This window comes from Sorex araneus, chromosome 5 (assembly GCF_027595985.1).
Source record: "Sorex araneus isolate mSorAra2 chromosome 5, mSorAra2.pri, whole genome shotgun sequence".
NCBI classification, from domain to species: Eukaryota; Metazoa; Chordata; class Mammalia; order Eulipotyphla; family Soricidae; genus Sorex; species Sorex araneus.
This window is the reverse complement of record NC_073306.1, coordinates 89,579,452-89,720,626: the sequence shown is the minus strand read 5'-3', so window position 1 is coordinate 89,720,626 and position 141,175 is coordinate 89,579,452. Positions and strand designations below refer to the sequence as shown.

The 141,175-nt window shown below is 54.3% G+C and overlaps 3 protein-coding genes across 7 annotated transcripts; all 3 read left to right on the top strand.

Annotated features, from left to right (window-relative positions):
* Positions 1–2,378: 2,378 nt before the first annotated feature.
* Positions 2,379–3,014, top strand: UBL4B (ubiquitin like 4B). Its single transcript, XM_004620027.1, has 2 exons — positions 2,379–2,858; positions 2,916–3,014. The coding sequence occupies exons 1-2, from the start codon at positions 2,379–2,381 to the stop codon at positions 3,012–3,014; spliced, it is 579 nt and encodes a 192-aa protein (XP_004620084.1).
* Positions 3,015–31,111: 28,097 nt separating this feature from the next.
* SLC6A17 (solute carrier family 6 member 17) lies at positions 31,112–86,789 on the top strand. Its single transcript, XM_055140762.1, has 12 exons — positions 31,112–31,482; positions 50,284–50,656; positions 56,271–56,428; positions 57,797–57,923; positions 58,472–58,653; positions 60,564–60,674; positions 76,744–76,985; positions 77,385–77,577; positions 79,586–79,778; positions 80,187–80,346; positions 81,961–82,123; positions 82,801–86,789. The coding sequence occupies exons 2-12, from the start codon at positions 50,371–50,373 to the stop codon at positions 83,167–83,169; spliced, it is 2,184 nt and encodes a 727-aa protein (XP_054996737.1). The 5' UTR covers positions 31,112–31,482; positions 50,284–50,370; the 3' UTR covers positions 83,170–86,789.
* Positions 86,790–95,300: 8,511 nt separating this feature from the next.
* Positions 95,301–139,654, top strand: KCNC4 (potassium voltage-gated channel subfamily C member 4). Of its 5 annotated transcripts, none has more exons than XM_055139182.1 (4): positions 95,301–97,149; positions 106,666–107,602; positions 109,271–109,474; positions 111,078–113,872. In XM_055139182.1, the coding sequence occupies exons 1-4, from the start codon at positions 96,475–96,477 to the stop codon at positions 111,245–111,247; spliced, it is 1,986 nt and encodes a 661-aa protein (XP_054995157.1). In that variant the 5' UTR covers positions 95,301–96,474; the 3' UTR covers positions 111,248–113,872. The 5 variants fall into 5 exon arrangements, with proteins under 5 accessions (XP_054995157.1, XP_054995155.1, XP_054995154.1 ...); XM_055139180.1 differs by lacking the exon at positions 111,078–113,872 and adding an exon at positions 138,695–139,654 and having other exon boundaries at positions 95,302–97,149; XM_055139179.1 differs by lacking the exon at positions 111,078–113,872 and adding an exon at positions 113,885–115,033 and having other exon boundaries at positions 95,302–97,149.
* The last annotated feature ends 1,521 nt before the right edge of the window (positions 139,655–141,175 follow it).

Genomic DNA, 141,175 nt, shown 5'->3' with positions numbered 1-141,175 from the left:
TTGACTCTGGCAAGCCCGGGAGGTGTCTCCTACCTCACACGAGTTTCTTCAGAGACTCTCGAAACAGCCCTTGAGTGAAACCTTGCTGGGATTTGCTGCCTCACCCAGGTCACACCATCGTGGAACCTGGCCCAGGAGCCAGCAGTGGGTAAACTCACGCTCTCACGCAGAGCTCCACTGAGCAATCCCAGAGCGCCAAGCAGCCAGGAGTAACCCTGAGCACTGCTGGGCTCCAAAGCCCAAACCCCCAAATTGGTGGGTTATTTTATTTTTCTTTCTTTTTTAAAAACTTTTATTTTATTTTATGAAGTATTTCACAATATTCAATTGTTTAATATTTAAACACCAATTTAAACACATTTAATATTCAAACACCAATCCCACCACCATTACACCTTCCCATCGCCATATGTCTCCATCCTGAACCCCAACCCTGCCCCAAAGCAGAACTGAAATAATATATTTTGTATTGTTTGTTATGAAAAACCACTGAAAATGCTACAAAAAAAGGTTCCTTAGAGTGTGAAGATTGTTGTATTTAACCCAGAGATCATTAAGTCCTTCTATAAGAGAACACTAACATGTTAAAGGTTGAGCCATGTGTGTGTATGTAAAAAATATATTTCCCTCTTAGATTGGTTGCCTCCTACTTTGAACCCCATCAAATATGGTGCGGTACTCTTGGAGTATGGGTAAGGTGTGTGGTATGAAGAATCGCGCAGCTGCAAATGTGGCCACGCAGTCCAGGAATAGGTCCACTCATGGATGAGGCTCGGCCCAAGTGTGTGGGAGAGCAGCTATGCGCATGGTGGTGGTTGAGGTCTGGAGGTTTTCAGCTGCTGGGGCTGCATCCCTTGGGGTGGGGAGGAGTCTCACCCACCCCTCTCCGGGGTGCCCTGAATGAAACAGCCTGTCACGGTGTCTGGTGGCATGGCTATAGTGAGTGTTATGTTATGATCTCTTCCAGGAGAAAAGGAAGTGACTCTGGACGGTGGCTAATGGTGAGATTATCTGACACCAGCCAGAGGTGGCTTATGGGTGTGACTGCTGAGTTGCCAGAACAGGGGGATACAGGCGGAGGGCCCCTGTTCCCGGTTTGTTGAAGGTGGGTTCTTTTCTTTTACTTTATTTTATCCTTGGAGCGGTAGCACAGCAGGTAGGGCGTTTGCCTTGGACTCGGCTGACCCAGGTTCGATTCCTCTGTCCCTCTCGGAGGGCCTGGCAAGCTACCGAGAGTATCCTGCCTGCACGGCAGAGCCTGGCAAACTACCTGTGGTGTATTCGATATGCCAAACACAGTAACAAGTCTCACAATGCTCGAGCAAATCAATGAACAATGGGACAATAGTACTATGGTGCTATTTTATCCTTAAAAGTACTAATTCTTTAAAAAAATTAATTAAATCACTGTGAATTACAGAATTACTCAATTCATGACTGAGTTACAGGCTTATTTTAATACCAATCTCGGAGTCCACTTTTCTATACCAATGTCCCTTCTTTCCCTCCCACCCTCTTCCCCTACCACCTCCTGCCTGCCTTTATGGCAGCAATAATTTTAAAAAAAGGTGTTTTTTTGAGGACCTGCCTTACCTGCCTAAGGTTGTGAGGATTTAACTATGAGCATGTGATCAAATGCTCAAAAACTCCCATGGCCTCACATTGCCAGGACCTGCAAATTTCTGCTAAGTGTTTTCTCTGCTCAGGAGAGCCTCCTCCGTGGCACTGTGTGGAGCCTCCTCCATCAGTCTGTACGTGGTGGCCAGGAGGGGCCCAATCAATAATCACAGGCGGCAGCTGGGCAGATGCACCTGCCCCCCCTCCCCACAGTGGGGTGACTGGCATGCTCAGTGCAGCTCCAGGGCCTGCTGTGTGGCCGAGTGCAGATGGTTTCCCTCCCACCTGTCTCTTTCCTCCGGAGAAAGGCCTCATGTCCCTACCAGGTCCCAGAGCAGGCTGATAGACAGGAGCTGGAAACTTAATGGAAGTGGGAAGCATCCCGGTGACCCGTCTCTCCACAGGGCTGGTGCTGGCAGAGAAGGCACCTGGGTGAAATGACTTAGGATAAATTCGTTCCTTGGCTCCCGCTATCCTTTGCCAGCCGATGCCCTGCCCACTTTCCCTGCGTGCCCTCCCAGTCTCCTGTTCATTCTCCCTTCCTGGCCCTCTCCTCTGGTCCACTTTTCCCTTCTCTGGGTCTCCAGTGCCTTCAAGCCCCCCCAAAGGGCCCCACCTCTAGCATTGTGACATCACCGGGCATCAGCCAATGGCCACTGCCTCCCTGAATTGCTAGGGAGCCGCCACCTTCCCCTGCAGCACCTTCTCTCTGCCAGGCAGCTGCCAGAGCATGGGTCCCTCCTGAGTCCCCTCTCAGCCCCATGTTCCTCACAGTCAAGCTGCTCCTGGGCCGAAGATGCAGCCTGAAGGTGACGGGGCAGGAGAGCGTGGCCGCGCTGAAGAGGCTGGTGTCCAAGCGGCTGCAGGTGCCCGAGGAGCAGCAGCACCTGCTTTTCCGCGGACAGCTCCTGGCAGATGACAAGTACCTGTCGGACTACAGCATCGGGCCCCATGCCTCCATCAACGTCATCGTGCGGCCCCTGGAGAAGCCAGTGTCCTCCCCGCCCCTGTGGCCCTGTGTGGGCGGCATCCTGGCCCAGCACTTTGAGCCGGAAGATGCCAAGGCCGTGCTGCAGCTGGTGAGGCAGGAGCACGAGGAGCGTCTGCAGAAGATCAGCCTCGAGGCCCTGGAGCAGCTGGTGACCTACCTCCTGGCTCAGGAGGAGACAACCCCAGCAGAGACAGAACCCCAGGCCACCACCTCCGAGCTCCCGGACGAGGAGAAAGTGCAAGAGAAGGAGGCAAAGGAGGAGGAGGAGGAGGAGGAGGAGGAGGAGGAAGTAGTGGTGGAGGAGGAGGAGGAGGAGGTCCACGTGGAGGAGGAGGTCCACGTGGAGGAGGAGGTTTACGAGGAGGAGGAGGTTTACGAGGAGGAGGAGGAAGATGCTGATGAGTAAAGGCACCCCTGCTCACGCACACGCTCAGTCCATCGCATAGCCTGTGTCTCGCGAGTTCACCACGGGCTCCCACCCACTGAGACGTGTGCTACTCCACCATGAAACGTCTGAGAACCTCGGACTGTGCTCACTTCTGAAATTCACAGTGATCCCATCTCTGTTGCCATCCTGATGGCATTCTCATCGCCCTGTGGGCAACACACCAGGGGTTGCCTCCCTCTCCTGGGCGGGCACCCCCCACGAACCCCCTCACCCCCCGTCAGCCCCCCGCCTCCATGGCCTTCGACAGATGCTCCCTCACTTCCAGACTCCCTAGGACAAGAGAGGACGCATCACCTGGGGTGCCATCCTGCTGGCCTGGCTCTTAGGCGAAAGGGCAGACCAGAGGAGACAGTCCCCGTTGCCTGTGACGCGAAGCAGCCAAGCAGGAGCAGAATGTGACTGCAGACCATTTGCAGTCACTCTGGGAGCATTGCCACGTCCCACCCTGCCCCACTCACATCTGTCAACAGATATTACTGGGTTCCCAGGGGCCCAAATGGTACCTGCTGGGCTCCCTGGGGCCTCACAGCACAAACATGACAAGTAAAGCCTTGACTGACCCCCACATGTGGCCTGAGTGAATGCATGCCAGGAGGAAGGAAGGAAGGAGGGAGGGAGGGAAGGAAAGAAGGAAGGAGGGAGAGAAGGAGGGAAGATAGGAAGGAGGAATAGAGAAAAGGAAGGAAAGGGAGGGAAGGAAGGAAGGAAGGAAGGAAGGAAGGAAGGAAGGAAGGAAGGAAGGAAGGAAGGAAGGAAGGAAGGAAGGAAGGAAGGGAGAGAGGGAGGAAAGGAAGACAGGAGGGAGGGAGGGAAGCAGAAGGAAGGAAGAAGGGAAGAAAGGAGGAGGAAGGGAGAGAAGGAAGGAGGGAAGGAAGGAGGGAAAGAAGGAAGGAGGGAAGGAAGGAGGGAGAGAAGGAGGGAAGGAGGGGGGAAGGAAGGAGGGAAGGAGGGAAGGAAGGAGGGAAGGAAGGAGGGAGGGAAGGAAGGAAGAAGGGAGAGGAGTGAGGGAAGGAAGGAGGGAGAGAAGGAAGAAGGGAAGGAAGGAGGGAAGTGCGGGAACAAACAGGCCTTCCTGGGAGGACAGTGTGTCTGTCACCCATGTGGCCTGGCCTGGCTTCCACCCTTAGCTGGGCCTTCACCTTCTGCGTGGCCATGCCCTTGCTTTGCTGACTTCCTACCATGTGCAGCAAGTCCAATGGCACCTGCTGACCTGCTGGTGTCTGTGAAGACCAGGGATGCCCACCGGGTGAGGACAGCTCAGAGGGGAGGTGGCGCAGTGATGGAGGCAGCCCTGGAGGCCGAGTCTCTGCTGTGTGCCTGAGGGAGGGTCACCCCACGCCACTCATGAGCACCTCCTTTCCCAGCCCCAGCCCTCTTACCCCAGCAGAAAGGAGAGAGAGCAGGGGCCTCTGAGGACACGGCACCCACCCCAGGGCCTGCTCCAGGCTTCCTGGGGGATCTTGTCTTGGCCCCGCTGTGTGGCGAGGCCTCCCATTGGCTCACAGACACTCTTGCTGAGGCTGTGCCGCTTGCCAGGGGGACGAGCCCTATTATCTTCACATTAGGGGAACTAATAGCCCATTTCCCAGGAAATCTGTGGACAATAAAACTAAGTGGGCCGTTTTATTTCTTTTGCTGCAAGGAGCTGGCATGAAGAATGGGGGAGTCCTTGTCTTTGCTCTGGAAGCAGGAATGTCAGGGCTGGCGGAGAGGGGACAGATGCAGCCAGGGCCTCGCCCTGTCCCCAAGACCACAGGGAGGAGGACCTTGGTCCCCAGTTGGGAGAGGCAGGAGTCGCTCTGCTCCTGTGCCTGGCTTCCCTGCCGAGGCCTATTCCGTCCCCACAGTGAGAGGCCCACGGAGAAGAGGCCCTCAGCAAGGCGCCACCCTCGGACTTTGACAGAAGCCGCTGCCACGGGTATCCTGCCCCAGGGAAGTTGTACCTACCACCCCATTTCTCACTGCGACAGGCTTTGTTCCCCGAAGGACGAACTTGCAGTGTGGATGGGCAGATGGGGTGTGGGGGAGCTGGGCAGGGCAGCACCCTGTCCCCCAGGGCTGGGTCTGGATGCTCAGGGGCTGCAGGATGGCCTGGCTGGGTCCACCATGATTCTGAGCACCCCGTAGGATGTGCCTGTGAAAAAAAACTTTGAGACTCTGAAGACAGGGCTGAGGTTCTGGCCCGGGTGGGGAGGATGCAGGGGGGATTAGTGGAAACCACTAATGGACAGTGGTGGAGGGATAGGGGCACTTTGGGGGCAGATGTGGTGTGGCACCATTGCACTCCTAAAACACAAACACGCTCCTCCGGGCTGCTTCGAGACAGACAAGCCCCTCCTTGCGGGAGGCTAAGAGCACTCACGGCTATACTGTAGGAATAGATTTTAAGCCCTGAAGTGCTGTGCAGAAGTACTGCTAGTGTCCACAACCCACGCCCCCACGCCCAAATGCACCCACACAGGGCTCTCTGGCAGCTCAGGAAACTCATTGGCCGGTTCCCACCTAAAGACTTCCCATGGGGAGGGGCTGGGCCCCAGGACCTCAGGGAGACCAAGGTGCCAGGCTTGGATACTGTGCCAGGAGCCCCAAGACCAGGAGGCACATTCACTTGCCCCCACCTGCTGTGGTTCCCAGGAGTGAGAGTCCTGAGCACCAGTCCTGCTGTCCCCAGGGACACCCCTGGACTCACACTCTGCCCTGCCCACTCCACGCTCACTGGCGTGTGGGGGCTTCTGCTGGGATGCTGGGGTGGGGCTGGGCGGTGTGCAGAAAATTGTCCAGGAATGCAGGTACTAACTTTCCTGAAGGGGTTGGCCTGTGGGAAAGTCTATAACGATTGGCCTGATTCCTCCTAGAGAAAGGAAAAGGAGAGATAAAGAGAGGAAATGTGAGACGCATCAGCTAACTGAAATGTATGGAATTCTATGGATCTTAATTTGAATCAACTGTTTTTTCTTTTTTTTTTTAAGGGCTGGAGAAATGGCTCATGAGGAGTTCTGTGGAGCAGGGAGGGGGTCTCCTCAGAGCCCCTTTGGGTTCTGGGTATGACCCCAACCTGTTCCCCATACCCCAAGAAAAGATAATTGGGGAAATTTAAGCATTGACTAGATATGTGACAGTATTAAGAAATTAACACATTTTTCAACGGGAGTTAATACTCTTTTAAAGGCTCCTTGCAGAGCTTCTCTCTCACTTCAGATGAAATGGTTTGTGAAATAATTCGGTAAATTAGATCAGATAGAATGATGGTGGGGAGCTCATTGGTCTTATTCTGTGTTTGAGTTTGAAGTGTTTCATTCCAGAGGCTTATTTTAAAATTTTCTGTGGTGCTGTTCAGAGACAGAAGATTTTTCTCCTACAGATGCCTTCTGTGGAGATGCCCTGGGGAGAGCAGTAGTTGCATCATCCCCGTAAACTTCCTCCCCGCATCCCATTCACCGCCCATGGTCCAGTCTGTCTTGGGCAGCTAGCCAGCTCTCTGGAAGCGTCACTCATCCAGAAAAGCAGCCCCAGGTTCTCATTGCCTTGAGGCTTTCTTGCTGAGAATCTCTTCTGATACCCATCTTGGACCCCAGAGTCTACCCTGACTGATGTAAGCAGAAAGGAATGAATGAGAAGGATATGAGGTTGTTTTTACACCCTGGGAGAGGGCCAAGAGAACTGCTCATGCCCCCAGAACTGACCTGCTGAAACAGCCTGTCCTGTAGTCCGGCATCCGGCAGGAGGCACTAGAAACCTCCCAGAGCCTCTCCAGAGAGGTCATTTCTCTTGGTCCAGCACTGCCTCCAGCTCCTCTCCACCATGCCCAGGTCTCCCAGAACCCTTCTTATTGGAACTTGATCACATGGAGATCCCCCAGAACTCGGGGAAATGTAGTTGTGTGCTTTCTAGCCTCTGGCACAGGAAAGCAAGTTTCTCACTTCGATCCCCATTTTCCAGCGACCTAAGCTTGACCCTGAATAGACTTTCACTGTTTCCTGCCTGGGGTGAGGACACCAGCTCAGCATCCAGGAGCAGATGTTCACCTCCATGCCCGTCACTCGAAGAGGGTTGAGCCGCCCAAGTCGCAGAGCTGTTCTGGAGCAGAACCTTGACACAGCCAGGTGCGAATGCCTTCCCATTTCTACTTGACTTGGTTTTGCTTCTGTAGCTCATTATCCTGCTCATTATCCTGCCTCAGCCCAAGATGACTGGCCCTATCTATACCAGCTTCTGGTGAATGACAGCACAGAGCGGCCGTGGGAGCATTGCCCCAGATTCAGAATGCTGGGAGCCCCCTGGGAGCTGGGCTGGCCCGGGGCATGGTCCTTTGGTCTGTTTCCTCAGAGGCTCAAGCACCTGCTTTAGAGATCTATGAGAGGGATGAAATGATCTACGGACGCGGCTTAGAATACAGCCATTCTCATTCATCTTTGATGCTTGGCTTTGATGTCAAGTGGGTCAGTGGGGGAAGGAGGCCCAATGCCGAAGCTCTTAGGCACCCAGAAGGCCTCTCTGCCTTTCGTGGGAGTCTGGTTTGAAAACTTCTAGGTTCACTGAGAGTAATGGTTTTTTAGTTTTTTGTTTAGGGGATTTTGGTTTTTAGGTGGTGCTCAGGGCCCACTCCTGCCTGGCTCCTGGCAGGAACTGGGATCATATATAATGCTTGGGATTGAACTGGGGTCAGCTGGTTGTGTGACCCAGCTGACAAACCTTACCCCCTGCAACATCTCTCTGGCTCCTCCTGAGGGTGCGGTGTCGGATAGGGGCAGACACAAGGAAGAATACAGGAGGACAGGCAGAAGAGGGTCCAAGGTTGGGGCTCCCCAGGTTGGGACTGACTCCACGCTCCCCTGAGGGACTCCATGGAGGTGCCAAGGCCTTGAGTACGAGGATCCTGAGAAGGTTTGCTTATGGTCTGGTTAGATTGGTTCAGAACCAGGACTCCCACCCCTCTTTGGGAACCCTAAGAATCAGGCTGGCCCCTGAGTGTGGATGATGGGGAAACCCAGGGTCTTTGCTCAGCTCACCTGGGAAGGCAGACACAGGATTGTCCTCTGGGCTGCTACAGTGGAGGCCTGGAGCAGATTGCATTTAATTTGGGGCCGGTAGATAGTACAGCAGTTAGGTATGTGCGAAGCATGAGCATTACCTCAATTTGATTCATGGGACTGCATGTCTCCCCAAGTATCATGGGAAGCAGCCACGGAGGCCCCACAGCTGTCAGGGAATATGCAGATGCAGTTAAAACCCTAGTGAAGGGCACTGCCAGCCCTTCACTAGGCTAGGTCATTTGCTTTGTATGTCCTGACCTGGTCAGGTTTGATTTGGTTCCCAGTACTGCACAGTCCCCGGAGCACTTGGGTGTGGCCTCAAACCCAAGAAATAAAGTAAAGTAAATCTCTAACTTGTCAGCTATAAATTACGAACATAATCCCGGGGATCCCAGGGATTCCGGGGATCCTCAGTGCATCAGAAGTCCTGAAAGAGAAGTCTTAGAAGAGAACTGCATCCTGGAAGAGAAGTTTTAGATGTCTCTGGAGGGACAGAGAGTGGCCTGGCTCATGCCTGTGCCTTGGCGCTGCCCCTGCCCTTCCCTGCTGCTGGCAGGAAGGCCGATGCCTTGAGATCAACCCTTCTCCATCTCCTGCTGGTGCTGCCACTGTGTGGCCTTGGCGGGGGGCAGGAGTGAGCAGGGCAGGAGCTGTGTTTGGGGGAAGGGGCCCCGGGAGGTCCTGCAGCAGGTCCTGAGGGCCTGCCTGTGCGGTGGGGCCAGTTGAGCCTCTGTCTGCTCTTGTTGGTGGCACCATAGCAAACACAGGCTCATGTCAGCAGGAGACATGGGCACGGCCAGCCCAGCCCCAGACTACAGAGCGGGCAATCCTGAGAACTTAAGCGACTCGTCTGAGCTCACTCAACCGAGAGTGACTGGTGTGAGAGGTGACCCCCGGTGTCCTGTAGCACCCGTGGCTACACTGGCTGTTTGGGTCACTGCCTCGGGGCCCCCATCCACCCCTTCAGCAGCCCTGAGTCAAGTGTCTCCCAGGGCTGGGTAGGCGGGGCTGACACACGGCACGTCTCTCCCCTAGCCTCCCCAGGGCAGGTGCACCTCGGGGTGTGTGGCTGGGGCAGGGCTCCAGGTGGCAGGAAGCTGAAGTTGGGCCGACTGCTCTGCTTGCAGCTGGTAGAGGAAGCAGCTGTGGAGTGGAAGAGAGCAGCACTCTGAGGACACCTGCAGGAATCCCGGTGGCAACCTCGAGGCCCCCTGAGCCTTGTTAGAGGCCCTGGTAAGGACACTGGAAAATGCCGCCTCGGGGGAGGCACTGCGGAAGGAGGAACTAGGGACACCAGGGAGCAGCCTCTGCCTTTCGCCTTCCTCTGTGGAGCCTGCGCTGAAGCCAGCACTACACACCCACCTGCTTCCGATGTGGGGAAACTGAGGCAGGTAGATTTCCACACCAGCCAGAGGGACGGCTCTGCATGGGGCAAAGCAGCTCGGGGGATGGAAACTAACAGAATAGTCTCTGATCCGGCTGGTAGATTGCCTCATTGTGGTGCAGTAAGGCTTTCCTCATGTCAGTCCTGACTATTAATATAAAGCCAAGGTTTGGTTCTAAGATGTGTCGCCAGTCTCTGCCTTGTTTGAAGACCTGCTATATACTGCCCCGCACACCCCCGTCCTGCCAGGAACCTGCAGCAGTGGCAGTGCTGGCCGAGGGCAAAGCGGGCCGTGGGGATTGGGAAGAAGAGGGTAAAGGCTGTACAGCTATGGTAGGATTCAACATTTCCTTAGGTGGATGCTTATATTGTCATTTTCACTAAGCGAGCCAGTCTGCTTTCTTTCCCTTGCTCTCTTTCTGATCTCGCTCAAGACGTCTTTATCTGAGTTAACTTCTTGTTTCAGAATCAAAGCTATAGGATATTAATGGGGGAAGTGTGAGCCAACCAGGAGAGGAAAGCATGAGACAGATGAAAGCGTCTAGTCTGACAAGACACATCCTTGTGGGGGAGAAAAATAACAGAGAAAGAATAAAATAGCTGGGTGTCAGTTAGTGGTAAGTCACGAGAGAAAGAAAGCAGGGAAAAGGTATGGGATCATGAGGATGTGTATTGTGTGTATGTGTATATGTGTACCTATGCGTGTATTGTATGCACGTGTGAGCACGCATATGTGTGTGCATGTATATATATGTATACATATATATACATGCACACATCTGTGTATAGGTATGTTCTACATTTATGTGGCTGGTCCCAGGGCTGTACGAGTGGTCCCTGAAGACCCCTGGCCTGCCTGGGGTTCATCTGCTCTCTCCATACCTGCCCAGACCAAGGGTGGGGCTTGGTCTGAGAGGGAAGGCCACCTGGTCTGTGAGAGGCGTGTGCCCCCTCGGATCCCGGACTTCTCTCTGACAGGGACCAACAAGGGCCCCTGACATTTTTGGACCTCATTTCTCCTTCGTTAAGGAGGCAAGTTGGGCAAAGGGTTAGTACAGGCAGATTCAGTCCAGGTGTGGCCTCAAAACCCAAAACACAAAGGAGGCAACTGACACTTGTGCTTGTGCTTGTGGGGGGTGCAGGAATGTGGGAGATGGAGATGAGAAGGCAGCTCATCAGCACAGCCTGGAGGGGCAGGGGACAGGTGCCCTGAGGGGAGGTCCCACGTTCCCAGGGGGTGGGGGAGGGGCTCAGCCTGGGCAGGGCTGGGAGAAGGGGGTGTGAATCGCCCTGCTTGCTGACCCTCCTGTTCTGCAGTGGGGTGGGGGAGGGGTGCGGGCAGGGTCCTGGCCAGCCCCTGAAATGGGGCTATGGGGACAGGCAGCCTAGAGGGACCCTGGCCAGGCCCTGTGTGAACTCTCTGCAGTCCGGACCCGGACCTGTGTCTCCTGCGGCTGGGGCTGCAGGCGGCTCATTTTTCACGGTGCCTCGTGACTTTCTCGACTATATTTTCAGGCTGGGTTTGACGTCAGGAGCTTGCCGGGTCCCTGGGGATCAGCTTTGTACATTTCCAGGCTGTCAGGGCTGTACCTTCCCATCCCTCGGGTCGCTGTCTCCACTGTCCCTACGGCCACTTCTGGCTGCTCTGGCAGGCAGGGGGCAGAGTTGGGGTGGACCTTCCCTAGGAGACCACCCCCGGCAGTGGACCCCACCCCAGTGGGGTGCGGGAATGCCCAGGAAGGTGTGTGTGTTTGGGGGGGGGTTCCGGGAAGGAAGAATGGGAGGGGAGGGGGGAGCGGGAGGCGGGAGACTGAGGTTGTGTGTTTGTCTCCCGCTGTGTCTCTGCAGACACTCCCTGGAACCTGAGGAGAGGGGAGGGCCGGTGGGGGAGCCCGGAGGGCAGGGAGGGGGTGGGGAGGCTGAGGGGAATAAAAGCCGCACATCACATCTGCGCCATTTATTGACCTCTAGTAATTCCCAGAACATCTTTGCAGGGATTGTTCTTTCTGCACAGAGGGAGAAAAACAGCTCTCGTGTGCGGGACTTCAGACTGTTCAGCCCTGCCCTCACCGAGTGGGAAGGGAAAATCTGCTCTCAGAGCTGATGCAGAGGCTCGCCTGCCCTCCAGAACCGACTGTGATGGGTGCTTGCGGGGGGGGGGGGGGGTGGTTCTTCACCTTCACCCCATCTTTGGGCTCAGAGTGGTCCTCTGAGCCAGGCAGGAGATTCCAGACCTGGTTTCTGCCCTGACACCGACCTGCCCTGACAACAACATCCAGGAGGGTCTGTTGACTTCTCGGGGCCTTAGTTTGCTCAGCATGTCCTGGTCTGATCACCTCCGCTTTCCAGCCCCCCCCCCCGCCCCGCCCCTTGGCACCTTCCATGCTCCGTCATCCCCAGTGCTCCAGTGAGTGTGTGTCAGGCACCCCCAAGTATGCCCTTATCCTCCCCCCATGCCCCCAAGTTCTGTCCCCGCAACCCCCGCCCCCCCTAGTGCCTTCCGCTCAGCTGAGGGCCTTCCTGGTGTCTGGTGGAGGCTGACCAAGTGCTGCTTTCTCTTCCGGACCCTCCCCCTGCCTGGACGGTCAAGTGGTGGGAAAGATGAGTGTCCCCAACTGCCAGACCAATCCTGAGCCTCCCTCCTTCCTCCTCTGCCCCACAGCGCCTCCCGGCCTCCAGCTCCCACCCCAGCCTTGAGCCCCCTGGTACTGGCCTATAAGGTGGGGTCCACACAGGTATACATGGATACTGGTCAGGGGGTTGCATTCCTGAGCTGTGAGGCCCGGGCAGGTGCCTTCCTCTCCCTGTGCTCTTGTCTCTGTGTCTGTCTAGGGGACACAGTGCCAGATATTACACTTTGCTATGAGAATTAAATGAATTATACATGCAGCCTGCTTAAACAGTGGCTGGAGAGGAGTCAGTGTTTCATAGATATAAACGTTTACCATCATTGTCTGGATTGGCCTCCTAAGGGGTGTCTGAGCTTCCAGCCCCGCCCCTTCCAATACATGCTCTCCTCAGAGGTTTAAGGACTTCCTCTGTCACTCCCACATCAGACTGCCAGGCCAAATACAGGGTGCCTGTGCAGCTCAGCGCTACCTAGATGTTTGATATTCTCTTTGCTAAACCTGGCAACTCTATTCCCATGCTTGACATTTCCCCTGATTCTCCATTGCCTTCAGAATAAAATATCAAGCTTTTATTTTTTTTTCCATGTGACATTCAAGCTCTCAATCCTCTGCCCTCTCCACTTCATCTCTCCTGTCCTTACTTTGAGCCATACCCAGCCTCCTCCTCTTGTTGCCAGCCAGCACCAGCTGCCCTCTGGGAGTCCCAGAGAGTGAATCTTAGCATTCTAGAACTAAGAAGAACCATTGGCCACCTTTGGAGTCCAGAGAGGTTAAGGACCTGACCCAAGTCACACAGTCAGGAGGCAAAACCACCATGTCTCAGGCCAAGGTTACTGCCGGGATTCAAACCTTGATTCTGGAACACTGTCAGAGCAGAGCAAGACCTGCTGGAAGAAACACACATACTCAGTTTAAATCTCTGACTTATGGACCAGAGAGCTAGTGTAGAGGTTAAGGTTTTTTAGCTTTCCTTGCATCTCACCCAACCCTGGTTCAAATCAGTGGATATGGTCCTCTGAGCAAGGCTGAGGTAACTCCTGAGCACAGAGCCAGGAATAGCACCACTGGATATGATCTCCCCAAACAAAATAATAATAATTATGCTTATAGCACATGAAATTCCTAGCCCTGGGAGGAACAGCTGTATGATTCTCTTAGGGTCTGAAGGGAGGGAAGAGGATGAGAAAAGTCGAAATCCACTGGTCTTGAGAAGTTTCTCAGCAAGCTGTGGGGTCCAGAGAGAAGACTTGGAAGTTTGGGACTCAATGAAGGAGGTCCTTGGGTTGGACAGGAAGCTGAGATGGTGAGGCAAAGCTCAATTTGCAAATCTGTATTTGGGTTTGACCTAGAATGGAAACTCATGTGTTCAACTGCAGGCAACTGAGAGTGAGGCCATGTTAGTCTGGGAGTCCTAAAATGGGGTTACTAAGCCTGATGGATGATGTAGACTGTGGTGACCTCAGGGGTGAACAGAGAAGAGGTTTCACCAGGGTTGTGGGATACCCATTTCCCTGGGGGCTTCTGGGCCAGGTCTCCCTACTCTGTAGTCCCCCATGGCATCAAACTCCAAGGGGACCAGCTTCCGGCTGTACGTCTGGGAAGCTCTGGTTCCCTCACAGCCACTCGATGAAAATATCTCTGCTCAGTGCTGAGAATCTGGTTTCGGTAATTGACTTGTATACTGTCCAATGCCTCTGTGCATAGAGGCAACCCAAAATGATGCATCATCTTTAGCAAAAAGATTTATCATGGAATCTGCAGCAGTTTTCCATTTGTCTGGAACAGAAATAGGAATGACTCTCCTTGCCAGGAACCATCTTTTGTTTTCAAAGCAAATTCTTCCACGGTTGAAGGCTTCCTGGGCCCAGGTTGAAGCCCGTGGCCAACTTTCTGGCCAGAGTCCCAGAGCCTGGTGTCCCCAGATGAAGAATTTGTGCCCCAGGCAGCAGGAGGTGAGGGAGACTTGAACTCTTGAGTTCAGGGTTCAGGGGCCCCATGTTCTGGTGCTGCATCTGCCACCAACTTCCTGTGACTTGGGACAAGTCTCTTCGTACCTTGGGGATTTTTTTACTCTCCATTTTGGGAAACTGGATTTGTGATCCTGGCTTGAATAGTTTCCAAATGGCAATGAACTTGTCCTTCACCTGACTTGCAGAGGGGAGGACAGGAGCCCCGGATCGGAGCCTGAATGAAGAGCTGGGCTTGGCAATGCCTCTGTAAAATGCAGACACCAAGAGTGTCTGCTTCACAGTGTTGTCACGAGTCCAGGGAAAGGTTCCTTGAGTTGCTTTTAGAATGGTGCCTGGGCAGATAATGACCCACTCGAGTTCTTGCCAGCACCTTCCTTACTTCAGCCACAGGGGGAAGACAGTAAGTGTGGGTGGTGGGGTGGCATGCTGGTCATTGCTATAGATCAGATCATCTAGACTCGATTCTTAAAGGCGGGTCCCAACTGGGCCTGAGGTCCTGTAACTGAGTATGGGCAGGGTGGTGAAAAGTTTCAAACATTTGTTTTAAAATAAATTTTCTTTCTTTCTTTTTTCTTTCCTTTTCCTTCCTTCCTTCCTTTCTCCATATCCTGTGGCGCACAGGGCTTACTCCTGACTCTGCACTCAGGGGTCACACCTGCCATGGCATGGGGGACCATAGCGGGTGCCAGGCATTGAATCCTGGTCAGTCATGTAAAAGGCAAGCACCCTACTCACTGTATTATTTCTCTGGTTCCATCAAATCAAGTTCTTGATGACCTAACATTACCAAATGTTTAATTTGTCTATTTATAGACAGATCAACCCCGTAGTCGTGTAAACATTTCTTGGGCAAAAAGGCAGAAAAGAAGGCCTGCTTTCGTGGAGCCCCTCAACCACTCTAGCTGAGGGGGTGGGTTTAAGTGGACACAGACCAGGCTACTTGACCCACCAGTGGCAATGGCAAGTTTCGTCTCTGTTTCTAATGGGTCCAGGATCTGTGATTTTCTGTCCCCAGCCCTGCCCTGACTGGTAAGAAAGGTGAACAGTGTGAAGGTCAAGGAAGTACAGAACTCACATGAGGACCAGAAGCTGTGAGGGCACTGTGGAACCAGTGGGGTTACCGCCCACCATTGCCCCCTTCAGGTTGTGTGACCACAGGTAAGTTTCTTACCCTCTTTGTCTCATGCATGCCAGGTTGGTGCCCCATGACCACCGTATTTGTGGCTCCTGTGGTCTGAGGCAGGGAAGGCCGGGTCTGTGAGAAGTACCAAGTGGACTGGAGGGGGTGGGTCAGACAGCTAAGAGTGACACTAAAGCAGGACTTTAAAGGACTGAAAGACTTGTCATGAGGGAGCCCAGGCAGAAGAGAAGGAACCCAGGATGGTGGTAGGCAGAAGAGAAGGAATTTTTAGGCAGAAGAGAAGGAACCCAGGATGGTGGTAGGCAGAAGAGAAGGAACTTTTAGGCAGAAGAGAAGGAACCCAGGATGGTGGTAGGCAGAAGAGAAGGAACTTTTAGGCAGAAGAGAAGGAACCCAGGATGGTGGTAGGAAACCTTAGGAGGACTCTGGGGCCAGCAAGTAAAGAAACTGGGAGCTCACTGGCAGAGAGGCGGCTGCTGCCTTTCAACACCATGTTCTATGCGCCAGACACGTTGTCACTAATAGCTCTAATCTTCACAACTCATCTTGGTGGCGGTGGTAACATCCCCTTTCCCAGGGAGGCAGAGGAAGCTCCAAGTCAAAATAAGCTCTGGGGGGCCACAGGCGGGGTGCCAGAGCCCAGACTCACATTCAGCTCTGTCTCCACCAGGCTCCGCTGCTCCCCCACGCTGGGGCTCCGCCAGCAGTGAATGAATCGGCCCTCTTCCGTCCAACGCCTCCGCTTGGTGCCCCAGGAAGGGTTTCTAGAAATAGGTTGGCCATTGTCTCCGAGCATGGCAGCAGCGGGTGGTCTTGGGATGCACAGACTGCCTGCAGGTATTGCTCCCAGGAAAGCAGAGAAGTGGGGCAGGGCCCGTGGCAAGGCTTCCCTGGCAGAAACGTGTCTCACCTTGAGCCTGGCACAGACAGTTCTGCCCGATGGGCCGTGGGGTGATCAGCCCTCAGTCCCACAGACACTGTGTAGGCCCGAGGCACCCAAAATTATTGGACCTACATCCCCCTTGAGAAAAAGAACTACTCAGTACTCCCTGGAAATCTTTGGGCACCCCAAAAGCACCCCTGAGGGGCCAGAGGCACAGCACAGGGTGAGTTAAGGCCTTGCATGCTGCTAACCCCAGCTCTGTTCTTATGTTTCCCCAAGCACTGCCCAGGGCCACTGCTGAGCACAGAGCTGGGAATAGACCCTGAGCATGAGGGGATGTAGCCCAACTTCCCCACAAAAGATCCCCCCACTAGCACCCAAGGCTACTCAGAGCCCACTGGATCTTCGCACACCATCACTTTGGGAAAACACTGGCTATAGGTGGAGGTTAGGCAGATGCACCTTGCCCTGACTGGGCTGCCAGAGTTTTGTTTTATGTTCAGGCTTCCTCCCAGCTCTGTGCTCAGGAGACAGTGGTATGAACTTGGTCGTGTGCAAGGTGAGAGCCATTTGCTGTCCTACAGCTCCAGCCCAATATGGTGGACTTTAAGTTCCAGGGAGCCAGCTGGACATCTGTCCTGAGGCCCAGCAGTGGCAGAGCCCAGGGCAGATACAGTTCCAGGATGAAGTCCCCTTGTTCAAGTGCCAGAGCAGGACTTCTCTGAACCCACCTCCTCTGGGATTGTCTCTGGCAGAAGTCGGATCTGGGACCGTGCTCTGGGTCTGCGCCCCTCGCTCACCTCCTGGGCTTGCCTCAGCTACACTCTGCCACTGCACATGCCTGTCCTCTCCAAGTACCCAGTGTCCCCGAGCATGTGCCTCCTCTCTGCACCCAGCTCTACTCTTCTCTGACCACTTCCTCCCAGAAGCCTTCTCTGACTCCAGTGGCCATCGTACTTCTAGACCAGAACACTGTAACTCTCCCTCTCTTATCACTTCACCCCAACTTGTTCGTGAACAAGATTCTCCTCTGTTGGCAGTGCTTGCTGGAAGCATTCTTGTTCTGTGTTTGCCTTTTACCCCCAGCAAGGCAGGAAGGGAGCCTTGGTGATGCTTAAGGGATGGTACTATACTAAAGGGGGCAGATGTGGGACGTTCTGCTCAAAAAGTCTCCATCAATGCTGGGGATGGGACTCGGCTATCCTCTGCCCTTCAGGACTCCTCCTAATTTATAGCTTCCTCTCACACAAGAAGCCAGGGCCTAGGGCTAGCCTTGGACCAGATTCAGTCAGCCATGGCTGCTGACAGGTGGGATAGGCGTGGGGTCAAAGGGACCTGTGTCCTTCTCCCCAGAGTCCATTTCTATCTCTGACCCAACAGCCCCCAACCCCCAGTTGGGCTCCTAAACGGTGAAGCTTCAAGGCCTTGGCCCCATCTGGCAGGCGGCTGTTCTTTTGGGTGACCTTGGACCAGAAGGAACTTGGCCTTCGGCCCTCCTTTCCTTCATCAATAAGACCATTGCCGGAGCGACCATCTAGTCCTGAACATTTGCTTCCGGGACTCCAAAGCAAGAATGACTCTGGCTTCTAGAATTCAATTTTAAAAAGTCCTTTCCCTGACCATCAGCCTGGAGACATCAATCATCCCATCCAAGCATCCTGGCACAAAAACGCTCAGCTCTGCAGGGGCTTCAGCCCCGCCCCCTCCCCCTTTTCCCCCCAACATCCCCACCCCCGCGCCAAGACAGGACACTGGATCCATGGCTCAATCCCCTGGTACTGCTCCTTCTCCCTCCCTCCAGACCCCCTTCACCACCCTGCCCCCCAGTCCAGGACGCGGCAACCTGCCATGAATGAAGGGAGGCCGGTCACGTGACACGGTCTCCATGGCGACAGATCCCCGCAGCCGAGGTAGGCATCAAAGTCACATGAGAGTCCCGGAAAACCGGCTGAGGTATTTATAGAAGCAGCCTGGCGCTTTTATGGAAATGGATCTATATTTGACTCTGGTTCTGAACCCTCCACCCGGCCCTGGGGCGAGGCAGGTTTTGATTCAGAGTCTCCCTCCCCATCTTGCCGGTGGGGGCGCCCAGAGTCCCTCCCTTTCTGTTGCAAGCTCCTCCGCACTCCCTCCTAGACGGCTGCTCCACCTTGAGGGACCCCTTTCTGTTTACTTCAAAGGAATTCGCCCTGGCTGGGAAGCGGGGCCGCTAAACTGGACTTGTGGGCAGTATGGGACACCTTCCTTCCCTGCCCACCAAAACGCGACAAAAGGAGGGTCCCTGCAGCTGTGTCATTATTGGGAGGTGAAGCGCTCCACGTCTTGGCCACTTCTTTGTTCCTGCCCAGTCTCGAGGGTCAAGGCTGGAGAGAGAGGACAGCAGGGAGGAGGCGCTTGCCTTGCAGGGAGGTAACCATTTGGATCCCCTTCGCCCAAAAAGGTACCCTAAGTCCCTCCAGTAGTGATCCCTGAGCACAGAGCCTGGAGTTAGCCCTGTGCACCCCTAGATATGCCTCCCTGCCCCCCACCCCCAACAAACAAACAAAACAACGCAAATGAAGTCCGGAGGACCTGCTCAATCGAGGAAGAAGAAAGGTGCCTGGCAAGCTGCAAGCTCCCCACGAGGGCCGGGACAGCAGTTGACAGGAACAGTGATGCTGAGCCTGCTCTCTCCTCTTATCCTTGCAGGCCCACCAGTACTGACACTGCCGGTCTCCACATTTTATAGAGCACAAAGAGACTGTGGAGACAGGAGACAGGAGAATCCTGCTGTCCTGTCCCACCGTGGCACTTTAGGGAGCGGAGCTAACCTGCCTTAGAGGGGACAGGAAGGGGGAAGTGACCCAGGACAGGGGAGGGGAGTGTCTGCAGGAGCAAGAGGATATACATCTTGTTATTTTAATGTGCTGTAGCCACATGCACATGGCCAAAGAAAGACTAAAATAAAGCTAAAGTCAATCCAGCACCAAGTGCCGTCCCCACATCCCCAGCACAGCCTGTCCCTCTGGGGAGGGTTGGCTGCCTCCGTGCGTGCCTAAGACCTATGGCTCTGTGGACCGCCTGGGCAGACATGTGGATGCCAAGTAGATCTTGCTCCTCAGCCTGCTCTCGCCAGGACGTTCCTCGCTAGGCGCATGCACTATTCTGAGCTGCTTGTGTTTCAGCCCAGAAATGTTTTATGTTTCTTCAGATATGTGCATCTGCCTCTTCAGTTTTTTTTCACCGAACAGCACGTTTCAGAGCTGTTTCCAAATCAAAACATGTAGAGCGGACTTTTTTTTTTTTTTTTTAAAGGCTGCAGAGATCCTCGTTGCATCAAAGTGCCATCCGTTATGGAAATGGTTCCTTGTTGTTAGGTATCTAAATGTATCATTTTATTCCTTTATTTATTACTACAGGGCTGCAAGGACTGTTTTTAAATGGATGTTTTTAAACAAATACATGTGCAAAATGATTCTGTGCCCTCCTAATGTTTAAAGAGGTGGCCTGATGGGCAATAACTGTTGCCTTTGTAATTGTGATAAATATGATCCAATTATCTTCCACAGAGGTTGAACAAGTTAACTCTTTCCCTATCAGCAGCATGTGTTACCCATTCACTTAAAAATTATTTGCTGACACAATAAAAAACAGTGTTTTGTTGTTTTTCAATTTATATTTCTATCACAATGAAACTGAACATATTTCATAAGTGTCATAACAACTTTGAATTCTATTTTCTATGAACTTTCTATTCCTAAAATTCTCTTTCTTACTGATTTTTAGGGATTGTTTATATCTTAAAGAAATATGGAGCCAGAAGGTAGGGTAGTACAGTGGATAGGGCACTTGCCTTGCACCTGGCATACCCAGGTTTGATCCCCAGCATTCCATATAGTTCCCCATGCATTGCAAAGTGTAATTCCTGAATGAAGAGCCAGGAGTAATCCCTGAGCATTGCCAGGGGTGGCCCAAAAACCAAAGATTAAAAAGAAAAAGAAAATGGGACCGGAGATATAATTCAAAGGGCTGGAGTTTACACTTCACACATGGAAGACCTGGTTCAATCCCTGGCATTGTATGGTTCCCTGAACACCACTGGGAGTGACCCTTGAGCACAGAGCTGGGATGAGCCAGTGAGCACTGCTGGGTCTGACCTGAAACACACACACACACACACACACACACACACACACACACACACACACACGCACACACACACGCAAAAAGATAAAAGAATTGGGCACGTTGGGGGTGGGAAACATACACTGATGATGGGATGGGTGTTGGAACAATGTATGACTAAAACCCAATCATGAACAACTTTGTAACTGTGTATCTCATGGTGATTCAATTAAAATTTAAATTAAAAAACTGTAGCCTTTAAAAATATTAAAACAACAGGGACTGTGAGATAGTACAGCGGGCATGGTGCGCGTGCCTTGCACATGGCAGATCCAGATTCAATCCCCAGCATCCCATATAGTCCCCTGAACACCACCAGGTATAATTCGTGAGTGCAGAGCCAGGAGTAACCTTTGAGCATCAGCAGACATGGCCTAAAAACACACAAGCAAAACCAAAAATACCAAAAACAGGAACATTGATTTAAAACAATATAGGTTCCAAGTGTGTAGTATAACTCGGCATCTGCACCTCGGTTATGCTGCCAGCCAAAGCCTATTCGATTCATTATCTACATCGTACAGTTAAATCCTTTACCTGATTAAGCCACCCTCCCCCACTTCCCTCCTCGGGACCACATTTGTTCATTTGCTTTGTTTCTTGATCTACCACACACGAGAGAAATCCTGAAATCCTGTGGTGCCAGTCTTTCAAGGCCCATCCGTATTGTTAAATGGAGGATTTCATCTTTTTAATCTTCCATTGTCTCTTCATAGCACATCTTCATTATCTGTCGCTGGTTGGTGGGCACTTAGGTTGTTTCCAGCTACTATTGAGCAATACTGTGACTACCATAGGGATTCAGATATCTCTTTGAATAAATGTTTTCATATTCTTCAGATAGATGCCCAGAAACAAAATCTGATAGTAGTTCTCATCTTAATCTTTTTGAGGAACCTTCCTACTGTTTTCCATAATGACTGCACTAATTTACACTCCCTCTAACTGTGGGCTAGATTCGGTTATCAAGGCATCTTGGCCAACGCTCCTTTTTTTCCCTCCTCCCCTTCCCTCCCCTCCCCTCTCCTCCCACTGCCCTTCTCTTCTCTCTCCTCCTCTCCTCTTTTTTGGAAGAGATTTTGGATCATACTTAGCTCTATGCTTGGGAGCTGCAGCCAGCTGTGCTTGGGGGGACCATGTGATGTCAAGATCTAACGGGGTTAGTTCCACCCAAGGCAAGAACCTTACCTCTGTGATAGCTCTCCAGTGAACACTTGTTTCTTGAGATAACAGGTGGAGGAGACAGAGCCTTGAGGTGCTGATTTGCATTTCCCTAAATACCACCTTTTTAATAGTCCCCCAACAGTTACCTCTGATTGGCTACTTTACTGCAGACTGTTCACAGCAGGCAGCACACAGATCAATAGGAAAGTAAAGCAAATGCCACAAGGGGACAAGTGGGTTAAAGAACAGTAAGTTGGAAGGTGAGAAGGAGAGAGTGATGACATCATATTTAGAAAAGTCTTTCTTACTTTTCTTTATGGCAACTTTTTCTGTGATTTCTTTCAGTAGCTTTCTTTTTGACTTTTAAAATTTAGACTTTGATTAGACCAAACTTCTGAGTTTGCTGAACCTTCATTTTATGTTTGTTTTTCTATGCTGTTAATGTCTGTATTGTCTTCATCATTTTCTGGATCTTTTTGGAGGGGGAACTCATTTATAGTTGTTTTCGTAAGTTCTTAAGATGGTTTCTTGGGCCATTGCCTTTCAGCCTTTCTTCCTTACTCATGTATCTATTTCAAGGTATAAATATCCTCCAAGTACTGTCTTTCATATATTCCTATAGCATTTTATACATTAAACTTGTTATAGCTACATTATATTGATGTAAGGAGCGAGGAAGAAATTAAAATTTCTTCTTCTAGTTTTAATTTAAAAAGTTCGGGCCACACCCAGAAGTTCTCAGGTGCACTCATGCATCACTCCTGGTAGGGCGCAGGGATGTGATATTAGGGATGGAACTGGGGTAGACCACGTGCAAGGCAGATACCTTAATTCTGCACTATTTTTCTGGCCCAAAAATTTACTCCTTTTCAATTGGCCAAACTAATTTCATCTATTAAAAATCCAGGTCTGGAGAGAGAGAACTCAATGGGTTGAGTGCATGCCCTCATGTGGTAGACCATCCTGTGTTCCTTCCTCAGGGCATGGGCCCCAAGCACCATCAGAAGAGACACCCCCAACCCCAACAATCAGAGACTTGGGACTATCCTCCATGCATTGTTGGGTATGGTCTAAAAACAAACAAAAAAATCCATCTTTTCTAACTCATTTAACATATTATCTTTATCATATTCTAAATGGCAGAATCTGGGTTTATTTGTGCCTCTAGTATTTCTCATGACTAAAACCAGGCTAATTTGAACTTATAACCTGATAATATGCTTTACCAATGGTAAATTTCCTACCCGTATCCATTTCTGTCCCAGATTTTCCCTGAACTAATTTTGCTGATTTCTTTTTCCATATAAACCTTAGAACCAGATGGTTGAAAAGAAAAATAAGGGCCCAGGGATATGACTCACGTGGAAGGATCCCTGTAATATATTTTTCAGTTTTTGGGCCACATTCAGTGGTTCTCAGGGCTCACTCCTGACTCAGTGCTCAGTGAGCACTCCTGGTGGAGCTCAGGGGACCTTATGTGGTACCTGATCATGCATAGGGTCCCTGTCTTGCAGGCATGAGGCCACCAGTTGGATCCCGACATTGCCCACCTTGCCAAGTGATTCCTCAATGTTATAATGAAAGTGTTTCATCTCCATTGCGCTGTAACCAAGTATGCAACTTTGGTTATTATGGTAACAACAAAGGGAATGGAAAGGAATGAAAGAAGAACAAAGAGTTATTTAGAAAAAAAGAAAAGAAAAGGAAAGAGAGGGCCAGGAGCTGTCTCCAGAGAGCATCTGCCTTGGAGGTGTGAGACCCTGAGTTTGATCCCCAGGGCCCCCCATGCACTGAATGAGTCTCAGCCGCTCTGCTGTCTGGGACCCCCACTGCACAACAGTATGCGTGATCTCTGGCGTATTGCCAGTTGAGTGAGCCCCCAAACTGAAGATGTGCTGATCCAGCAAGCATGTGACCAACCACTGCAATCAAAGTGTGTGATCCCCACATACACATGCACACAAGTATCACAACCGACTGTATGCCTGTACATATAACAACAGCAGCAAAAAGGGAAAGGAAGAGGACAAAAAGAAAAGAAAATCTTGTCATTCTTTTCACTGAGATCATTTTAATACTATAGATGAATAGAGGAAGAATTAATATGTTTATTATGCTTTATCTTCCAATCTAAGGAAATGTTACTTCTTTTTTTTTTTTTTTCTTTTTGGGTCACACCTGGGTGTGACCCAAACACACAGGGGTTACTCCTGGCTCTGCACTCAGGAATTATCCCTGGCGGTGCTCAGGGAACCATATGGGATGCTGGGAATCAAACCCGGGTCGGTCGTGTGCAAGGCAAACGCCCTACCCGCTGTGCTATCGCTCCAGCCCCGGGTTTTTTTCATTTTTTTGTTTGTTTTCCTTTTTTGTTTCTGGGTCACACTCTGCAATGTTCAGGGGTTACTCTTGGCTCTGCACTTAGGAATCGCTTCCGGCACTCAGGGGACTAAATGGGATTCCAGGGATAGAACCCAGGTCAGCCTGTGCAAGGCAAATGTTCTACCCCTGTGCTATGGTCCGGCCCCTTTTGTTTCTTTTGTTGTTTGGGCACCATACTAGGCAATGCTCAGGGCTACTCCTGCAGGGTTCTGATGGCAAGGAAGGGAGATTGCTCCAGGAGGTGCTCAGTAGACCATGTGGTGCTAGAGATTAAACCCAGGCCTCCTGCATGTAAAGCCCATTGAGCTGTCTCTCTGGCCCCAGGGCATGTCATTTCTTTGTTTAAACTATTTTTTAAAAAATCTCTCAGTAGCATTTGGAAATTTTTCCTGTAGATTTTCCACACATCTTTTCAAATTTTGCCCTATTTTTTCTATTTCCTTTATTACTATCGTAAATGAAGCATTTCTTAATTCTTCTAACTGGTTCTTGTAGCTATGAAGGTCACGATGTTTTTGCAAGTACCTTCTGGTACCTTCTGGTACCTTTTGCATCCAACCGTTGTACTGAATTACATTTTTGTTTAAGTTTTTAACTAGTAAATGATTTTTCCTAAATGAAGCTTTCAGCCTTGCAAAGAGAATGTGCATTATATTTTAAAGCCTCCAGAATAAATGGCCATTTAATGATTCAACGAGTTAATAAGTGTAAGATGCTTGGAGTGGGGCTGGGCACATCTTCTGAGCCAGGGCTAATAGTGGCTGTGCATTTACACCGGATTTCAACACATTTAATCCTCTCAGTGACCCCTGGAGATTAGAGAATGGATCATTATTTCCATTTTCTAGATAAAGATCTGAAGGTCAGAGATGTTAAGTGGTTATCAAAGATCCCCCTCAGGGTGGTGCATCTGACCCATAAACGCCTGGTACCATCTCAGAAGAAGAGAACCAGGTGACCCTTAAGAAAGTGAAGTGGCCCAAGAGATGCCCATCCCAAGGTGGTATAAATCCTGGCGGGGACGAGGAAGGGTGATGGGGTGCATTAGCTTCTGCCTTGCCCCTCCCAATGGCAGCTTCTCCGGTCTGCATTCCAGGCCTCTGAGTTCCAGATGCACAAGATTTTTTTTTTCTTTTTGGGTCACACCCGGCGATGCTCAGGGGTTACTCCTGGCTTTGCACTCAGGAATCACTCCTGGAGGTGCTCAGGGGACCATATGGGATGCTGGGAATCGAACCCGCTGTGCTATCACTCCAGCCCCAAGATGCACAAGATTGGGAATGCCCTTGCAAGGGGCCCTGGGCTGGGCCTGAATGGCAATTCCATGGTGAGGCCCCAGGGAGGACACTTCAGAGTGTCTCCTTCCCACCATCACCAGCCTGGCCACCGTGCACTATAGTGGGAGACGGAGGAGGAAGCCAGGGTGCCAGACCGACGGCTTCTGAGAAAGGTAAAGTGGCAGGTGAAGGAATGAGATCTGGGACATCCAGGACCTCTGACCTCTGATTCCCGCCCTCCCTCCCCCTTACCCTACCTTCTCTATTTCTCTCCATTCTCCCCAATCCCCTCACCAGGAAGTTTCTCTGGGCCCTGAGGGGAGGTTCCATTTACAGACTGGGGAATCAAGGTCAGAGATGAAGAGGTGCAGCTGTCAGGGCAGCCTGGGGATAGAGACCAGGATCTCTTCTCAGGGAGAGAGCGGCTTCTAAAGGGCTCTGAGGTTGCCACTGCCCACTGAAACAGACAGAAGTCACTTTCATGTTCTCCAACTTACCCTGTTACCTTCCAGCGTAAGCGGAAAATTTCCAGCCTGACATGTCCTCCACATTTGAGAATCCAATTTGCTGCCCCATCTGTTGACTCAGCAGACAATTATTTGGGAAGAGGGGCCTCCTAAGTAGTGCTAAGTGGGTTCAGGGGCCCCAACCTGTGATTCTCAGTCAACTGGGCACCCAGTTCAATGCCAGATGCTGTGCTGCTCAGGTCCTGCATTGGCAAGGATTATGCGGGATACCCCAGTGGTGGCTGAGTCTTTGATGCTTAGGGGGCCATATGGTACTGGGAATTAAACCCATGGGAGGTGGTAGGCATGCACACAAACCTGAGTACCAGCTCCCAGACCAAGCACAACCAACCTTCCTCCCCTCCCTCCCTTCCTTCTTTCCTTTCCTTCCTTCCTTCCTTCCTTCCTTCCTTCCTTCCTTCCTTCCTTCCTTCCTTCCTTCCTTCCTTCCTTCCTTCCTTCCTTCCTTCCTTCCTTCCTTCCTCCCGCCCTTCCCTCCTTCCTTTTTCATTCATCCATTTATTTTTCTTTTTCTTTCCCCGTCTTTCTTTTGCTTTTCTTTCTTCCTTCCATCCTCCATTTCTCTTTCTCTTTCTTTTTCATTCTTTCTCCCTCTCTCCCTCTGCTTTTGCTTTTCTCTTTCTTTCTTTCTTTCTTTCTTTCTTTCTTTCTTTCTTTCTTTCTTTCTTTCTTTCTTTCTTTCTTTCTTTCTTTCTTTCTTTCTTTCTTTCTTTCTTTCTCTCTTCCATTCTTTCTTTCTCCCATTCTATTTTTTCTTTCCACACTAGGCTATGTTTAGGGCTTACTCAGGTGTTGTGCTCAGAGATCACTCCTGGTGGTGCTCCAGGAACCATATGTGGTAGTACATGTAGCAGGTGGACCACATGTAAGGCAAGTCTTCTACGCCCTGTACTGTCTCTTCAGCCCAGCATTTTTGGGGGGCACGTTTAAATTTTTTTAAATATTTATTTAAAAATTTTTTATTTTCCCTTTACACTTTATAAAAACATTGTGGTTTACAAACTTGTTCACAATGATTTTTTACAGGCATTCAATAGTCCAACACCAATCCCACCACCATTACACATTCCCTCACCATTGTCTCCAATTTCTCAGCCACCCTTTAAGCCTGCCCCCATAGCAGGCCCACAATAATTTATTTTATATTTATTGTTATAAAAAGTGTGCTAACAGAATGATCAGATAAATGTTTTCTTGGAAGAAAGTTAGTGAAGATTGTTGTAACTCATCATGGAGCCATTAAGTCCTTGTACAAGAGAATATAAACACAGAAGCTCAGCATTCTTTCTTATGGTCCACTTGGATGCAGACCCAGATCCATGTGATTGAGGACACAGACAATTCCTTCACCAATTCTTCCCTGCCTATGCTCTGTTTACAGCAGTTCTTTAGCTCAGAGATCCCAAACTTATTTGGCCTACCACCCCCCTCCCTTTTTTTTTTTTTTGCTATTTGGGTCACACCTAGTGATGCTCAGGGGTTACTCCTGGCTTTGCACTTAGGAATTACTCCTGGTGGTGCTTGGGGGACCATATGGGATGCCGGGGATCAAATCCGGGTCGGCCGTGTGCAAGGTAAACACCCTACCCGCTGTGCTATCGCTCCGGCCCCTGGCCTACCACCCCTTTTAAGGAATTAAAAAAAAACAACAAAAAACTCGACCTCCGGCCTCCCTTAGAAATCTACCTTGTCTATGCAGACACACAAAAAGTACACTACAATTGCACCCAAGTCTACTATACACCCTCTCCCCTTCGAGCTTCAGTGGTTTCTCGGGGAGCAGTACCACCCACTTGGGGAAGCACTGCCCAGCTCCACAGAAGAAGCTAGCGGGCCCTTTCCTCCTCGCCTCGAGCTGAGACTGCAGTTCTGAGAGTTCAAGTCACGTCAGTGAGTGGTGTTAGCAAGCAGCTCACGATGCAGCTTCATTTCCTTTCCTTTTATTTATTTATTTTTTTAAGTAAAACAAGATAGTGTTTTTGAATGAAACTTAGAAAGACATGAGTGGAGAGAAAGAGGAAGTACACGATCAAGAGAGCACACGGGCTTCTCCTGAGGCAGGAAAAAGCTAGCAAAGTTATGTAGAGACAAATGAGATATGTGCTCAAGGGAGAAGACAGGCTGGACAGCACACCCATTTTTATAACTTGAACTAAAGCAAAACTCTAGATAGCTTTCATATCAACAAGCTGGGGGAAAAGTAATATGTTGTTTTCTCCAGAGAAAGACTGAACAGAAGGTGTTGCCACACAGCCCCTTCTTTCTGCCTTAGGGAACATTTGCTTTCCTGATCTCTGGATGAATCTCATCTCTGTCTTTCACCATTCAGGGCTCCTGTCAGGCTCTGGACTGCACCAAGAATGGTGGGTTTGCTCTGGAGTGCTCTTGGATGACAGTGGGACCCTTCAGTGCTCAAACTGGCCTTCCCATCAGACCCCGCACTGAGGCAGGAGCAAGTGAACTTGGCAAGCAGGACAACTGCCTCGCCCCCCTGGTTAGCATTTGGCTCACCAAATGAAAAAGGGCCCTCACGCCGGTGTCCTGACATGGCACTGGAGGCCTATTGCCAGTTCAGCTTCTCACCCTGCTCCCTCCTGAGCACCTGGCACAAGGCCCAACAGATGACTTCTGACCATCAGCTTTACCCCACAGAGGCCTCCTGGGATGCAGAAGTTCTGTTCCAGTGATAAGAAGCCAGGACACATCACTCTGGCTTGATACTGCCCACTCCTGGCCTCCACCTTATCCTCTTCTTCTGTACCTACAGCATCTTCCTCCTCCTCCTGCTCACACACAGCAGCAGCTGTTTACAGGTCTGGAGCCCTCGATGTGTGTCACACAGCTGTTCTGGGTGTCATCTGGGCAAATGCCACTGCGGACACCTGCTGGCCCAGAGATGCACTGTCACCCATCCACGGGTGACAGTCCTCTGGCCTGGGGATCACAAGCCAGCCCTGTGGGTGAGTCGGAGCCACGGCACATTGACTCCATAGTCTTGGTTCTGGTTTTTGGCAATACCTCTGGGTGGTCCTTCTCCCCATACATTGTTGGGGAGATTCACACGCAGTTGTGCTTGGGGACACTGCCAGGGATGGAATCCAGGGTTCCTGTCCGCTGAACCCTGGAGGCCTTTTTGTATATGGGGGAGGGCACACCTGGCAGTACCCAGGGGACCATATGGCTCCCCAGAAGCACTGCAACTGAAGAGAAAAGTGCTCACCTCTGGAGGTCAGACACTGAGAGGGAGCAAGAACAAGGGCTTGTGGCCAGGAGGCAGTTCACTCCTGTGTGACTGGGACAGATTCTCTCTGTCTGATGCCTCAGTTTCCCCAGGCGTAAGTGGGGGTGCTGAAATTCTCTGATCTAATTCCTGCCTCGGTAAGGGATGGTCACCGCTGCTCTCTAGAGGTTCAGAGGAGCTGAGCCCTGGCGGAGTTCAGGAAGACGTTCCTCCCAGTCCCACTCAACGCCTTCAGCTTGGCGTCCTGGCAGCCTCCTTGAAAATGAAGGCTTCCCTCCAGCATCAGCCTCTTCAACTTCTCAGCAGATTTCTGGCCTTTTCCACTTGAAATTCTTCTTGCAGTCCATCTACATTGTCTTCTCCCCTCTGAACTCTCCCTTCCTGTTTTTCTGTTGTTGTTGCTTTTGGTGGGGGCCACATATGGCGATAATCAGAGGTTATTCCTGGCTCTGTGCTCAGGAATTACTCCTGGTGGTGCTTAGGGGACCATATGGGATGATGAGGGATCAAACCTGAGTTGACCGTGTGCATGGCAAATACCCTATCTGCTGTACTATCGCTCTGGCCCTTGAGCTCTTTCTTTTTTTGTTGTTTTAAATGTAGGAGTAATTTTCAGCCATTGATTAAGTTGATTGAATTGGGCATGAACTTCAAATTACTTTAAAAAATTTTTAATTGGATATCCGTGAGATAGACCATTACAAAGCTGTTCATAATTGGGTTTCAGTTATACAATGATCCAGCACCCTCCACCATGTACACATCCTCCACCAGTGTACATTTCCCACCATCAGTGTCCCCCGTTTCTCCACCACGATCCCCCAGCCCTCCACCCCCCACCCCCAGTCTCCCTCTATGGTAGGCACTTTCCTTCTTGCTCTCTCTCCTTTTCCTTTTGTGCATTATAGTTTGCAATACAGGTGCTAAGAGGTAATAGTGTTTGATCAGAGTATTTGTTATTTTTATCGACATGGTAAGGCTGGAGAGTAGCTTTTCAATTGGGTGGCAGCTTTGGGGTGTGGATGTGACTGCGGAGGCTTCCGGAAGTATAGGGAGGTGGGGGGAGGTAGCCCATCCCGACCCCCAGAAAGCCTGAAGGTTTTAGTCACAAAACCGGCATACCAGAATTTTCAGCAGATTGTATCTTGGTGAGGTCCATCCTGAGACAGTGGAATCAGTCTGGAGATAGGGCGTTGATTTTTACTGTGGAAGCAAGTGGCTGACAGGAGCTCTGCTCAGACGGGCACAGGCCAACCGCCCCCCTCCCATTTTCCCTGGTCTGCTCAACCATGCGCAGGTCCAGGTTTAACTGCGGCTTTTGATCTCTTTTGATATTTATTTATGGTCTAAGATAATGTCTTCCTGGTAGTTCCCTCGTGTCCATGATAACAGATGGGTTTCCTAAACTCAGAGCTCTTCAACCTGTAGGGTCCCCTGGGGAGGAATGTCAGAGGAGCCAATCCTGACGTTTGTCTGGACCCACCCCCACCCTCCATAACAGTTTCTAATCCCAGGGGTCCCTGGAGTCCTCTAGACTGGCAAGGATTCATTCTGAGCTCTGCAAACAGCCCTAGGGGACACGTGCCAGCTCTCTTTAACTCCACCTCTTCCCCTCATGCCTGCTGCACTCAGCGCCCCCACCCCACCACTCCAGTTCCTGCCCCTGCCCTCCCCACCCACGTCATCCTGCCCCCTTCTACCTGGGGAAGTGCTGTCTTCATTATCCTCCTGGCTAAGTCCTGGAGGCCCAGAGTCCTTCCCTCACTGTTCCCCAGGGTATGTGTCTCCCTGAGTTCTGCCCTGGGATGGCCCACTCTGCTCTCAGTCCTGTGACCCTCTCATGCCCTGAACCCCCCTTACAGCAGGAAATCAGGGGCTGAGGGGGACTTGGAAGTGCTGAAGTCGGTCAAGCGGGAACTGGCAGAGGCAGCAGGTGGAAGCAGTCGGGCAGGGGGAGAGCCTTGGGTGGGACTGAGTGAGTGCTTGAAGGAGGGGGTCGGGGAGGAGATGGATCAGGGGAAGAGGGGCCCAGGACTGGGCAGGCCTTGATCACTGTGGCTGCCTTCTTCTCCGGACCAGTGATGCGGAGCCAGATGCTGGCTCCCGTGGCCGTGGGCGCGTGCTCGGTTAAGCGCCCCTCGGCATGTCCCTGCCCACCCCCCTCCTCCTGCGTCGGTCTTCAGAGCTTCGCCCGCGGCCCCAGCGCCTGGCACTGACGCGGGCCCGCGCGTGAGTCAAGCCTGCGTCACGGCGCCCCGCCGCCAGGGTGGCCTTTCGGCAAGCGAGGGGACCGCGCGCCGCGCTCCGCCCAGCTCGTTCCGCTCCGCAGAGCCGGCGCGGCCAGGGCGCAGGGAGGGCGGCACTCGGCCTCTGCCCCGCATCCCCCCGGCTCTCCGGGCCGCTCCCCCGAGGTCTGAGCGCCCCGCGGGCAGGAGCTGGGCCGGCGCCCGCCGCTCGGAAGGCGCAGAGACGCGGGCTCACAGCTGCGGGTCCCCTCGCGCCCGGCCCGGGGCCCACCCGCACAATCCCGGGCTGCCCGCGGGACGGACCGTGCGCGCGCCGCCGTCGGGGGCTGCAGCCTCTCGGCCGAGGGCCAGGGTCCAGTCCCAGCGACGGTCCGCACTGGACAGGTGAGTCGCCGCCAGGCCAGCCCCGCAACTTCCGAGGGCCCCGCCCCAGCCTGGAGGCCTCGGGATCGAGGTTCGAGGTGGCGCCGGGGGGGAATCCGCCTGGCCCCGAGCCGCCCGCGGGCTCCTCCTGCAGCTCCCGCCACCGTTCGTTGCCTGGCGACCGAGCCCCGAGGCCAGCGCGTCTCCGGGGCGCCCCGCGCGGCGTGCACGGGCTGGGCACCCCGCTCCAGATTTCGGGGCTCCCAGAACTCCGGGGGGTAACGGGAGCGTGCGCCCGCGGAGCAGGAGCGGGGCGGAGGCCGGCGTGGCGAGGCGCGCTCGGGGCGCAATCCCGCGGGGAGGCGGGCGCGGCCCCAGAACCCCCCGCCACAGCCGCCCCGCTCCGGGCCTGTGACCTTGACGATAACACGGTTGGGAGAGGCAGATCGCTCACGCGCAGCACGGATCGGAGCCCCCCCCCCCCACCCCGACCATGTCTTGAGGGGCTGCTCCTCGCCGAAAGGATGGGGAGCTCGCCCGGTCCCCGCCCTCCTCCCAGGGCTGAGCGGGCGTGAAGGGAAAGGCGGGGAGGGGGACCGTGCGGCAGGCGGGGCGCCGTCCCTGGAGAGAGGCCCTCGCCTCACTGATACCTGTGCTCGGCGTGTTCTCCGGCGATGCTCGCTGCTTCCCCTGGGGCGCGGCCGCCCTGGAAGGAAAGCTTGTTTCCTTTGAAATCCCAGACAGCCTCGCCGGAGCTCCGGGCGTGCAGAAATCCCTGGGCCACGGACCTTACTAGCAAAGAGCTCCAGGCGGGGAAAAACAGTGGCAAAAACAACATAATTTGATCCCAGCCCGCTATCCTTTCTTAAGAAATATTTCCACCAGCTCTTGGGGTTCAGGACATTTCTAACCAGATCTACCATAAGGGGCAATTTTGTGTGAAGATGGGGTGCATGGGGTTGGGGAAGTGGGGGTTGGTGTGGGAAGAGAAGGAAGGTTCTTCTGGCCTTGTTACAGGACCACCAGGTGCTAAGAAAATCCTATACTGGCTTTAGTTAAAAAAAATTTCTTTCCCCCAACACAACTTTAGAGCTTTGCGAGAGGCCGTGCTGATGGTACCCCAGGGTGTCTGGAGAAGGGCAGAAGGTGGCAAGGTCACCGTGTGCCTCACCCCGGGGTGCTCAGGACCTTTATCCCGTCCTCAGGGTGGCCTCAGGGCTGGTGGCCCCATGCCCCACCTCCCGGACCAAGAAGGGTTTTGAGGTCACACCTGGTTGTTCTTGGTGTGACCCTCCTGGTGCATCCCCCTCTTCCCCCAGCATCTGGAACTAAGTAGGTGGCAGCCCAGGCTCCCTGCAGCAGCCTGGGTGAGTCAGTGTGGGAGGTGGATGGTGCCCACCAGCTCTGACTGGAGTGAGTTTCCTGGGCCTGAGTCACACACAGAGTCATGTGCCAGCGGATTGGGAGCTGAATGGAGTTTTTCACGAGCCTGATCTCGGAGGGTTTGGGTGGGTGGGGGACCCCTGACTTTGCAGAGATGAGCTCAGAGCTGAGCCCTGACTGCAGGTGGGGGTTCTTGAGTTCTGACCCAGGGGGAGAAGTGTGCGGGGTCAGCTTGGGGGTCACGGTGGCAAGGCGAGGGCCAGGCCTTGTGACAATGGTCAGAACTGGGCCCAGTGCTCTGCCATGTGCCTGCCAGCTGACCTTGGACAAGTTCCTTCAGCTCTGCAGCCTCCAGAGTTGGGATACCCTGGCGGCACTTTCCCTACATGCTGCAGGATCCGGGTGCTGGCCCACTAACTGTGCGTCCCCTTTTCCTGAAGGGCCTTAGAAGGGGACACTTATTATTTTTTTTTTTTATTGAATCACCAAGTGGAGGGTTACAAAGTTCTCAGGATTATGTCAGTTATACAATATTCAAACACCCCTCCCTTCACCAGTGCCCATCTTCCATCCCCAACCCCCCCAGTATATCTGCCGCCCCCTCCCACCTCCCTAGTCCCCACCCTTATACGTGATAAGTTTCACTTCATTTGCGCTTATCTCGATTACATTCCATGTTTCAACACACAACTCACTACCGTTGCTGGGGTTTCCCCCCAAAAAGAAAAAGACAGTCCTATTGCCAATGAGGCATTTGATAATTCTCCATTACTAAGCATATAGAGATATTAAGTCCTGCTGTTTGTTAGATAACTTTTCTTTTTCCCCAGAAGGGGACACTTCTTATCCCGTCCTGCTGTCCTTCCTTGGTCCTCGCTGTGAACAGGGTGTGGAGACAAGGAGGGCCACAGGGCTTCCTGTGGAGTTAAAAGGACTCAGGGCAGATTGCAAAGGCACCTAGTTCCATGCTGGTTGGGAAGCCTGAATCAGAGCGGGGTACTGGGGGCTGTGGAGTTGGGTAGGGTGAGTGGATTGTGTTGACTCTGGGGTTGCTCCAGGTTGACTGTGGCCTGGCCCCAGAGGCTGCTGTGTGGCCTGCAGGGCTCTCTGTCCTTGGAGCCGCCTTGCCATCCTCCTACAAGCTGTCCCAGCTAGACTGAAGCTGCACGCTGCCAGCTGGAAGCGGTTAGTCTCCTTTCTCCTGGAGAGGAAAGTGAAGAATGTGTCTGATGCCCTCGACCCTCACCAGGGCTCCTGAACTCTGTGCTTTGTCCCTTGTCAGTACTGTGTGCAGAAACTTCAGCCATGCAAATGGAGGTGCCTGCAAAGTGAAGGCAGCAAGAGGTACCCCAGCACAGCAGGCCCTGTGGACCCAGAGACTCTAAACTCTGAGTGTGTGTCTATGTGGGGGGCTGCACTCTGGAGCCCCACTGGATCTGGAGCCGCTTCTGAGGATTGCAGAGACAGAGAGGAGCGGCCCCCTGAGAGGCAGGTTCATCTGCCTGTGTTCTTCCCTCTGTGCCTCACCTTTCCTGTCAGGCCTGCTGTAGCCATAGCTGGAGGATGCATTCTCTCTCCCTGGAAAGCAGCTCAGAGGAGCAGCAGGACCACTTAGAGGGAGGGTGGGGCTTTGCTCCGAAAATCAGGTCTGAGTTATCACTGGCTCCCAGGTGGAGCTGCAAAAGTCTGACCAGTGGGACATGTGGAGCAGCAGGATGGATGTGAAAAATGCTCACGAAGCTTTTCACATTCTCCTGCAGTGTGAAGCAGGGACCCTGGGCAGCTCTGATGCACTGTCCCCAGCTTTGGTGGGCCTGGCATGGTGGACAGGGAGTAGCCGACCCGCAGGCTTTTCGGAGGAGCAGTGAGTGCGTGCCAGCAGCTCTTGTGGGAAGTAGGCAGTGCTGCCATCCAGGCTTTGGCGGTGCCCTCTGGCCGGGGCTGAGGGCTTCGTTCCGCCGCCGTCATCTCGTTTAGCCTTCTCCGCAGTCCCGGGAGACAGAGATTGCCGCCTGAGAGCTATGGGAACTGAGCTTCAGACATGTTCAATAGTTTGTTCAAGGTCACTCAGAGTGAGGCGGGGCAGCCTGAGCATGCGCACACAGGTTTGTTGGGTGCTAAACTTGATGCCCTTCACCACTATGTTTTTTTTTGCTTTTTGGGTCACACCCAGCGATGCTCAGGGGTTACTCCTGGCTTTGCACTCAGGAATTACTCCTGGCGGTGCTTGGGGGACCATATGGGATGCCGGGTCGGCCGCGTGCAAGGCAAACGCCCTCCCTGCTGTGCTATGGCTCCGGCCCCACCACTATGTTATATGTCCTCACAACGAGTTTGACAAGACCCCATGGCTTCCCTGACCATGCCCAGGGTGCTGTGGTGGGGAACCATTGGCACCAGGGGCCAGCTCAAGGCCTCCCACATGCAAGGTGCAGCTGCAGCCCCTTTAGCTATCCCCTGGGTCCCCATAGTAGGTTGCTAACAGCCTGTGCATTTGCCCAAATGAAGTTGTCTACTCCTGTAGGTCCTGTTCCTTATGCTAATGTCCCAAGAAAGGGGGAAATGTGCTTTCACTAGTGGGAACTGGGAGAGAATCAATAAGCATAAACATCCAACACTCAGGAACTTTGGTCTGAAGGTCTAGAGAAAGAGTTTTTGGGACAGAGAGATAGTATAGTGGGTAAGGCGCTTGCATGTGGCTGAGCCTCGTTCAAACTCCTGTACTGTAGATACCACCAGGTACCACCAGCAGTGACCCCTGAGCACAGAACTATGAGTAAGCCCTGAGCACTGCCAGGTGTGACCCAAATGCCAGCCCCTCCCCCCAAGAGCTAGACTCCATCTCTGTGGTCTGTCTTTTTCTTCCTTGCCACTGCCACCCCTGACTTGGTGCCCTCAGCGATTGGTCCAGCCCCAGGTTGGTGCTGGAGGCAGAGAGGGAACAGTCAGAGCAGATGGGCAGTGACCCCGAGGCCTATGTCAGCAAGGCCCAGGATGGATGGAGCCTGGGGCAGCGGTTGGCTCAGGTTTCTGGCTGCAGGGCCAGTGTGCCTGGGACTCGCAGCTTCCTAAGGAGGCCTCAGACCCCAGGAAAATGCTCCCACTCAGGGTTATTTACAGCAGCTGTGGTGGGCAGGGCTGCCCAGAGAGGCCACTGTCCCTGCCTCGAGACACTGTCCTTGGCTGTTCTGGGAAGTTTGGCATCTGATTCCTCTTGCTTTTCCACTTCTGAGAAGTCACCATCCCTGGAGGATGCTCCTGGCCTGTCCTGGCCTACCCACCACCTCCCTGCCACCCTGAGTCTCTGGGGGGTCTTCCTGTGGGTGAAACACCAGTGTCCCCAACCCGAGGACACAAATTTTCCCAGAAACCTTTGCCTTGTTGGCAACCATTTTGTGGCATGGGGCCGATAAATGCTTCTTTGCCTGCCTCTTCCCATGAGTAATTTATTTTATGTTTTTAAAAATCTCTTTTCATTGCTTGAGGTACTGTGATTTACAATACTGTTGGTGATGTTTTCTTGAGTACGTAATTCCAACAGAACATCCATCACCAGTGTATCTACCTTCCTCCCTCCAGAACCCAACACCACTCTCAAACACTCCTTGCCAGACTCACTTGTGTGGCTCTTTTCTCCCATTGTGCTGTCTTTGGCCCTTTGTTGCCACTTTGCTGCATATATTGGAGGAGGCAAGGGGGTAGTGCCACACCAAGTGATGCTCAAAGGTAACTCCTGGCTCTACATATAGGAATCACCCCTGGTGGGCTCAGGGGACCATATGGGATGCTGGAGATCGAACCCTGGTGCTATCTCTCCGGTGCCTCCTGTGTATCTTGAAGTCTCACATATGAGAGAGATCATTCTGTATCTAACCCTTTCCTTCTGACTGAATCCACTCAGCCTATCCTCCAGCTCCATCCATGTACAGCAAATTGCATGATTTTGTCCTTTTGAAGTGCTGCATGCATAGCAAACAATTAAAACAGGGGCAAGGAGAGGGTTCAGAGGATGGAGCACATGCTAGCACATAGGAGCCCCAAGTTCAAGATCCAGCATTGTGTGGTTCCGTGAGCACTGCTGGGTGTCCCCCCAATTAAAACATTAACAATGTATGAACAAACCCAGCTACTAGAAAAACAACTATTCACTATGTATAGAAAGCTCATCTCCATGCAAGACAGCTACCGCACTGCGTTGTTCTCATGTTCAGAACCTGGCATATTTGCTTAAAGAACAATTCTGGGTCAGGTGAGTGCCAGGCTGCCCATTGGGAGTTAAGACTCAAGTCCTGTTAGTTCACTGAGCGCCTCTGATGGGTGATTGTGAGGGCTGGTACAGGCAAGAGGGAATGATGCCTTAGCTCTGGGCCCTGGGGTCTGTTCATTGGCTCCTAATCTTTAAAAGTTCTTTGTGGTGCTGGGAAGGGAACCCAAGACATCACAGAAGCGAGGCTCTGCGCTGAGGCCCAGACTAGATCCACTTCATTTGTCCCCTGAGCCGCCACTTCCAGAGCCTCATGCTCAGTTCATGCGAAGGTAACAAGTCACCTCTCACCATCCTCCATCAGTCCTAATTGCTGGTGTAATTAGAATTTCTGCTGGGTTCTGAGCACCAGTAATTTGCCACCTCTTCTTTCACTTCCAAATAAAATTTATTGTTCCTCACCCCAGATTCCTGCTGGTTTCATTTTGTGTGTAATTACCACACCCCTGGCTCCTGTGGTCTCCAGGCCCACTCCAGGTTAAGAGCTTCGTAGAATGAAGCTCCGTTTCAGACATGCAAATGGCCATCTGGGGGGTGTCTCCGGCAGGTGTGAGTTGTGACCTCTGTGGGTATGAACCTCCCCTCCTGCAGGGGTCTGAAAGAAGGAGAGTGGGGTTCCTGAGCTGGGCACCCCACCTCCCCCTCCCACCACCACAAACACACTGAATGCCTGAATGGCCGGGTGGGTGCTGTCCATGGTCCTGGACACCATGGAGCCAGTCTGCTGCGTAGAAGTTGGGGGTTCCATCGAAGTGGCCTGGAGGAATCTCCATGATGAGTCGTCCTAGGTCAGGTATTGTCCTTAGCTCTGGAGAAGGACTGAACAAGTGGGGCAACCCTTGACCCCAAGGGGGAATGGTAGCGCTGGACTGACCCAGTGCTGATTTGGTGAGATTGAAGCCTGTCACTCTGCAAAGGCAAAGAACGTCCTAACCAGGGTTGGGGATGGGCAGTATGTGGCCCCCAAATAATAGTACCTCTGTTTTGTAGAGTAACCTGGAGTGGGGCTTGGGTGGGGACAGCAGGCTTGTCTCACATTCTCTTCTTGGGGGTCTTAACAGAGAAGATTGGAAAGTGTGGGTCTACACGGCAGAACAGGGCTCCTGTCTCTGGGGCACAGGACGCTTCCCTACCCCAAGGCCGCCTGACTTCCTGACCTTGAAGAGGGAGCTTTCTTTCTCCAGCCGGTTGTGGCAAAGATACACCAGGTCACCCTGGTTGGTGGGAGGAGGTGCGATGACACCCCAGTTGGTGGTAGGAGGTGCAATTGATGTGGGACACACTTGCTCCCTTGGTGGGGCTCCTTGAGTGGGGCACATTCCATCAGCTGGGACTGGCCAGGGAAGCCACACCTGCTTCTCTGGCCCAGGACAAAGCCATCATGTTGGGATTGCTCCCAGGGTTTCTGACCCTGTTCCTTCCAGAGCTCAAAGCAGTCTGCTGGGAACTGCCATAATTGGACACCTCCGGTTCCCTCTGTCTCAGAGAAAATAGTGGCTTTAATCAGCACAGGTGAGAGGCCTGGGTGCTAGGGGGTGTCCCTAGGTGTCCCTCCTGAGGGTGCCTGCAAATACAGGAAGATGGGAGTGAGGCCCTCACTTGTCAGTCAGCCCTGGGCTTTTGATTTTCTTGTCTGATTTCATATTGTTTTCTTTATTCAAATTGGCCTATCTTGTGGTTGTTTGTTTTTTAATCAGTCTGGAGCCTGGTATGCCCTCCGGTGCTCTGTGCCCACTGTGTCCCTCTCTCATTATTTCTAAAGGTCTATTTATTTGTCTGCATAGTGCCACCCCCCACAGTGCTCAGGGGGCTCCAGGACCATGCTTGATTTGGTGCTGGGGGCGAGTGGGCAGTGCCCTTGGCATGTGCTCTGCTCTGAGTCCCTCCCTGACCCCCCTTTCTGCACTCTCTATTGTCTCTCAGTCACCCTCCCCGGCCTCCATAATCCCTCTAACCCGGCTGGGTCCCATCACTTCCTGTTCAGACACAGTTGACCACTTCCTGTCAGCCTCAAAGGGAAATCCAAACCACCTTCTGTGGCCCATGAGTCCTACCTGTGCGGTACTCGAGCCACTCTTGCCCAGCATTGGCGGCTGCCCTTGCACCCCTTCCTTCTGCTCCTTGTTCTCATGGGTCATCCTGCCACAGGGTCTGGCCTCTTTTGCACGTGCTGTCTCCACTAGGTCTTTAGCAGAGCATCCCTCCACATGCCACTCCCTCAGGCTCCAGTTCATGTATTTTTCAGCATCTTTATCTGCACTATGGTATGGTATGGTATGGTATGGTATGGTATGGTATGGTATGGTATGGTATGGTATGGTATGTTCCATATTATCTTTATTTCTGGCTTTGTCCCTCTGTGTAAGAATGCAGATGCCCCAGGGCAGGGCCATGGGCTGTTATGGAAATAAGTTCTTAAAGAATGTCTGTTTGCTCAGCATCAGGATAACAATGATAAGAAAAACACAATCATGGCCAACCTGGAATCCAGTGTGGACCTGCTTCTATTAACTGGCATTTGGCTTCGAGTTACTTTCCTTCCTTCCATTCTCTCTCTCTCTCTTTCTTTCTTTCTTTCTTTCTTTCTTTCTTTCTTTCTTTCTTTCTTTCTTTCTTTCTTTCTTTCTTTCTTTCTTTCTTTCTTTCTTTCTTTCTTTCTTTCTTTTCTTTTTTGTTATTTTGCTTTTTGGGTCACACCCGGCAATGCTCAGGGGTTACTCCTGGCTTTGCACTCAGGAATTACTCCTGGAGGTGCTTGGGGGTCCATATAGGATGCTGGGAATCAAACCGGCCGGCCACGTGCAAGGCAAACACCCTACCCGCTGTGCTATCACTCCAGCCCCACAAGTTACTTTTCTAAGAACCACTGGCTACATGAAGTGTGGACTTACCTCCCCAGCCCAGGACCTGGTGGAGTAAGTACTTTGTAAATACTGGCTTAAGGAAGGAAAGGAATGGTCAGGGGAAACAGAAAGATTTTTTAAGTTTCCCTATTCTGGCAGCACCTCTAGGCTACAGAAGTCTGGGGCTCCATTCTCCAGAGCCCAGGAATAAAGTGGGATTCAGCTGGGCAGAGATGCCTCTCTCCTCGCTCCAGCATCCCCTGAGCCCCCTGGCACTTACATACTTGTTCTATGCTCTTCCCTTCCCTTAGGGTGAGGGCTGGGGAACGGGGAGTAGACAAGCCTTTTTCAGGCTGAACCCACTCTCCCATGTTCTCACACAAAAGGGCAAGTGACTTATGGCCAAGCACCGCGCCCCCTCCCCCCCTCCCCCCCGCTCATATCACCTAAACTCAAGGCTGAGCTTCAGCCCCATCCCTTCAGGCCAAGATGCAGCAAACAAATGATGTCGTGTATTTCCCAGAAAGCCACAGCCAGCGAGAAGCAGCAAGACCCCAGGACGCCCCAGTTCCAGAAACCCCCCATCTTTTGGTGCTGGGGTCCTGTCTTGGTTGTGAGTCCAGGGCCAGAGTTGGCCTTCACTGTCAAGCCAATGGCCTGACCTGTACTCTGACCTTGAACCCGTGTGCCCATGGTTGTCCCACACCCCACCCCCCCGCATTGGTTCCAAGAGGCCTATGTGTGCCCCTTATCATAACGCCTTAAAATCTGGACCTGACCTACAATTGACAGCAGTTCCAAATACCCAAGGGTTAGGGAATGGCAGTGAGAAATGCCTTGGGACAAATCTGTGTGACCCTTTCTGATGAGTTCGAGAAGGTGCCAGCGTCAGAGAGACTGAATGCAGGTTATTAATCTCCCAGAGCCTCGGCCTCTTGCCATGTCAAGTAGGACTCTGGGATGTCCCTCACGCAGCTGGAGCAGTTAGAGGAGAGGGTGTGAAGGTGTGGGAGTGGGTCTGGCTGTTGGCTATGGTTGTCATTGTCAGACACTGCTCCAGAAGTTCCCTCAATACCTCAGTTCCAGTATGGGAGAGAAGGCACCCATGGCAGAGCCGAGATGCACACGTGTTCCTCTGCCCCACCATGTCACGCGTGAAATGGTAAAACAGAACCAAAAGATTTTGTTTGCACTGAACCAGCCCACGTTTTCTAGTGCCAGTCCCTCCCCCACAGGGCCATCTGCCCCTTTTCCTGCTTCCCTTCCTTCTCCTTCATGCAGAAAACAAGGTGCTGGCGGCAGAGAAGGTGCTCTGCAAAAGCAACAGGAAGGTGAGCGGGGCACAGAGTCCAGGGGTCCTTGACGTCATTTCTCCTTAGGAGCAGCCCCTCTACCCTTTGCACCCTTGTGCAGCATTTATTTCTCTGAGATGAGGGTGGAGAGAAAATGAGGCACATCCTGTGACTTCTGGAGCTGAGAAGTCTCTGATCCTGAGCTTCCTCCTATGGCACAGGGGTCAGGCTGTCTACATTTGGAAGTAGGAGAAAATCTTAGATGCTGGAACCTGTGGAGCATTCACAGAGCATCCATTCACTGATTTACTGCACTATTTCCCTTACTAGCACAAGGATTAGCAGGACACTAGGATGCTCTTTGCAGAAGAGACAGTGAACCGAAGGACAAACCCGAAATGTCTAGGCAGTGGAGCCCAAGGTTACTCTCCTACTCCTATGTATTCAACTTCCTGATAAGCTTTTCTTTCTCTTTCTCCTTCTGCCCATGTGGTCACCAGACACAGTTGGTAGGAACCTCTGCTCCTACTTTACAGTGACTAAGGAGCAGAGGCGGCCTGCTGGTGCTGCCCACACGTGTGGCTGGGCTACATGTGGTCAGGCGCTGCAGTGGAGCATGAATATGTCTGCTGGACTAAACGTCTCTGTTCAGCTCTGTTAGCTTTGTAGCCTGGCCTTGAGGCTTCAGAAGTGGCAGCAGTGATGGTGGGTGGATGCGGGAGGGAAGGGGTGGGCAACTCCAGAGGAGACTGAGGGCAGGATGGAAGCACCAGAGAGTCCCGTGTCCCGTGTTCTTCGACATGTGCCCGGCACAGGCTGGGCTGGGCAGCAGAGGGTGGACACTGGCTGCCTTCACCTGGGCTCCTTGTCTTCAGGGATCTTCCTGATTTGAAAGGGAATTTGACCAGGGAACAACTGGCTGTAGCAGAAAGCTGGATGGTAAGAGCGAAACAGTACTCCTGGGCGTGTGTGGAGAAGGGGAGAGGCGGGGACTGTCACTATCGTGGGAGAGTGGTAGGAGACCAGCCCGGCTCTACCTGCGGGCTGGGGGAGGGCTCTGTAAAAGCTACGCAGGGGCCCTGCAGGAGCTGAACGAGTCTGGGAAGGGCCAAGGTTCCAGGGGGGCTGGGCTCAGTGGGAATGGGACGAGGTGGACTTAAGTCATCGGAACAGAGGGAGGCGGAGGCAGGCCTGAGCTCAGTGGCATGGCGGCAAAGCGGACATGTGACACTCTGACAGGATGTGGTGACCTTTGGGCAGGGGTGAAGGAGACAGCGGCCGTGCTGGATCCCGGCCCGTGTGCCTGGGCTGGGAAACCTGAGGAGCACAGTAAGCACTGTGGCCGGGCAGGGCCTGTCAGGAGCCACAGCCCCAGGTGACTAACGGATTTCAACAAAACAATAATTCAGGGGCTGCTGTGCGTCTGTAGCAGCGGTGTGACCTGTCTGTGCTTTGGTGGCAGCTCGGAGGCTCTGAGGGCATCAGAAGAAGGGTGGAGAGTGGGACTGTGGGGGATGAGCCTGGTCCTTGCTTCCTCCTCTTTGGCTGGCAGTGCCCAGTCAGGCCTGTCCTCACTTCCCGGGAGCTCAGGGGTCCGTCACGTTCCTCTTCTGGGGGTTCTATAGGACGTCCTCTTGCTAGAGGTTTGATCTGAGGAGTGCATCGCCTTTTCCCAGGTGGTTTGGTGGGTGAGGTGGGCACTGTAGGTTTGGGGGTCCCCAGCAGCCTGCTTTCCCTGTTCAACTTCCCTGGGAATCTGACAGGGAACAGAAGTGCTTCCCTTGGCTTCCCTGGTTCAGCCCCTGAGCCCCAAAGCTGGGTGTGAGAGGGGCTGACTTCAGGGATCCAGAAGCCCCCTAGAAACTGTCCTGGGGTGAGGGGCTCCCGGCTTGCCCTGGTGGCAGGTTGGCTGCCATCCCCCAGCCCCCTGGGCAGGCACGGTGCTGGGCAGCCCTCAGGCAGGAGATATTTTTACCATCTGCCTCTGACCGCGCTATTTTTTCTCTCTAAGAGGCTGCACAGTTCACCCGCCCAGCCCTGCTGCTCTCACTGAGCCCTGAGCTGTGTCTGTTGCTAAGTGACAGATCTGGCACCAGCTCCCTCGCCGCCCACCCCCCACCCCGACCCCTCTGCCTCTTGCTGGCAGGCACCACCCAGGCTTTCTTTGCAGCGAGCTCCCTGGATCGTCATTCTCTAATTCGCTGTCTGGGAGGAAGACGCTACAACCCACCCAGCTACTACAGGGGAGAACTGGAGTACGCGCGGCGCTGGCAGCCGGCAGCCTGTCCCTGCAGACACCTCTGTGGGCTTGCTGCGGCTGAAGAGCCCAGGAGGTCAGTGGAGCACAGCAGGACCGGGTGGAGCTCTGCCCTGCTGAAGGGGGCCTGAGCGAGCTTCCAGACCCAGGCCTGGCGGTCAGGGCCATGATGCCCTGTGCTGGTGGGCTGATGGGGCCTGGTTGGGACACGGAGCCTTCAGCAGGGCTGTCTCCTCATCCTGCGAAGGGCAGTGATAGAGGTGGGGGCCCTGCACCTCGCTCTCCTTCCTCCCTGTCCTGCTCGGATCCTGATGCTTGGAGCAGATCTGGCTCAGAGGCTGGGTACACCATGATTCCCAGGACCTTTCACCACCACAGGCACCACAGGCTTTAGGGAACTGGGGGACAGGGTTTGTAGGGGTGCAGGGAGGGAGGGTGTTCCCCCTCCTCTGCTACCTTCCCTTTTGAAATGTATATCAAGGGCAGGATTGTGTGTGGATGAGGGGGAGGGGCCTGCCACACATGTATGAGGTTCTGGGTTCCATAGCTGACAACACACACACACACACACACACACACACCTCTGGAAATGGTTCTGTGACTTAAAGCACTTGCCCTAAGAGCGTCAAGTCTTGAGTTCCAATCCCAGTTTTGCTACATGCATAAGGTAAGCCAGACATGATCTGGATCCCAGGCAAGGAAAAAATAATAAATGCATAAAAAAGAAATAATTTCTTATCTTTAGGGCCAGGGATATAGCTCAGTGCTAGAGTACTTACCTGGCATAGGTGAAGTGTGGGCTTTTAAGCACAAAACCAAGACAACAACAAAAACCCCAGTAACATAACCCGAGAAAGCCTGCACGGAGGAGGCCGGGAGTGCGGGGCTGGGCTGCTGACAGCTTTGTGAGGGGAGCTTAGTGCCCAGTTCACTTCCTACGCCTGACTGAGGGTCTGTGAGGGTGCTAGAAGAGGCAAGGTGTGGGGCCCTCTGCTGGATTCAGCCTCCTCCCACCTCTGGGTGTGGGGTGTGGGGCCCTGCACCTCTGTTGGGCTTAGCTGCTTCTTTGACAGGGGAGCTGAAGCTCAGGAAGGCTGAGAAAGTGGCTGGGCAGGGCAGCCACCAGTAAGTGTGAGGTTGGGTATTGAACCTGGGCGTACCACACCAAGCTGCATCTCCATTCCACACTGTGTCTATGGACTGTATACAAAAAATGCTTTTAAGTGCTTTCAAACTAAACCCAGGTTATATTGTGGTTAGCAATATTACTGTACTTTAATGTAAAGCCTTTTTTCTGTTGCTATTTGTTTTGGTTGAGAGGGGCGCTTACCCAGTGGTGCTTGGGGACTACTCTTGGCTCAGTGCTCAGGGATCACTACCCAGCAGTACTTGGAGGACCATGCAGAGTGTGCACTGTAGCCGTGAAGCTCTCTCATTCATAAGAATATCACAGACCTGGGACTTCAGAGTCTTTGCCTGCTTTGACCTAGGGGCTGACGTGAATGGAGCTGGACTCTGTGCTGCTGCTCTAACAGCCACAGAGGGTGCCAGTGACCTTTAACAAACATGGAAACTTTTTTTTTTTTTTGCTTTTTGGGTCACACCCAGCGATGCTCAGGGGTTACTCCTGGCTTTGCACTCAGGAATTACTCCTGGCGGTGCTTGGGAGACCATATGGGATGCCGGGGATCGAACCCGGGTCGGCCGCGTGCAAGGCAAACGCCCTACCCGCTGTGCTATTGCTCCGGCCCCCAAACATGGACACTTTTTTAAAAAAATTATTTATTTTTTAATTAGTGAATCACTGTGAGGGTACAGTTACAGATTTACACATTTTCGTGCTCTTATTTTCCTCATACAATGTTTGAGAACCCATCCCTCCACCAGTGCCCATTCTCCACTACCAATAAACCCAGTATCCCTCCCACTCCCCAATCCCATCTCCCCCTACCCCACCCTGCCTCTGTGGCAGGGTATTCCCTTTTGTTCTCTCTCTCCAATTGGGTGTTGTGGTTTGCAACAGGGGTATTGAGTGGCCATTGTGTTCAGTCTCTAATCTACTTTCAGCACGCATCTCCCTTCCCACGCGTGATCTCCAACCACAATTTAATTGGTGTTCCTTCTCTATCTGAGCTGCCTTTTCCCCCAGCATGTGAGGCCAGCTTCCAAGCCACAAACATGGACACTTGTGAGATGATGTCACCACTGAATGCTTCTCTCCACTCCCACCCCGCTCCCTCGGCCAAAGTGCCTTCCCTTGGCAGAGCAGGACACTACAGAGACTAGGCAGCAACGTTGGAGATTGTTGAATGAACAGAAGTTGTGAAGGCTGCAAAGAAGCAGCTGCTGCCATTGGGTTCTTCCTGGTGCCAGGCTCCTGGGCTTGCTCATTGACTTCTCACGGCAGCCCTTCCTGGGAGTGGGGGAACCGTTGTCAGACAGAGTCTCTCTATCCCTCAGGGGAATGATGCGCATGGAATTAGAGCAAAGCAGCAGCCCAGTTAACCCAGAGCACCAGCCAGAGGCCTTGCAGTCTACTGGGATGCTGGAGAAAGTGGACTTGGAAGTCACAGAGGCCTGGGCTTGACCACAATGATTCCATCCATCCATCTACTCATCCATGCATTCATCCTCCATCCATCCTTCTGTGTACCCACCCACCCATCCACCTACCCACCTACCCACCCCCCACCCATCCATCCACCCACTCATCCACCCACCTACCCAACCACCCACCCACCCATCCTTCCACCTACCCACCCATAGTCCCATCCATCCATCTATCCATCCATCCATCCATCTACCCACCCACACACCCATCCACCCACCTACTCATCACCCACTCATCCATCCATCCAACCATCCATCCACTCACTCTCCCATCCATCCATCCACCCACCTACCCATTCACCCACAACCTCCTTCCCACCCATCTACCTACCTACCCACCCACCCTGCCATCCATCCATCCATCCATCCATCCATCCATCCATCCATCCATCCATCCATCCATCGACCCACCTACCCATTCACCCATACACCCACTCACCCATCCATCTACCTACCTATCCACCCATATACTCATTTATATACTCCCTCCCTCCCTCCCTCCCTCTTCCCTCCCTCCCTCCCTTCCTCTCTCCCTTCCTTCCTTCCTTCCTTCCTTCCTTCCTTCCTTCCTTCCTTCCTTCCTTCCTTCCTTCCTTCCTTCCTTCCTTCCTTCCTTCCTTCCTTCCTTCCTTCCTATCTTCCTCCCTCCCTCCCTCCCTCCCTCCCCCCTCCTTCCCTCCCTCCCTCCCTTCCTTCCTTCTGCATACTTTTCCTGAGTGTTTCTTCTGCCTTGTCTCCTCCCCAGGTGTTGCCTTCCTGACCATAGAGAAGCTGTCCTCTAGCAAGCTCCATATATACCCCTCAGGTGTACTCCCAAGGCCACACCTTCCCAACTTCCCCAAGTCCTTACTCTCTGCTGAGTCTGATCCTGTGGCTTTGAGAGATTCATTTTCTTTCTCTGGGGTTCAAATTCCTCCTCTATAAAATTTATAGATTTTATAGACGGGACTGGGGAGATTGTACAGGAGTTAGGACACTTGCCTTGCACACTGCCAAACCCAGTTCAATCCCCAGAACTGCTTAAGGTTCCCCAAGCTCTACTAAGAGTTGCTTCTGAGCACAGAACCAGGAAGAAGCCCTAAGCACTGCTGGAAATGGCCTGATTCCTCATGTTCCCCCAAGTTCAGATTGCTTCAGATCCCTTCAACTTTGTAATTCCAAGTGTCAGGTTGTGTCGTCACCTGAGTATATTGACTTGGCACAGAGGTTCCACTTATGAGTGCTACCCGGCCCAATGCCTTGGCTTCTGAGCTGGCACCAACACTCTGCATCCTGCAAACCCAGCAGCACAGGAGGCCCCAGGGCCCCTTCCTGCCTGTGGGATGTCTCTGGCAGAAGGAAACAGCTAGTGTTGAGCTGACGTCTGTAGCTTCCACACTGCTGCTTAAGCATCCTCCTCTGGCTTCGTTGTTGAGTCCTCCCAGTTTGAAACGATTTGTTCTCCCTCTTGGCCCTTTCTCCCGTTGCTGAACAGAGTGGCCGCACCCCAGGCCACAGTAGGGAAGCGTAGCCTCTAGTGGGTCAGCATCTAGATGCATCCTGCAGACTTGCAGGAAGCCCCGGGGTGGGCCTGCATTGTGACCTGACACATAGTGAGTCCCCCCCCCCAATGTACAGATGCTCTGTGGGCAGGCCAAGTACTCAATTGGCCACAGATCAAGAGGCCAGTGCCAAGGCACCCTGTTGGCTGTGAGTCCAAGAGGACCCCCCCCCCCCGACCCTTCTCCCCAGCCCTGGTTCTTTTGTTTGGGGCCATACCTGTAATGCTAAAGGGTCATCCTGGTGGTGCACAGAGAGGTGCACACAGAAGACCATGTGTGGAGCATCAAAGCAGAGCTGGCCACATGAAAGGCAGGCACCCCAACCCCCATCCTCCCTATCCTCCCAGTTCTGGTTCTTAATGAAAACTCTTGCATGCTGTGGCAGTATTGGGGTCCAGGAGAGTAGCCTTTACTGTAGCTTAGTTTTTCTCTGTTTTCCTGCCGGGGGAAGGAACCATCTGAGCCAGATGGATGAGATCTGCTCTGGGAAGCCAGACGAGAACACTGGCTGCCCCACACATGTTTTCAAGAGGCACCACTTTGGAGGTATCATGAGCAAAGCAACAGCCCAGGGGAAGCTGAGGCTGGTGCACAAAATGCCCCCTGGAAAAACCCTCCAGGATCCAAAGACACGTTGGGGTGCTCCACACAGAAAGCACTTTCCTTTCCCCTGGGGAATACTTGGGTCTGCCAGGCTGGCTTGGCACTGGTTGCCCTGAACAGGTATCTGCCTATTCCTGGGGCCGGAGGTGGGTGGATGGGGAGTCATCACTATAGACTCACTGCCCTCGTTAGGTGAGGAAGCAGGGAGGCATCACCTGTCAACATGGGCCATCACCTGCCCGCCTGCCACAATGACACTCCCTCGACTCTGCTAGCCTTCCAGCTTTAGCATCTGTGGGATGGATCTTCTCTGAGGCTTCTCTGGACTGGAGTCAGAGTCAGGGCAGCAGGAAGGACCAGTCCCCACATGCTTCTGTGGCTCATCCCATGTCCCCGGTGCTCAGGTGGCATGAAGAGCAGAGGGGGGTACAGCTTTTAGAACAGCACCTTCTCTTTGGAACAAAATTGCAGAGCCTGGTAGTTTACATCCCTAGAAAGAGGCGGGCAGTTACAGGCAGGGTGTGTGGAGTTCATTTTAAATCCTCCAGCCACCCCTTAATGAGGAGGTGCGTTGAATCATGGCAGTGTTGGGAGCCCTCAAAGGCCTGCTTTCCTCAGGGGCTGGTTCCTGTAAGGAAAGGCAGGAGAGACAGATGAGCACTGGCAGGAGCAGCAGGCTTTGGCCGCCCGCGCCCCGTGTTGTGCAGACATTATCTGCTGTAAAACTGTCACTGAAGGATGGAGCGCTGACTCTTGGCTGCGGTGGCCCTCAGATAATGTCAGTGTTGAGCAATGGCCCAGGAATTGTTGGCACAAAGCAAACACACCCTGTGCTCCAGTGCCAGAATGCTTAACTGAGCCTGTTCTCCACTCAAATCCAGGAGGTGAAGAGACCCAGGGACCAGTGTCCAGGCCCCCCGTGGTGGAAAATCGAAAGCTTTCCCCATCAACCTTCAAATGTGAATGTCCTTTGACTCACCTGGGGAGCCAGTAAAAGAGCTGAGAATGACTCAGTAGGTTGGAACGTGACTGAAATTCTAACAGCTCCTTGGAAAGCTACTGGCCCTTGAGCTGCATTTTGTCTTGTCTGGTGCCAGGGCTGGAACCCAGGTCTCATGCATGATGGAGTGTGCTTTATTGCTGGGCCGTATCCCCACTGGTTCTTGAACTGCAGCTTTTTTGGATTGTCTTTTGTCTTGCTGGTGACAGGGGAGGGCTACACCCAACTGTGCCCAGGCATCACTCCTGCTTGTACTTGAGGAGAATATGTATTGTTGGGATTGAACCGGAGTCAGCCAGAGTTAGCCCCATGCAAGACAGATGCCTAAATCTTGGTGCTATCTCCTTGGCTCACAAACTGCATTTTTAACAAAAAGACCCTAGAGAAGGTGGACACGGGCCTCTTCTGAGTCCCCCTAGGTGATTCTGACTCAACAGAACACAAAACAGTTAGCCACAGCCTGAGCCGCCCTGGGAAGGGAAGGCTTCAAAGACTGTCCGATGATCTGGAACATCCTAGAACAGTCTAAAGTAGGTGATGCTACCCGCTGGGAGGCTCTGAAATGATGGGGAAAGTGTTAGCTTCAGTTGCAACTGGAGGTGTTTCCTGTTCGTTTGTTAAAGAACGAAGACTTCTAGAGGGGACTCGGCGGTTTATCTTCTGATAAGGGAATGGTAGGCCCTGTGAGCTTGGGGCCCTCTGCTCTAGGCCCTGCAGCCACATGAGGGTGCAGGCCTCTAGACAACACTTTGAGTTTGGCGTCTAATTTGGTCTCTTCTGTCCCATTTGGTTTCCCTTCCCAGTGATGCTCAGGGCAGGCCGGGGGGCTGGGGAACAATATTCCAATATTCCAGTACTGTTCTACAGCAGACAGCAGTACGGTATTTCAGCCATAGGTCAACGCTTGGCAGCAGTGGGGATGGGGTGCGGTGGGGGTGATGATGGACACTGATCTGGGCTGTGTCCCCCGGGGTCCCCGACATCTCTGCTGTGGCAACTAAGTCTCTGTTGCCCCCCATCCTTTGGCAGGTCCCTGGATGAGAAGGAGCTGACCCCAGCCGAGTCCCATCTTCTCTGCGTGCCGGGCAGCCGGGTGCTGTCGCCCAGGTGGCACCAATGCCGAAGAACAGCAAGGTAACCCAGCGTGAGCACAGCAACGAGCATGTCACGGAGTCGGTGGCTGACCTGCTGGCCCTGGAGGAGCCCGTGGACTACAAGCAGAGTGTTCTGAACATGGCGGGTGAGGTGGGCGGCAAGCAGAAGGCAGCGGACGAGGAGCTGGATGCCGAGGACCGGCCGGCCTGGAACAGCAAACTGCAGTACATCCTGGCCCAGATCGGCTTCTCAGTGGGCCTCGGCAACATCTGGAGGTTCCCCTACCTGTGCCAGAAAAATGGAGGCGGTAAGAGGCAGCCAGCTCACCCCAAGGGGTGCCCTACCATCACTGGGTTGGGCTGAGGGGTGTAAATGGACTCCCTCACTTCCACTTTTGCTGAAGTGGAGATGGAACTGGGTAGGGTAAGCTCAAGATCCAGAAGGCTCCCCAGGAAGTTACTCCAGTCACTTAGGGCCTGCAATTCCTGGTTCAAAACCCTCATCCTTTGCCAAGTGCTTTCAGCCTCACTCTTCCTCATCTGTGAAATGGTAATAATCTTAGTAATGATTATTACTAAGAGAATGATTATTACAGAAGAGTTGAGATTTAATAGGCTTTCCATCTGGAATGCTTTACATGGACTCTGACGCAGGGAAGAATAACCATTTAAATTTATTTTTGAATGGGGAGGTGTTTTTGGAGCAGTAGTTTGAATACAGGGAAGTACAACCACTTAAATTTATTTTTGAAGAGGGAGTGTCTTTGGAGCTGTAGTTTGAGTACCCTGGGGACCCTTTCCAGAAATTCTCAGCCAACCAGGCTGGTAGTTCAGTGGGAACATTTGAGGGTGTGGGATGCTGTGTCAGGGGTCTTTAGACTACATCCAGTGACACTCAGGGAACCATGTAGTACTGGAGTGGAGGCAGGGTTCATGCTAGTTTCTTAGCCCTGGCCATTATTATTATTACTATTATTATTGTTATTATTAGTTTGGTTTTGGATCCACACCTGATGATGCTCAGGACTCATGCATGGCTCTTTGCTCAGGGATCAGTCCCGATATTGCTCAGAGACATATATGGTGCTGCAGATTGAACATAGTTGGCCAAAGGCAAAGCCAGCACCTTAACCCCGATACTATCTCTCCAGTCCTGGGTCCACTATTTTTTTTTCTTTTTGGGTCACACCTGGCAATGCACAGGGGTTACTCCTGGCTCTGCACTCAGGAATTACCCCTGGCCATGCTCAGGGGACCATATGGGATGCTGGGATTTGAACCCGGGTCGGCCGCGTGCAAGGAAACGCCCTACCCGCTGTGCTATCTCTCCAGCCCCGAGTCCACTATTTTTTAATACTCCTTAGGTACCAAGCACTATCCTAAGATATTTGATTGAAATACATGAGACAGCAGATATTTGAGTATTTTGAAACAAACAAAGCACCAGTTACGTATGGTTCAACCATCAGATCCCTCCAGTGACCCTGTGTAAAGAAATGTCATTCTCATTTTATTTTTTATTTTTTTTGAAATTAAACAAACATTTTATTATATCATTTATACAGATCAATTAAATGTCATGATTACAATTTTTTTAAAATTGTCATTCTCATTTTAGAGTCTGAGATCCAAAGAAGTCAGGGAACTGTCTTAAGGTCATACAACGAATCATAAAAATCAGAATTCACACTGGGATACTCTGACCACAGTGCCTGGATACCTCACTGCCACACTGACACCCATGTCCAGCCCATTTTCTAGGTGGGAAGGCTCTCTGACTGCCCACTGAGTTCAGAGTCTTCCCAAAGGACCTTGCCCCTGCTGTCACACCCCCTCCACACATCACTTTCAGCATAGGTAGAAGCCCCAACTATTTCCTGTTGTCCCACACCCACCCATCGGGACCTCCAAAGCAGATTGGAATGTTCCAAAGGTAACTTGCTTTGAAGCCAGAGCAAATGAACAGAACACAAACAGTGATAAGCCCACCAGATTGAAAACAATATTTGCAAGAGAATCCTGCAACCCTGAGGTCTTCAGCCCATGGCAAGTTTCTGTTCCTCTGTGCCCCCATGCCGTGGGGTCACCCCCCTGCACCCTGCTGGGGCTTGTGGCATTGCTGCCTCTAATGCTAAGGGCAGCGATGTCTGGGGCTGCCCTTCTTTCCAGCCCCTACTGAAGGTCACGATGATGTGAGAATGCTCGCCTGGCCCTGCAGTTCTGAGTTAGCCAGAGGCTTTGTTCCTGCCATCACCACCCACTCTGCTCACCGCATGCTCGCCTGGCCTTGAGAGGTTCTTTACTTTTTCCTTTCTTTATTTCCATATTTTCCCCTTATTTCCAAATAAGTGCTAATGAGGGCAGGGAATGTGGCTCAAGTGATAGAACACATGTCTTGCATATGTGAAGCCCTGAGCTCGATCCACCATACCTTATGGTTCCCTGAGCACTCCTGGGGGCCCCTAAGCACCACCATGAGTGCACCCATACCCATCCAAAATGACTGCCAATCAGAATTTTAGATCTGAGCTGTTTCAAGATAAGTGCAAGTAGAGATTTTTTTTTTTTTAAGGCAGGGCATTTTAAGATAGCACTGAGTTCTCTGTGCTATCTCGAGAACTCAGGGGTCCCGAGAATAGGGGATGCCAGGCACTAAGAGTTCTGTCGGGTACCATGCACTGATTTCAAGCTTCTCCCAGAATCCTGAGCAGTGTTCCTGCCCATCTGCCCACCCCAGTGTTGCCACACTCTCTGCACGACCCCTGGTAGCTCGAACCCCCTGAAAGAGAGCTGCTCAGCAATCTCAGGATCACGAACTGGGTTCTATGACTTGCCTTCATTTTTCCATTCTCTGATTCCACCCCCAAACTTTTATTTTTGTTTTGGGAACACACCAAACCATGCTTAGAGGCTCCTCCTGGCTCAGTGCTCAGGGCACAGTGCAGTGGCAGGAGGGAAGTCTAGAGCCACGCCTGGCCCCTCTGATCCCTTTCCCTCTCAGCCTCTAGCTTGCCTGGATTTCCTGTCATGATGTTGGGGCTGGGGAGACAGCTTTGGTTTGAGCTGTAGGCACTCCAGTGGACTTTAGGGGCTAGTGAGGGAAGCTCTACAGCCTGGCTTAGCTCTGGCACATCAGGGCCGTCTCTGTCCTCTGCGTCCCCATGACCACCCAGGTTTGTTGCATGAGAAAGAGGAGCGTGTTCATCAAGTGTTATTATGGGTGAGAAACTCTTTGAGTCATTGCCATGGTCCCGTGCCAGTGATATACAGTTGAAGGATATGGAGTGGCCACTTTTGTAAGTGAAAAAAGGGCAAAACAAAACAGTTTAAGGGTTTTTTGTTTGTTTGTTTTTGCTTTTTGGGTCACATGCTGCGATGCACAGGGGTTACTCCTGGCTCATGCACTAAGGAATTACTCCTGGCAGTGCTCAGGAGACCTGGGAATTAAACCCGGGTCAGCCATGTGCAAGGCGAATGCCTTACCTGCTATGCTATTGTCCAGCCCCAGTTTCTTAAGTTTTTGCCTCATAGTTTTATCCTCTTTCCATAGAGGGCCAGGCAGTGGCCCAGAGAACTCAAGTTATTTCCCCAAAGTTGCATAGCTAGTCCCTGTCCAAGGCAGGACCCGAGCCTGGCTCACCAGGCAGAGACTAACGTCATTGTTCAAAGCCCACAAGTAACCTCTGCGTTTACCAGAAAACTGGGATGGATGAGATACTAACTTCAGATGGGGGGACCTCAGAACCCCACTTCCTACAGGTTGTCCTTCTGAATTTCCTACTGTCTCAGCTGTTCAGACTCGCCTCTAAAAGCCACCGAAACATCTGGGGAAGTGCAGGAGGTATTTCCTAATGTGGAAGAGGATGCGTTGCTAGAAGAACCGCCCAGCTGCTGCTGTGATCGGACAGCACCTCTGACAGCTGTCCCCAGTGCTGACACTATAGTGTTAGGGCCACGGGTGGGCCGGGCTTGCTGGCGGGATGACCCTTTGGCTGTACTCACCTGTGGAGTTCCTCAGTGCTTTGAAGGAGACGAAAAACATCCACAGGGCCACCCCACTTCTGAAAACCCACATCCCCACACACCGTGCTCCACTAAAGACACACAGGAGGGAAATGGAACAAATGCCAGGGGACATGGTGAAGCTGAGTCCTTGACCTCACTTCTCCCCTCCTTCATGACCTCCAATCCAAGAATGAGAGACCAAACCTGCTTACCTGGGGCCTTGCGGGCCTTCCTCCTGCTGCACCATGATGAGGAGGGGGGCAGTGAGGGGCACCTGTTTACCTGGGACGTGCACAGGGGGGTGTTGCATGTCCTCGGTGCTTTTGCATGAGGCCTGCTGGGTTGTGGAAACTTTTCCCCGCTGGTCCCCTCACAGCCTGACCCTTCTCCCGCCACAACGCAGAGCGTTGGGCCCTGGTGAGTCTGAGCGTGTGCATGAGTGTGAGCTTGTGTGCACGCAGACACGTGGACAATCCTCAGTCCTGGTCTCGGGGATTGGCAGTGCTCCTGGAACTCTGTGCCTTCTGCTTCCCGAGAGCCTGAACAGTGCATGCTTAGCCCGGAGCGGACCCCAGCAACAGCTGGCCACCGCAACAGCTGACCACCGCTCCAGGCGGGCTCCTGTGCTCAGGAAGGACCTGGGGTCCTGGCTTCCTTGGCAGCTCAGGCGGAGGCAGGCAGGGGAGCACATTTTGAGGGGTGGCTGGGGGTCTCTGGGAGACTCTCAGCTCTCATGACTCGATCTGGGGGCGTGAGGGGGCTGCCAGAGCACTGCTGACTGGGGCTGGCCTGCGCCGCCGTCAGCAGTGCTAACAGGACGAAGGGGTTGGCAGAGCCATCGGCGCGAGCACTCGCCTGTGTCTGGACATGGCTTTAATTCTCCTGCTAAACGCCACATCACTGAGGATGGAGAGGGTGTCTGCAGTGAGGCCACGTGTCTAATTTATCATCTGGAATCTTTGGCGAGATCTGCTCTATCCTTTATGATCCTCCTGGCTACGCTTCCTTGAGCTGCTAATTTCTCTCCCGTTCCTCCCAATTAGCCTGAGATTGATGGCGAGTCTGGCCAGCCCCTCTCTCCTTGGAGCACGTCCAAGCTCCCTCCTTCTGGAGAGGCAGGCGTGCTGAGTCAGCACCAAGTTCCATCTGGGGAGGGCTGCGCCCCAGGTGAGCCTGGTTGGGGAAGGCTGAGTGAGCTGAGACTCATGAGAGCTGCTTCTCTGTAGGTGGGACTGGGGTGAGCATGCACAGGAAAGTGGGAGCAGGTTGCCTAGAGGGTGATAGGGACTTGGGGACCCAACCAGAGTTTGCTGGGAAAGCTTCCTCTTTCCTTGGCTCTAGGTCGACTGGAGAGGGTGGAGAGAGTGCAGTGGGGCACGGGGGTGGGACTGCTTGCCGACCTGGGTTCCAGCATCCCATATGGTCCCTCTGTCTCCACCAGGAGCAATTCCTGCACAGGACATAACCCCTGAGCATCGCTGGGTGTGGCCCCAAAATGAATAAAAAAAAAAGTGTTGACCAGAGACTTCCCCAGTGGTGACTGTCCATCTAATCAGTGTCTTGGATTGAGGGTGACGGCAGGCTGGGGACTAGGGTCACTCCAGGAGCTCCCCTTACAGAAGTGGTGGGTCAGGGGTAGGAGTGATAGTATAGCGGGTAGGGTGCTTGTTTTGCTTTGCATGCAGCCGACCAGGTTCAATCCCAGGCAACTCGTATGGTTCCCTGAACCCGATGAGGACTGATCCCTGAACACAGAATCAGGAATAAGCCCTGAGCACAGCTGGGTGAGGCCCCAACAGCCAATAAATAAATAAATAAATAAGTAGAGTGGTGGTTCAGGAAGATCCTTGACGGGCGGGGGTGGTGGGCTGTGCCAGGGCCGTGGCCAGGCTCCCCTGACATGCCTCCTCTCCCCAGGTGCCTACCTGGTGCCCTATCTGGTGCTGCTGATCATCATTGGCATCCCCCTCTTCTTCCTGGAGCTGGCTGTGGGCCAGAGGATCCGCCGAGGCAGCATCGGCGTGTGGCACTATGTGTGCCCGCGCCTGGGGGGCATCGGCTTCTCCAGCTGCATAGTGAGTAGGAGGCTGGTGGGGGACACGGGGGAGGAGGGCTGGGGGGCTGCACCGGGGTCACAGTATGTCCAGTCCTGCATCCTGGGCCAGGGTTAGGGCCGGGGAGGGAACTGACAATGTGAGAATAATTCCAGCTGCACCCCAGGCCCGCAATGACCCGTGAATGAGGCTGGATGTGATATTCAGGATTGTTGCAAGGAGGAAAGTGGGAGCAGATAGCCTGGAGGGTGATAGGGACTTGGGGACCCAACCAGAGTTTGCTGGAAAAGCTTCCTCTTTCCTTGGCTCTAGGGTATTTTTATTTTTACGGCAAGTGGCAGTGCAGAGGCTCCCTGCGCCCAGAGGCCTCCTTGCTATTTTTGCTGTTCCCTGAGCAGTGCGGGGGGGTGGGGGGGACAGGGGCCTATGGTCCACCCAGTGGGGGGAGGCTTTGAAAAATGGGTGCCAGGGACACTCCAACCTGCACAGGACACACTGGGGATACTCCGGGCTTATTCAGAGGGGAACTCACCGAATCTCTTGAGCATTTGGGCTATCACATCCAGCCTCATTCACAGGTCATTATCCCTCACACAGGGGATAAAAGCCCGATTCTGCTTGGGCAGCCCCCTGAGCCCCTGAGAGGCCTGGCAGAGTGGCGGTGCCCATGCACACAGCGGGCCTTGTCTCTGCTGAGCTGTGTCTGTGTGGCTCTGAGCGGGCAGCCCCTCGGGCTGAGAGCACCAAGCCAAGGAAGTGGGTGTCTTGCTCTTCTCCCCTGTGTCCTGGGCTCAGGTGAGCCTGAGGAGATCTGGGGCCTGCAGAAGGAGCCGCACCCCAATGTCAAACAGATGGCAAACCCTGCCTCGTGAGAGCGCAGAGAGACCCCCAGGACCCCAGAATCCAGGCCTCCTGCTTTAAATACGTGTGCACTGAGGTCTGGTCTTGTGCCGAGGATGAGGAGTGGCTTCTCTGAAGCCAGTGCTGAGAGAGGAGAGAGAGGAGGGCTGGGGTGGGGGGGCGGCAGGGTGGCTGTTTTCTGTGCCTGGCCCTGAGTTTTAGGGTAGCTCTGCATCGTAATCATGAATCTGGGGGAGGAAGGGGACGTGCTTCAAGCCTCTTAGAATTTCAGACCCAAAAGGCTGAAACTTGGAAGGGTCTATTGCTAAAAGGTGAGAGCCTGAGTCTCTAGAATCTTCCTTTGTGGATTCCTAAATAGCAAAGGAGGTGCAGGCAGCGCTCCTGTTCCTGAGAGTGCAGGCTGAGAGAGAGCACTGTGCTTGGTGGGTTTGGGGGGTGTCTGCCCCCACCCTGCTGTGCACCCTGTTGCCGGACACTATGGTGGGGTCGAGGTGCCTGCCCCCCACCCTCCTGTGTACCCCGACTCAGGTCTGCCTCTTTGTTGGACTCTACTACAATGTCATCATCGGCTGGAGCATCTTCTATTTCTTCAAATCCTTCCAGTACCCACTGCCCTGGAGTGAATGTCCTGTGGTCCGGAACGGGACCACAGCAGGCAAGTAGGGGTCACCCACAAAACCCCAAGGGACCTTAGAGGCCTGGGCCCAGGACTTGCTGTGTGTCCATGGCTGAGCCACCTCCACAATCTGGTCCCTGTTTCCCCTTATGATGATCTCCGACCACCTCTTATACCACTGGGGTTTCTTGGGGGTTGTAGGAAACAGTGTGAGTAGCCCTGGAAATTGTGACCTGTGCTTGGTCATTACCAACTACCCCATTATTCTAACTAACTATTATTTGGAAACAACTTTTGGTTTGCTTCTGATCCTGTAAATGGCTAGCTGATGGAACCCACCTCACAGATGGGTCAACTGAGGCCCAAGTTACTTTCACTTAGTCACTTTCACCTAGTCACTGCATTGATTTGATCGAGGGTCTGGGATGAGAATCGGGGTCTCTAGCCCTCAACTCAGGGCCTTTCCCAAGAACCAACCTAACTCCACAATAGCTTCCCAGGCACGGGGGCTCAGAGTAACCCCAAATAAGGGAGAATAGTGCCCCCTGCCCCGCCCCCACTGCCCCATGTCCCACCTGCTATCTCAGTGGTGGAGGCTGAGTGCGAGAAGAGCTCGGCCACGACCTACTTCTGGTACCGAGAGGCCCTGGACATCTCCAACTCCATCTCTGAGAGTGGCGGCCTCAACTGGAAGATGACGCTGTGCCTCCTTGTGGCCTGGGCCATCGTGGGCATGGCCGTGGTCAAGGGCATCCAGTCTTCGGGGAAGGTGAGCGTGAACAGTAGAAGGGGAAGCCAGGCAGGGGGCTGGGCACTCTGGGGTGCCAGGCAGGGTCCCTTGGGTGGGTTCAGTGTCGGGATAGTTTGAGAGACACACAAGCCCCCAGAGGGCTGATGGGAATGTCCTCCGCCCACAGCCCTGGGCCGGACCGGTCATTTCTTGGATCCTGGTTGTTTCCATGCACGGGGGCACAGGCCTGCTCTGGGCCTTTAAGGAGAAGGGACAGCAGGACAGGCGCAGGAAGTTCATCTACACCTGCACACTCAGACCCACTGCAAAGGCTTGTCCTGGGAGTCTTCTCTGAGCTGTCGCTGCTGAAAGCCAGTGGCTGTCTCTGCCCCGGTGGGGCTGGGAGTGAGGGGTCTCCAAGGGATCTCCAGGGTGCAGATCAGACATGCCCCCATGCCTGTTCTCAGCAGTCCAGACCCCTATCGAAGAAGGTCAGTAGCACATTCTCATTCTGGGGTCACCTGCCTCTCAGCTCAGACGTGTGATTCCTTTCTTTCCTTTATGGGGCACCCTCAGCTCATTTCCCATCTGCAGAAACCTCTTTTCTCAAAATACATAAATTGAAAAAGAACTATTTTAATTTAAAGGAAGAAAGCAAAGAAGGACCCTTTTTAAAGGCTAAAATTGTAGCTGACAGTTCATTTCAGGTTTATTTCATGCAGGCCCATGAATGAAGGCATTTGGTCCTTAACACCTGATGAGCTAGGATCATGCACCCATCTTACAGATGAGGACATGAAGGCATGCCAACATTCAGTAAAATAGCCTAAAGTCTAGTAATTGCTAAGTGGTAGAGCTTGAGTCCATGTGGTCTAGTGGTCTAACTATACACACACATACATACACATACACATACATACACATACATACACATTCATACACACACATGCACTTATACACTCATACACACATGCACTCATACAGTCACACACAGACACACATACTCATACATTCACACATATTCACAGTCATATACTCACACTCATACACATGTACTCATCATACACTCACATGCACTCATGTACTCATACACTCACATGCACATTTACACACATACTCATACACACAAACACTCACATATGCACTGATACACACATGTACACACTCATACATGCATTCACACATGTACTCACATGTCACACACATGCACTCATACATACACATATACACATATTCATATAGTCACACAGACACACACATGCCCTCATACATTCACACACATACTCATACACATATGTACTCATACAGTCACACACACGTATCATATACTCACAGAAAAACACACTCACATAAGCACTCAGACACACACATACACACTCACACAAGCACTCACACACCCACACACTCACACACTCTTCGCCTTTACCCTGATGCATCTGGCCAGGTCCTCTGGTTTGTGGGTGTATCGAGCTCTGTGTGAGTATCTGTGTGACCCTCTGTGCTGGGCACCGGGGTGGCAGTGGGCAGGGAGCGCTGGACAGGCAGCCAGGACCTTCTGTTTCTGCCTGGGAGGGGATTTGCAAACCTCCCGATGTGTGTCAGAGCTCCAAGGATGGGCAGCCTCAGGGGGGCCACTGGAGTCAGGGGCAGTGAAGCCTCCCTGAGACATGAGAAATGAGGCCGGGAGAGCCAGCCTGGGGGGTGGGATGTCAGCTCTTGGAAGGGGCCAGGCGGCCCCAGGGCGCAGCCAGACTGACTCCGGCTTGTCTGCACGCCTGCTTCTGCCTGGCCCCGCGCCAGCAGTGCGGTGGGTTTGGCCCAGCGCCCAGGGCTCTGCTTTCTGCTGCCATCAGAGGAAGCTCATGTGCCCCAGCTGTGATGGGGGCTGTGGGGGGGTGCCCGTGGCAGGAGGGGCTGGGCTGCTCACCACCCGTGTCCTGCCCCTGCAGGTGATGTACTTCAGCTCCCTCTTCCCCTACGTGGTCCTCGCCTGCTTCCTGGTCCGTGGGCTGCTGCTGCGAGGGGCGGTGGATGGCATCCTGCACATGTTCACTCCCAAGGTAAGGGCCCAGGACTCCTGGGCCTGGTGGGGCAGCACGGTCGGTATCATGCCGTCTGGCTCATGGCGAGGAGCTGCTGTGTGCCTGGGCCTGGGCCCTGGCCTGAAGGAGAAGCCCAGACTGATGCTCTGGGGATGGGCTCGAGTGCAGAGGAAGAGCATTTCTTGAGCATGTGAAGGGCCGTGGGTTCCATTGCTGGCCCTGAGAAAGAGAAAGAGAGGAGCCATAGCAGCATGGAGGAAAGGGTGTCTTAAGAGATCTCAGTGAGCGTAAGGAGAGTGTTCAAGTTCAAGTTCAAGGGAGCCACATGGGCACACATGTGGGAAAGTGCTGACATGCAAGAAGCAAGGGTGGTGGTCAGGTGTGGCTGGATCAGGGTGTGTGTGTGTGTGTGTGTGTGTGTGTGTGTGTGTGTGTGTGTGTGTGTGTGTGTGTGTGCGCGCGCGTGCGGCAGGGTTTGGGAGTGTTCAGAGGTGCGTCTGTGTCGACAGAGAGCTCCCCTGAGGAATACCAGCTTTTGTACAAGTCTGCGGGATGATCCTGTTTGATTCACAATAATTCACCACGTGGAGAGTGATCTTAGGGTCACCGAGTCCAGCTATGTCCCATCTGCTTTAATCCAACTACTACTCAGGGGAATGTGTGAGACCCCCAGTCGAGGGTGGCATCCTGAGGGCAGACCCCCAAGTTTCTGAACATGAGAACCTCTGCCCCTTCAGCCCACTGGGCAACAGCTCATCCAGTGAGGATTGGGGACCCTCCAGGGCAGAGTAGCACCCAGAAGGGCCCCAGCCTGGCAACTAAGTGGGGGCCATTCAGCGTGCCCTGGTTCTCACCTTCCTGCACATCGTCAGGCTTCTGGCCCCCTGAGCACTTTCCTCACACTTGTCTGTGCTTTTGGGGGGGCGGGCTATGCCCTGGAGTTCCCGAGTGTGGGGGTTTCAGAGGTCTGACAAGGGGCTTGGTGTCCATAAGAAATTCCTGAGGAATTCTTCCAGGAACTCAGAGCCAATTCATGAGACTGGCCACCTTTCCCTTCCACACAGGGATGTCCCCCTTTTGATTCTGACTCCTTTGGAGTGTTTAATAGGAAGTACTGCAGGCATATATCAATGTGCCAGGAATGGTGTAATAAGCCTTAAGAAATAAAATGTTTCAGATGCCATGAAAGTGTCTTATAGTCTGCCGACCCTTTTCTTTTCCTTCCCAAAGACAACCACTATCCTGAATTTGCGATTCATCCTATCAATTATGTATTTTAAATAATAATAATAAATACACATTCATAAACAGCTGATGCATTTGTGAACACATGCAAACTTTCCATGAAACAGCATCATTTAAAATGTACCTTCTAGGGGCTGGAGCAATAGCACCTTGGGTAGGGCATTTGCCTTGCACACGGCCAACCTGGGTTCGATTCCCAGCATCCCATATGGTCCCCTGAGCACTGCCAGGGGTGATTCCTGAGTGCATAGCCAGGAATAACCCTGAGTATCGATGGGTGTGACCCAAAAAGCAAAAAATAAAAATAAAATGTACCTTCTATCTTCTGAGATTTATCTCGGACATCCATCTTCCTTGCTATGTAGTGTTCCACAGCAGGAAAGAGCAGAAATGTATTTATCCATTCATCTACTTGCTGACCGTTTGTTTCCCATGTCCACTATAGCTAATAATGCTATAATACACATGATTGTACAGGCTGTCCTGTGCACACATTTCTCTAACCTTCAGGAGTGGGATTGCCATTCCAGAGGGGATGCATCACTCCAGTTTTACTTGATTTGGCCAACCTGCTCTCCAGAGTGATAGCACCATGCTCTGACAAGAGCCTGACTTACTCAATACAGATAAACATTCTTCTTTTCTTCCTCCCTTCTTCCCTCCCTCCCTCCCTCCTTCCCTCCCTCCCTCCCTCCCTCCCTCCCTCCCTCCTTCCTTCCTTCCTTCCTTCCTTCCTTCCTTCCTTCCTTCCTTCCTTCCTTCCTTCCTTCCTTCCTTCCTTCCTTCCTTCCTTCCTTCCTTCCTTCCTCTCTCTCTCTCTCTCTCTCTCTCTCTCTTCTTTCTTTCTTTCTTTCTTTCTTTCTTTCTTTCTTTCTTTCTTTCTTTCTTTCTTTCTTTCTTTCTTTCTCTTCTTTCTTTCTTTCTTTTTTGGTTTCTAGGTCACACCTGGCATTGCACAGGGATTACTCCTGGCTCATGCACTCAGGAATCACTCCTGGTGGTGCTCAGGGGACCATATGGGATGCTGGGAATCGATCAGCCGCATGCAAGGCAAATGACCTACCCGCTGTGCTATCACTCCAGCCCCTTCCTTCCTTCCTTCCTTCCTTCCTTTCTTTCTTCCTTCCTTCCTTCCTTTCTTTCTTTCTTTCTTTCTTTCTTTCTTTCTTTCTTTCTTTCTTTCTTTCTTTCTTTCTTTCTTCCTTCCTTCCTTCCTTCCTTCCTTCCTTCCTTCCTTCCTTCCTTCCTTCCTTTCTTTCTTTCTTTCTTTCTTTCTTTCTTTCTTTCTTTCTTTCTTTCTTTCTTTCTTTCTTTCTTTCTTTCTTTCTTTCATTTTTGGGTCACACCCAGCAATGCTCATGGGTTATTCCTGGCTCTGCACTCAGGAATCACTCCTGGCTGTGCTCAGGGGACCATCTAGGATTCTGGGCATTGAACCTGAGTCAGCTGCATGCAAGGCAAACAACCTTCCCACTGTACTATTTATCATAAATTTTTTAACTACCCAGATTTCCAGAAAATATTTCTAAAATTACCATTGTTCATGTCCTTTGGTCCAACATTTCCATTTCTAGGTAATCATCTTACAGATGTATTCATCCACAAGCCAAATAATCTGTGCCCAGTTTGGGACATTTTATATTCTGTGTTAATAGCAACAGATTGAAAACAGTCCAGATGAGCGTCACTCTTCACTTGACAAAGGTTCCCTGCTGTCTGTTCCATTCTGGGGACCGTGGGCCCTGGGCCCTGGAGAAGCAAAGCAGACAATTACCCTGCTCCTATAGATTCAAGCGGAGGAAGCTAGATGGTATCAGACAAAGGTGTCCAGAAAGCTTAAGGAGAATAGCCAAGCTGAAAAGGAGGGTCCAAGACATGAGAGAACATGCCCAGAGAAGGGTCGCAGTGATGGTGACCTTGGCGTAAGGACTTGATGTGGCAAGGAGCAGGCCACATGGTACACAGACAGTGCATTCCATCCCAGCAGAGGGAACTAGAAACATGAAGATCCTGGATGACCTCAAGATGGAGCATTTGGATGAGGAGGGCACAGAGGCAGGATATGTAGTCACAGGGACCCTCGTAGGCTAGGAATGGTCTTTGGGTACAACAGGAGCCCCCAGAATTCTAAACAGGAATCCTTGGGGCCCACTTCATCTGGGCTGCTAGGGAGTGTCTGCAGGGCACGCACAGAGCAGGAAGGCCTGTTTCCAGGCCCCTGAATGTCCACAGACGAGGGAGTGACCAGAGCCCACTGATGCCAGTGGGATTGCTGAGAGTTGGGAGCCTGAGCATCTGCGTGAAAGTAGAGTCAGCAGGATTTGCCCCTGCATGAGAGGAACAGAGGGTCACGGCTGGCCCCGACTTATTCTGCTGAGCCTCTGGAAGGAGCAGGGGGCTGATGATTCTGGAGAGGAAATTTTTGGAGGGTGAGGGAGGTGGCAGAGAGCCCATTGGGGTGGGGGACAGTGATCATTGAAGAGGATTGTTCTGTACACGGCGGGTGAAAATGTTTCATAGATACCCTTGGATAGTCCATGAGTCTGGAGGTCCTTGGAGGCACCTGGGGGTAACTGGGAAGAATTTAAAACTGTTGACTGGGTTTGAATGATGGCTTGGAGAGAGAAGGACTGAGTGGTCGGTTGGGTGGGGGGGGAGTGTGGGGAAGGCGAGGGAGGAGAGAGGACACGCGTTAGGAAAGGGGCAGGCAGCTGTGCCAGGTGTGAGGGTTGGGGAATGACAGAGGCACCTGGCAACTCGAATTTGGCAACTGTCAGGTGGGTGGCAATGTCGAATCCTGAAGGAATTAAGGGGAAACAGTGGATGAGGAGTTGGAGCTAAGTCATGGGGAGCATTTCCTTTTGGGAGTTTGGGGGCTTGGGATCATGCTTGCGGGTGCTTAGCGGCTGATCCTGGCTCTGTGCTCAGGAGTGACCCTGACAGTGTTACAGGGAACCATATATAGTGCTGGGTACAAGGTAGGCCCTGGAATCCCTGACCCATCTCTCCTACCCTCTTTTGCTATAAAAGGGAACAAAGAAAGAGGTGATGGAGGTCTGGGTTTTAGCTCAGAATTCTTTTTTTTTTTCTTCTTGGGTCATACCCAGCGATGCACAGGGGTTACTCCTGGGTTTTGCACTCAGGAATCACTCCTGGCAGTGCTCAGGGGACCATATGAGATGCTGGGAATTGAACCTGGGTCAGCCGTGTACAAGGCAAACGCCCTACCTGCTGTGCTATCGCTCCAGCCCTTTTAGCTCAGAATTTAAAGAGTGACCAAAACCCATCCTCTGTGGCCAGGGGAATTGTACATGGGGGCTGACCGCCCAGGAAAACAGTGTTTCTCAGAGGCTTAGATGGTCAGTCTGTTGCCCGGCAGTTCCACTCACTGGCCCACAGCCAAGAGAGTGGAAAGCAGCTACTCACATGGACACTTTTGCCAGTCGTCAGAGTAGAAGCAGCGCACATGTCACCTCTGCTGAAAAGAAAGCTGGGTAGTGTGTTCTTTGAGAAGGGGAGGGCTAAGCCACGCCCTGCTCACTCCTGGTGATGCCGGGATTGAAGAGAAGTCAGCCCCGTGCAAGACAAGCACCCTCCCTGCTGTACTGCCTCGCGGCCCCTGGTAGCGGCTGCTTATACTGAAGTGATCTCCGGCCACAACAGGAAACCTCCCCCTAGACGTCACCACACAAGGCACCCTGAAGGCCTTCGGCTCGGTGAGAGAGGCTGATCGCAGAGGAGCCACAATGTGTGACTCCGTTTATGCCCAATGTCCAGAAAAGGTGAATCTATCTTGAGAGCAAGCAGCCTGGTGGTGGCTCAGGGCTGGGGCTGCAGGGAACTGGGGGGTGGAGAGAGTAGGGTGAGGAATCTAAAATCGATGGTGCTAATGGCTGCTGAGAGGTACTGAAAGCATTGATTGGTATGGACCCTATGAACATCCAGTAAAGCAGGGGGAGTCGGTACTAGTGGAGAGGGGGCGAGGCCTTGAGTAAGCAAAAGGGTGGGCATTTGTGCGTGCGAGCGCGCTCACACACACACACACACACGCGCGCGCACACACACGCATACACACATGGTGGTCAGGAGGGAAGGATGCACGGGCATACACTAAGGTGGGGCAGAGCTTACAGGGCTCCTCTGTAGCTATCATTGTCTGTGAAACAGGAAACCTGGGCTGGGGGAGCTGAGGGAACAGAGTGGGGAGTAGGGAAGGTGTGAGCTGGTGGCGAACAGGCACAGGAGGCTGGCTCAGGAGCATGCTGGGCGTGAACCGCATGGTGACAACTGACCTTTCCCCAATGACAGGTGATCACATTTGTTTCATTTCATTTAATTTTTGTTTTTGCAGTGCCAGGATGGAATCCAGGGCCTCACACACGCACATGTGTTCTACCACCGGGCATCAGCCCTTAGGCTTGACCACCTTTTGACAGCAGTGAGGTACCCGACCCAATCGTGATTCACAGTAGACGGTGCTCACTGAGCACCAAGCAGGGCCAGCCACACGGCAGGGCACTCAGCCAGCAGTGTGAGAGCCCTGGCAGTGGTACTGCATCCTCTTCCGAGGCGGGAGTTAGTGCACAGAGAGACAGATGAATGACTCTCAGGTCCCAAAGGTCCAGCAACCCTGTGACTTGTGGGATTCTTACAGCTTGGGGACAAACCCAGAGTTTATGGAGATTAGGATGTCACCGGGCTTAGGAGTGAATGGCTAAATGAGAATGGGAAGACAGCATAGAAGTGAGTGGGAATGAAGCAGAGCGGTTCAGGAGGATGGGCGCAGGGACGTTAGGGTGCATGCGGGGGAAGGGTAGGAGAATGGAGGCCCTCAAGGGACTGGAGGGCTCGGTGAGGAAAGACTCTTTATTTTTTTAATTTTTATTTATTTATTTATTTATTTTTGCTTTTTGGGTCACACCTGGCGATGCACAGGGATTACTCCTGGCTCTGCACTCAGGAATTACTCCTGGCAGTGCTCAGGGGACCATATGGGATGCTGGGAATCGAACCCGGGTCGGCCGCGTGCAAGGCAAACGCCCTACCCACTGTGCTATTGCTCCAGCCCCCAGGAAAGGCTCTTTAGCTCCAAGACTCCAGAGGGAGGAAGGCAGCGAGGTGGGGTGCCCTGGAGCGCAGGGCCCTTCACGGTGACCCTCCTCTCGGGACAGCTTTCGGCAGAGGCTGAGCGGCCCCTGCCCACCTTCCCCACGGTGTGAGGGGTTTAGGGAAATGACCTGGCATGGGGTGGAGGAACGCTGCAGGGGAAGCCTGGCATGGCCCAGCCCTGCCCTGCCCGTGTAGCTACTTGGGAGCTTGCGGACAAGGCAAAAATGCCGGCACAGAGGCCAGTCATGACTCACCAGCACTAGTCAGGCAGTGTCACCTGCGGGACCCTGGTGGTGGGGGAGGGGCGGGTGGTAGCTGGCAGGGCAGCCGCCTGGTGCCTGAGGAGAGCATTTTCCCATCGCCATGCAGGACAGTCCCCAGAGCATGCGGAGAGGGGCCTTTGCTCATCTTGTCACGGTTGCTCTTCCAGGGCCCGGAAGCAGGTCATGAGCAGAAAGGGAGCGGCCAGGCTAGGTGGCTCCCCAGGCCGACTGTGGGCACAGGTCCGAGTGGCAGTGACAGAGGGAGCGGCTGGCCAGAGCCCTGGGTCCCAGGGAGGTGCAGTGAGGCCGGGGCAATGGTGGGACCTTGAGAGTGCAGCGCTCCCTCACACACACTCACACCCACACATTCACACATACTCACACACACTCACATACTCACACACCCACACACTCACACATACACACACACTCACCTACTCACACACCCACACACTCACACATACACTCAAACACACTCATATACTCACACATACACCTCCCCACATACACACACTCACACATAGACACACACTCACACATACACTCACACCCACACACACCCACACACTCATTCACATATCCACACACTCACACATACTCACACACACTCACACACCCACACATACACACACACTCATACTTATACATATACCCTCCACATACACACACTCACACATACACACACATATACTCACACATTCACACATACACTCTCACACACGCGCACACCCACACTCTCACATATACACAGACACACCCACACACTCACACATATACACTCACATACTCACACATACACCTTCCACATACACACACATTTACACATATACACTCACACACTCATACATACACACACCTACACACTCACATACTCACACATCCACACACACATACACACATACTTACACATACACACCCCCACACACTCACATACTCACACATATACACACTCACACATACACACACATACTCACACATACACCCCACACACACTCACATACTCACACATATACACACACATACACACACTCACACATACACACACTCACATACTCACACACCCCATATAACTCATACACACATACTCACGCACACTCACATACACATACACACCCAGATACTAATACACTCACATACACACTCACATACACACTCACACATACACACACTCACATACTCACACCCACATACTCCCACATACTCACACACACTTACATGCACGTACACCCACATGCTCACACATACTTACACACACTTACATACTCACACTCTCACACATACACACACTCACTCACACCCACCCCACACCCACATACACACTCACATACACATACACACCCACATACTCACACATATATCCACTCACACACCCACATACTCACACACCCCACACTCACACATACTCACACATACATCCATTCACATACACACCCACATACTCACACATACACATGCTCATATACTCACATACCCCACACTCACACATACACTCATATACACAGATACTCACATACTCATACCCTGCACACACATACATATTCACACACACCCTCACACACATATACTCACTCACCACTCACACATATACACTCACATATTCACACACCCTCACACACATACACACATATTCACATACCCAAACACATATAACCCCCATATACTCACACGCACATGCTCCATACTCATATGCTCACACACCTCTCACCCTCCCACATACTCTTACTCATACAGTCCTCACATATACATCCCCACACTCACATACTTACACATGCACCCCCACACTCACATATAATGCACCTCACCCCACACTAACATACACATATACCATACACATCCCCCACACTCATCTACTCACATATCCCATACACACCTTGACACATACACTCACATACACTTACTCTCACACATACACCCCCACACACTCATATACATACCACCCACACACCCCACACTCACATATACATATACCACACACTCACATTCACATATTCACATTCATACCTACACATTTATATACCCCACACATTTATATACTCACACACCCCTCACAGCCTCATGTACACACTCACATACACACTCACATAATACCCCCTCATACTCACATACACACACCACACCTCTCACACACTCATATACACACATTATACACACTCATACTTGCACCCCCACACAAACTCAAAATCATACAGACCCTCCACAAACTCATCCATTCACACATACACACACTCCCAACACACATGTATATAGACACTCTCACACATTCATATACCCCCACATTCACTCCTTCCCGACTCACATAACTCCCCACACACACTTACTCACAGACACATACACCCAACACATACATGTATATACACACTCTCACATACATTCATACACTCACCCACTCTCACATAAGCCCATGCATACATTCAAAGACATATACACTCCCAACAGATATATGTATACACACTCACACGTACATTCATACCCCTCACATACACACATTCACTCACATATACACATATGTTGGGGAACATGTACATGTATATTCACACTCTTACACACACGCATATACTCCTCCACATACACCTCACACACATTATCATGAACCCACACATACTTTCACTCATAGACACACACCCCCAATACACATACATATACACACACATTCATATATCCCGCCTCACATACACTCCCCCACACACACGCTCACAGACACACACATACTCTCATATTCATGCACACCACACACGCTTCCCACACCCACCCTGTGGACACATCATAGCTGGCCCTTGGCCAGTGTTTGAACTGTGCAGGTCCACTTGCCTGCAGTGTTTCCACTGAGGGCTCTGCGCTCACAGATCCCACCTGACCCCCTTGACATTTTGACGGGGTGCAGGGGTGCCTCTGACCCCCCCAACATTGTCCCAGACTCAACTGTACGTGGATTTCTGGTGTTCTGCATGAAACAGCACAGGCAGGCGACTCCAGACAGTAGGGGAGAGAACTGCGTGCATGGGACCGGGGAGGACAGGAGCCTTTCCTGTGCTGCCCGTGTGTCCACTCTGAGTTCTGAGCCCTGGGCCCAGCACCCCCGGGGCTGCAGTAGCTGCTGCCGCCTCTGGGATCTGGATCCGTGAGATGTTACGACCCACGAGCCAGATGGACAGAGAAGCGGAGGCTGTAGAGGTTGGCTGTGGGGATGGGGCCTTGTTGCGGGGCTGAGGCGGGATCTGGGATTGGGTCCATGTGTGGGGCTGAGGCGGGCTCTGGGGCCAGGGCCTGGCTGTGGGGCTGAGGCGGGCTCTGGGGCCGGGGCCTGGCTGCGGGGCTGAGGAAGCTCTGGTGGCAGCTACTGGGGTGCTGACCCAGGTTGTGCTCAGTATTGGCTTAGACTCCCCAAGCCTCCGTTTCTTCCGTTGGAAGATGGGATGAGGCTGGCTCACTCCCTTACAGCCTTATCGGGAGGACGTGGGGGCCAGCCCCTGGCACCCCCAGATGTGCAGTGTGCAGTGGCTTCTATTCTGGTCCCTTGAAGGTGACGCTGTCCCCGAGCTCCGGGGCCATCTGCTGTCTCGAGGTTCCATCTGCCGCATGGCTCCGGCAGGTGCGGGCAGGGCTGAGCCTTGCGGAGGCTGCGAGCCCAAACCTGTCTTCCTGCTGAGCAGCTCGCTGGGCCTCTGTGTTCCTGGCGCCAGGCGCTGACTCAGCCGCCCAGCAAAGGGCAGGACGCTCTGGCTGAGTCTGGGGTGACGTGGGTGGAGGGGGAGGCAGCCCCTGACCCCTCTCCTGTCACAGCCTGGGAACACAGGGCTTCCTGTCCTCTGGCCTCATCCTCTGCAGACGCGTGACTGTGCCCCTGTCCCCCACTGCAGTTCGGATGTCCCCGTAAATGCCAGAAGTACTCAGGGTGACTCAGTGTTCCGGTCATGAGCGCCAGGCCTCTGCGGCCATCTCCTTCAGCTAGTGCTTCCATGCTGTCATGTCGGGGGCTCCACTCACGGGGTGTTTTCTCGTCGCAGCTCAGTTCTGGCACCTTCAGGTGCTTTCTCGATGCCATTGTTCCCGTCACCCTTGGCCTCATCCAGTGGCTTCACAATAATCCAAGGGGCGTTAACCTCAGATTAGACTTTCAGGTCTGCATGTGGTCTCCTGAGCACAACCAGGGGCTCGCTCCTGAGCACAGAGCCCGTAGTCTGCTGGATGTTTCCACCTCCACCACCATCCCCTCTGCCCCCCAGAAGAGTTGATTATCACTGGGAGAAGCTTCTAAGCTTCTAGGCCTCCTGAGCACCACTTAGGAGGAGATGCTTCTCCAAACAAACCAACAAAACACACAATTAACTAAGTGTGTGTGGGGCGGAGTTGGGGGGGGGTGAGACAGAGGAGGAAGATGCACGGTGGGTGGGGGTGCCCGAGAGTGCAGCACGCTCTTTGCTCTACACTTCTACCAGAAAGGACCCATCTTATTCTGTTTGGTCTTGTCTGGGGTCAGCACCCTGCAACACTGGGGCTCAAACCCGGGTCTCCTGATGCAGAGCATGAGCTTGAACCCGCGGGTTGTCTCACATCCCGACCTGTCATTGTTTTTGAAGTGGAAGAAGACACCGTCTGAAGAGTGAAGTTCTGGCTTCCAGCGGAACGTTTGCATGTCAGAAATTTCTACCTGGTCCTCCTAGCAGTCTCCCACTCTGCCAGCTCTGCGGGGCCCTTCAGGGCCCAGTGGGGGATGTTGCTGGGGCGTCTGCCCCCACTGAGGACCCCTGCTCCAGGGCCTGGACCCAGGAATCCATCCCCCTCTGGGGTCTTGGGTTTAGGCTCCGTGGATGAGTAGCTGGGCAGCGCTTGTCGAAATCTGCTTCTCAGGTTAAAGGAATACAGGTGAATTTCTTTTTTTTTTAATTTTATTAAATCTTTTTTTTAATTAAAATTTTTTTTTATTAGTGAATCACTGTGAGGTACAGTTACAGACTTACAAACTTTCATGCTTACATTTCAGTCATGCAATGCTCGAGTACCCATTCCTCCACCAGTGCCCATTCTCTACCACCGATGTTCCCAGTATCCCTCCCCCCACCCCATCCCATCCCCCCCACCCTGCCTCTGTGTCAGGGCATTCCCTTTTGTTCTCTCTCTCCTTTTGGGTGTTGTGTTTTGCAATAGAGGTATTGAGTGTCTATCATGTTTGGCCTATAGTCTACTTTTAGCACGCATCTCCCATCTCGAGCCGGTCCTCCAAACACCCTTTACTTGGTTGTTCCTTCTTTATCTGAGCAGCCTTTTCCCCAGCATGTGAGGCTGGCTTCCAAGCTGTGGAGCAATCCTCCTGGTACTTATCTCTACTATTCTTGGGTATTAGTCTCCCATTCTGTTACTTTATATTCCACAGATGAGTGCAGTCTTTCTATGTCTGTCACTCTCTTTCTGACTCATTTCACTTAACATGATACTTTCCATGTTGATCCACTTATATGCAAATTTCATGACTTCATCTTTTCTAACAGCTGCATAGTATTCCATTGTGTAGATGTACCAAAGTTTCTTTAACCAGTCATCTGTCTTGGGCACTCGGGTACAGGTGAATTTCTAGGTAGTAATTTTGATTCCTCTTTTAGCACTTTGGCTATTTAAGGTGGGGCCATCTGCTGTTCATCTTCCTAAGGGGCTTGCTGAGCCTTGACAGAGAAGGACTGAGTTGGGGCTTAGGGGGTGCAAGCGAGTGGTGGACGGGTAGATAGAAGCAGGTAAGAGCAGACATGAACCTATAGCAGGAAAGAATGCCATCTTCTTGCTACCCAGACAGAAAGGTCCTCATGACATGAAGCTTTGACTTTTTTAAGTAATTATGTTCTTTTATTTGGAGGGGGGCTTCCAAGTGGTTATCAGAAGACTGGAGAGTCCTTCCGGTGTTACCAAGTGGGCCAGTGGTTCAATGCAAGGGCCCCAAAAAGAGTGCTTTCAGGGGGCTGGAGTGATAGCACAGCGGGTAGGGCGTTTGCCTTGCACGCGGCCGACCCGGGTTCGAATCCCAGCATCCCATATGGTCCCCTGAGCACCGCCAGGGGTAATTCTTGAGTGCATGAGCCAGGAATGACCCCTGTGCATTGCCGGGTGTGACCCAAAAAGCAAAAAAAAAAAAAAAAAAAAAAGAGTGCTTTCAGGCCTTGCCATGCCAGGCACTACCCAGACCACCCAGCAGTGCTCAGGGGACCACACAGTGCCAAAGATCAAACTGGCATTGGCTGCATGCATGACCTGCACCTCAAACCCAGTATGTTCTCCCCAGCCCCAAATAGGCGTATTTGAAGATTGGCTTCTTTTCTGTGTCTCTTTCTCTCTGTCTCTCATTGGTGATATTTTTCCTTTTAATCTGTCAGTTTTAAGCAATTTTTAATTTTTTTTGTTTTGGGGCCACATTCAGTAGTGCTCAGGGCTTGCTTCTGGTTCTGTGCTCAGGTATCACTCCTAGAGACCCTGGGGGACAATATAGGATGCTGGGGATTGAACCTGGGTTGGCCACGTGTAAGGCAAGCTCCTTACTGGCTGTGCTATAGCAGTACAGCTATAGCTGTACTGGCCCCTCACCAGTGTTCTTACAACAAAGGCCCAAAGCACCTATGCTTCCCCTGGTGCATGCACATGGGCACACCGCCATTCCCGGCACCCCACATGGGCTCTGCAATGTTTGTCAGTGGAAGCGGGGAGATGGTGCTCTTGTGCAGTTGAGGCACAAATCCAGACACACACGGCATGCACAGAGAATGGCTGAGAAATGCCATCAGGGGCGTCCCCTGTGTCATGAAGAGGGAGGTGACTGACTCAGGGGTCAAGGAGACTCCACTGTCTATCCAGCTGCAAGCCTGGGGTCCCTCCATCCAGAGGTATTTGTAAGGGTTTGTCTTCGCCGAAGAAGGTAACAAGGTGGATTCTCCCAGGGGGAAGTTGGCTAACATCCTTGAGAGCCTCAGGCCAGCATGTATTTGCTTTCTTCATCTCATAGTCTTCAAGTTTGGGGTCTGGGGAAGTCAAGGGGCCCAAAGATGCCAAAAGTTTGGATGATCTTACAGGGGTTGCTGTTCAAAGTGGCCCCATGGGTTGTGGGAGCTTGAGGGGAGGGTCATGGAGCTGGGCTGTGGGGGAACTGTCCCCTCCTCCACAGACAGAATCCCGGCCCTCAGTTCCTTATCTGAAAACTCTGGGAGACGACTGGTTTTGGAATCCAGGCTTTTGTTCTAATTTTACTTTCAATATCTTTTTACAAAAGGTAATCTGGGGCATATGCTAGATCTAACATAACAGCCCCAAGTGGGGTCTGGGGCAATGCCCCATAATCAGACACATGGGTATTTCTGCAGCAGAATATGAATATTCACACCAAGTAAGTCAACAAAGACTATAAATAGCCTCACATCTGTTCAGGTCATTTGCCACCAAAAGAATACTCAGAAAGTGATAAACAACTTGTTTGTCAGGACTCATGGTGGGTAGGAAACTGGAGCCTGCAATGTGCCCCCATAGACCTGGGGACATGAGGAGAAAGGAGAGTCACATCATCCCGGTCCTGTTTGGAACAGACTTGGGTGACTCCGTCTCCCAGGCGGGGTTTTGGAATGGCTGGAGCGGGTAGCATGTGACCGACCTCGGTTTGATACCCAACATCCCATATGGTCCCCTAAGCACCGTCAGGAGTGATTCCTAAGCACAGAGCCAGGAGTAAATCCTGCTCAATGCTGGGTGTGGTACACACACACACACACACACACACACACACACACACAGATCTTGTTGGAAAGTTCTGGAAGTGGACAGAGATCACACTGCCTGGAAAGCATGCTGACATACCCTGTGTTCTTGGATGCTAGTCAGCCAGTTCTACCAGCTGGAACTGGGCCCTTCCCTCAGACTGCACCCTGTAACTCCTTGGGGACACAGGGTCGTTGATGAGCTCCAGCTAGGAAGCTCAGGGCTTTGCAAGAGAGGACACAGGTGGGGATGGACGCAGCCCTGTGCATGTTCCTGGCAAGTTGGAAAATCTTTGCTGGTGTCTCCTTAGTGTCCCTGGAGCTGTGGGCGCTCTGTGCTGGGGTGCAGCAGAGGGCTGCTAAGGCTGGGCGGATACTCACCTCTTCATCGCACGCGTGTGTGGCAGACACCCCCATGGCCACAGAGGCACAGAGCCAGGGGTGGCCACGTCAGGCCCATGCAGGGCTTGTGCCACACGGGTATCAAATTCTCTCGCTATTCCCCTGCCCCACCCCTCCCCCATCTCTCTGGTGACCCAATCAGGTCTCTGGGCCACACAGGGGGAAGGTGGCCAGAGGAGTGTGGCCAGCAGGTAAACTGAGTCAGGAGCTAATGTCAGAACAGAGCCATGAGCCTACTTCAGAGCATCTGTGATTTAGTAGATCCCTAGCCCAACAGCCCCACCCCTCTGAGTGATTTCGCCTGTGGGGGCACTCAGTAACCCTTACCCTTTTCCAAAGCAAAAACCAGAAAGAAAAGGGTCCCGATCAAACCAGCGGCCTTTGCTAGGATGAAAGGTTTCTCTGTACCCAGCCTGGTTTGTCACTGTGATTGGCTCCCCCACTCCCCACCCCACCCCCCATATTCACTCTGGGAAAAGGATCCATTATTGCCCCATCTTTCAGGTGAGAAAATTGCAGTTCACAGAATGGGCTCCACTACTTACCTAAATCTTGAGGCTTTATTTGTGGTTCAAGGGATTGAACCCAGGGCCTAACGTTGCAAGGTGTGAGTCTTCCCCTGAGCTTCCTCCCTGGTGGTCTTCTCAGCTGCTTCAGGAGGCCTTAGGCTCAGGTCAGCCAGGCCCTGAGACCCCATCCTGGGTCCATGCTGTGGGATCCCCCTGAGACAGACACAGACGAAGGGAAAAGGTATGAAAAGCGCTTTGGAAATCTCCCCGTAGCACCCAGGTGCTGTGAGAACAGAGGGCAGGTGAAGCTGGGGAGAGAAGCTGGGCTCTCTCTCGCCCCAGGCAGTCTGGGTCTGTGCCCAAAGGGATGCTGCAGCTGTGGTGGAGGCTCTCCGTGACTGTGGGCTCTGGATGTGGGGTGGATGGGCCCCCAATCTCCGAGGAAGCAGGAGCCCATGCCGTCCCTGGGCGGCCTGAGGTGGAGGCAGCACCCAAAGTGACTGGTGTCAGGGTGACACCGGGAGCAGCCGTCACACGCTGGCGTGTCTGGGGCCCCTCTGGGATCTCATCATCCCCGAAGGCATCAGGAGACACTCCTTTGTGTGGCGGTTCTGTTCACCTGGGCTGAGGATGCAAGGGGGATGGGGGCGGGCACAAGTGCCATCTGTTTCTCTTACCTGGGCCTTGCTGGTGCTCTCAACAGAGTTTTGTGTGTGACGCCCAGACAGATCCCAGGGCGCCGCTCCTTCCCACGGCGCCCTCTGCTGGCTGGTGACTGAAACATCATCTACATCTCTTTCTCCACTCCACCCTCCCCCCCCCCCCCCCCCAACAGCTGGACAAGATGCTGGACCCCCAGGTGTGGCGTGAGGCTGCCACCCAGGTCTTCTTTGCTCTGGGGCTGGGCTTCGGGGGTGTCATTGCCTTCTCCAGCTACAACAAGCAGGACAACAACTGCCACTTTGACGCAGCCCTGGTGTCCTTCATCAACTTCTTCACCTCAGTGCTGGCCACCCTCGTGGTCTTTGCTGTGCTGGGCTTCAAGGCCAACATCATGAACGAGAAATGTGTGGTCGAGTAGGTGGCCCCTGGATCCCCTCCTTCTTTCTCCCCGAGGGCTGGGTGGGCTGTGCACAAGTGGGCATCACCTCTCACACCCCCGGTGGAGGGACAGGCCCGCGGGTGCTCTGCGGAGTCTGGGGCCCCAGCGGGCAGCTTCTGAGACATCTCTGCTGGTGACACCGGGGGACCCTGCATGGTTGTCTGGGAGGTTCTTCTGGGAACTCAGTCACCTCTGCATTTTGTTCTGTTTCATTGGCGGGGGGCGGGGGCACCCAACACTGCTCAGGGTCTGCTCCCAGCTCTGTGCTCAGGGGCCTCACCAGGGACATGAGCCAAGCTTCCAGCATGCCAAGCACATGCTCTACCTCTGACCTGCTGCTCCTCTGACCAGACCCTCTTTGCTTGGTGCTGCAGAAATGCCGAGAAAATCCTGGGGTACCTCAACAGCAATGTCCTGAGTCGGGACCTCATCCCTCCGCATGTCAACTTCTCCCACCTGACTGCCAAGGACTACTCGGAGATGTACAGGGTGATCATGACCGTGAAGGAGGACCAATTCCCAGCCCTGGGCCTCGACGCCTGTCTGCTGGAGGATGAGTTGGACAAGGTACAGGGACAGGCATGGGCAGTGGGGCCCAAGGACAGGGGCTGGAGCTTGGGGGTGGGCCTCTGACATCTGGGGAGTCACTCATCTTCCATGCCTGGATACTGAGCGAGCACCTGCTATGGGTGTGGGGAGGAAGGGGTGGACCCAGTGGCCTCTGCAGAGGTCAGCCAAGTCCCTGCAAGGAGAAGGGCTGACCCCTGCCATGGAAGCCCCAAGCAGTATCCAGACATGGACCCCCACATGTGGCTGAGCTGCTGTTTCCATGTGAGGGTGACAGTACACAGAGCACAGGTGACATTGTCTGTCCCATGGGAAAGTCAGCCAAGAGTAGGGAACTTGATCCACCTGCCACAGCCAGTCTGTGTGTGTGTGTGTATGTGTGTGTGTATGTGTGGTGGGGTGCCTGGAGTCCAAGGTTCCAACATCTGAGTTTTGAATAACTCCCGGAGTTGTTTTGGCTCTGACTCCCACGATAGCTGCAGTGACTGACCCTTGGTCAGTCCCAGACCTTCTTGCTGGTGTCTGGTAGGGGTCACCTCTCCTTAGTTCCCACTTGCACAGTTGGGACCTTTGGGTGTGACTGTTGTGGTGACGGGGCACAGGAGAGAGGCATACTCCCAGGGTGCATGCCCCACCAGGTGAAAAGTCAGCTTCACCCACTGTCCTTGTGCAGAGGGGGCTGTCCTACACCCCACTCTTCCTCAGGAGTCTGAGCAAAGGGTCCAACTGAGGCCCCTGCCTGTCTGTCCTGGCTGTTTTCCCCAGGCCTCCCCCACTTCCCCAGGGAGTAGAAGAGAAGCTCCAAGGGACTCCACTCCAGTACTCCCTGGTCCCTGGAGCGTAAAACTTAGAGTAACCCCAGTACTCCCCCCAACCAGACATGGTCACTTTGCTGTGCTCCAAGAAGCAAATGGAAAATAAGATGCACCCTTCCCTGGGCATTTTCATGGGTGTGGCCTCATCCTGAGGCTGTAGCTCTTTCTAGTTCTCTCCTTATTTTCCATCAATGACAGTGTGGATGGTACCACATGGCAGGAATGTCACACTGGCACACGATGACGGTGATGCAGTTGCTGGACTCCATAGCACAGTGCTGCTTGACAGAACTTTTATTCCCCCCCCCTCAAATTCAGGAAAGGTTTTAAGAGAAGGGAAAGGAGAGGCAAGAAGGCCAGGGAGTGTCCGGCGTGTGTACAGGGTTCCAGAGAAAGGAAGCCTTTCCCCTTTTATGCCTTTTAAGGCGGGCAGGTTGATAAAACAGGACTTAGGGTTGAGGTGACCATCTCTGATGTCGCTCTTCTGGGTTATTCGAGTTCTGGGGCCCCCGTGACATTCTGCTGTGTTGTTGCTTCCACAGTCCTCACCCACCTGCCTGTGTCTCCCGCACTCCCTCTCCCGCAGGGGCTCCCACTGCCCCAAGGAACTAGCAACCAAAAGATCATCTGTGTTCAGAGACTCGGGGCACAGATGGAGTCCCCTTGAAAAGGGTCCACGGAGCTCAATCTTAATTTGCAATTCTTTCCCTTGGCCACCCCTCAGAGCCATCCAGGGAATTTTTGAACCCTGATTCCCACTTCCACCCCCAAAGAAATGCGATCCTGGTCCCCAGGGTGAGCGCCAAGTGTGGGTGCCTTCAAGGACTCTAATGCTGGGTGACCGTAGGGTTTGGCATTCAGAGCTGGAAGCAATCAGGGCAGACTTCTTAGAGAAGGAAGGCCTATGGGGGCATGATTCCCAGTGTCAGCATCTTCCTTTGAACCCCCCAAGGGTCTTGTCCATCCCAGTGCTCCCAGGTAAAGTCCTGAATTGCTGTCTTAGTGGGGGATGGCGCAATTCTTCAGCCCACTCAAGTTTAAGACTCACCAGCTTCAGACACAGGATTTGGGTGGTGGTAGAAGTTCGGGTGAAAGAGGGAGCAAAGAAGCCAATGCCCCAAGGGCAGGGGCTGGGTTGGGGACACGGTCTGGGCTGGGTGCTCATGGAGTCCTGGCCCCTTGCGCCCCCTCAGTCCGTGCAGGGCACTGGCCTGGCCTTCATCGCCTTCACTGAGGCCATGACGCACTTCCCTGCCTCGCCCTTCTGGTCCGTCATGTTCTTCCTGATGCTTATCAACCTGGGCCTGGGCAGCATGATCGGGACCATGGCGGGCATCACCACGCCCATCATCGACACCTTCAAGGTGCCCAAGGAGATGTTCACAGGTAATACCCCCACCTGGGGCTACCTCGGGGGCAGGACCAGGCCGTGGCTCTCCTTTACCAAGGCTGAATCAGCCCAGATCCACAGCTTGGCACCCTGGCACCCTGGTGCCCTCCCTGGCTGCTGGTACTGCGTGCCGGCTATGAGCTGGGACACAGCTCTCCACCCTGTCCATCTGCCCTTCTCCCCAAGGGCCTGCAGAAGCTTCCAAACTGGGTGGCCCTGTCCATGTTGACTTTGGGCCCCGTTTGGATCCTGTGAATCCTAGCCTCAAAAGCTGTCTGGCTGGCAGAGTGGGGCCCCGATTCCTGGCCCTAACCGGGCCTGCTGGAGGGTGGGCTGTAGGCCTTGGGGAGGACCCCACCCACCCCGCACCTTTGCCCCCACGCCGGCCTTCCGGCTCTCTGTAGTGGGCTGCTGTGTCTTTGCATTCTTCGTGGGGCTGTTGTTCGTCCAGCGCTCCGGGAACTACTTTGTCACCATGTTTGATGACTACTCGGCCACCCTGCCTCTCACAGTCATCGTCATCCTCGAGAATATCGCCGTGGCCTGGATCTATGGGACCAAGAAGTAAGGGGGGTGGGCTCGGGCTGGGCTCTCAGCATGCTTGGGATCCCCAACTCACAGCTCCCAATGCTACTCAGGGGTCATTAGGGAAAAGGAGGCTCCCAAGAGAGGAGAAAGGACTACGGGAGCCAGGGATGCCTCCTCACCTTTAACTGCTACGACCATAGCCCCCGCTTCTCAGCGTCCGGTTAAGTTGGCCAGGTGCCTGGTGGACGGCCGGAGAGCCCTGCACCAGCAGCACAGCCCACAGGCGAAAACATCAGCCCAGAGCTGAGAAAAGTATGACGTTATTAGCCCAGAGCTTGGCTTCAGGTCGTGAAAGAGAATTCAGCCATAAGATGGGGCAGACAGATGCACTCAGCATCAGCCCTGGCCTTCTCCCTCCCTGAAGAACAAATCTGTATTCCCAAGAATGCCCAGAACTAGCTCCCTCCCACTCACTCCGCAAGGGCCCCCTCAGCCCCACTAGCCTGCTCGCCCACCCCGCTCCACCTGTCTGGACCAGGTCTTAGACTCTGGCTCCAGGGCTACCCCAGCCACCTGCTCCCCAGTAGAAGATGTGGTAGGGAAGGAGACTGGAGCAAGAGGCTTTGAGATGCAGCTGCAAAAGGTTCTGTCTCTTTTGCAGTCCAAAAGCTTCCAGAGCCCTTCTCAAAATATTATTTTTAAATTCATAAGGCAAAATCCAAGGATTGCATAGGAAATTCATTACATTGAAAACAATACTGGGGTCGGAGAAATATGGCAGCATGTAAAGGGCTTGCCTTGCATGTGGCTGGCCCAGGTTTGATCCCCAGCACCCTATCTGGACCCTTGAGCCCATCAGGAGAGATCCCTGAGTGCAGAGTCAGGGGTCAACTCTGAACACCACCGGGTGTGGCTCCCCAAACAAAAAAGAAAATAATACCCAAATACTCTTTAAAATTTGTCACCTAAGTTGTGTACTTTATTTTTATTGCATTAAGTTCCACAGTCTAGTTGGTCACTCCAAACAACAATGGCCATTTCAAAGTAAAGGTGAACAAAGACGATGTTTGTAGGTATCTGGTCATTGTAATGTGCTTATGCCTGACATTTAATTTGTCGGGATCAGTTCCAGGTACTGTTTATGTTGCTGTAGTTGTTTTCAGTTACCAAACAGAAAGAAATACAAGATTTCAGTTAAGCAGGTTTTTCTACTGTCATTTATGTACATAGCCCGCTGGTCTCCCAAAATTCTGCCTCTCATTCAAACTGGGTGATTAGAAACCTCCAACCAGGCACCTTTCTGTGTTTTGACTTAAGGGGTGTGCATGCACTCCCAGGGTTTTCCCAGCAGGGGGAGTCTAGAGCCAGACCAGTGTGCAGGGGGCCATGCGGGATGGGGGTGATGGGCTTGCCCAGACTGTTTAGGGAGACAGCGGGGAACAATGGGGAAGAACAACCTGACTTGGAAGAGGTAAGAGAAGGACAGCCAAATCATCCAGGATAATACCCCAGAGGGATAAAGGGGAAGGATAAAGGGAGCTCAGGAGGGAGGGGTCAGTCTGAGAAGGCTTCCTGGAGGGAGTGGCCGCTGGGAAAGTGTGGAGCTTCCGGGTGGGGGTTCCAGATGAGACCCTCTGCTGCACCCGGTAGGTTCATGCAGGAGCTGACGGAGATGCTGGGCTTCCGGCCCTACCGCTTCTATTTCTACATGTGGAAGTTTGTGTCTCCATTGTGCATGGCTGTGCTCACCACGGCCAGCATCATCCAGCTGGGGGTCACGCCCCCCGGCTACAGCGCCTGGATCAAGGAGGAGGTGAGAGGCGGCCCCCTTGCCCCAGACCTGGGATACTGGCATCTTTCCAGTCTTTATTTGAGAGGGGAGGGGGACATATCCGGTGGTGCTCAGGATTTACTCCTGGCTCTGCACTTAGGGATCACTCCTGGTGGGCTTGGAAGACCATATAGGGTCCCAGGGATTGAACCCGGGTTGGCAGCATGCAAGGGAAATGCCCTCCCCACTGTGTCTCCCTCCATCCCCTTCTTTCCAGTCTTTAGACATGTTGTTGTTGGTGTGTACCACTGGTGGCTCACAGTTAAATGGGGTTTAATTAATGCAAATTGCAGCACCTGTGTCAGAGTTAATATGACGGGGGACAAGGGGACAGAGATAAGCCCTTATAGGGTCACCGGGGAGTGTCGAAGGCCTGCCAGGGACTTTGCAGCTGTGATGGGTATGGCCCCCTGCATTGTCACGGGGGCCTGTGCTTAGAGCACAGACAGGGAAACTGAGGCCTGTCAGTGGCACAAATGCCCCATCCCTCTTACAGACACTGAGACTCAGGGAGGTATGACCCCGAGGTGACAAGCTCTGCCAAGTAGCACCCCTGATGAGCCAGTCTACAGTCTGGCATGGTGGGTGGGGTGCCCTGGAGGGCTGAGCCAGGGGGTGGTGGCTGGGCGGCTGGAGATCTCACCCCTGTCCACTTGCAGGCGGCTGAACGCTACCTCTACTTCCCCAACTGGGCCATGGCGCTGCTGATCGCCCTCATTGTCCTGGCCACCCTGCCCATTCCTGTGGTATTTGTCCTGCGTCACTTCCACCTGCTGTCTGATGGCTCCAATACGCTGTCTGTGTCCTACAAGAAGGGCCGCATGATGAAGGACATGTCCAACCTGGAGGAGAACGACGAGACCCGCTTCATCCTAAGCAAGGTGCCCAGCGAGGTGCCCTCCCCCATGCCCACCCACCGCTCCTACCTGGGCCCTGGCAGTGCTTCACCCCTGGACAACAGCACCAACCCCAATGGACGCTACGGGAGCGGCTACCTCCTGGCCAGCACCCCTGAGTCGGAGCTGTGACCCCCCCCCAGCCCACCTCATCCCGGCCCCCAGACCCAACCAGCCAAGGCCAGGCCCTCTGCCCACTATTGAGGGTCTCCCCTGGCTCAGCCCCCACCCCAGTCCCGGCCATTTCTGCCCCCTAAACCGGATTGGGGGACCGGAGAAACTCTGCCCTCTAATCCCCGGCCCACCCCATCTAACCCTCTGAGATCCTCTCACCAAATCGCAGTTGAAGAACTGGGGTGACCCCTGAGTCCTGACTCCCAGCACAGGAGAGGCCCTGAGTCACCCATGAAGGGTTACTCTGCTCTCCCTCCCCATAACCTGCTACCTGCAGTTCTTAGGTCTCGGGGACACCCTCTATGCCACCAGGTGGTGGTGGCAGAGGCTCTGGGGTGGGGGTGGGGACCCAGAGGCCACCTGGCCTGATGCTGGGCTGGGGCTGGGCTTCTGTTTGTGTTCTGACTTGAGCACAGGCCTTGCGAGTCCTGGCGGTGGCTAGTAGGGGGCTCCTCTGCCCCCCTATATGTTCTTGCTTGGGGTGCATGGGATGTGCCCTCAAATCCTGCCGGGGAGGGCCAGGACCCTCCCCACCTTCATTAAGGCTTAGCAGTCTCCGCCCTGCCCCCTCCATCTTAGAGCCCAGAGTGGGGGTCTCTGTCTCTTCCCTCCCGAGGAGGGTCCCAGAGCGCTGGAGACAGTTCACAGCACAATTCAGATGATTTGGAGCACAAAATTGCAAAGCACACCTCTCCACAGCCCGCCTGACCTTCTAGCTATAGTGGCAGCTGCTTCCCTGGAAAGGGTCCCTGGAATTCAGGAGCTCACCCACCCCCAGGAAGTTTTCCCCAGGTTCACACTGGGGCAAAACACGTAATGTCACTGCCCTTTGGGGCCTTTACTTTCTTCATACAAGCACAGCCTCCTGGTACGCGGTCACTCTGAAAGCCCTCCCACGCCTCCCTGGCCATGGTGCAGGCAGGCCCCAGTCAGGGCCGGGATACCAGAGGCTGCAAGAGGAGAGGCTAGGTTTCTGCCCTGCAGCCCAGCCCCGAGCATCCCCTGATCTTCCCACTGCCCAGGAACTGTCCGCAGTGGACAGAATGGGAGTGTTAGAACCTGAGGGAGAGAAAGTGTCTGGGAAGAAATGGATGAAGCAATGGAAGGAAGAAAGAATGGAAGGAAAGAAAGCAGGGTGGATGGACAGACAGGTGGATGAACAGATGAAAGATGGATGGATGGATGAATGGATGGATGATGGGTGGATGATGGGTGGATGGAGAAGGTGAGTAGGTGGATGGATAGATGAATTCATGGGTGGATGGATGGAAGGGTTGGTGGGAAAATGGATGGATGGATGGATGGGTGGATGGATGGATGGATGGATGGATGGGTCGGTGGGAAGGTGGATGGACGGACGGATGGACGGATGGATGGATGGATGGATGGGTGATGGGTGGATGATGGGTGGATAGAGAGGGTGAGTGGGTGGATGGATAGATGAATGCATGGGTGGATGGATGGAAGGGTGGGTGGGAAGATGGATGGATGGATGGATGGATGGATGGATGGATGGGTGAATGGATGGATGGACGAACAGACTGATGGAAGACTGTCTGGAATAGCAAACCACCATCTTTGAGTGCCTGGCTGGACAGGGCACAAGCAGGCCACAGAAGTAGGCCTTTAACAACGTGCTGAGGTGCGCTTGCACTTCTGACTGTGCTTGGTGCGGGGAGGGATAGGCCCAGGATTCTGTCTTTCACTCCTTATTCCCTTGGCCCAGCCCCCCGTGCTGGGGGTATCTTTCTCAGCCCCACCTGTCCTTCTGTGTGCGGGGAGAGGAGGACCCCCCTCTCCCCAAAGACTTGAGCTTCGTGGGCACAACATCCCGCCTTAGCCCCCCTCACCTGACTACACCTCCTCCCTGACCCCATGCCGAATCCCAAGCAGAGTTAGCAACAGGAAAGCAAGGCCCTAGGAGACACAGCTATATATACTCTTCTATATATTCTATTTCTATTGTACATTCAATCTGTACATGTGGGTGTAAATGCTGTTAAATGACAAACCCAATATTATACTGTGGCTGGTGGACTATTTTCATCCTCAGTGCTGTACAGATCTATTTTCATTGTATATTTGATATATTTTTAATTTTGTAGCTTGAGGCTGGGCCAGGCCCCAGCCCACCAGCCTGTGCCGGGGGCTGGGCCAGAGCCATCTGCTCGGTCCCCCGGGTGAGCTCCGGGCTCCGTAGTGCTGGTTGCCTTTGCCGTAGGCGGGGCCCTGACCGGGCTGCCATGTTAGACACAGGGCCCCGAGCTTGGTGTGTGCGCGTGTGTGAGTGTATGTGTGTGCTGTGTGTGCATTGTGGGTGTAGGTGCGTGTGGGGTGCTGACTTTCCCTTCCCAGTGTTTGTCCCCTTCCCGAAGCCCGCACCCGTGGTCCCCACCCCACCACTGCCTCCTCTCAGCTCTTCGAGGCCAGGCTCAGGGCGAGGTCCCTCGGGGAGTCCCCGAGGTGGGGTCAGGCACGGTTTCTTGCTGGCGACTCATTGCCTTCATACACTGGGCTTGCCAGAAACAGGGAATTTGGGGCCTTGTAAGGGGGAACCCCCACCCCCAATTTATTTTCCAGCTAACCTCTCGCGAATCCTACTCGCGTCAAAAATTCTTCTCCTGGAGAAGCTCTGGCTTTCTATCGAAGACTCAACCAGGCCGCCAAGGCCTCGCAGGGCCGCTGCCCTGGGCCTGCCCTCTGGTGATCCCGACAGTGTTCAGAGGGGACAGCAGGCCTCCTCCCTGTGTTCTCATACACTTCTGTTCGAGCCCCCGCACCACTGGGGCACCGGGAATTGGGGAGAGGCCGGTGGGACACCTGCTGAGGAGAGACCCCCTCCCCAGATCCCCCGATGTGCAGTAAGTGGCCAAGGAGGGTCCTTACATCTCTGCCTAGGGTCCCACCCCTGGCTTTGGTGCCATCCCTCAGTGCCCACAGGGGACAGCAAACTCCAAGGCAGAAGCCCCAGAAGCACCCCAGGCCCTGGCCTCTGCCGACTCTCCAGCCCCCATCACCAGCTTCTTGCTCAGGGAGCCTCCTGCCCTCTCCCCCGAGGCCCAGGTTGGGGGTGTTGCATCCACGTGATGCCTGCAAGGTCGGCTGTCCCTCCAGCAATAAACTTGGGAGTAGCAGGACAAGTCCTTTCAGGCTGGCTGGCAGGGGGCCCTGAGGCTGGGGGGCCGGAAACAGTATTATAGTGGGGAGCTGTGTGGGGATAGCTGCTGGCTGCCCTTCCTCACAGTGGCCCCTGCCCCCCACTGGGGAAAAGGAAAAAAGAGACTGAACAGATCTGCCACTGAGTGTCTACTAGGCCCTGAAATGTGGGGCTCTTGCCTCTGCTCTGGGGACCTGGCTAAGGGTCTGGGTCCCCTCTCATGCCAAGCTCTGCTTTGTACAGACCCTAGCACACCTGGCAGGTACCACTCAGAACAATAGAGCCCATTTGCCCCTCAGCTGGTCAGAGCCCCTGGTCCAGAGCATTCCGCCCGGGGAGGGGCAAGACCTAGTGACCCCAGAGTTCCTTGTCCCCCTTGCCTCCCCTCATGGTGTATAATAAAGTGTCTGTTCTTACCGAAGCCCACGTGTCTGTCCTACCTGCCTGGGAGGTGGGGGCCATGGTGGGTGGAGGGGATGGGCATCCTGAGGGCATTTGGGGGCAAAATGTGGCCAGCTGGTCTGGAGAAGAGGCGGAAGGAGATATGAGGGTTGGGTGAGTGGCGTGGAAAGGTAGAGGAGAGGCACAAAGCTGTTTTCTGATGGACTGACCCACAGTGCTGACCACACAAGAGGCCTCGTGGAGCCCTGAGCTGAGAAAGGCCCAGTGAGGGCCACAGGGCTGGGCGCTGTGGCTTCCGTGGAAACACAAGCAAAACAGCGGCAGGGGCTCAAGTGAGCCGCTTCCGCCTTCATCTCCCTCACTGGAAAGAAACCACTCCCCAAGCACCCGGTCTGCTCCTGCAGGCCGGCCTACGTGGCCACAAGCCGGAGCTCAACCTCCACCTGAGACAGGATGGAGTTTTCAAGGTTTATTCACACACCAGAACACACTCATACCAGGGACTCTGCACTGAGGGTTCGAAAGCTGGGACAGCTCCCTGGGCTTGGAACTCCGTGAGCACTAGACTCAGCGCTGAGGATTTACAATCTCCTTAAGAGTCTTGGAACCCCAATCACCCTCCAGGAGGTTTTTATTTATTTTATTTATTTTTAAATGCTTATTTATTTATTTTTAGAGCTGGACTGGAGTGATAGCACAGCAGGTAGGGTGTTTGCCTTGCACGCGGCCGACCCAGGTTTGATTCTTCCATCCCTCTCAGAAAGTCTGGCAAGCTACTGAGAGTATCTCACCCGCACTGCAGAGCCTGGCAAGCTACCCATGGCATATTCGATATGCCAAAAAACAGTAACAACAAGTCTCACATTGGAGACGTTACTGGTGCCTGCTTGAGCAAATCGGTGAACAACGGGACAACAGTGCTATTTTTAGCGCATTACAAAAACGTTCATGATTGGATTTCAGTCATACAGTATTCCAACACCCATCCGTCCACTAGTGTACATTTCCCAGGTTCCCTCCATTCACCCCCTACCCCTTGCCTGTCTCTCTGGGAGAGTTGTTTTTCTTTTTTTTGCTTTTTGGGTCACATCTGGCGATGCACAGGGGTCACTCCTGGCTCTGTGCTCAGGAATTACCCCTGGCGGTGCTCAGGGGACCATATGGGATGCTGGAAATCAAACCCAGGTTGGCCGCGTGCAAGACAGACGCCCTACCCACTGTGCTGTCGCTCCAGCCCCTGGGAGAGGTTTTTAAGCCTGATGCCCTTCTGCCTAAGGTGCCCCCTGCCAGGTGCATTCTCCCGACCTTGAGCAAGCAAGCGGAGAGTACAGAAGCGCAACAGAGCAGTTAGCACACCCTGGTACATTGACTTGAATCATCCTTGTTATCTGTGATCAGCTCTCTGGGTGTTTATGTCCAGGCCCTTGGGGTCTGGCATGTTTTTCTTACTAGGTGGTAAACTCATAACTCTGAGGCACAAACTGGAGTCTGGCTTTCCAGTATGGAGTCACAGTGGTTCCTCCAAGGCCTCCTGAGAGAGACACTGAGGGGAGGAGGGCAAAGCTCCAGTCAGGGGGGAACCGTTGGGCGCCCACTGACCGATTGCCTTGTGGGGCAAATTCCTGCTGGACCTCAGTGCTGGGAGCTCTGCAAGGGACATGCAGCCCCCCTCCCAGGCTCTGCTAAGGGAAAAAGCACCCCTCTTTACACTAACTCTTGCCTTTGCAACTTCAGTAAAAAGCAAAAATGTAGGCTGGAGTGATAGGACAGTGCAAAGGGCACTTGTCTTGCATGCAGCTGACCTGGGCTGGATCCCCGGCATCCCATTTGGTCCCCGGAGCACCACAAGGAGTAATTCCTGAGTGCAGAACCAGGAGTAACCCCTGAGTATCGCTGGGGGTGACCAAAAAAAAAAAAAAGGAAAAAAATAAAAAGCAAAGATGAAAGGTGTTAACCTGCAGAATTGGACCTTCCCTGGTTTCTCACACTTCCACCCAGGCGTGTTATTTATAGGCCCCTGCCGACTCCATGGCTCTTTGAAACAGCTCTCGGTAGGGAACCTCGTCTTACCTCACCTCCTCAGAGAAGAGAGGTCAGTTCCTAGGAAACCTCCTGGAAGGTTCTCAGCAAGAGTTCCCAGGGGAGACTCCCACCAAGCTCACTCTCAAAGGCAGACAGGAAGCTTCCAGTTTGCTTCTGCCATAGAAGAAAGTGTGTTTCCAGGAATAGACACCAGATGGCAGGAAAACCTTTCTCTCCCTGTTCCACAGCCCTCCACAGCACCATCACTTACTCCTTAGGGGTTCACCTGTTCCTTGAACAAACATTCAGCACCCAATATAAACAGGCTCAGCACACTCTTTGTACACCAAAGATAAATAAACCTAGACCCTCTACCTCACCTTCAGCACAAGTTTTACAAAAAGGAATTCTTCTACTCCTCCTCAACTCAAAATCATTCAAAGAGATCTTAAATGGGACAATATCTCGGTGCTGTCATTTTATTTATTTTAATTGGGAGGGGAGGGGTCCACACCCAGTGCTAGGGATTGAACTGGGGTGGGCTGCCTGCAAGGGAAGCATCTGACCCCATGCACTAGTTCTGGGGTCCCCCCTAATTTCTTTTACAAATATTGAGCCCTTTTGTGGACAGTCACCTCCTGGATGGAGAGGCTCCCTCAGCCCACCAAGTAGTAGGTCAAAGGCTCCTGATGCCAGTTCTAGAGGCTGATGTTCTAGCTGGGCCTCCTGCTTCCTGGGGACGTGGGAAGAGCTCTGTCCTCCCTTTGGACTCCCCTTTCCTGGCCCCGTAAAAGGACTGAATGAGATTGTTCAGATGACTGGGTCGAGTCCTCCCAGGAGGCTTCGATTAGCCGTTCTACTATGACCTGGTTTTGTGGGTGAGGACTCAGTAGGGGCTTCTCTGGTTCTTCTGGTGGCAGCAATGGTAGCTCAGTGACCTTCTGCAGATGCAGAGGTTGGCCTTGCAGGTCACAGGCAGTCTTGCTTGATCCTAATCTGGCTGGGCCTCCGTGCAATCAGCTGCCAGGCTGGGCTGGGGCAGGCCCATGGGCCTGAGCAGTACCCAGAAGCAGTCTCATCCCTGGGCTCATCTCTGATTGGCCAAGCTGCTTCCGTGACGTCTCAGAGAGCCCAGAGAGGTCATCTCCTGAGACCGGAAGTAGGGGCTGCCAGTTTCTAAAGTCCTGAGCCCAGAATGTGGCCTGGCCTCACTTCTGCCGTACTTTCAGCGGGTAGCCACAGCCAAGAATCCAGTTTTCCATATCTGACACCAGAGCAGGATGGTCCCAAAGGGGCATCAGTGCCTAAAGAGGTGTCACAGGACTGGGGCCCGGATAGAATACTGTGATGGGGACATGAAGGGCAGTCTGAGCACTGAAAAGAGGGAGCAGAGCAGGAAGGAAGAGAAAGACAAGAGGGGTCAGGAGACACAGTCGCTTCTGCCTCAGGTCAGCCAGGGGGCAGTTTTTAGTCACCGATCTATTGCCCTGTCACTGCCCCTGTCCTTTCAGGAAAGTCCCTTAAACCTCTGAATCTCTAGTCTCCGTTTTGTTTCGTTTGGGGACCTTACCCAGCAATGTTCAGGGCTTACTTCTGGCTCTGTGCTCAGGGATCACTCTGGCAGGATTGAACCATATGGGATGCCAGGGATTGAGCTCAGGTGAACCACATGCTAAGCAAGTGTCTAACCTGCTTTTCCATCTTTCCAGCCGTCCAGTCTGGAAAAGGTGAACTCTTTCTGGAATACAGACCTCTTTCCATTCTGCAACACAGAAGCTCGATAGAGATTAATGTCCTTTCTTCTTGCTACAAGAGTCAGTTCAGGGAACCTGCTTCACTCTGGGGTACCATCACACATGCAATGAACTGTCCTTCCAGACTGAGTCAGAAAGGACCATTTTAGTCCATAAAAGAGGGAGAGGAGGTCCCTTTCCCAGGGAAGTCAGGACCCAGAGGGGGTGGTTCTCATGGATCATGGTTGCTATTCCCTGCAACCTACAACCTTAACCAGACATACAACCTCAACCTACCTGCCCCAGCCACAAGGGCTTGACCAGGAAGGAAAAAGTCTGCCAGTACCAGATAGGGTTCCCTGAGCACTGTCAAGAGTGATTCCTGAGCACAGAGCCAGGAGTAAGCCCTGAGCACAGTTGGGTGTGACCCAAAGTCTGTCCAAAATTTTCAGCAACATACAACAGCTGTTATACCCCACTACAGAGTGATAATAATAGCTGCAACATGAACCATAGCAATTATCTGATCCAAAGAGAACAGTTGGGGAAACTGAGTCCCACAGAGAAGAAAAATATATCTTCCCAGAATTCCCACATGCCCCAGGGGAAGAAACAAGCTAGTTCCTCCCCTACTGGACCAAGTAGGACAGCAGGGGCCCGGGGAGAGGGAAGCCAGCTGTCTGCAGAGGGATCGAAACCTCGGCTCCTGCCGGCAGCTCAGAACACCAGTTTCTCCCTGTCCATGTCTCAGGAGTGCCAGGGAGGGTTCTCCATTCCACCGCCTTGTTAATCCCCTGGACCAGGCCTGAATGGAGGGTTCACGGTGTTTAGGCCGTAGCAACAATACAAGGAGGAAGAAGCAGAGGACCTTCTGGGAATGTCCTGTCCACAGCAGGCCCCTGGGGATGGGCACCCACCTCGTAATCCATCAATGGGAAGAAACCTGTGATGGGGAGAAGATTCTGCATGTCATTCACCAACAAATTCCCCCAAGCAGCCAGAGTGCCAGTTGCCGTAAAGATTATGGGGATCCACCCTGTGGCACCCTGGTCAGAGCTGGCTGCCTTCCAGCTCCATCTTTTCTCAGGGCTGAGCCAAGCTGGGCAGCTCTGGGCACTTTCTGAGCTACCAGGAGGGACTGAGGTTCCTCTTCTCTCCACAGACAACTGCTTCCCCTTTCCCCAGGCCCCTGCGGTCCTGCTCAGCCCATTAGGACACATGAACTACTCTGATGGAAAGAATCCCAGTTTTGCTGAAATCACGCCCATGAGGAGGGACCTATATTTCTCTAGATAGAGAAAAGCTGAATGTCAGGGAGTCTTGTCAGCTGGGTGGTGTGTGTGCGCGCGCGTACACATCTGTCCATTGTTCTGCATGCAGAGGGTAGCACTCTCTGCCCCTGGCCATGCCTCCTTCCCATATTTGCTGCTACTTTGACCTCAGATGTCTTCAGGAGAAATGCCTGTGAACTGCTGAACTGCCCCCAGGTCCCTTCTGGCTCTATGATTCCAGATCCATAGTTTACAGAGCTTATGAACTGGTAAGGCCTTTGATGGGATCTTTCTAGACATTTCTAAGAGCTGGACCAATCCAGACCAACCCAGAATCCTAAATGCACCTTTTCTAGAGCTTTCCAGCAACCCTGGAATGGGTAGAAAGCCCCCTTGCCCCCCCATCCCGACTCTAGACATGATGGCCATCAAAGCAATTCAACTCGCCGGTGGGGAAGCTGGGAAGGAGCTGGCTGGTGCCTGGCAGGAGTGCCCAAAGGGGAGAGTCCATGCTAGAACCCGCCAAGGCTGTCATGGAGACCATGCCTAGGCCTGGAGTCCCTCTGACAAGGAGAGTCCAAGGTGAGGCTGGGGTCTCCTGTCCTGCTAGCACAGTGGAGTCCCACACTGAGCCCCGAGTGGGGATGGGAAAGGGCACATAGTGTCAGGCTCTCTTTTCCCACCACTGGGCTCAGTTTCCGGGAAGCACGGGGTCTTCCCCACAGAGGTCCGGGCAGACAGCGGCACTGCACTGGGTCAAACACGCCCCTCTTCTCCTGATCATTTATCATGCCTTCATTCCTGGGGACATTCCTGGAGACACACACTCCAGCTGTCCCTTCCATGGGAACTGATCTCACACAGGTGCCCAGAACAAGAAGGAAAAACAGTGATGATGGAGGGAAAGCAGCTTGCCAAATGGTAATGTTCTATGGTGGCAAGCTCACAACCACACCTGTCGGTCCTCCAAGTCTTGGAGGAGTGGTGAAGGGTAATGGTGGCACAAGAGGGCAGGAAGAGCAGGCTGGGAGAGACACTCTGGGATGGAAAACTTCACCTCCAGCTCTCCCAGGAAAAAGGAGGCTGAGCCGGCTTAGGGCGCCCCAGTGCCACCAGAGGGCAGCACAGCCCTGCCCACTGCGGGCTGGGCCCGGGGACTCCCGTGCCTCACCGGGGTGCTTTGGCGAAACAGCATGACCTCATTCTCACAGGCCTGACAGAACATGCCCTGACTCCCCCAGAAACATGCAGGTAGCAGGTAGCTGAGAGTTCTGGGATAAACTCTCCGTCTAGTGGTGAGGCCTTCTCCGGAGGCCTCTGGTCAGAGCACTGAGCCAGGGATCCTCTCCCCAGACTGGGTGCTTAGCTTCCTTTGAGCTTCCTGGACCTCCCCCCCCACACCGGCAGTTTTCTGACCCCCTTTGTGGGTTCCTCTCCCCCCAACCACTTTCTCCCTCTATGTCCTCACAAGCTCAGCACATCCCTAACGTAGCAGGAATGGTAGCGCTGCTGGGGCAGAGACCTTCCGGGGTGAGGGCTGGGAGAGGAAGAGGGTCTGTTTCATTCTCCAACATCCCCTGCCTGGAACAGCTTCTGGTGCTCAGCAGGCCCTCAAACACTTCCAAAAAGAAAACTTGCCTCAGGTATGCATGCTGGGCCTCTCCTGCCCCACCCTCAACCTCTCCCCTGCCTTTGAAGGGTCCACTAAAGAAGAAAGGGGGTCATCTAAAGAAAAGAAAATGTGGGAGAGACGCAAGGTTGTCGGAAGCCAGCCCATCTACAGCAGCTTGTGATGGCCGGCTCTGTCGCATGCCTGCTGCCGGGAGCTCCTTCACCCTCCAGCTTCTGGCCAGTCCTGCTGTTCTCTTCCCTGCCACAGCTAGAATGTTGCTTTTTCTTTCTCTTTTCCTTTTTTTCTGCAGCAAACTCAAAGTCAGTCGATCTCTGTGACACAGCTGTTACAAGACTGGACACAGAGGGGGTACCAGCTAATATGTGCTTCAAACGAAGTCCAAGATGGCACGGTAAGACAGATGGCCAAAGAGCACTGACACGTGAGTTTCGGGAGCTCATTCATGATGGGACCTTCGTTTATAAGAATCCTGGAGGGATAGCTCAAAGACTTAGCCTGCGCTTTGCATGCCGCAGACCCTGACACGGCATGATCCCCTGAGCACAGCCAGGCTTAACTCCTGAGCATGGAGCCAGCAGCTGCCCCAACACACTGCCCAGAGGCTGGCTTTTCTCAGTATACTGTATGTTATGCAATATACTGTATTTCCTGGTTTGGAACTGCCGGGCAACAGGGGCAGGCATACCCACCACCTGCCATCTGTGCTCTAGAATCCTCCTTGGAGCATCCAGAGGGACATGGAGGCTGCCTGAATTTTTTTTTTCCATTTGTTTGGGGCCATACCAGGTGATGGGTCTGTGCTCAGGAATCATTCCTGATTGTGCTCAGAGACCATATGGGGTGCTAGGGATCAAACCCAGGCCAGCCGCATGCATGGGAAGTGCCTCTACCCTCTGTATGATCACCCCAGCTCCTTGCCTGATTTTTTTAATGGGGGGGGGCAGAACAATAGTATAGAGGGTAAGGCACTTGTCTTGCACCCAAAGACCCGAGTTTGATTCCTGGCACCCCATATGGCTCCCAGAACACTCCAGGAGTAAGACCTGAGCACTGCTGGGTGTGTCCCCCTTCAAAAAAAAAATGATGTATGTGGGGAGGAGATTAATTCAAAGATGTAGAAGAGGTGCTGGTCTTAGAAACAAAGCAAATTAATCTGGAGAGTGCACTTGGGATGGGGCCATAAAATGGAACTGTGATGAATATCTGTGACAGGTCTGCAATCACTTAGCAAACAGATTTTGTAGAGGTGGTCTTGATGAGGGCTTCAAAAAGGAATGGCGCTTGGAGATTTGAGGGCCGGAAAGGGCAAAGGAGACACAGAAACGGCAAAGTCAAACTGCGTCCTAGTAGCACTACCAAGAACCAGGAGGGGGTGACAAGGCAGGACAGGGGTGCTTTTGCTCCCCCGAACCTTAATGTACAGGTGGTTCAGGGCGACCCACCCACCCCCAGCCCTTTCACCTGTCCCTTCCACCTAGACCATGAGGCCGTTGTCTGCCAGGTCCCCATTCCCTGGGGGGCGGGGGGGGGGTGTTGGTGACTGTGATTGCGATGTTGAAGTTTAGGGCCTCGGGTGTCTAGGGTCTACAGTACACGGAGTGGGGCGGGCTGGTCGGGAAGCCCCAACACCCAGTCTGGGGCAGGAGAGGCTGGCCTCCTCCTGACGCCGTTCTCCGCTCTTCTCCCTTCTGCGGTCTCCTGCCCGCCGCAAGCGAACCGCAACCAAGCACCCGCTGGGTGGGTAGGGGGCGACGAGGGCAGCAAGAGGGGCGGGTGGCGGGCAGGGTGAGGGGTCCCGAGCGCTCCAGGGTCACCCGGCCTGCAGTGGGAGGAGCTGCGGGCTGGCAGCAGGAGAGCGAGACCGAGAGGGGGCTCGCGGCGGAGGCGCGCAGGGGCGGTGCGCGGGGCTGGGCGCTGGCGCCAAGGGGGTTACGCGCTTCGGTTCCACTCGGCGGGGCTCGGCGCAGGAAGGCAGTGCTCGGCCCCGGGACCCCGCAGCGAGCCGGGGCCAGCCCCGCGCCCATCCCGGCCCGCGGACAGGGGTCTCGGCCACCATCGCTGGAGAGCCTCCCCGGAGCCCTAGCCGTCCGGGTGCTGAACACCCCCTGCCCCCGCCCGGAGATGAGCAGCCGCGCGCATGGCGCGGCTCCCCGCGCTGCCCGATCACTGGAGCCCGGCGCCGGGGCGCTGCGCTGACGCTCCCTCTCGGCGCCGCCGGGGAAGCCCGCAGGTGTCCTTGGCCGCGCCGCCGCCGCCGGGAACACTCCCTGGCCCGGGCCCCGAGCCCCGCGCCCGCGAGCAGCCCCGCCCCTCGGGCTCGGCGCGGCGCAGGACGCCCCGTCTGAGGCCCCCCCGCCCGGCACGGCCCCCGCAGGCGCAGGAGCCCGGGCTCGCGGCGGCGGGCGGGAGGGCGGCCGGCCGGGCGCGCTTGTTTTCCTGCCGCCGCCGCCGCGCCCTGCGCAGCCCCCGCCCGCCCGGACGCCGCGCGCCGCTCGGCCCCGCCCGCCCTCCGCGCCCGCCGCCGGATTTATGAATGGGGGGAAGAGGCCACATGCCGCCGCCGCCGCCTCGTGCTGACCGCGCGCAGCCCCGGCCCGCCGCGCTCCGGCTGCCCTGACCGCGTGGGCCCGGCCCCGGCCCGCCGCTCCCAGGACTTGTTGCTGCCGCCGCCGCCGCCGCCGCCGCCGCCGCCGCCCGGGTTCGGCGCGGGCTGCGAGCCGGACGGGGCCCGCGTGAGTGTGAGCGCGCGCACGGCCCGTGAGCTTCCGCGCCCCGCCGGGGCGGAAGGGGTGGGGGGCGTGCCCCGGGCCCCCGCGGCGCCGCTCCGCGCCCGCCCCAGCCCCAACCACCTGTGCACCCGCGGCACCCGGCCCCGCCCGCCCGACGCCCCGGGGGCCCGGCAGGGGCAGGGCCAGCGCCGCAGAGGGGGCCGCCGCCGCCCGCCGCCGCCTCGCCGCCTCCCCCTCCCCCGCCTGACGCTGCCTCCTCGGGAAGGGTGTTTGGAGGGCAGCGGCCGCCCCGAGCCGAAGCCCCGCAGCGCTTCTTATGATCAGCTCGGTGTGTGTCTCCTCCTACCGCGGGCGCAAGTCGGGCAACAAGCCTCCGTCCAAAACATGTCTGAAGGAGGAGATGGCCAAGGGCGAGGCGTCGGAGAAGATCATCATCAACGTGGGCGGCACGCGACATGAGACCTACCGCAGCACCCTGCGCACGCTGCCGGGCACCCGGCTGGCCTGGCTGGCCGACCCCGACGGCGGCGGCCGGCCCGACCCCGAGGGCGGCGGCGGCGGCGGCGGCGGCGGCGGCTGCGAGTTTTTTTTCGACCGGCACCCGGGCGTCTTCTCCTACGTGCTCAACTACTACCGCACCGGCAAGCTGCACTGCCCCGCCGACGTGTGCGGGCCGCTTTTCGAGGAGGAGCTCACCTTCTGGGGCATCGACGAGACCGACGTGGAGCCCTGCTGCTGGATGACCTACCGGCAGCACCGCGACGCCGAGGAGGCGCTGGACATCTTCGAGAGCCCCGAGGGCAGCGGCGGCGGCGGCGGGGGCGCGGGGCCTGGCGACGAGGGGGGCGACGAGGAACGCGAGCTGGCCCTGCAGCGCCTGGGGCCCCACGATGGAGGCGGCGGCCCCGGCGCGGGCTGCGGGAGCTGCCGCGGCTGGCAGCCCCGCATGTGGGCGCTCTTCGAGGATCCCTACTCCTCCCGCGCGGCCAGGGTGAGTGGCAGAAGCCGGGGGCTCCGCGGGGGCCCGCGCGGAGCTGGTGGGTCGGAGGTCGGAGAAGGAAGCAGGACTAGGCTGGCTTGGCTTATCTCTACCCTCTCTACCTAGGGGGGGTCCTTGGTTTCTGCACCCACACCCCCTCCTCTGCATCAGGAGATGCCACACACTTGATTTAACTACTGGGACTTGATGCTGGCTGTCTGCAGCATCCCCTCTTGAGGAGGGGGCAGGGATGGGTCCTTCCTTGCGCCTTTCCACCTCCTTCTCTCTCATCCATTCCTCCACACACCTCCCCAGAGCCTGGAGCTGGTGAGCTGGAATTGGGTCTTCCGCAGGGGTCAGGCAGGGCGTAGGGGGGAAAAACCTACAGTTGGCACCTGCTCCATGGCTCGGCCTTTACATTCGCAGCTTCCTTGAGTGCCACCCCAGGCTATCCTGCCTGCAGCGCCAGTGACTGGGTGCTAGGAGCTTCCTGGAGGCAGACTTGGGGGCTTCAGCCTCTTCCATACATATATGACAGGTCTGGGAGTAGACACTCCCTCCACCCGGGGCGAATGGAGGTGAGATTGGGGAATGGGGCTGCAGGGAGGGGCCAGATGGGCATAGATGCCAGGTTAGGGAGAGGCCTTCATTTTCTTTCCCAAGGAGAGGTCAGAGGCTGTTCCTAAGGCTTCCTGGACACCATGGGTGCTGAGGCCTCTGCAGGCACAGGATGAGTTAGGTCAGGCCAAAAGCGCCTCTTTTGGGGGCCCTAGGGACCCTAAGACCAGTGGCCAGCCAAAGGCTGCCAGAAGAGTCCCCAGGTCTCTTGCCGCTTTCCTCCGGGCAGCAGTACAGATGGGCTTCCCAGAAAGCCCCGGGTCAGGTTACACTTCAAATAGGTGTGGGAGTGGGGAAGGAGGGGCGACATGACCTAGGCAACAGTCTAGCCCTTCCGCCCCAGCTTCAGCCAGGACCCCCCCAACTCCTCAGCAGGAAGGGTGTGGGGGTAAGATGTGCTGAAAAAACACCTTGAATCGGGGCTGGAGAGGACCCAGAGCCCAGGGGCTGGCGTCTGATCTCCTGGGCCAGGGGTCTTCCTGGGTGTCAGGAAAGAACAGACAGTGCTAGGGGTCTGGGGACTGCTTCCTGCTGCCAGGCCTCCTGCCACACGATGTTAATGAGTCTCAGAGCCCTCCTACACCCCCACCCCCGCCCCCGCTGTCCTGCACTCAGTCTCAGAAGGAAGAGTTCCACCCGGAGAGGGCAGGAGACAGGGGACTGGGGTGGTGGGAAGGGGCCAGATGGGCACAAATTCCAGGGCAGCTGTGGCTCCTCTTGGAAGGGGGCAGAGCAGAGGGCGGGGCTGTCCTGGCAGTCACTGGGAGGTGAGACCTTTTTGAAGTCGAAGTCATTGGCTTTTGTTTCTTTCCCTGCAGCAGAGACCAGCTCAGGGCTGAGGGCCCTGGGCACACAGGTCCAGGCACTTCCAGAGTTGGGGATGGGAGGAGGCCCATCTAGCCTGATGAAGAGGGGGTAGGGGGCAAACTAGCGAGGCAGGAATGAGATGAAGGGGTTCGGGAACCTTGGCCCTACTTCTAAGCTCCCTGGGATTTCTGGGGCATCTTACCCATTCAAGTTCTTCCCTCTTGGATCCTGCGGGGCTGCTCCAGTGGGCACTGAATTGACTTTCTCCCCTGCAGCCAGTCTGGGGCTCTGTGTGTTGAGCTTACCAGCCTAGTAGGGTGCTCCAAGAGCTCAGGGTGACTGACCCTCAGGGGGGAACAATTGAGGGGTCTCTTGGGGTGCAGGTAGGGTCTTGTCTTCTCTGGGAATAACGAAGAAGGCAGGATTCAGGGGTGATCCAAGCATGAGGAGTCTCCTCTGATGCTTAAGAGCTGAGCCTGCCAACCATCCCTGGTCTCCAGTCCTCATAGTCCCGAGCCTTCGTACCCCACAGTCCTTCCACTCTTGGGCCAGACTCGGTGGGAAGAATACATTATCTCGCAAGTGGGGGGCCTGGGTTCCATTCATTCTTTCCCTGCATCAGTAAAATAATGTAAGACAGGGTGAGGTGGGAAAGGAGAAGATAAGATGAAATCAGATAAGGAGGTCAGATAAGACAGGCAGCCTCTCTTTAGAGAGCATTCCCTAGACGCTTTGCTCCGCATGAACTGGCAGCTGGCATAAGCCCCACTTATACACTGAGGCTCTCAGAGGGCCCGTCGCCTGTCCGAGATCACGTAGCTCTGTGGAGGGGGCCTGGGACGCAGACCCCACGATTGCTCGTGCAGCTCCCCAAGCACGCTGATGGCAGACTGGAGAGACAACTGGGAACGTTCTTGGGTTCCTGGGGATGAAATCTCAAAGCCCAGGGAAGATGGGGGGCACTGAAGGGACCATTTCCCTGTTGCCCCTGTCTCCCTGTCTCCCCCTTCCTACCCCAGACCCATGCCTCTGCCCTCCTCCCCTGCCCTGTGGTCTGTGTGCAGCCCTTCCTTGGGGACCTGCGCCTCCCCCAGGCATGGGGTGCTGTATGGGGTGCCCTGTGGGAGAGTAGTGGGGTCAGCCCCAGGTGTCTGCCTAGCTGGTTGAGCTGCACCTTGTGCCAGGTTTACAGGGAAAGCGAACAGAGAGGGCCAGGGAGCCTGTGGCCTAGTGACTGGCCTGGCCCTTGGGTCCTTTCCTCTCAGATGATTTCAGCCCAGTGCTGCCCAACTTCCCCCATGACTGGGCCCAGAGGAGCGGGCCCAAAGGACGGGTGGTTGCTGGCTCAGCTGAGGACCTGCTGCCCGCACTGCAGGCTCGGCAAGGGCTCAGCCATGGCCAGGCTGGCATCCCAGTGTGAAAGGGACCAGAACTGGAGAATCAGGCAAACAGGATGGTTTTTAATGGCCCAGGACACCCCTTCCACACCTCCAGTCTTACAATGAGGTTTCCAGGACTGGACTCTCTCTCCGTTATCAGCCGTGTTAAGGATGTGAAATCTTGTTTGGCTCAATCAGCCCCTAGATTGTTTTTCCTTGTCTGGGAAGAGGGGGTGACCCAAAGGATCCCCAAGGCCCCCAGGAGCCAGCTGGAACTGAGTCAGGCGTTGTTTCTAGCATCTCATGAGCTCAGGCCAGGCCAAGATTTAAGCCTTGTGGGCTGCTCAACCAGAATCCTGGGCACCCGAGCCAACAGTGCCGAGGGGACCCTGAACCTCCATTTCTTCCTCCCTCGAATCGCTTACTTTGGAGCTGGGGGCTCTCCCAGGACATAGAGAAAGAAGGGAAACTGGACGTCTTGGTTCCCCGTCCTCAGACAGAGGGTGAAATCAGGCTTCCTGGGCACCCCTTCAGGAGGCCCTGAATGTCCCCGGCCGCCTGTCGCCCGGATGGAGCTGGATGGTAGGCTGGGCAGGCTCTGAGCTGAGGAAAACCAGAATGTGGGGCAGGGGCTGGGTGCCCTGGCTCCCCCAGACAGCAGGAGGAGTGGAGAGGGCCCTAGACCACGGGCTTGCCCTGAGACCACCTCACAGCCTCTTTTTGGGCCTGTTTTCTTCCACCTCTGAACAGACCAGCATTTGCCTCTGAACATCTTGCCTCTGGCTGATGAGGTGTTTTTGCTTGTTACCGTCTGTGGTGGGGTGTAAAGTCAGGGGGGCGGTAAATAAACTTGGGTTATTTTGGAGAGTTAGGAACAGGCAGGAGGAGCGTCATGTCAGGCAGCTGGGCCTGGGAACAGGGTGCCCAGGCTCCTTGGCTCTGCCTCTCACCAGCCCTGTGCCAGCCTTGCCCCTCAACCCTGGCCTGCTGTGCCCCGGGTGCTTCTACCCTGGCTGGTATCTTTCAGATGGCGTGATGGTGACTTGGAGAGTTGCAGCACCCGCAGCTCCCTCTGTCCCCCTTAGGGTTGCTGACCAGCCCGACTTTGGTGGTCTCCCCGTGACTGGGGGAAAACAGCCACCTTGGAGCCTGTCATGGAGAAAACGTTTCCTGGGGACTTCCTGCGTATCACACAATGAGTTGGGCCTTGGTAAATGTGAAGCTGAGTCTGAGGTGGTTCCTTTTGGAGAGCCAGGCCAGGTGGACGGGGTGCAGGGCGACAGGTAACAAGAAATGCTGCAAACAGTACAAGATAGAGGGGTCAGGGAGTGAGCTCAGGTGGTGGAGAGCACTGGCCTAGCATGTGTGAGCCCTGAGTTCTGTCCCCAGCACCACATGTCCCAGCCCCCCGCAAGCCCCCTTCACCTCCAGCCCCACTGGTTATAGCCCCTATTAAGAATATAGAGGCGGGACTGGAGAGAGCGCAACAGACTTTGCATGTAGACATCCCGGGTTCCATCCCTGGCACCACATGGTCCCCTGAGCACCACTTGGAGTATCCTCAGAGACAATTGTAGCCCCAAGTGCCAATGGACAGTGTGACCCCTCACTAAAGGATAGATAAAGAAGGTGAAAGGTGCTTTAGATAATAAAGTGCAGTTGGAGATAAGGAGAGGCAGTGCTAAACTCCACCTGTCTCTGATGTGGTGTTCAGGGGAGTGTGTGTGCAGGGAAGCTGATGTGAGAGCCTCCGAGTGGGGAGGGTTGGCCCCCTGGCTAATTTAGCTTCCCTGAGTGAGTTTTAGAAGGCAGCAGGTTATACATAAGTACATAAGGGGAGAAACCTTCCCCATAGGTAGAGCAGTTAGGGACGAGGGGATTTACTGGCCCGGGGAGCAACAGAAGCAGAGGCTGGACAGCACAGGTGACCCAGGTGGGCAGTCATGGAAAAGGGCAGATGTTGGATGATTGGATCCGGGTCAGGCATCGGATTGGACCAAATCCTCCTGGGACCTGGTCTTGCTGGCTCTGGGCAGCCCGAAGAGGCCCCAAGTGTTGGCTTGGTGGGAACACACAGAGGCTGGATCTGGATTTGACTGGTGGTGGAAACAGGCCATGGTCAGAGTCTTGGAGGAGTCAATAGAGGACAGGAAATGAGGGCGGGGATCCTTTGATTGGGACTTGGGCATCCTGTCCCAGGGCAGACCTTTCACCATAACAACCGCTCCCGCCCTTGCTGGATCCAGGACCACCCAGAGCTGCCTCCCTGGCAGATTCCCTCTTGCCAAGTCCGAGCCCTCAGGGCTGCCCAGTCTCTTTCTGGAACTCCTGGCCACTGGGCTTTGCTTGCCCAGAAGGCTCAGCCCTTTCTCCCCTCCGCAGGCCTCTGCTGTGTTGTTGACTGTGTTGTCAAATTTCACTTCATCCTTAACATAGGCTGTTGGCCACATGTCTTCTGTTTATCTGTCCGTCTGTGTACTCAGCCCCCACCCCCAGCCTGTGCCAGATCCCTGGGGCACTGTAGGCTCCAAGCTGAGCTTTACAAAATACCTCAACAGCCCTGAGGTAGGTTGGCCCCTTCTTACCTCTTCCACACACCTGAGGATACTCTGACCACCTAAGGGCCTTTGCACGATGTGTGTGGGTCCCTCAAAGCCCAAATCTTTGTCACTCCTTGGCCTGTGGAGCCATCACTGTGACCTGGAGGCCTTGCTGTGCACTCTGTCTGACACGATCCCCTACCCTCACCCTCTAACCCCCCTTTTCTCTCATCCTTGCCCCTAAGGCTGCTGGAAAGTGAGGTGTTGGGGGCAGGCAGAGTGTGGCTGTTTCCTGCTATTGCCAGTGCCTGGACACTGTTGGTGCTGCTTTCTGGTCTGTGAGCAAAGGATTTGAGAGTCAGAGAGGTTCAGAAATGGGCGGGAGGTCCCCCAGCAGGCAGCAGAGTCCCGCACGGGGCTCAGAAGTGTGTGACTTCACAGACCTACCAAGGACAGTCCAGGGTGACACTGGTCACAGGGCTGGCTGCCACCTGCAGCCCCCTGGTGCCTGGAAACAAACAAGTTCATAGTAGGACAGGCTCTGCCAGCAAGGGGGCCTCCGGTGGGGGGAGCCAGCAGGATGATGCTCTTACGGCTTCCCAGGAGCAGGAGCTGAGCTGCTGGACCCCTGCTCACGAGTCCTCTCCCCTGTGGGCACCCTGACCCTCTAGCAGATTCCAAGTCCCCCCTGAAGAAAACCAGAAGCTTCAGCCCTGGGGACCAGCCTCCACCCAGACAGCAGGGACGGGGTTCTGCCAGGATGCTTGTGCTAGGTCCGGGGTTCCAGCCCCTGATCTGCACTGCAGTGGGCCATGAAGACCTCAGCAGGAAGGGCGTTGAACTCGAAGCTTCTGTGATTCGTGGGGCAACAGGTCCTCCTCACCTTCATTCAGTAGCTGCCTGCAGGGGCTCCTGGTTGCTCTCCCCTGCCCTGCCATGGCACTCATGCTGTGCTGACTGCACTGAGTCCAGGGCGCAGTCACAGGGCTCGTCCTGGTGAGGGCTGGCGCTCCGTGCTTCTTCCCCAGGAAGGCGGCTCTCAGCACAGCGTTCTGAGCAGGGCACCCAGGGCCTGGCCTGGACTTCTCGTTAGGGGCTGTGGGTGCACATGCCTCACCTCTGCCCTGGGCCTCTGTCCCTGGAGGCCTGTGGCAGCCCACAGAAGGGAGTTAGGCAGCAGGGCCTGCACTGAGAGAAATCTTTTGGTTTCGGGAGAAGGGAGTCATTTGGATCCTGTCACCCGGGCCCCACATCTCCATCTTCCCAGAGAGGGCCGGCTTCTGAGGGCAGCCCTGGAGATGCTACAGGAGTGGCTGGGCCCCGCCAGGGAGGCATCAGGAATGGGAACCCAGGGTCAGGACACCTGGCTCCGAATCCTGTCCCTCTGTTGGTTCTCTTGGGTCTCTGAGAAATGGGCACATGCCCCCACGCCATCTCTGAGAGGGTGGAGAGGAGGCCACTAGCAGCAGTACCTGTACTGAGACATTAAAACAAGCTCGAGTGAGTGAGCATGCTGGATTCTGCAGGCTGGTCCCTGAAACAGGAGGAGGCATGGCACGTCCCCACAGGGGCCATGCCCAGATGCTCGGGCAGCTGGGCCTCCTCTCCACACCCTCTGACCCTCTCTGTGCCCTTTAGCCCCTTTTCACACCTCCTACCCTTTCTCTGTGCCCTCTTCAGCCCCTTGACAGCTCTTCCTGAACTTGTTTTTCCACATCATCACTAATTAACCCCACACCCCAGCTCCCCAGAGAGGCATAACTCCTCCTGGCTAACTCTTCCTCAGAGAGTGCAAGTTCCTGCTTCCTGTGCTTCCTAGAGGAGAGGCTACGCTGTCCCCACACCACCCTGCAGTGGGTAGTCACCACCACTAGCCCTAGATGAGCCCTTGGCCTCAGGCTGCTTATATTACCTTAACTTGCACCCTTAGCAGCAAGATCAGCCCCCAAGCAAGGAATTTGATCTCTACCCTGAGTGCTGGGGAACAGTGTGGGGACCAGTTGGGATCAGGTCTGTGCCTGCTCCCCTCAGTCTCCTGGTTCGGGGTCAGCCCATTTGCATGTGCGTGCTGTGGAAGGGGAAATGTTCTAGGGGAGCCCCTTCTCCCTTGCCCAAGGGGTCCTTCCCTCAGAGGGGGCTTGAGGAGGGTGAGACGTGGTCTGCAGAGATTGGGGAGTCTTTGAAGTTAAACCAAGTATGCTCACCCCTGCTTCTGGGCTGTGCGACCTGAGGCCAGTATACAACCTTCCTGATCCTGTTGGAATGAGATGCTCAGGCCTCTTAGAGGACTGGAGGCGAGAAGGTAAACACACACAGCCATGCACACTCATGCACCCATATACATGCACATATTCACATACATATAGTCACACACAGCCATGCATTCTCATGCACATACATACATAGTCGCTCACACACTCACAGTCACCCACACATACATACAGTCACATTCACACACAGTCACACACGCACTGTCACATACTCTCACAGACATTCACTCTCACAGACATTCATTCATTCATACAGACATTCATATACACAATCACAGTCATGCACACTCTCATGCACAAACATTCACATGCACAGTCACATTCACACACATACACACAGTCACACACATACATTCACATACACAGTCACACACACTCATGCCCACACATCCATACACGATTCACATACACAGTCACAGACACACAGTGCCTGACTGTGTCATAGTTGCTGCATGCCAGTTCCCAAATTGCCCCCCCCCCCCATAAGACTGCTCCCCTCCAGTCTGGAGTCCTGGGGTGGTATAGAGGGCAAAGCACCTTCCTCCTTCCCAGAGCTCTGTGGTTGTGAACAAGGTGTGCCCCCACCTCTCAGTGCAGCCTCCCTGTGAGAGGTGCAATGGGGGTGTCAAGGGGCTTACCAAGTGGGAGTGGGGTGGGGCCATAGCTGTTCTCCATCTGCTGACTCTCAGTGCTCTGGTCAGTCGCTCCCCCCGCCCTCACTGAGGGCGACGCTGGGGCTGTGGAGCCCGGCACAGGAGCCTGAGAGTGGTGAATGGCAGTGCATGAATAACAGATGAAGGCCCTGGGATTGGTGTTATTACACATGCATTTCATCTCCATTCATAATGATCGGACACTTAAACCCAGCCGCTCCGCTGCCGCGCCGCTGTCATGCCCGCCAAGCTCTCAGCAGCTGTGTGCATCGGCGCTGACTCTCTAGCCCAGTGTCCCCTGAAATGCAGTCCTCTGGAAGGGGGGTTTCTCCAGGCAGACCGCCCCTTCCTTGCCCTGGGGAGTGCCCAGCGTCCTTTGGGGACTTCTTGTGGTTGGGCTCTGCTAAGGGGAGGGGAAAGAGAATGGGAGACTAGGGCTGGAGGAAATGGAGCCCATGCCGAGGAGATGGGGCACAGCAGGAGCTCCATCTCCACCTGCACTCCACTCGGACCAGGCCCAGTGGCTCTCCTGCCCTCTGTGGGGATGGCCCCGTGCCCTGGACCCCAGTGTTGCCCACTATTCAGAATCACTGGCAGGTTTGTTCAGACAGTGTCCAAACCTGCCTCCCCTAGTATTTCTCATCCCATGCATCGGGGTGGGGGAAGGGAGTGGGGAGGGAGAATTCACACCTCTGGTCCCAGCTAACATGCCACTACTTAAAGCCTCCTGACCCCAAGTAGGGTCTGAGCCTGCATCAGACCGAGAGCTGGTTAGAAATGCAGAGTCACAGGCTACTCCCAGCATCTGAACTGAACTACCTTTTTTTTTTTTGCTTCTGTGTCACACTCGGCGATGCACAGGGGTTACTCCTGGCTCTGCACTCAGGAATTACTCCTGACAGTGCTCTAGGGACCATATGGGATGCTGGGATTCGAACCCGGGTCAGCCGCTTGCAAGGCAAACGCCCTACCCATTGTGCAATCACTCCAGCCCAGAACTGCCTTTTAACATGATTTCCTTGGTACTGTCTCTGTCCCTTTGAGTTGTTGAATTTGCAGGGCGGGACTGGTGAGATATGGGCAGACCTGGCAGGGCCAGGATCCTTGCTCTGTTGCTCCAGACTGGGCCATTGGATCCCATCTCCCTCGCTCTGAGAATTGGCTCTGTGACCTGCAAACCCTGCCCTTCCTCAGCCAGCATCCACGTGGTGCTGGCCATGCCTCCCTGCTGACCACTGTCCCCGCTGTGCTCTGCCCGCAGGTGGTGGCCTTCACCTCTCTCTTCTTCATCCTGGTCTCCATCACCACCTTCTGCCTCGAGACACATGAGGCCTTCAATATCGACCGAAACGTGACGGAGATCCACCGTGTGGGGAACGTCACCAGTGTGCGCTTCCGGCGGGAGGTGGAGACGGAGCCCATCCTCACCTACATAGAGGGCGTGTGCGTGCTCTGGTTCACCCTTGAGTTCCTGGTCCGCATTGTGTGCTGCCCCGACACGCTGGACTTTGTGAAGAACCTGCTCAACATCATCGACTTTGTGGCCATCCTGCCCTTCTACCTGGAGGTGGGGCTGAGCGGCCTGTCCTCCAAGGCTGCCCGGGACGTGCTGGGCTTCCTGCGTGTCGTCCGCTTCGTCCGCATCCTGCGCATCTTCAAGCTCACGCGCCACTTCGTGGGGTTGCGGGTGCTGGGCCACACCCTGCGGGCCAGCACCAACGAGTTCTTGCTGCTCATCATCTTCCTGGCCCTGGGGGTGCTCATCTTCGCCACCATGATCTACTACGCTGAGCGCATCGGCGCCAGGCCCTCCGACCCACGGGGCAATGATCACACCGACTTCAAGAACATCCCCATCGGCTTCTGGTGGGCTGTGGTCACCATGACGACGCTGGGCTACGGGGACATGTACCCCAAAACCTGGTCAGGCATGCTGGTGGGGGCGCTTTGCGCGCTGGCGGGCGTGCTCACCATTGCCATGCCCGTGCCCGTCATTGTCAACAACTTCGGCATGTACTACTCGCTGGCCATGGCCAAGCAGAAGCTGCCCAAGAAACGGAAGAAGCACGTGCCCCGGCCGCCCCAGCTAGAGTCGCCCATTTACTGCAAGTCTGAGGGCACCTCTCCTCGGGATAGCACCTACAGCGACGCCAGCCCTCCTGCCCCTGAAGAGGGGTTGGTGGAGAGAAAACGGGCAGGTAAGATCGGGGGGCTGGGAAGGAATAGCCCCGTGTCCCGGAGGCCAGGGGTGTACCCCAGGGACTTGGAATTTGGGGCTGTGTTTCAGATGCCTTGGTGCCTCAGAGGCGGAGACAGGGGCAAGGGTCTTCCGTGTAACCTCATTGCTCCCTGCTCGTGCCAGCCCCTGAGTATCCCTCTCGAGCCAGGCTGCATGGGGACTGTCCCGCAGAAGTCCAGCATGGCACTCTGAGTCCATCTTGGCCACCCTGCCTGGGTGAGTGTGTCCTGAGCCCCAACTTTCCCCCTTCCTAAGCCTAGATTCCTTCCCTGGAAACTGGGTTACAGTACTCGCATCCTTACCCCCAGGTATGGATGTGGCGCCTGGGTGTGCCAGCATGGCAGTGCTCTGAGCAGGGGGCGGCCCTTTGCGGAGATGGGGGCTGCCACCCTTAATTGGCGCGCAGGGCAGCTGTTCCCCCAAGGTGCACCGACACATGAATCACTTCTTCCCAAGCGCTCGCGTCTGCTGTCTCTTGGCCTAATAAATGTGCTAACGTAACAGCAGTGGGAGGCGGCCTTCTGTTCGCCTGAGCTGGGGCTTCACATAGGAGGGAAGAGAGCCGGAGGGAGTGGCCCAGATGGTGTGGGGAGACGGAAGGGAGAGAGTGACCTGGATTTGGGTGGGGCACTGAGGGTTGCAGACCTGCCCTGGGCTGGGGCATGGTGAGGTGGGGTGGGTGGGGGGAAGTTAGCTTCTCTGAGCCAGGACACAGGAGGAGAGGCGGTTTTACCCACAGCACAGAGGGTTAGTTTGGAGGAGGGGTGTGGGGTCCACCTGGTGAGTGTGGAAGCTGCTGGAGGCCAGGCCCTTGGGAGCCTGGGCCTGGGCCTGGAGTCTCATGGTCTCCTGGCTGGGCCCAGGAATGTGGCCCCAAATGCCAACCTATGGGGGTGGGTGCCCGTAGGACAAGCTTCTCACACCCACCATCATCCTGGGGTCCTTCTGGGTCCTTCTGGGGAGGGACCTTGGGGGAATAGTCTTCCTCCAGCTCCCACTCTCCCCCACCAGGTGGAACCCCTTCCGGGTCCCCACTCTGCTCTCCCAGCCAGTCCTCAGGGCAACTCGCCCTTAGACCTATTCAGACTTCACAGGAGCCCCCACGCCGCAGGCCCCTGCCATGGTGAGGCCATCCCGGCTCAGGCCAGGGCCAAACTTAGGGGTTCTCCCCTTCAGACTAAGGTTCAGCTACACCCTCACTGTTCCCTGAAGAGCAAGGGGGTGCTGGAAGGACCCCCGGGAGCAGATTGGCATCCCCAGAGGCCTCCCCAGACAGGTGAACCCAAGAGCAGAGGGCTGGGCTGCTGGTGCCTAATAATCAGGGTCTGCAGAGGCTGCTGGCGGTGAGAGCCCCAATGTTGGATCAGCGAGAGACGATGCCCCCCAACCCTGCCTTGTTGGAGGGAAGCAGACTTAGCCAGGTGGCAGATGGGGAGGCCCTGTTGCAGGGTATCCAGCTCCAGGCAGCATCCTGGCACCCAGGGGCACCCTCTTCAAGGCTCTGGGCCACCTCCTGGCCCTGGTGCCTAACAGTCCCATCCTCAGATGGATGGGACAGTGGCCCTCAGGTGTGGGACCCGAGAGACCCTGGTGGCCCTCACCCTGCCTCTCCTATCTGCCCCTCTAGACTCCAAGCAGAACGGAGACGCCAGCACGGTGCTGTCGGATGAGGAGGGGGCCGGCCTCACGCAGCCCCTGGCCTCAGGCCCGGCCCCCGAGGAGCGCCAGGCCCTGCGGCGCGCAGGCACCCGAGACAGGAACAAGAAGGCGGCCGCCTGCTTCCTGCTCAGCGCGGGGGACTACGCCTGTGCCGACGGGAGCGTGCGGAAAGGTACGGCGCCCCAGGCTGGGCTCGAGGCCCCCCAGAGCTCCCCGCACGCCCTGCGCTCCCCTCCACCTCGGAAGCCGTGGCCACCATCTCCTCTGCCCTGGACACGCCCCCGCGTATAGGAGGGGTGGCCGGGTAGGAAGGCCCTAGAATGGCCCCCGCCCTGCCCCCACCCTGGTGCGCTAGAATGGGCCCTGCCCCACCCCCAGTCTCAGCCTGACCCCTCCTCTCTGGGGCTCCCCCAGGACTCTCAGGAGTCAGGGGTAAGTGCTCGAGAGGTCTCCAGAGAACTGTCCGCCTGTGTCAGGTCCCTGCCTTTGAGTCACCCCCCATTCCCCACGCTGGAATTAGCTCTGCCCTTCAGGAAGAGCTAGAGGAACCCGAGGAGACAGCATCTCCTCTGAGGTGCAGTGGGGGTTCCGGAGAGCCCCTGGGAGCAGCCCTGGCATCCTGTGAAGTGGGGCCGGATGCTTCCGCAGGCCCCAAGCCTGCAACAGGGCCATAGGCAGTGCTGGGACAAGTGATTACAGCCTAAATGGCAGCAGGAGCCACCAGGAGCCAGCGGGGACGGGAGGAGGCAGGACTCACTCGACCACCTGGTTCCTTCTCGATGGGGTCCCCACCTGAGCTCCCGAGGTACCAGCCTCAATTCACCTGGGACAAAGCTTTTCCATGGGTTTGGTACCATCTCACCAGCCCTCTGTACCCTGAGCCCCCACCCCCACCCTCCCCATTGTCCCCCAGACCCAGGCAGGGTTGAGGAAGTCAGGGACAGAGGCTGCTGCGGGGGTGACCGTGAAGCTGTCTCCTCGCTTAGCCCCTGAGGATGTGGCCTGGTCTGGCCTACCCAGCCCGTGCCCCGCCTGGGGCCCCTTCCCTGGCCCGCTCAGCTCTGACCCACGGGGCTCCTGGGTACTGTGAGACCTTGGCAGCACAGGGGGTGTTTGCCTTGTTGGGCACAGAGTCTGTAGCAGTCCAGCACCAGCCAGAACGAGCCTGAGGCCCAGCTCAAGGGCAGCAGGTGGGGTCTCTCCTGGAACCCTCTACCCCCTTGCCCACAGTCATCAGAATTGAGATGAGCTTGTTTCTTCAGTTTCTCACTGAAGGGGTTTCACACTGTCCTCCTTCAGACCCAGAGCCTGGCCTCTTCAGAGCCATGCCAGGGGGTCCCCAGCCTCTGGGTGGAGTGCTGAGTACCCCTGAGCCAGCAGGCATGCTGAGACCTCAGCAGTTTGGGCGAGAGGCCATGAGGGAGCAGGCCTGAGGGATCTGGAGGAGCGGAGATTGGGTCTCACCTGGGAAGGGGCAGCACGTGGGAACTGGGGGGGCAGGGGGCAGATGGCGGGGTGCCTGTGCCCCGTAGCTGTGTCTCGTGGGACCCGGCTGCTCGCTTTCCAAGATGCCTCCACACTGCTTCTTGGCAACCAGCGCTCAGCTCAGCCAATTAGAGTGACCTTCCAGAGGGAACAGGTGGGTTGCCGGGAAACAGGCCTGGCGAGCAGGTGTGGCATCCATGCCACCCACCGCAGCCCTGCATGCCAGGCACCTTTCCCGAGGCTGCCCTGACTGCCGTGCCCTCTGACCCCTGTGCCTTTTCTTCACCAAGGCCGTGAAAAGTCCTGGAGTCTAACCAACATAACGGGAGCCGCAGGAAGCAGTCTGGGGCTGTCTCCACTGGCATCACGGTTCAGCTCGCCCCACCCTGCAAGGAAACTCCTGCTTCCCCCCACCCTGCACCGCCCCGCCAGCCCCCCACCCAGACACTCGGCCCCTTAGCTGCACTGGGGACATAGCCCGAGTCCAGCCTGCTTCCTCCTGCTGTGTTCTGGGGCGCTGGGCAGGAGGCTGGGGATTCAGGCCCCCAAGATGCTGGACTCCAGAATCTGGGATCTGGGGCAACTAGGATGATCAGGGTGACCCCCACCACCTCCAGCCTGAGCAAAGAGGGCAGAGCTGCCCCTCTCGGGGCCACATCTTAATCAGGGCAGATACACTTTGCACTTCCCACGTGGCCTCCCACTCACAATCATTGATTATGTCTGTCTGTCTGTCCATCCCTCACCCACACCAGCGAGAGTCAGGTTGCCCTGTGGGGTCTTCCTGCTACTGTCTAGGGCATTAGGGCCGCTTCTGGGCTTCTGGGGGGACGAGACCTGCTGGTCCCCAGCTCCGGTAGGGGGTCTGGAGTCAGCTCCCGGACTGGCTGCCTGGCTCAGGGACCCCTTCTCTCTGGGGAGCTTGGGCCCAGGTTCTGGGGTGACACCCCAGGTGGTGCCCTGCCTCCCAGCTGCACCCCGAGCCATGGCATCTCTGCTTCCTTGGCTTCCCTGGACCGTTGGCTGCTGCGTTCTCCCTCTGCCTCCGCCCCGCAGCCCTGCGTTCTGAGTCACCTGCCACTCCCTGCCAGCCCCGCACTCTGTCTTCCTGCCAGAACCGGAGACTCGGCTCATTTCTATAATTAAGTGTATTCATTTACCTAACGAGCCCGCCAGCCGGGGTACACCCCAAGCAGGGGCCGAGCAGGGGAAGTGGGGACACAACCGTCCTGCCCCCCACCCCACCTGCTCCCTTGCAGGTGCCCTGCCCCACCTGGGGAGTGCCGAGCTGCAGGCAGTGCTGGAGTGAGGCTTCTGTCCCCCTGCCCCCCCAACCCGGGAACACCTTAGACAAGACACTTCCTGTTTCACCTGATGGGAATTAGACCTGACAGCGAGCCCAGCTGCGGCCAGGCCAGTGTGAGCGTCAGGTTATGCAACTTGGTCTCACCAGTGACTCGGGAAGGTTCCAGCCTCCCTGGTCTTTCCAGGGTTGGGGAAGAAAAAGGGCTTGACAGCCCGGGGAACTCAGCAGGAGGCTGGGGACTTGGGGGATGGGGACAACCTCTAAAGGTGACCAGGGAGATAGATTTTGTCACTGGGGTGGGGGTGGTGAAAGGCCATGTCAGAAGCACCCCCACTTCTGTGCCCAGACTTGGGAGTGCCCTGGCCTGCAGAATCTCCTCAAGGGGTCTCTGGGACCACCCCAGACCTGTTTTGTCTGTGGGCCCGCCTCCCATTTGCCCTCAAAGCCAAGTCCCCCACCCCCCAGAGCATTGAGACACAGGGTGTCTAGTTTAGTTCCTTCTGAGGCACTGGGGCAGGCACACAGGCCAGACTCTTCTCCCCCTCCCTGTTCACGGGCAGGCCAGCCCAGGACAGGCCCTGACAGCACCAGGACCATGCGCCTGAGCCCCCTTTTCCTTGCCTTTCTGGTGCAGGGAGCCGAGGCGGCTATTTCTGTGGCAACCCTCAAGTTGTCAAGAGCCCAAGTTTCCACGGCACCCACCGCCTCCTTCCTTCGCTTCCTCCCACAGGGACGGGCCTGCTCACGGCACCCCTCCGCTGGGCACAGATGTCCCAGCGACAGGAGGCAGGAGAGCCAGGCTGGAGCCCCCGATGCTGGGGAGACAGCTCCCCACAGCCCCTGGGCACCCAGGCTCCAGTGAGGGAGAGTTGGGGCCTCCTTATCGGGACCCCTGAAGTGGGGGCTGTGGGTCCACTTCCTTTCTGACCCTTCCTCCGACTTGCCCAGCACCCCTGGAAGCGCAGAGAGCCCCACTATGTGCAAGGGGGGAGGAGTCTGCCTGAGCCTCAGTTTACCCTGGGTCCCCCTTGACTTCTAGAAGCTTCCCCACAGGGCTGGGCTGCCCTGACAGCAGCTGTTCATCTTCCCCTCCAGGACCCCTTCCCAGCACCCAGGGTAGTGCGGGCAGGACAGGCGGTAGCTGGTCATTCTGACAGCCCGGGCCACACGGGTTGGGGTTGGGGACTGTCCTTACCTGCCTGGAGCCAGGGCTGGGAGCACCTTTGAAAGAATTCCTGTGCCCTTACCAGAGAGAGAATTTGCTGTCCCCCCCAAGGGCACTACTGTCCCAGCTGAGGAGACCCTCCAAGGGCTCACTGGCTCCCACTTCTGAGACCAGCACCTGCTGCCTCAGCTGGTGGCACTCTGCTGGCCGGCCTGGACCAGCGCCTTCACCAGCTCCTCAGGACTATGGCAGGTCCAGGGCATGCACGAGGCCCTGGGGACGGGGCTCAGACAGTCACCTTCCCTGCTCCCTCTGTGCCCGATGGCAGAGCTGGGATCCCTCTCCTCAGTGCCTTGGACCTCGTGGCTTTGGTGCTCTCTGGAGCCCTGCCATCCCCACTGAGTCTCCTTGGGCCGGAGCTAAGGGGCCGGGGCGGGGCGGGGGAGCACCAGAGGGGCTACCGCCTCTTCCTGGCCGCCACTGCTGTCCAGATCTTTGTGCTGGGTCCCCCAGGTCCCCGCACCTCTGCCTCTGCCTCAGCCCGAAGCCCAGGGGGCTGGCTGCCGCTTCCCGCTAACTTCTCACTCTTTGTCTCTCCCTCTCTCTTGCTGCACTCCCCCCAGAAGGCACGGTTGAGCCGAAAGCGTGCGTCCCAGTGTCTCACACCTGTGCTCTTTAAACAGAGACCTGCCAAGACGCCCTCTCGTCCAACTATGCCCAAGCCGAAGTCCTCACCCTCTCTTAAAGCGGCACCAGCGCGCGAGAGACGGGCAGACAGACAGAGCCAGAGGCTTAGGGAGAACTCTGGAACCCAGGCAAGAACCTGCCCCGGGAAGGACTCAGATATCCTTGCTGGCACAGGACTGGTGGAAGAGCTCCCGCGTGCCCCTCGGGCGGGCAGGGCCGGGGTGGGACTGCTGTGTTCTGTTGTACATTGCAGAGATCTCTGTATGCGCACATAGTATCTATATTCATACATACTGTACTCTCGTGTGTAGTGTTCTGCTCCTGGTGGTCCGTCTTTGTTAGGCTGCATCTCCCCACGCCTCCCCCGCCCCAGCCCATGCCCCACTCCCCACCCCCGCTGCCCCTTCGCTTCTCCTTCCCTCTGCCCTGTTTTGGTTTTTGGTTTTTGGTTTTCTTTTTCTGGTGAACATGTGTGTGGAATGTCCCAAGGAAAGAGCACCTGGGGATTGCCAGTCCTTCTGGGGTGGGGGTGGGAGGTCCAGGTGGACTCACATATACTGGCTTACTGGCCTACCAGCCCCACCCCACCCCAGACTGGGGTTCTACCTCCCACCCCATGCCCCAGTTAAGGGGGAACTTCGAGGGGCTCCTCTGCAGCCAACCCACTCCTACCCCCACCCCCCGCCCGCTCCTCTACCTGCCCTGGGGCCTGGACTGAGGGGGGATCTTGTTCTTTTTCATTTTTTTTTCATTTTGTTATTTATGTCTCCTTCGTCTGTTTGTTCTCAATGCTGCTGGGCCGACAGGCAGGGAAGGGGTCTGTCTGCCCTCCTGGCCCGGGGGTCTGAGCAGGGGCGCTTCGGGGAGGCCAGCTGCAATACTGTACACCCTGGCCGCTGGCCAGAGGATACGTGCAATAGCAGAGGCCCGGCCGCCCCTTCAGCCGTGGCCTCTGCCCGCCTAGCTCCCCTAGTCTGATGCCATCCCCTGTGTGTATGAGGCACGCCTGGCCGGGCCCTGCCGCCCTGTCCGCATGCCTTCGACCGCCACGCTCTTGCTCAAGCCCAATAAAGACATCCGGAGCCTCACCGCTGTGTGTTGCCTGCCTCCATTTCCCCTCTCGACTCAGGCCCTGGGGCCTGCTCAGGGGACCTCCCGCAACCCCAAATCCCAGCAGTGCTCTGAGCACTCTGCGGAGGAGCTTGGCTGCACGCCCTCCCCTCCTTTCAGATCCACCCGGGCATGTCAAGGCTGTGTGACCAGCCCATGGCCTGAGAAGGGTAACCCCTGAGGACCACTGCAGGGTGCGGACAGAGGGTCTCCTGGGTGCAGACGGGTGTGTGTGGGTTAGTCCTGGCCCTTCCTGTCACTGCTTACAATACATGAGTTGGTTGGAGGGTCTCTGGGGTGCTCAGAAGGGTCTCTACCCTTGGCTGAGTGCTCAGTTGTCACTGAAGAAGCCCTGACCCCTCCCCATCTGGCCCGCTCCCCCCACCCCCACGCTGGGCTGGGTGTGGTTTTGCCCCTACTCCCTTTCCTCTCAGCTCTAAACTTTAGAGGGGCCTGGAGTCAGGCCCCCCCACCCACATTCTCTGTCAGGAACGTGGATGACTGCATCCCTGCTTCAGAGACAAGGACTAGAAAGACCCACCCCGCATCTTGTGCACACACGGGAGTGACCCCCCCACCCCAGGAACTGTTGCCCGCCGTCCCGTTGTCCCCATGGGCTTCTGAGCTGTCTATGTTGAGTCACACAGTGGAAAGAGGGGCACCCAGGGATGCTGGGGTGAGATGGTAGGACCCCGGAGAGGGGAGAGGCAAAGCATCTGAGAATCCGGACTGGCAGCCTGCTCGCTGGAGGGGAGGGAAAGGGAGGGGAGGCAAGGTGTGGCAGGCAGCCAGTTGTCAATTAAGGATAAAATCTCCCGCACTGAGGGCGGGAGCGGCCTGAACACACTCCCCCCAAGAAGAGCCATTTGCAGCCAGGCCGGCCTGGGAGAAGCTCGCCGAGAGATAATGGGATGTGCTGCTGGCTCCGTAATGATATTACACACCAGGGCCGCATCCAGAGCGACCGATGCCAGGGTGGGTTTATTGTTGTTTATAGATGGATGTGGAGCCATTTTCTGATCAGGAACTAAGAAGCCTGAGCCCAACAGAACCAGATGCTGGGATGTGTTGGGGGACTTCTTGTGGGGACCAAGATGCGGCCCTGGCTCACTGGGACATCTTGAGACCCCCGAGGGGAGAGGGGTGGTGTGCAGGAGGCTGCAGTTCAGAGAGGAAGGCCCAGACTCCCTACACCCCCAAACTGCAGGCTCCAGGAAGACGGGCTCTGGCTTCCTGTGGGCCCCTGCTAGAGTTGATCCCCAGTGAGGATCCGTTTAGAAGGAGAGGACATGGGAGCCGGAGAAGATGGCTCAGTGGGCAGGGGCACAGGAGTCCCACATGGTCCCCTGAGCACCACCAGAAGCAGCCACTGAGCACTGAGGCAGGAGTAACCCCTGAGCACCATCCAATGAAATCCAAAATCAACTACAAGAATGGGAAGCCATGCAGATCAAAACTGACACTGGTGGACAGAGAGATGACACAGGGATTAGGGCATTTGCCTTGCGTGCAGCTGCCCAGGTTTGATCCCTGACGTCAAATATGGTTCCCTGAGCATCACCAGGAGGAGCATCACCTGAACGAAGCCAGAGGCAAAAGTAAACCCTGAGCACCATCAGGTATGGCTTCAAAACAAACAAAAAGCTGATGTTGGGAGACACGCACGTTTGCGTGCTGTCTCTACGGATGTTTAGAGCCTGGGAGAGTTTGCTCCACTGGAATAGAAGAGGAAGAGGAGAAGTCAGTGAGGCTGCTACAGACCTGCCCTCGGCACTTAGCACATGGTCCTTGTGACAAGCAGGGCGATACTGCAGAGGAGCGTCGTGGAAAGAATCAGCCCAGTGACAACCATTTAGTTGGATGGCCACTCCTTTCCAACAGGTGCTATGATTAGCTGCATCTCTTGGGAAGGGGTGAGCATGTGTGTATATGTGTGTGTGTGTGTGTGTGTGTGTGTGTGTGTGTGTGTGTGTGTGTGGTGGGGGGATTCCAAACTGTCAGGAATGAGTCAGTGCTTAGCAGTGCATGCAGCACTTCTGCAAACACATCCTTTGTGGATGTTTCTCCATCTTCTGGAGAAAGCACAGCAATGTCAGCTCATTTCTCTAAGGTCACAGAGACAGTAAGTGGCATAGCTGAGACTGGAACCCTAGCAGCTCCCAGATGCGCGAGGCCAGTGCTTTGCTGATACCTAAAGGAAACAGGCATCAGGTCTAGTCTTTGGACCAGGGCTATGTGATCTGGGGTTGGGGTTGAGGGCACTCCACACTGGATGCTGCCGGGGGCATTACTCCTGGCTCTGTGAAGTTGCACCAGGACCATGCAAAGCAAGCACTTTAACCTATACATGGGCTTTGTGATTTTAATCATAATTTCAATGATTCCATTTCCTCCTCAGCTCATTCACACAGCAAAGGTGTTTTTTTGGTTTGGGGTGTGTGTGTGTGTGTGTGTGTGTGTGTGTGTGTGTGTGTGTTGTTTTGGTTTTGGGAACTTCAGTATAAGCAAAGCAAGGTTTGCAGAAGTGAGTGATTCTGCCCAGCCCACTCCTCCCATCCTTCTCTCTCCCCTCCTTCCCCCACCACCTCCTCTTCCTCCTTAGGAATCCTTAAGCCCCAATACTTAATTATCAGGAGCTGATGCCCACCTCAAGGAGGGATTGGGGTCTTCCATGTGCAACTCACTGGGCTCTTATTTTCTTTTGGTGGGGGTGGTTCTGGGTCACACCCACTGAATCACAAGGGTTACTGCAGGCTCTGCGTTCAGGAATTACTTCTCGTGGGGCTCAGGGGGCTATGTGGGTACCTGGAATCGAACCTGAGTCTACTGCATGCAGGGCAAGCACCCTATCCTCTACTATCTCTCTAGCCCCTGGGGTTCTATTTTCTGACATCAGAAGCAGGTGGCTAGGAGAGGGTCTGACCTGGAAACTGAATCACGTAAAGTGCCCCTTAGCTTGAAGAAGAAATGCAAACGACCCCCTACTTTCAGGTGACAAAGAGCATCAGAGAGGAAGTGGGTTTAAACTCTTCTCTCCTCCTGGAAGCAGGAGGCATCCGGGAGGCTGAGCAGGTTCCAATAAAGACCCTCGCCTGTGACTTCTCCTGGACTTGATCCTGAAAGCCCCCGGCCCCAATCAAGAGGGCAACCTCATCGCCCCCTCAGTGCCCGCCCTCCTCCTCCACCCTAGCCCAGGTAGCACCATGAGCAGCTGGAGCTGAGGCCTCTAGAACTTCCTCAGTACACTTCCAGACCGCAGAAGACAGCTCCTCGGACTGGAGACGATGGTGCCTTGGGGGCCGCAGACTTGGGGTCCCATGCTTGGATTTGAAGACAACTTCCAATGAAGAAGTTCTGACTCCGGAGGCACCCCAAGCCAGGGGAAGACAGGTCCTGACCCCTGATTCCTGGAATGGAACTCAGGTCCCTCAGCCCCTTTCCCATCCTGATCTCCTGGCCTTCCTCTGGCCTGGGCTTCCCGGCACCTTCCCTCACACCCGCCAGGGGTTAGAAGCCAGGCTGGAGGTGTGGGGGTGGGCTTCAGAGGGCGCTGGCTGGGGCTGGAAGCCTCCCCACAGTGAGCACCTGCCCTCATTGCCCGCTCCAGGGCCCCCTGCAGATGGCATCTGAGGCTGTGGCGCCCATGCCACTGGTCTGACTGCCCAGTTTTCAAGTCCTGGTAGGGACACTGGACCTGCTCTCTCCAGGGCCTGGTTGCAGCTGTTCCACTTGAGGAGAGGAAGCCAGGAGGTGGCCTGGGGCTCTGGCCTCAGGGCCAAGCCTGGCCGTGATGCTGGCAACCACTCCTCCCGCACAGCCAGCCGCCCTGCTTACCCTCTGCTTCTCAGGCTCCTCCACAAGGGCCTCCGGGAATTGCAGGGCTCAGCCTTTTAGCTGAGCGGGGACCCGGGCTTCCGAGACCAGGTGGGGTTTGGGGAGTCACTTTGTCTTTCCAAGCACTACTCCCTTAGGGACCCCACACACCTTCACAGCCTCCCGCCGTTCCTGGTGCTGGAGACAGCCACATTATGGGGGCAGCCCAGAACCCCCTTAATTCTATCCATCCATCCACCTCCATCCCTCCCTGTGCACAGACAGCCCTTCTCTCTTCCTGGCTCTGCCTAGCCTGTGGGGTGTAGGGCAGTGACCCAGACACTGCCTAACCCCTTTGGGGGTACATCTACCTCCAAAATTAGGACGGCCTCCCTCCTAGTTTTGCTCCCTCCCTCTGCTACCATCATTCTCCCAGGACTGAATGAGAAACTGCGGCATCATCAATTTCTCCTTAGTTCAATCCTTGTGCGTTATATCTTTACTGAGTTCTAGGGAACCAATAGTGAACAAATCGTCTAGGACCCCTGCCTTTACATTCCAGTGGGGAACACAGGCTGAGAGGCCTGTGGATTCAAATCTTTCTGCAGCAGGCACATTGCAACCTACCGACCAGTTCCCTCACCCCTTGCTCTGAAAGCTGGACCCCATCTTCTCCATCCCCTGCTCTTCTTGACCTCAGCCTTACAGCTGGACTTCACCATCTCTGCCCTGGCCCCCTGGGTCCCTCCCGCAGTCTCCCTCCAGCAGCTAAAGAGCTTCTTAGCCAGGAAACCAGGCCTTGCCATGAAGCCCTCTGCTGATGAGTTCTGACTTTCAGGCACGCCTCGCTCCCCTTTGGTGTCTCCCCTTCCTTCAGTCAAATGTTCATTGACTGAAGATGTCATCATGGAGACTGACTTGGTCCTGGGCCATTGGGCCGAGTCAGAGGACTCAGGAGGAGGTGCCAAGGAGAACCCCAGGGATCTTCCATATGCTTGTCCCTCCTGTCTTTAGTGTCTTTACACCCTCTGTTCCCTCCCGGGGCCACAGTGCCCTGAGTCCTTAATGGGTGAGTCCTCATCTCTTGGGTCTGACTTTATTTACTGACTTATTTATTTGTTGGGGGAGGAGGGAGGGCTTCCCAAGAAAGCGTTGCTGAGGGCATCCAGGGACCCTCCCAGGCATACTTGACTGAAACAGTCTGGCAGTTTGATGCTCAGGCTCTGCAGTGCCAGGGCTTACTCAGGGCATCCTGGGAAAGGCTCCAGGGCCACCCCTGGCTATCCTCAGGGCTTCCAGGGCTCCATCTAGCAATGCTCTGGAGGCTGTGTGGTGCTGAGGCTCAAACCCAGGCCAGGCAGTCTGAGCGCCATATCATGCTCACCAGACCTGGAGCCTGGCCTTGAATGCCACTTCCTCTGTGAGCTCCATCTCTGTGTTGTTATCTATCACTGCAGCCGGTTTGTTTTCCTCCTGGTTCTTTTCTCTCCTCATAACTATCTCCCTGTGAGAGACCTAGCATAGCACCCAGGCCTCTATCGAGATTTTATGAATGAGTGGGCAGAGATGGCCCTGACTCAGGACCTGCCGAAATTCATGCTTCCCCCCCCTTTCAATCAAAAATTTTAATTGACGGACCATGATTAATTGTAACCACATGTCCCAGGCTTACGAGGCTGTTGCTCCACACCCCCCCCCCCCTCCCAGGTGGAGTGAGAGGCTTCCTCTCAGCTCCTTCCCGAGCTCCATCCCCGTCCCGGCTGCCTTTTGGCACCTCACTCTCAGCCACTCCCGGGAGCCCATGCAGAAGGAGGTGAGAGCGCTGCTCTTCGGCGTTCTGCATCCTCGCCTAGAAACTGTCAGGACAGTGAGGCGGGCAGAGCAGGGAAGGCAGAGGGCTAGACATGCTTCCTTCCTCTTCTTGGTGGCACTCCCCCTCCCCACCAAGGGCTTCAGAACCCTGTCAGAGCCCTCTCTGTCCCGTTGGAGAACCAGGTGGGTACTCAGAGTCCGGCCCCATACTGGGTGCTCAGGGAAGTGCTTATGGATAAAGAAAGTCAGGAAGAGGCTGAGTGAAGAAAAAATAAGGGAGAGGGATGAAGAGGGGATGAAGAGATGAAAGAGAAGAAGAGAGGTCAGGCAAGTTGGGGTGTGGAAAGAGAGAAGGCAAACCTAATCCAGGAGTTGCCTAGCCCTGGGGGCACCTCCCCCTGCTTGCCACCCCCCACCCCCTGACCTTCAGACCCTGAACCCTGATGTCTCCTGGTCCTGCTCAGGCCTCAGGTGGGACAGTGGAATCCTCAGGAGGCCTCCTGTGCCCCCAGCCCCCAGCCCAGCCACTGAGGCCTGCCTACCCTTGGGGGGCCCTCTGCAGGGACTGAGCCCCGGATTCCAAAGCACAAGTCCCTCCCTGAGTCCCTTAGAAACTGTCCCTTGTCCCTGACCCCCTCCTTCACACTCCAGCCCCTTGCCCAAGAATTGTCCCTCAACTTCAGTGTCAGTGATCGAAGGTCCCACACAAGCCAGCGTAAACAGATGTTCCTGCACACCCTTAGCCCTGGGCCCCAGGGGTTCAGTGAGATGGAGTCTGCCCCCACCCCATGGCCCAAGCCCGGCCCCCGCGGGACGACTGGGACCAGCCCAGGGCCCCAAAAGAGTTGCTCCCAGACTCGCAGTTGCTATGGCGGCCCTCCCCAGGGTGGCGGCTCTTGGGTTGCCACGGGGAGCTGCGCTGCCATGAGCCGTCACCACGCCGGGTGGCAGCAGGAGTCACACCCCTCCCGTGACCACTGGGACTTGTCTACACAGCCACCCGGCCCGCCTGTCTGTGCTCTGCAGCCCAGCACCAGGAGCAGCAGAACCAGCCTCTTCCCTCAGGGGACACGTCTGTTGTTCTCCTGGCAAGTAGAACAGGGACCCCATCTCTCTCAGGACCCCAGCCAGAGGCAGGAGCCCGCTTCGAAGGGGTGAAGGTTGGGACTAAGAAGATGCCAGCGTCACCGCCGTGCCCCTGGGTCTCAGTGCTGGCTGTGACAGCCGGGTTCCCCAGGAAGGACAGGCAAGAGGTTCCATCGCTCTTGCTGGGATTGCTCTTTCCAGGAGCTTTCTGGAGCTTTCCTCTGCCCTCACGGCACCTAAGAATCCCTTCATTAGAGTCCCTAGCACTGATGCTCATAGATGGAGGTGTCATTTATTAATGCCTTTATTTCTAGCCCCTGCACAGTGCTCAGGGGCTCAGCAGCAGTGGAATGAAGGAAGGGCATCCAAGGCATACCCCGCACTATTTCCTTATGGCACTCACTCAAACTCCTCTCACTGACACACACACTCATAAGCACACTCACCCAGCACTCGCACTAACACTATACTCACACACATGCTCGTATGAGTATAGTGTGAGTGCATTCACACACCCCACTCACTGACACACATGCTTATTTGCATACACACACAGCAGTCACAATCCACTATCTGGCACACGCACACATATGCACACACATGCAGTAACACTCCACTCACTGACACATGCACTCATATGCACACACACACACTAACACACTCCACTCACTGAAACATGCACTCATATGCACACACACGCACTAACACACTCCACTCACTGGCACATGCACTCATATGCACACACACACACACACACTAACACACTCCACTCACTGGCACATGCACTCATATGCCCACACACACACACACTAACACACTCCACTCACTGGCACATGCACTCATATGCACTCACACAGCACTCACACTTACACACATCTCCTCCAGCCCTCTCCCCCCTTTCATGTTCTGTCCCCTGCAGAGCATCTTGTATCAGCCATGCACGATCTAGTGTCAGTACCATGACTAATATTTTTACCAGGGCGTTGGACTCCTGAATCTCTCCCAGGACATCCTGTGTGTCAAATCAGAGGCCAGGGTGCTGCAGGGTTCCACTGGGCGTGACTCTGGTTAACAGAAAATTGAGCACAAAAGGGCGATTATGTGAGATGGGCAGTATGACCTACCTCTGTCATAGGAGACTCTCCCCCTTCTGTAGTGTGGAATCTTCTGCCTGCCAACTCTCCCTCATTCCTCAAGACCTGGGAAATGGTCTCCTCTGAGAAACCTTTCAGTGGGATGAAGGAAGGAATGCGTGAGCACACAGTGAATGGAACAACTGATCCCTGCTCACTTCTGTTGTTCCCTTTGTCATTGAGGCCAACTTTGGGTCTCAGAATCTGTCCAGAACAGGGGCTGTAGCAATAGTACAGTGGGTAGGGTGTTTGCTTGCACACAGCTGACCCGGGTTTGATCCTCAATATCCCATATGGTCCCCTGAACACTGCCAGGAATAATTCCTGAGTGTAGAGCCAGGAGTAAGTCCTGAGCAATGCCAGGTGTGACCCAAAAAAAAAAATCAGTTCAGAACAATTCTCCACCATGCTGGGCCTCTCCCTCTCCCCGCCACCGTGAGTCACCCGTCTCCCTGCAAGATGCACACACCTGCCACCATTGCCCTGTCCACAGCCATCCCTACCCATGGTCCTGCACTCGCCAGGTGCCAGCCCGCCAGGAGCAAATGTGTCTGACTGGCACTGAACCCCGCCCAGAACAGCCAGGGGCCCACGTCCCAGACGGGCTCATGCTCCTTCTCCATCTTTCTCAGCTCTCTTTGATGAGCCTCATCATCTTGCCAAACCCCAAGTTCCAAAGTGAACTTTAAACCTGTGCTCTTGGTTGCCCTACATGAATGAGCCAGAAAAGGGAGTCGGGAGAGGGTCGCTTCATGAGTACTGGGACCCCTGGACAGCTCGGCACTCAGGGACCAAGACTGTGAGATGGGAATGGTTTGTAATGCAAACGCCTTGCCTGCTGTACTCTCACTCTCTCTCTCTCTCTCTCTCTCTCTCTCTCTCTCTCTCTCTCTCTCTCTCTCTCTCTCTCTCTCTCTCTCTCTCTCTCTCTCTCCCCGTTCTCCCCCCCACCCCCCACCGAATAACTCTCATTTTATAGAAGAAACCAAGGCAGAGATGAACTTGACAGAAATCTCACAGAAATCTCATGGATGGTAGATTTCACTGCCTGAGTCTGACCCCACCCCAATCAGCCTGGCTCTGGTCCCTGTGTTCCTGGCACTCAGGGAGAGGAGTTTAACCATCACCCAGCCCCCAGCCCCCGACACACCAGCACCACCTTCGCTCTCATCCACTGCCCCACTCAGAATGTTCAGTCTGGCAGTCATGGCTTTGCCATTTATGAGCTGTGAACTCTTGGGCGAGTGACTCAGCCTCTTTGAGCACAGTCTTCACCAGAGAAATGGGGAGAATCATACATGCTGTGCAGCTTGTAAATGGAGTAAATGGAGGTGGAATACTCTCACACGCCAGCTAGATTTTGGCAAATGACACTCAGTGCAGTGCTTCTTGCTGGCATTTCGAGAAAGAGTCGGGGGAGTGGGCATCTGTGAACCTGAAGACAGGAGGCCCCAGAAGCTCCTTGCTAGGTTTCTCTTGCTGCTCAGTGCCTGTATGGAGCTAACGTCTCGCTTGACCCTGGGTCTTGAGATATGAATGCTCAGAAGATGACCCGCTGGCATAGCCATTCCCCCAGTGACCTGGAAGCAGTGAACCTGTGTGCTTGCTTCCCTACCGAGAGAACCCAAGCTGCAAAGGCGACCAGATGTGCTTGGGGGCACCCCCTCCTCCTGTTCCTCCTCTTTTTCTGAGGGCGGGGATTGAGAAGTTGCCTCTTGTATCTCCACACACACCTGGGGGCCTCTGAGGGTAGGAACCAAGGGGGCAGCGAGGGAAAAGGAGGCCACAGGGATAGACAGCTCCTCAGAGGGCAGGAAGGGTGGGGTACAGTGGAAGATGGGGTCAGTGACAGGAAGAATGGGAGGAAAGCAGCAGGAGGGGAAGGAGGAGGCCATTCTGCAGACAGAGCCTGCCCAGGCCCTAACATGAACTGACCAGGCTGGAAATAGAACAGCTGGGCAAACCCAAACGCTCTATTTGGGTGTCTGCTGAGCAAGCACGTGATGCTGCACTGGGGGAGCCATTCAAGGAAGAAATAGATCCTTTCACCTCAGGGGAGGTCAGAACAGGGGGCGTTGATTCTAACCCAGTGCAGATTCGTCAGAGTTCTTTTTTTCTGAGGATGTTTTCTTGACGTAACCAGTATTTTTAACAGGATGGTGGGGAGGCCGCCTCTGCCTGACGCCACCACGACCTTGACAGGTGGAAGGGTCGGCTTTACCCAAGACCAGGACCACTCTGGGGTTTTGTTCTAACTGCAGACGCCACTGACCTCAGGGGAAAGGATCTTAGTCTACTTTCCAAATCGAGACTTAGGAATCTGTGCTGTGTAATGGGATACCTCTCCTTCAGTAGAACCAAACCGGATTCTAGGATGGGTCTGGACTGGCCCGGGGGCATGGGAGGGGGAGGGGTTGTGCAGTGTGTCTCTCAGCACCCACTAGTGCTCCCTGGATGCCAGCAAACCTCAGCCTGGGAGGTACCCAGGTCATCTGAGGCTGTCATACCTGGTTCCTTCCATACCCCGCAGTGGGACCCCTCATTTTCCCCCCTTGTCCCTGCCAAGAAAAGTTTATAACCTCCCCTATTGCAAGCCCATTCACCTCCCATGATCACTCCTGGGTTGCAGAGAATTTGCTGGACTCTTGGAGCCCAAAGCCTGCATAAAATTACACCCAAAAGTATCTACATAGATAAATGTCTATTTGGGGGAATCCAAACTTTCGTCAGATTCTCTGGGGTGGGAGTTGGGGGGGCCAAGGGGTTGTTCCCACCCCTGCACTGTAGTCCCGTTGTTTATCGATTTGCTCTCAAGCAGGCACCAGTCTCCATTGTGAGACTTGTTACTGTTTTTGGCATATCGAATACGCCATGGGGAGCTTGCCAGGCTCTGCCATGCAGGCGGGATACTCTCGGTAGCTTGCCGGACTCTCTGAGGGGGACAGAGGAATTGAACCCGGGTCAGCTGCATGCAAGGCAAATGCCCTACCCGCTGTGCTATCACCTGTGTACAAATGAAAAATAATTGTTCTAGAAGCTGGAGGTTGGACCACTGTAGGTGGGGAAGCAACTGACACCAGGTGGTCCCTGACAGCTGAGTTTTCACTTGGGCCAAGGACAGCTTGGGGCTTTCACTCCATCATGGATTTCTCAGTTCAGATCAGCACTGCTTGGGATTGAAGTGGACAGGAATTAGAGGGCTGGAGCTCTAGCTCCACATCTACCACTGGCCATGCAATCTTCGGCAACTTATTTGATTAACTCACCAATCCACAGTTCCCTGACTGTAAGATGGGGGCAGTCCCCCACCTCTCCAAACCACTGCCTTAGCAGGTTCTAACAAGGTTCCAATTTGATCCTGGCCATTCTGCTAGGCTGGATTACTGACACTTCATAGAGCTTCATTTCCTCTGTTCCTTGCAATAAGGCCCTTCCTGAGTCGAGTTGGTAGACTTCCCTGAAGGACTTTGCAGAAATCCCTGAAAACATAGAGGTGGGAAGAGTATGGGTCCTTCCACAATCTCTGCATGGGAGCAAATCCTGGGCGGGGAGGAAGCAGGGACCTCTAACCAAGCAGTCTCACCACAGCAGAGAAGCAGCCCAGCCTGTGCCAAGGATTTGGGCACAACTTGCCATCACACTGGGTTTTGTCTCTTCCCAAATATGACATGTCACTGAGCTCATTTCTAACCATGAGACTGGAGGATGGCAGAACTGGTCGTTTCCTGAGTTCCACCTTAGTTCCCTCTGCTGCTCTGGGCTGTAGGTTTCATCAGAAGACATTTACATGAAACCCAGCTGTGATCAGTTCTTGGCCAAAGAGCATGGGGAAGTCTTATCTCCAAGGAGATTAGACAGAGTTCTGTTTCAGCTGGGTGGTTAAGCCTACCCATGTGATTATGTAACCCCAAAGTGGGCTGCCTTCCCCAGACAGCCTCTTAGGAATCATCAGAAGAAAGCTGATGCAGGACCCCCTCAGGCCTGCCCCCCTGGATGCATGCACACACCATCAACAGATGCTTGATTACAGAGCCTGCTATCTCTCCTTCCCACACTCCGCCAGCTTTCCCGAGAACCACAGGGTTTGGCCTAAAGTACTTACTCTGGCCTTCCAGTAAAACCAGAAGTGAAGGGTTAGAAAGCCAATACAGGGGTTAGTGCACTTGTCTTACTCATAGCTGACTTACGTTTGGTCCCCAGCACTGCATGTCGTCCTTAGAGCCCTGCCAAGAGTGATCCCAGAGCACAGAACCAGAAGTTAGCCCTGATCACTTCTGGGTGGGACCCTAACCCATCCCTGAGTTCCACCCCCCAGTCAAACCACAACAATGAAACTAGAAGCAAGTAAAGAAACTGACATGGGGGATCTGGGGTGGAAATGACTTAGGTGGAATTTCAGGCAGTGCAGGCGGCCTCTGGTTCTCCTTTTGGCCTGTGCTGGCCCTGCTTGCCCTGCCCTGTTTTTGCCTGCATCTTGCGGGAGGCCTCTTAGGGAATGCCCCTGAAGCACTCAGCTTCTCAGATCTAAAGAGCAGGAGAAGACGAATGAGCTCTCCTCTCCACCCAGATGATGGGGATAATCATCCATTCTCGCGCCCTTTTTCCCCTCACTTGGCCAGTGACTGAGTTAATGGCAGGCAGAAGTTTCTCTTCCTTTGTACTCAAGGGACCACAAAGCTGACAGACGTCAGCTACTAAGCCTCCAATGGGTAAGAGTCACCTTGCACCCAGAAGGGGTCTTTACCCTGTCCTGACCTCACAAGCCACCTGGTCCCTCGTTACTAATATGTTTTTCACTCTGGACTTGACTGTCACATCTGTAACATGATGCCCCGGAAGTATTTTTAGCTGAGAACCATGACGCAGACTTCAGCCCCATTTGCAGTGGGGGTGGTGGGAGGGTAAGGACTTGGAGGCCATTTCCAGGGCCACAGGGCTAGCAGTGCCCTGAGGCATCACCCCAGATGGTAAGTCTTGAGTGGGAACCTCAAGCTCCCTCTGGGTAAAGGGGAGGCTCTCCAGGCAGTTTCCCCGAGACCTTGGGCTGACTGGCCCAATTTTCAGGTCTCCATCCCTCCTCCCCACATACCATGTCAGGGTGTTCTTTGAGCTTTGGCACTGTCCTGTTTGGGGTCACAATCTTCCTTTTGTTTTGAGTGTCTCCCACTTTCTTCACCTCAGGAAAACTACTCATCATTGGTGAAGTTTTTTCTGTTTTTTTTTTTTTTCATTAGGGGGACACATCCAGCGATGCTCAGGGCTCACTCCTGGTTCTGTGCTCAGGGACTACTGCTGGGAGGCTCAGGGGACCATACGGGGTGTTAGGGATTGAACCTGGGTTGGCCATGTGCAAGACAAAGTTGCTCTATTATCTCTCTGAATTGCCTTCTCTATTATCTCTCTGAGGCTGGAGCGAGAGCACAGCGGTAGGGTATTTGCCTTGCACACGGCTGACCTGGGTTCGATACCTCCGCCCCTCTCGGAGAGCTCAGCAAGCTACCAAGAGTATCTCGCCCGCACGGCAGAGCCTGGCAAGCTAACTGTGGCATATTTGATATGCCAAAAACAGTAACAAGTCTCACAATGGAGACATTACTGCTGTCCGCTTGAGCAAATTGATGAGCAACAGGATGACAGTGCTACAGTGCTATTATCTCTCTGGCCCCGGTGAAGTTTTTCTGCTCCATTTCATGTCACCAGGGGAATGCTGTGCCATTCCAGGAGTCTTTGGTTCACCTTTGACTCGAGCCTTCACTGACTCTGACATGTACCTGACAGTCCTCCATGCACTCCTCTCTGGACTGTGGCTGGGACTCAGCTTCCCTGTACCCTGCCAACTGGTACGCAAGGACCTATACAGATACAGCTGGGAAAGGGATCAGAAATCTAGAAAAGACCAAGAAGACGCTCTAATTTTTCCTTCTAGCGTTGTGGAACAGACCTACATAAAGACGATTTAATGCTCTAGAACTGAGGGACCAACATCTGGTTAGTGAGGACTTGAAATGTGGCTAAAGCCACATGCCAAAATGACAATATTTTGAACATGTTGGGTAAATACAATATGTTATTAAAGTTGATTTCACTTGTTTGATTTTGTCTTTCTCGGTGACCGTAGGACATTTCAATTCCTCACCTGGCTCCTCCTATGAACGTTTAGAATGAACCGCTCTAACTTAGTTTTATAGTTTGACTTTGTCCCTTGTGGTTAGGCACGAAGGGCTCTGACTGAGATTACTTGTGCATGTGTTGACTCTTGTCAGAGAGAGATTCAAATGATTTCTGTCCAGTAGCAGTGAGGATCCCAGTTTAGCTGCCTTGGAGCACTTTTATAGACCTGTCTGGCAATTGAGACAAAACTTATTTCTGGATGCCTTCCCTTGAAACCCCTGCTTCTTAAAATGCTCCTTGGCCAGGTCTGATTGCCTCGTTAATGAATGAGTTCAGTGAAGTCCTTGACATATGTTCTCTCTGCATCTGTATAAGACTCATGCTTTTTAACTTTTCAGAAATGATACACAGCTCTCTCGCTCTCTCTCTCTCTCTCTCTCTCTCTCTCTCTCTCTCTCTCTCTCTCTCTCTCTCTCTCTCTCTCTCTCTCCTGTCCGGCTTAAGAGTAGAGACTGGATTATTAATGTGCCTGGTATTAAGGAGGCACTCAGTGAATGTCTGTTGAGTGACTTGGAAGCACTTCCTTGGAATTGGGATTGAGTGTTAAACTCCCCTTTGCAGTGGGTTTGCATATCTGCCATATTCCTGGGGGTGGCGGAAGAATGCAGGCAAGATAAGACCCTCTTTTAGGGCGTTTGCCTTGCAAACGTTTGCCTTGGCTGACCTGGGTTCAATTCACAACATCCTATATGGTCCCCTGAGCACTGCCAGGGCTGATTCCTGACTGCAGAGCCAGGAGTAACCCCTGTGCATTGCCAGGTGTGACCCAAAAAAGCAAAAAAAAAAAAAAGATAAGACCCTCTTTAAAGGACCCTAAATTTGTTGGGGTTGGCCATTAAGATTCCCCAACTCTAGGGCTTTTCAATCCCAAAGAGGCAAGTAAAGTTCTTTCAGTTACCCCAGGGAAAATATTTCCAGCCCCTCAACAGATGCTGCAACAAGTAGGGGTCCCAGATGGGGTTCCTTCCCTTGCTGACATGGCAGCTTCTACATCATGACCATCCCACCAGAAACTCTCACTGCTCCTCAAGGTCTGGACCTAGAGGCAGGTGGTCTGTTGGGACTCCACAGCAGTGCTGGTCTCAGGTTTTCTGGGACCCCCAGGGATGAGTTCTGGATCCCAATCCAGACCGATGATTGTGAAAGTGTCTCTTCATTTTCACCCTGTTCACTGTCTGCATCCTGGGCAAAGCCAGCTGGCAGGTAAGGGAGGAGGTGATTGTGAATTCCTTGAGGGCAGCCTTTCATTTGTATGTCTGGCACCTGCTAAGCACTTTGCCCAGTGCACAGTGGACACTGGGTGAATGCTAATCCGCCTCCTGCTGGTGCCAACCCACAGCCAGCAACCTTCCAAAGGGTTTAGAAGATAGGACTGGCCCATAGAATACTGCTCAATGCCTCCTGTGCCCTGGAACTGGGCAGGGCATGCCCATCAGCAGGTAATTAGCTCAGGGAGTCACAGATATCTGTCACGTCCACTTTCCTTACAAAGAAATGAGAAGTTGATGGAGGATTTACCTCTGAAGAAAGAGATAAAAGCAAATTTTCATTTGTCTTTTTGTTCTTGGACTACACTCACTCTACACTCAAGAATCACTCCTAGTGGTGCTTGGGGTGCCATATAGAATGTTTAGGATCAAACCCAGGTCAGGTGCAAGCAAGGCAAGTGCCTTAACTTCTGTGCTATCCAGAAAAGCAAACTTTCTGCGAGTGTGTGTGGACGTTGGGTGTGGGTGTGTATATGTTAGGGGTGAGTATTGTGTGTGTATGTTAATGGGTTGTGTGGAGGCTGTGTGTGTGCATGCATGTGTGTGAGAGTGTGTGTCCATGGAGAGGGGCAGTGTAAAATATTCCTAACAAAACCTGACCATTTCTGCCACTTTCTCACTGGAGGGTTGGTGATATTGGGCACCTCCATGTTGCAGTACTACCATCCGCACCACCCACGTCCACAATATCTCATGAAACCCCCCCTCCCCTCCCCTGCCCGACACTCCTATTCTCCTCCGTGCCTCTTTTATGATTCTCAGTCCCTCAGCAAAGGAGGCTCAGTGAATGTTTGCCTGACTGAGCACACTGCCCTGGCTTCCTCCACGTTGTAGCTTGTGTCACATTTTCTTCCATCTCGTGACCTGAAAGGTATTGTTTCATGTCTCCCCATGTCTCGTTTATATCCTTTTGTCACCCCAAAGCATTTAGGTGGTTGTTACCTTTCAGCTACGGTGAACAAGGCTGTTCCGAGCACGAGCTTTCATATATCTCTTGGAGAACCTACTTTTAGTTCTGGGTGTGTGCCAGAATTGCTGGATCAGATGGTAATTCTGTGTTTCATCTTTTACGGTAAAAGCCACCTTTCTGAGCACCTATGTTGTGCTGGCTCTGGTGAGGCCCTTGGCAGAGGCCACCACGTTGAATCCACACAAGCCTGGTGGCTGGATTCACCAGGTGGGTGGATTTTCTCTCCACTACACAGCAAGTGCCATTTTCAGAGTGAAATGACAGGGCAGAAAGAGTGCAGAGGGTCAGGCATTTACCTTGCACACCGCCGACACCAGTTTGATCCCTGGCACCACATATGCACCCGCCCCTCCCCCCCAGCTCTGCCAGGAGCGATCCCTGAGCACAGAACCAGAAGTAAACCTTGACCCAGTCCCCACAACATGCGCCCACCCCGCAAAGTACCCAAAAACAGAAGGCAATGACTTCTACATAGGGTGCTAGAGGACTTGACTCCAAAGTCACTGTTCCCAGGACAACAGGAGAGGCAAAGGAATGCTGTCCTCCAAAGGAGGGCGCACACCTTAAAACTGTTAGCAGCTCACACGTTTCTTAATTAACACTAACACCTTGGTCAGAATCAGTTGCTGACAGCCAGATGGGTAACCACTCCCCCTTTCTCCAGTCAGATGAAACACTGGCTTTCAGATGGTTCCCAGACACAGCTCCTTCCCCCTGGCATCCCACCCTGCCTCCCCCAACATCCTGGTCTAGGCCACAAGACTGCCCTGAAGGCTCATCTGCATCCTGATATCTTCTTGACCATTTTCCCAGGGAGCCTCCTCCTGGCTCTTCAGGTCAGGCCTGCGCGTGGCACTCCCTCCAGACAGGGCAAACCATCATTCACATTGTTCTTCTGGATGACCCGGTGCTCAGGGAGGGCTTGAATGAATGAATGCATCCAAGATGAATCACTCGATCAGTGACAGCAGGGAAGACAGAAACAAAGAAAGAAAACCAGAATTATCTTCCTCTCCTTCCCTATTTGTGTAGGGCCAGGCTGTGAGTTACTCAGAATAATTTACGTGCCACATTTGGCACCACTGCGCAAGCCTGAGCCGTTTGGGGGCTGGAAACTCCCAGGAAAAGTGATGGAATTAGCCTCTTGTAGAAATATGCCCACGTGGTGGCCCCAGTGAAGAGGAGGAGACACTTTCAGTATTGGTAGAGATTGCATGTCCTGAGCAAAACTAACCCCCAGGGGAGGGATTATTTGTGCCTCCCGAGGCACAGCTCCTCCTCCTTCCTTTACACAAACACCGACCACTTGCTCTCAGCAGGCAAGTAAGATCCTCGCCTCACCTGACATCTAATCCTGAGAGGGCACGTGAGGCCCTCTCCTGCAGACCCAGTGCTCGGAAGAGAGGGGAGGCTGCAGCTCCGGGAGAAGAAGCTGAGCCCAGCCAGGGCAGAAAGCAGGACTGGTTCCCCTGCAGGGCCCAATCTCTGCGGGCGCTGGCTTCTCCTGCAGCCCAGTTAGGCTTTGACATCGGAAGTCAGGGCCGGTAGGTGAGAACATTCAGCAGGGAGGGTGGACAGATGAGCAGAGGAGCAGGAGAAACCACAGTTGCCCTCCGTGGTATTGCTGGAGGGGAGGGGGTGGAGGATGCAGAGGTGCGCACTTCCCTCCTGCTCTGAACCCAAATTCTTGTGGGTTCTGACCCGTTCTGGTGTCATGTCACAGGATGTGGAGGTAGGGATGCAACAACAACAACAACAAATCAAAGGTTTATGCATACACAACCGAAAATTAGTTTAAAATCAATAGTTTGATGAACCCAGTGTTTCCTGTGTTGCATTTCTTCGGTGAAGCAGGGTCACAAATAAAAAAGCTTCAGGAGCTCTGGCATAGGGGACTTGCTGAGGGGCTCCAAGCGCCCCAAGTTAAATGTGCAACAGAACATGGTGGAACCATGCGTCCCAATATCTGCAGGGTCCTGCTTTCACTTCCCCTAGGTTTATACCCCAAAGTGCACAGTGGAATTGCCGGGAGAGGTGGGGAGAAGAGTAGAGAAAGTTCAGCAGAGAGAGGGGGAGAGGACAGGATTTGGAGAAGAGAGGATTTGGAGGACAAGAGTTTGCCTCAAAGCAAACTCTTCATTCCTAGTTACCTGTAGGGAATTAGGAGACCATGTTAGCCTCAGGGGCTTTGAGTGAACAGAGCAGGGCACAGTCCCACTGTGAAGGCAAAGAAAACAGGCTGGGAAAGGTCATGCCCTGGACCTTGAAGCCACTCAGTTCACCAGGAAAGCAGCCCCAGTCCTGCCACAGGCCCACCCTCAGTGCCAAGCTTTGCTCACTCCAGGCCACTCTCTGCCGGCCTATGTCCAAGGCAGGTGTTCCACGTTAGGGGCCCAAGCCTGCGAGAGGGAACTGTTTTCTCTGCCTGGCAGCTCTTCTGAGGACTGAAGATAGGAAGGAACAGAGGGTGGGGGCACTGAGTCATCCCCTCCACCACTCCCACCCGGATACCCAGGATCACCCTGGCAGCTCAGGGCATTCACCTGCTCAGGCCTCTGCTGGAGCTGCTAGAAAGATTTGGATGACATAGGTGCAGGGAGGAGGGGTGTAGGTGTGTGTGTGAGGTGGGTATATTCAGGTTCTGTGACTCAGTGTGCCCTCAGAAATCCATTGAAATGACTTCCTTTTTGTCCACCACAACAAAACCAATGAGCTTCTCGCTGCACCCCCAGAGGAGAGCTGGCTTTGCATTCCTTCCCTGCATTGGCCACAGCTGTCCCACTGGCCAGCTGGGAGTAGGGCATGAAGTTTGTCTGCCAGGGTGGCTAACTCATTGCTTCAAGCCGCGGTGAGGAGAGGGGGATAGAGAGAGGTGCATGGGGTATTCAGAAATGGGCCCCCTAACCCAGGCCAAGGCTGTGGCTCAAGTGGTAGAGCACTTGCCTGATGTGTGAGGCCCCTGGTTCTACCCCGCCACCACCACCATTTGCCACCTGCCCCTCAGGTACTCAGGCGTGGTCCCGAGCAGCCACCACCACCACCACCAAAATAAACAAAGGAGAGAGCTCAAGAGGTGAAAAAAATCTCGGAGTTTTATCTCCAGCCATGCATGCCCCAGCACAGATGGATGCGGCTCTTAGAAAGGGAAAAACAAACCAAACAAACATGCACAATAGCAGCAAGAAGAAATGCTGCTCAGTCACAGGGGAGAGAGGCAGCACTCACCTCCAGCCCTTCCTCCCCTTGCCAGCCCGGGAGGGACCTGGTGCATTATGAGAGGGAGAAAGAGAGGGTGGAAAGAGAGAGATGGAAAGGGAAGGGAGGGAGAGAGCCCAGAGAAAGAGAGAGCCAGAGAAGAGCAGAAAAAGAGAGGTGGTGTCAGGAGCCTGCAGTAGCTACCAGGAGGGCCCAGAAACCAGCCAGAATCCCTGTGCAGCAGAAGGGGAAGAAAAACCTGCAGCCACAGCCTCCGGAAGGAGCACATGGCACTGGGTGTGGGCACAGAATGAGGCCTTCGCACAAGGACGGACTCCCAAGCACAGCCAAATGTGGCCCTGCTGACTCCCAGCCCCCCAGGGCCTGAGCACTGAGAAAACCAGCACAGCAGGAGGCCTAGACCCACAGAAGTGGAGACATTCCTTCCCCACCCACCCCCCGGGAGTGGATGCCCACGTGAGGTGTGACCAGAGCTATAAGGAGAAATGGGTTTGCACAGAACTGTTATGCTCAGCCAGACTCGGCTCCCTCAGGCTCTAATGCCCTTTTCTCTGCTCCAAACCAGTAAGCAGCCACAGATCTGATTCCCATTCCATGCCTAGCCTGCATCCCCATCCCCAACGAGGCCCAGAGGGAGTGCAGGGTCAGGCCAGCACCCACCTTGGATCTATGCATTGTTTGTGGAGCCCCCAAGTGTCTGCCTAGCAGCCACCATGCATCTAACGACTGAGTTGTGGCCACTTTCCATCCCCCCACCTTGCAGCTTATCTTCCTTCTGGATGAGATCAGGGAGGCATGGGGACTGGGCTGAGTGTGGGACACCTGCTTTTTGAGAGCCTCCCTGGCACCGTCTGCTCGCTCTAAACGCAGCACAGCTTCCTGCTCTGGGAAATGCAGAATTAATTGAATGACATGTGCGGTGATTACGGGAAGAAGTAATGGGGTCGGGGCAGGACTGTCTGTAGATTCTGCCAAGGAAACTAAGAATTAATTCGACCTGTCACTTTCTACTGAGCTCCCTTAGCAGGTGTGGGGGTGGGGGCGGTCACCTCATCTAGCCCTAATAAAGTACCTCACGGCCCAAGCATGCACTTAGCAGAACTGGGCTGGAGGGAGCAGCTGCGGATCAGAGCTCCCAATTCCATCTCTTTACATTCCGTCACCTTTAGCTCATCCCCTACTACATGTCCGAGAGGTTGTCACAGTTACAAGCAATCTTTAAGTGGAAGAAGCTGCCACCACAGCAGAGAAGACATTTAGGTATACACACTCGGGGCACAGCAGAGAACATGGGTTCTCTACAACACACCTGCAACCCAGCCTCGGTACGGAGTCCAAACAGAGTCCCACTCAACTGACGTTTGTTGATCCAACAACAGAACCAATGCCCAGAGCATTTGAACTGGATCAGAGAGGTCACTGGGGCACTGGTGGGGAGTTAGGACTCAGCATGCCTGGGGGCCGGAGAGATAGTACAGCTGGTAGGATACTTGGCCTTGCACACAGCCCACCTAGGTTTGATCCCTAGCACTTCATATGGTCCCCTGAGCACCGCCAGGAATAATTTCTGAGTGCAGAGCCAAGAGCAACCCCTGAGCATCACTGGGTTATGGCCCCCAAACCAAAACCAAACCCAAACATAAAAGCATCTCTCTTCTGGGGGTGCCCTCCAGAACCCTTTTAGGAGACCCTCACTTCTCCACCTCCTTCTCTCCAGCAAACTCTCCAGGGCTCATTCCCTGTAGCTTTGCATTCAGAGCCCCACTTGGTGTCCCCAGCCCCAGTGGCTCAGGATAACGAGCATTAGCAGGTCAGAGGCAGCGCAGATGCCTTGCAGAGGCTGGGCCTGAATGGAGAGCTGAGACAGAGCAGGAGGTATTTTTAGCACTTTGGGTATCTGGAAAGGTATTGAGATGCAGCGGTTGTTACAGACACCCAGACAAATCAGTATTCGGCTACAGGCCTCCCCACACCAGCAGTTTCCATTCAGAGTCTCAAAAGCAAGGGTTGCCATGGAGATTGAGTGCCTGGGCAACCAAACTTCCTGTCAGGAAATAGTGGCACAGGTAGAGCTCTGGGCCAGTGGGAGTTGAGGGCTGTGGCCTCCTCTCCTGAAGGCAGTCATGGCAGGAGCCCCCTAGCTCCTGGGAAGGGGACAACCAGGAGCAGAAGGACATGTCTCTGGAACTCTCTCAGGGAGAGCAAGCCCACTACCCCCTCACACCTGCCCTGGGATGGATTTGCTCTGCCTCTGTTCATTTGCCCAACGGCTTTGGCCATTCAAGAAAAGCTGCGGGGGCTGGAGAGGTGGTACAGTGAGTAGGGCATCTGCCTTGCACGCGCTGGACAGGGTTTGGTCTCTGGCATCCCATATGGTCCCCAGGCACTGCCAGGAGTAATTCTTGAGGCCACAGGCAGTAGTAAACCTTGGGCATTGCTGGGTGTGCCCCCCCAAAATAGCAAGGAGGGCTGGCCATTGTGTAGTGACACCAACACCACACGTGCAGCTGGGGAGTGAGGGCGGCCAGCAACCCAGTCCTAAAGCCCACTCTCCTGCAGGCTGCTGCCCAGGATTTTTTAAAATTTTAACCCCTTCTCTCTTCCACGGAGGCAGCCAAGACAGGTGGCATCTTAGCTTGCCCCTTCCTTGGTCATTCAGTAGACACATCCTGTGTACTGATAGACCGGGTCAGTGGTTTTCAACCACAGTTCACTTGCAAGTGCCAGTTCACAAGTACAAATAGGTCACAAACCACTGGGTGAGGACTGCGATGAACAGTGCCAAGTGCTAGGAGGCTAAGTGGCTGCCTACTGTCCCCAAGTTAGTAAGAGGTGGGGCCAGAGAGATGGGCTCTGGCCAGTGCTTAGGTTCATAGGGAGAAGAGTCCAAAGAGTCACAGTTTTTAGAGGACATTCAGCTTGACCCTCCCACTTCACAGAAAAGAAACAGAGGCCCAGAGAATGTGACTGGGGAGCTGGTGGGAGAGCAGGGCCAGGATATATATATATATTTGCCTCGCCTCCACCACATCACTGTCACTGTCATTGTCACTGTCATCCCATTGTTCATCGATTTGCTCAAGTGGGCACCAATAACGTCTTCATTATGAGACTTGTTGTTATTGTTTTTGGCATATCGAATACGCCATGTGTAGCTTGCCAGGCTCTGCTGTGCATGCGAGATACTCTCGGTAGCTTGCCGTGCTATCTGAGAGGGGCGGAGTAATCGAACCCAGGTCGGCCACATGCAAGGCAAATGCCCTACCGCTGTGCTATTGCTCCAGCCCACCACACCACACACTTTTACTGGACACTTTCACTGACTCTGTGTCATTGGGTCATCTAAGGATATTCAGTTGCTGCTAATAAAAACATGATCACTCAGTTATAGTTTTTATTGTCTCTTATAAAAGGGTACCAGAGGTCGATACTCCAGGACTGTACAACAGCTGAACCAAGTCACTAGGGTGCAAATTCTTTCTAGTTTTCTGTGCCACTGTTGTTAGCACACAGACTCAATCCTGCAGCACCCAAGATAGCTAGCCACCACATCCACATTCCAGGGGCTATCTTCAGGCAGTGGAAAAAAAATTAAAAGGATGTGTATATCTGCCCGTCTGCCCCCTCTCATCTTTGAGTCTTCTTAAAGATGGTAATGTACTGAAGAGATAGTACAGCAGATAGGGTGCTCGGCTTGTGTTGCATGCAGCCAACCCCAGTTCTATCCTTGGCATTTCATACGGTCCCCTGAGTACCAACAGGAGCAATTCCTGAACCAGGAGTATCCTCTGAGGACCCAAACAAAATAGTCTAATATGCACTTATGACCTACCACCACTCACTAATTAGAAATATAGACTATATACCTGTGTATGTGTATAATCATTCCTAAGACTTAGGAAGGACTTTGTTTCCTGATTTATAAAATCTTTAGGTACTATAGAAATTTTCTATAATATGTACATATTTATTGAACAAGGGGAGAAAAATCTACCCATTACCAATCTGCCAATCTACCCATTCGTCTTCCTACTAATCCTACACCTGGGTGATGATTAGTCCTGCCCAGCCTCCTGTTATGCTACTTTTATGAGAGTAATACATACATCTCCAAAACAAGATTAAAACACACTCCATAATGATTCAATTCTGTTTGTACAAAATCTACAGATCTGACAGAACCATGCTTGGAAGAGGCTTGAGTTGCAAATATGAAGGAGCTGGAGAAAACCCTAGCTTCCTGCAAAAACCAGCTCCTCCGCCGCCAGCCCCCAGCTCAGCAAGTCTGGGGGAGCACCTCTAACAGTCGCTGCAGAACCGGGCTGGGGGCTCTGTGCCCCCGGGATTAATGAAGACCAGGGGCAGATACAGTGGGGCCACTGCAGAGTGACAGTCTTGGTAAGGCAGTCTCTAGAATTGGAGCTGTCCTCCTCACGGGCCCATGAGACATGTCATAGACAAAGTAGAATGGCGCCAGAGGCAGAAATCTACTCTCCAACCTGAAGCCTGCCCTCCGACCTGGAAGCCTTCCCACTTAGCCCGGAAGCCCCCAAACCCAGAAATCTACTCCTCTCAACCTGGAAACCTGAGCCAACTGCCCTTGTAGACCTGCATTTGGAGTGACCAGCCAGCACCACTGCACGGCTAGCACACAGGAAACCTGCAGAAGCTCCTTAATGTAGCGCTTCCAGACAATTGTTTAAATTACTGTGCTGTCAAAGGCGGGATGAGACTGAAATCTGGACGGTTTTCCACTGAACTGAATCCCCACATACTTCATGGGGTTTTAGCTTTCTTGAGCCAACACCAATTCAATTTGGGGATGGGAACTTCTCAGTAGAAAAATCTGATCTTATGGACTGGATCTTAGAGGACTGGATGATCAAATATAAACATCTCCGGAAAGACTATTACTTCCCCCAATCAAAATGCGAAAGACCCAAAAGGAGAAGTCAGTGTTTTGGCCACACAACCTGCCTGCAGTAATGAAGCCACTGGCTCCCCTGACATGGAGAACTTTCTGCTGAGACTGAACAGGAGCTGAGGACCCTTGGGGACTTTGGGGCAATCTTTTCAACTTTGTTGGGGAGGGGTTCTTTCAACTTACCCCCATTAAAATTTTTAAATAATTTATTATAATTTGTACACTATTCTTTTTGTGTGTGTGCTTTTTTTTGGCCACACCCAGCGATGCTCAGAGGTTACTCCTGGCTCTGCACTCAGGAATTACTTCTGGCAGTGCTCAGGGGACCATATGGGATGCTGGGAATTGAACTCGGGTTGGCCGCATACAAGGCAAACGCCCTACCCTCTGTGCTATCACTCAGCCCCAACTACATCATTCTTTTATCAAGCATTTTTTGAGTTGCTTTAGTTTACAATAATGATAATGATTGTTTTATGTGTACATAATTCGACCACCACATTTATTTCCTTTCCTTTTGTAGTGGTTGTTGCTACAGTCACTGGGCATTACACACATATGTAGTTGTGGTGCTCATGTGTCAGGTACCGTGTTCCTGGAGATTCCACATCAGGCTGTTGCTCATGCACTTGCTTCCCTGGAGTTGTTGGGTGTCCTCAGGCCAGTGCTGGACCAGAGCTGCATTCTAAGTGGTGAACCTCATACATATTTAGCCGAGATGCTCACTGGTGGGTCACCCGATGTTGAGTTTAAGTATTTGCTCATACATGTTCCTTGAGGTTGCCACACCGCTGTGGCACATAGCTGGAGAGCCCCCCCCCCCCACATGGCAGCATTGTCGGTATAAGGCTTAGCACATGTGAACGGCATCAGGGATCCAACCTCAAGCTTGTAAGGCAGACACATTACCACTATTCTCCAGACCCCCTGATCTCTAGCTCTAGGACCAAAAAAGAGACCCATGTGGGGAAGCTAGCCCTGGTGTCCTATTCCAGAAACCCCATGCAGTCCTAGCTGGAGCTGAAAGACTGCTAAAAGCTGGTTCTTGTGTGATCCCAGTCTTGACAACCAACATGCCCCTCCTGCCATGGTTCTATCCCCAGGGTCTCTTCTTCTTGGTTTCGAACCAGCCCAGGGTCCCATCAGACCACCCCATTTAGCCAGGGAAGAAGCCATGGCAGAATTCTCCCAGCAGCACTCCCGGAAGACCTGGGCATACACTGCAGACAGGGCTGTGCTCTTCTCTGATTATTCATCTGAATCGCTCACTCTGGGGGAATTGAAGAATTAAGTCCCACAGATTGCTTTTATTCCTCTCAAGAGAAAACGTGGCATACACAAAAAATGTTTCTTGAAAAGTCCTTGAGAATTAAACACTTGATGCTCCCAAACCCAGGAATAGAATCTTCCCCTTTCAAACCACGGAGGGCGTAAGACTGCTCCCCAGTGATATTCCATGGTTCTCGGAATGTTCAGATCTGGAAGATATTAAGGTGGAAATTATGGCAATGTCATACATTAGATTTTTCTTAACTAATATCTTTCATTTTCTCTCTCTCTCTCTTTTTTTTTTGGTGGGGGTTGAGAAATGTGGAATGAGGGACTGGGCCACACCTGGCAGTGCTTGGTGGCTATTCCTGGCTCTGTGCTCAGAAGTGCCCTTTGGCAGTGCTCAGAGGACCATATTTGGTACCAGTGATTCAAACCTAGGTAAGAAAGAAATAAGA

What these genes read in the sequence shown, in the direction of transcription:
- SLC6A17 (XM_055140762.1), top strand. Translation starts at nt 50,371, where the DNA reads ATGCCGAAGAACAGCAAGGTAACCCAGCGTGAGCACAGCAACGAGCAT. An exon ending in TGCACATGTTCACTCCCAAG is followed by an intron (nt 60,675 to 76,743) that starts GTAAGGGCCCAG and finishes CCCCCCCAACAG; the next exon opens with CTGGACAAGATGCTGGACCC. An exon ending in TGGAGGATGAGTTGGACAAG is followed by an intron (nt 77,578 to 79,585) that starts GTACAGGGACAG and finishes GCGCCCCCTCAG; the next exon opens with TCCGTGCAGGGCACTGGCCT.
- UBL4B (XM_004620027.1), top strand. Translation starts at nt 2,379, where the DNA reads ATGTTCCTCACAGTCAAGCTGCTCCTGGGCCGAAGATGCAGCCTGAAG. An exon ending in AGAAAGTGCAAGAGAAGGAG is followed by an intron (nt 2,859 to 2,915) that starts GCAAAGGAGGAG and finishes GTGGAGGAGGAG; the next exon opens with GAGGAGGAGGTCCACGTGGA.
- KCNC4 (XM_055139182.1), top strand. Translation starts at nt 96,475, where the DNA reads ATGATCAGCTCGGTGTGTGTCTCCTCCTACCGCGGGCGCAAGTCGGGC. An exon ending in ACTCCTCCCGCGCGGCCAGG is followed by an intron (nt 97,150 to 106,665) that starts GTGAGTGGCAGA and finishes CTCTGCCCGCAG; the next exon opens with GTGGTGGCCTTCACCTCTCT. An exon ending in GGTGGAGAGAAAACGGGCAG is followed by an intron (nt 107,603 to 109,270) that starts GTAAGATCGGGG and finishes CTGCCCCTCTAG; the next exon opens with ACTCCAAGCAGAACGGAGAC.